This window comes from Microtus pennsylvanicus, chromosome 1 (genome assembly GCF_037038515.1).
Source record: "Microtus pennsylvanicus isolate mMicPen1 chromosome 1, mMicPen1.hap1, whole genome shotgun sequence".
Lineage (NCBI taxonomy): Eukaryota > Metazoa > Chordata > Mammalia > Rodentia > Cricetidae > Microtus > Microtus pennsylvanicus.
The window spans coordinates 39208464-39352642 of NC_134579.1; the positions used below are offsets into that span (position 1 = coordinate 39208464).

The window sequence follows — 144179 nt, forward strand, 5'->3', positions numbered from 1 at the left end:
ATACACTGAAAGAGGCACAGGTTTGCTGTTGTGGTATTACTTTCAAAACCGCATCAGTCATAGGAGAATCAAGAAAATCCCAATTGAGAGAAACTATGCAAAGCAAGTGACCTGGAATCTTAGAATCTAGATCATGAAAAACATGAAAGATAGTAGTTGGAAGCAAAAACCTAGAGTAACAACAATAGGGTTTTGATCAATAGGCATCCACGCTGAGAGCCAGGGAATCTGGGAGAAAGTCCTGAGATTTTTGTGCTGCATTTAAGTTACTCTGCCGCAGTTTCATGGATACTCTGGAGTGAGAGATGAAGTATAGTTTATCATTCACAATGACATCAGTAGCTAGAGCATTAGTATTTGTGCTCGTTCCCAGGATTCCTAACCCTACAGGATATACAATGAAGATCAGAGAATAAATGGATATTTATTTATTTAGTGGCTTCCCAACTATAGAAAGCCCTAATATTGAAAGAAAATATTTCATGTTTTGCACTGGAATAAGACACTATTTTTGTTATTAAATAAAAGGGCAATTTTACCAGGAGACACCTTTTCAGGTTGCATAAACATTATGGAGAAGATATTTGGGAAAGAGCTGTCAATTTGGCTGTTAATTGGGACATTTATGGGGAAAAATTGTCTCCTAAAAAATCCATACCTTGCTTTTACACCATCTTCACTAGAAACATGTCTTCCTAGTGTTATATATTAACCAACCTATTAATACAATCAATGGAAGCAGGGACAAAATCTATCACACGAGTCTTGTATAGAGACACCAGCAGCACTTCAAGCATCTCCTGCCCTATAGTATGGACACAAGACCCATTTCTCTTCCTGCAGAGGCCCCTTGGATCAAACCAGGCGTATAGATGGCACAAGCCTTTAGAATCCACCTTATAAAGCCAATAGAACCCCCAGCCATGTCTTTCTCTGTCTCTCTCATTCTTTACCATTTCACTTGGTGCACAGCATTTACACAGATTCAATAGGATAGATAGTGATTGTGCAGAGTCCACTGTGAGTGGTAAGGGCTAAATGCATCATCCACAACCATTCATGACAGAAACCTGAACTCAAACTAACTGTAAGGATCAAAGTGATGTTGGTAATGATTTCATTTAAAGTAAGTAGTAAAGCTTATACCCTTTTTCTAACTGAGTAATTTCGAGTGTAGATAATAGGATGTACACAAGTAATCTGTCGCTTAACTTTCTAGAAAGTTCCTCCAAATAACTAAGGAAAGCTCCTTCTCTAAAATTTTATTCATTTGTCTATTTGGTTTTTTTTTTAGTGCATACGTTTACACATGCAAAATGCATATGTGGAGGTCAGAGACAACTTCTGGGAGTCAGCTCTCTTGTCCCACCAAAGGAGATCAAACTCACAGCATCAGACTTGGCAGTAAGTCCCTTACCCACTGAGCCATCTCTCCAGCCCTTGGTTTTCTTTTCCAAAGAAATCATCTCAGTAATCAAAGTTGCATGGTTGTATTTGTTAAGCACTTTTTGATCACTTTTAAGGTAGAGCTCACTGTGTTTTAGGGAGAGAAAGAAGTTAGTACCTGGCTCCACTTGAGAAATACAGCCTTAGCTGGAATTAAAGGCATGTGGTGGTGACGCATGCCTTTAATTCCAGCACTGGAGAGGCAGAGGCAGGCGGATCTCTGTGAGTTTGAGGCCAGCCTGGTCTACAAGAGCTAGTTCCAGGACAGGCTCCAAAGCTATAGAGAAACCAAAAGATAGATAGATAGATAGATAGATAGATAGATAGATAGATAGATAGATAAGAAAGAAAAAGAAAGAAAGAAAGAAAGAAAGAAAGAAAGAAAGAAAGAAAGAAAGAAAGAAAGAAAGAAAGAAAAGACATAAAGTCCTGGGGACATACAGGGTGTTACTAGAAACGCCCGTGCTGCTGACAATCGCTGGTGTTCTTGGAGCAGCCTGTATCAGTGGGGAATGGGTGGTCAGGTACATACGCCAGTGTTTCCTGTGTGGCCTTCTGACTCACTAATTAGTAAGTTGGGGTTCCAGTTAAGTGACAATGTTTGGGGCTGGTCTTTGTTTGGGTGAAGAATGATTACAGGGTACCTGGTCCAAGTTGCCCTGTTTGTCCCTGTCACTAGCTGAGGGGCATTGTTTATACCAAAGTGTGATTGGCAAAAGTAAAGAAGACATCAAAGGGTGTGAACACGTGCTTCCTATGGGAGTATATGCCATGCCCTGCTGTTTGATGTTTTAGATAGACGTGGCAATGCTAAAGGGAATGGCTATTAAATTGTAATGGATACGGTTGGGATGACAAAACAGAAGGTTCTTACAGCGATTTGGGAGAGAAGCATCAAGGCATGTTCAATGGATGGGGGAGGCTTCAGGACAACTCTGAGAGAGAAAAAAATAGTATCATGAATGCCCTCCTCCCTCTATGTCTCAAAATCAAAGGTGTTGCTTATGTTCACGACAGTTTCTGGTCTGCTTTGCCACAGCAAAACCAAGGCGTCCATAGCCTCACCTAGGTTCCATTTACTCGTTATTCACATCAAGCGTCTTTGTCCAGAAGCTCAGGCACAAGAAAGACGAGTACTTTGCAATGAAGCCTACAGAAATCCTGGAGAACCTCTCTTGGGTGCCTACAACCTCCTGTGAGAGGACTCAGTGAACAGAACACTCAGCCAAGTGTTAATTATGCTTATTATCTCGGACCGTGTCAATTCAGTAAGTCAGACTAGAGACTACAGGGTGAATCCAGTCGGCCTGGTGTTGCCATTAAAGGAATAATGATCATCACGCTCCATGATGGTCAGGGCAGAACCCCAAACTTCCAATTAAAAACATAATCATCCTCAGGCTCTTTCGTCCAGGACATTACCCAGGAGCGGCAGAAAGAGGATTTCATTCTGGAGAAGGCTTCACTAGGGGCCAAACTGCTGTATAGAGAAATGTGACCTCAGAGGAGGTGAGGGAGAGATTCAGAAACTTTCTTAAAATTAAGGGTTTTTTTTTTTGAAGTGGTTGTAGGTGCACAGGTAGTCAGCAGGGACAAACTGAAGAGATTCTATTACCCACTTCAGCTTTACTATGCTGTGCCATGTTGTTTCCTAGCAACATCCTGGCACAGCCAAGAGACAGAAAGTTTCCAGCACCACGAAACTTCATACGAAGCCATTTTATAACCACACCCACTTGCTTCCCACCCCACGCCTTCCTTAAACCTGAACAACCACTTGTCTGCTCTGTTTCTCAATTTTGCTACTGAAAAATGTTACTTAAATGTAATCATAAAGCATGTATCAAACATTAAACATGAAGAGCTTTCTGGTACGTGCCTCTTATCAAAGTTTAAACGTTCCTCTTTTTTTCCCATTTCTCTGGAATTTTGATAGTGCTGTATTTTGCTAAGTGCTTGTCTACACACATGGATATTTCATGACCTATAGCAGGGTTATGCTGATTGGTTTGGGGGTACAGAACGGGACTTGCATCACTAGGAAAAACCCCACTTGGTCCTTCTGTGTGATTCTCTTTACCCATCGCTGCATTATATTTGCTGCTGTTTTGTTAAAGGAGTTTGGGCATCTTTACCTCATCATAGACTGGAAAGAGTAAATAGCAGGATGCCCACTGGCCTTTGCTGATGTGTGAACATCAGTGGGTCACGGTTTTTGCTAATGTTTTGCTGGAGCGATGTGGTTATGAAATGGAGTATAAAACAGTTTTTTTTCTAGACTTCCCCTTCCCTCACTCTTCCTTGGTTACTGAAGGAGCAAATAGTAAGTTTACTATGCCCCTCCCCCCATATATCTCTACTTGTTTGCATATTTAGTTACTTTCTCTGTAGCCAGCATTCCCTCCACCATGACAAAATAAACTATTTTTTTGAATTTTGAAACATTTTCTTGGCTCATAGTTTCAGAGATTTCTGCCCATGGGTATTTGACTCAGTCACTTTTCTGCCTGTGATGAGGCAGAATATCATGACTGAAATACCTGATAGAGGAAGTGTCTAGTAAGGAGAGAGAGAGAGAGAGAGAGAGAGAGAGAGAGAGAGAGAGAGAGAGAGAGAGAGAGAGAGAGAGAGAGAGAGAAAGAGAGAGAGAGAGGAGAGTAGAACGGGCGGGGGCCCAAAGTATCCTTGCAGATTGTACTCCCCAGTGGCCTGACTTCTTTCTGTCAGGTCTTTCTTCAATGGTTCCACTTTCTCAGGCTTTAATCTGTCCTTTGGGGGACATTCTAGATTCAGATGGAAGAAAGGGCATCGCAGCTTCAAGTCTGAGATAATGGACCAAAAGTAAAACGTACAGCCTCACCATGATGTGTTCTCTGGAATGCTGAGGTTTCCAGTGAGGCTACCTTCTACTGCCAGCCCTTCAGAGTCTCTGTGCTAGCCTATGTATAAGTCCAAGAGTGTTGACGATGCACAGCTGTGGGTAAACTGAAATCTACATGCCTGCATACAGAAGGAATCCTTTTATCTTAAGGAGCCTGTCCTAGTAGTCAATAAATCTAATTCATCCATGATTACAAAGCCACTTTCCGCCATAGGTGAACTAATGACTGATACAAATGATTCAGAAAGCTATCATAAGACACAAATGATGTCATACAGCCACATTCAAGGACTGTTCCTTTGTGGGTTTCCTTTGCTGTTACAGGGATGAAGTGTTGTGAATCTTCTAGAGAGTCTGGCCCCCCCCACGCCATTCCTGGAACCTACAGATGAAAATGAAGCCAGCAGTTGCCTGAATTTGCAATCTTTTGTTTTCTTTTGTTTTGAGACAGGGTTTCTCTGTGTAGCTTTGTTGCCTATCCTGGAACTAGTTCTTGTAGACCAGGCTAGCCTCAAACCTCTAACTCCGGAGTGCTGGGATTAAAAGCATGCACCACCACCACCAGACCTGAATCTGCATTCTTGTGAGACCCAAAGCAGATGATCCAGTCAAGCCTGGACTTGTGTCTTCCAGAACTGTGCAGTAATATGAGTGTGCTGCCTCAAGTATCGACTTACATAACAGTAGATAGTGAACACACGAATATAATCGTTGTAGCAAAAACTTTAGACACAGAAGGATGAGGCATTCACAAGAAATCCTCATCCTCACATTGATGACAAATGATACACGCGTTCACATGTTTACTGCATACTCTAGTGAGGTAAAGTAGCACACATTGTCTAGAGACGTCCTTGGCATGCTGGGATAGGTGTGAGTTTTGGTCTTATCTGATAATGGAGATGATATCTACTCTATAAGTCGGGTGCAGGAATTCAAAACAATGCAGGTAAAAGCGGCCTGGCACAGGGCCTGCTGTTCGGTCCTTGACTTCTCATTTCAGAGATCAAGTTTCTGTCAACATCCACATTCCAGTGGCTGCTGATTGCAGATCTCTTCTGTTCCCCACCCCTTCCACCAAATCAAAACGTCCTTGGCGTAATTATACAGTTCTCACAGGCCAAAATAAGAGTTCTCTCTTCGCAGGTACTAGCCACCTCAACCGTAAATGAACCCCAAGCACTCCTTCAAGCACTCACCCAGGATTTTTCCACAGAAACGAACACATTTCTCATGAGTTCGGATTTCCGTAAAAAGTTCACAATTCCGTCGCTAGAATACTGTCCCCAAACAGTGTACTACTGACACCTATTTTTCTCTCCCCTGAGAAAGTGTAGATCACGAAAGCCTCGAGGAGGGCCTGGACCGCCCTATTGGAGGCGTGGGCAGCGCGCATCTCCAACCCCTTCCTCTTGGAAATGCCAGCGGCTTAAGGAACTGATGGCTGGCCTTGCTCGTCGCCCAAAACGACAGCGATCACCTAGTTTAAACGTAGCTACTTACAAGGCCTGCTGTCAAGGGGTGAGGGCAGAGACAAATTCCGAGTTCTAGCGACCTCTCCTCTGCCCCTCCCCAGACCCCCGCTGCCACGCAGTGCCACATCAGCGACTGCACAGCGCGCCCAGCTAGGTTCCTTTCTAGGATGCGAGTGGCCCAGTGGGCGGAGGCGGACAAAGCCCGCAGGAGTGGCGGGCTGTTTCACCAATCGGAGACCAGGGAGGAGACTTGACAGCCAATCGCAGCCCAAGCCAGTGCCCCGCCAGGAAAATAGATGAAGCGCATCTGGACAGCTGTGCTGAGAAAGTTTGTGGGCCCCTTCCCGGCCTGCCATCCCCAAGGCACGTCTCCCACGTCGCCTCCTGCTAGCCACTTGCTACTTATTTATTTTTTTTTCCCAAGAAGCACTCGGCAATTCAAGCTTGAAGCTTTTTATTCCCGCTACCCCCACTCCCCATGCTAGGCGAGGCCACATCACATTCAACACGATTTAACTTTCATGGGGCTTTGCGATCCAAAGAACAGAAACAGCAACAAAAACCCAGCCGCCGTCTGATCCTAACTGTCACAGTGGGGAAAGTAGGGTGCTGAGAGAACGGACCAAGCTGGGTAAGTCTTGAAGACAGGGGACATCTTCCTAGTCCTGCTGAGATCTCCTGTGCTTTTGCCCTTCTTCGGGACCTCTTTTGGGAAGGGGAGATAACTGCCTCAGGCAGGGAGAAACTGCGGAAGCATCGGGCTCCTTTCTTTGTTTTGTGGACGTTTTTCGTTTGTTTGCTATTTAACATTTATGAGGGTAGTGCTAGTAGGAGATTTGGAATCAGAAGTTTGGCGTTTTGTGGTAAACCTTTCTTCATCCCAAAGGTAACTCCTTCCTTCTCCTCCTGTTCCTGTATGACGCTGTGTACATTTTCAAATGATAACTATCCTCCCTGACTATTTTGATGGAAAGACTGAGAAAATGCTGATGTATTCAGAATTAGTATAACTTTTGACAAATTATTTAAAACTTGAATCATACCAAGGACTTACTGGATCTTTCATTTAAGTTGGAATGTAGTTGAAATTGCAAATGTCATTTTTCAAAGAGGGAAGCCTAAATTCCTCTATGATTATTAGCAAAATAATTAAACATGTGATGGACCACTTTGTGTGTCTGTGATCCTGTAATTACTTATTTAACCTGTAATTCTATCAAACTAATATCCACAGTGGTTGTTGCACATGCGTACTTACAGATGACTCTAGTTTATATGACAGGATTTAGAAGTGAGGTGTTGGGAAATGCTGAGCTATGGATGGCCCAAGGCCCTTTCCTTCTGCCTTCTATGATTTCCTCCATCCCAGGGATGTTTTGAACTTCAACGTTATGTTGCATGTCGTTTACTCTTGGGGGAGATCTGACTCAAATCAATCTTTAATTTCTGGCTTTTAAAGCAGAAACTGTACAAAATTTGTAAGGTATGTTTTGGTCCACAAAAGAAGAACAATTAAAGTAGACTTAGGGATGCAGGGTTAGAAGGACATTATTATAAACAGGCAATAAGAGATAACGAAGATCAGTTCCCAGCTTCACAGTATGATCTAGGATGAAACAGCCCACCCGGTCCCCAGCATTATCCTTTGTAATATGTTGATAATAAAGTCATTGCATACTGATGGTGTCTAGAGTACTGAGTTAAAATGTTAACTGTTAGGCCAGCCTGGCATATGGTGTGGCTTTGCTGTGTTTCCTTTCTTTCTTGCCCTCCTTGCCAGCTTCTGCACATGGATATCTTCTGTGCCATTCCGACTTCTTGAGAAACTAGGGTTTATTCAGTTCTGACCACTTGCTAGCCAGGCTCAACATGAGTCTGTAAAAGGGAAAGCATCACGAATGGACAGCAAAGACGGACTGGTAAAGGAGGCCTTAGATGTAGAAGGGTCTGGAGAGCCGATGGTAGAAAAGGGCATCTGAATGCAGGTTGGTTTCATGGAGCGGCTGTCATTACTGGGAAGGGATTTTGACAGTTTGCTTTAGGGGTGGTGGTGCTAAGAGTCACAGAGCTGTGACAGCATCTAGGAGCAAAGGGAGAAGCACAGTGGCTGGGAAGTGTGGAGCCATCCTGGGGGCATTGGGCGGGTGTAGGGTGGTGCTGGCATAAGCTTTCTGTTGACAGGCCAAGCTCCATGAGAGGGATTGGGCTGTCCGGTACTGAAGCAGAGTTTGTGAAGTAGATTGGTATGGTAAGCTGAGCTGACACCAGTTGCCAATTGAAGGGTTTGTGAAATGGTTCATTTCTGGGGTCTCCACGGCTTGTCCAACATGCTCTCCTCCTGCAGCTGGGGTGGGCAGGACTGGATGGCTCACCAGGACCTGGCAGTGTGAACGTATGCAGTGATGTTTTCCAGCTCTGTTCTAGTGGTCTGGTACCCCGGGACATTACCCAGGCTAGTTTTCATTAACAAGGGCTACTTGGCAGTCTTCGACAGGAGTGTGATGGTTAGAACCCTGCCCTGTTCTCATATAGATCCCGTGTGTACAAAAGAGATCTTTAACATCCTGCTAATAAAACCATCTATTCCTGTGCTAATATTTAGAAGTTTAAAAATTACAACTACTGAGGTAGATATGCCCTATCACATGCACGTAAGTGAAGTGTCAGGTTTGAGTTCTTGCGCTTTGTCCCATTGACACGGACAGAGAGCTGGGTTCTGGTGTGGCTGCTGACCTCAGCCAAGACACTGAACCAGTATGACTCTGGGATATCATGTATGAATGATCTTCCGGGTCCCGTAGGTGGTCATATACTCATCACCTATAGACTTTGGAATAGTCTGTTGTCCACAATGCTATTTTTGAACACTTGACATTTGGCAAGTGCTCTGGCGTTCAGCTCATGGCACCCTCACAGAAACCATCTGAAGGCTACCACCGCACAGAACCTCGCTTTTACTATTGAGGAGACAGAGGCACAGATGGATTGTATACTTGCCCACAATTCATAGTGAACAGGCGGCAGTCATAGCCTAAGTCTAGCACAAAAACCTTCAAGCTTTAACCATCAGGCCACACAGTCTTGGGTATTTGAGAAACTGGCTTTTCCTCCTCCCTCCTTTTCTCTCCTCTTCCCTCCCCACTTTATTCTCTTTCTTGTTCCCCACTTAATCTTCCTTTCTTAGTTGCATGGTTTTGCTATGTAGCTTAAGCTAGCTTCAGATGTGTGATCCTCCTGCCGAGGATCTTCCCAAGTCCTGGTGTCACAGGCTCTCATTATGCCAGGCTTCATTGTTCTAGTGTGTGATTGTCAGAGTCAACCAGACAATGACATCCCTGGAGTCAGGGAGGAACTGAAAAAACTTGCCTGGAGAGGCCAGAATAGCAACAGGATTCTGTCTGGGAGGTATGTTCCGTACCTCTTGGTGACTGGAGACGCTGTGATGCATATTAAGTGGATGTCGTTGCAGCCAGACATCTGTTTTCTTGTCTGAACTGAACTCACTGTGGCATCTGGATTTAAAATAGACAATAAATGTCAGCCGGTGTCAATCAGATGATTATCTGCATTAAAACATGACCTGGGAGACCCCAGATGTGTTTTTAAATCTTTGGATACAGAAGCACCCGTACTTTGGGGGCTTTACGTCGGCCCCCAGAGCTTCACAAGACTGATTTAGGAGTAATATAGAACAACTGGGTAACTACATGTGCTGTTCTTTTCACCAGACTCTCCCTGCCAGGCCTATTTGGCAATTACTGAGCTAGTAAACGAAATGAAACAAATGCTGAGATTGAATAAATATTCACATGCATTTGAGGCAAGTTACTGGGGCCCCGATCACTCTTCTCCCTCTTCTGCACCATGGCTTGAGATAAATAGAAGCTTTCCTCTAAATGCTGTTGCCATGTGTACTGCATCATCAAAGGCACAAATCAACAGAGCTAATTGTTTGTGAACCTAAAGCCACTGCCTCAGCTTCAGTTTTTACAGGTGTGTTAACAAGTGTGCACTCTGTGCCGTGGTGGCATTTCATTTGTATGTTAAAGCTTGCCTGAGGATCAGAAAAGTAAAACAGCTATTCTGACCAGCCGTACAGCCCAGGCCACACTGACACACACCTTTAATCCCAGTAACCAGCTTGCCATAAGAAACCAGGTGGTAGTGGTGCCCACCCTTAATCTTAGAACTAGAGAGGATGATAAAATGGGAGGAGACAGCTCTCAGACACAGTCTCATTCTCAGATTCCTGGAGGGAGGCAGGATCATCGTTCTTGGACTGAGGTCAAGGCCAGTGACTGGCTGCTTTGCTTTTGAGATCTTCAGGTTGAACCCCAATATCTATCTCTGAGTTTTTATGAATTGTGCTTCGCTGGGAGTACAGGTGTGTGCTAACACACCCAGCAAAGCAGTAGCAGAAAGCTGAGTAGCCAACACACAGCCTCCTCTTCATAGTCTTCTCCTTGCAGACCTTTGCTACGAGTCTCTTCTCAGCTTAGTTAAAGGTTACGAACAGGACCTCATTACACTCTTCTGACTTTGCTTCAACAAAGATGTCAACAATATATAATATACTCATCTCAACCAGACAGTTGAGGCACACAGAATTTCGTGAGCATTATCTTGTCACAGAGAACTAATGTTGCTACTTAGATGAAAGAATGTCCTTTTTCTAAGGTCACACTGGCATCAGGAGAAGCTTTTCTAACGGGGCTTGTTTGCATCGCATCCTCTCTCAGGTTGTTGGCCTGTGAACCACCTGTGTAAAGTTGCCCTTGACTTTAGAGAGCCTGCTATGACTTTGACATTCAGAGGTCTCAAGAAAACCTTGGAAGATAATGAGGCCTTTCTCCCAAACCAGCCATCACCACTTGGGACCAGCCTGTTTCTCTAAGATGCCGTAGATGTTCCTAATATGGAAAAAGGGACACAGGCAGATACCTTGTTCTTGCTGTCCTGAGCAGAGAAGATTGCCCTCTGTGACTTTTTTCCTTAAGAAAAAGAAAATTTAAAGGGGATGAGTTGGAACAAGGTGTCACTTTCCTTGACAAGGAATAAGGTGACTTTATCTGCACCTTTCCCCATTATATCTGAAATTCCGCAGGTTCGAGAAAAAATATTTACAATATTTCACAATTCCTTTAGCAGAGAGAAAATGGGCTTTTAGAAAAATAATGTCTGTGAAAGTTGATCTCCAGAAAGAAAATTGTGCTACTTGAGTAGTAAGAATTTTAAAGGTGTCTGATTTCAGTCTCTTTTGATTGAATACTCTCTTTCCTCATTACCTCCAAAAGATCCCGCCATTCTCTGGACTGTTCTACAGACTAGCACTGCGGTATTAACACAGCTTCCCTGTTTGAGTTTCCAACTGGGGCTCATAAAGCCTGTCAGTGGGCTGGTACCCTTTATTCTCAGCACTTAGAATCAGGCCAGTAGGCACTGTTTGGGGAAAGTTCCACCCACGGTCCTAGCTAAACAAATAAATGACCAAAATTAAATCAGACCTCTTCTAGGATGTTTACAGAGGGTGTTTTTCATCCTGCAGCTTCCTTCCCAGGAGCACTCACTTGGTGAAGCCCTGATTTATGCTGTGTTCCCATTAACTCTGTGCTGCAGAGATTTCTTGAGTGCCGTACTTATTGCTTGGTGGTAGTAACCTGTGCGAGAAGTTTCCTGTTCATTCTTGGTTGCTTGGAAGTATAGCTGGCCCATTTCTAATTTGAATTAACAATCAGTTGCCAAACTGACACTGTTCCTTCTATGTAAAGGTTGTCTGTCTCTGCCCCAGAGTCTATCAGAAAATACATTTTCTGAAATGAGTATTACATTTGATTCGATTTCAATTCAGTAGAAGAATCAAATCCAAAGTTTATAAGTTTTTACAATTTCAGATAAATATTCCTTTAAAAAACATATTAGTACCTTAAATATGTCTAAAGTTAAAAAATCAATTAAAATATTATAATATTGAGATTATAGGCAGAACATTTCCTAATCAGTAAATGCAAAATCTGAAGCCTTTTCATTGTCTGAGTCAGGATCGCACTATATAGCCTAGGTTGATCTCTCATTCATGAACTTCTCTATCTCAGTCCCTTATATGCTGAGATTATAGGCATGTGCCACCATGCCTAGTTCAAAATCCTAAAAATTTAAAGTACACACACAATGGCCAAAAATTTTCAAATGTCACTGTATTTTGGATTTCTGGTTTTCTGATTAAAAATGCTATAAGATCTATACAAGTATTACTAAGGCTAAGAACCTTGGAAAGCAGAAACATTTCTGCTCCCACACATTTGGGCAAGGGCCCCCAAATTATAATTAAGTTTTCATAATTCAGAAGACATTTTTCACACCTAATAGACCTTACATTTTAATTTTGGGTGAAAGCAGACTAAAATGGCACGTGCCACTTTGATTTTGTAGCTATGGGTGTGTGTGTGTGTGTGTGTGTGTGTGTGTGTGTGTGTGTTTGTATGTATGTATGTATGAATTCCCCAACTTCATTCCCCTTTAATTTCTCTTGATATGTCCTTTTAATTTGAACATTTATCTTCAGCACTAGGAGTTTTTTCTCCCATTTATTTGATTTTTATTCTCTATTTACAAACTAGGCATAATACTGATGATTGTAGAGATATGTTAAAGGCAGATAAGAAGCCAAAGTTGGAAGAGGAGAGATTTGGTAGTATGTAGTACACTCAGGCGTTTTTATTTCCTGTGTACTTTAATGTAATAAGTAATAAATATTTAAATATTAAAACCAGTAGTGGAGAAGAAAAAGGGTTATCGAAAATGACCACATCCACTTGGAGATAAAGGAAGTCAGGATGGTGGGAAATAAGATGTTGAGGACAGATGGAGGAATAGGGTTAGAGGCCTGGTGGCGTCTTATTTTTAAGCAGGTACCATGGAAGTTATACTCACCCAGTTTCTTAATCGGCCTAGTGTTGAATTCTGAGCTCTATTTTGCTCTGCCCTGCGTATGGACAAGCTGCCCAAAAGCAGGGTGACTGCTTTCCCCCTACTGCGTCTATGACTTTTTGCATGAACTGTTCTCACCGAGGAGCAGAGGTTGAGTCAATACTGAATTCGCCTGCAGCACAAGAGGGAGACTTCCTAGAGACATTAGTCCTTATTTCCTCCTCAGAAACGTAGGCTTGTCTGTCCCTGTTCCTGATGGTCACTATGGGAAAGATAATGAAGAGATGTGTAGGGTCAGGCTTTGTCTACCATTTGCTTCAGAACTGAGCAGTTGTGTGCCCATGTTGCTGTGAAACTCTTTCTTCACAGAAAGAGGCACGAGCTATCACTGTAACAAACACCTCAGAAGGTAGAGACCTGGTCCTCACTTTGAAGATGAGGTATCTGAAACTAGAGAAGAGTGAGATTTACAAGACCATACAAAAGTGAAATGAGAATTTAAACCCAAGGTTGCCTCTTTCCAGTGCTGGAACTCAATAGTATACTGTTGTATATTATTATATTCTGTTTTGGTTTTTCAAGACAGGGTTTCTCTGTCTTGGAACTAGTTCTTATAGACCAGGCTAGCCTTGATCTGCCTGCCTCTGCCTCCCAAGTGCTGGGATTAAAGGCATGTGCCACAACCGTGCGGCTTGTATACTCCTTCTTCTTCTTCTTCTTCTTCTTCTTCTTCTTCTTCTTCTTCTTCTTCTTCTTCTTCTTCTTCTTCTTCTTCTTCTTCTTCTTCTTCTTCTCCTTCTCCTTCTCCTTCCTCTTCCTCTTCCTCTTCTTCTTCTTCTTCAATTAAAAAAGCCACACGTTTATTTCGCTTTCTGACTCTGAGCTTGTGCCGTCAACACTTTCACAACAATTTTCTGCTCCTCAAAAAGGAAAGCCCGCTTGATCCTGTCACGGACACACTTGGCACACATGGAGCCACCATAGGCCGGGCTGACATGCTTCTTTGTCTTCGACAATCTCATGAGGACTTTCGGTCTCACAGCACGAACCCCTCGGAGTCAGCCTGGGCACACACCGCATGCTGATTTAGGTGCCTTTCCAACCTTCTTGGTGTAAAGGTAAACAATCCTGTTGCCAGGAGTTCGAGACAGCCTAGTTTTGTTTGAGGCTGTGTTGTAGGAGAGCCTACGACGGTATGTCAAAAGCTGGACCATCCTGAGTGCCTCTAAGCACCATCCCCGAAAGAGCTATACTATTCTTCTTAAACACTAAATTCTCTCATTGCTTGTCACTTTCCAGGGTGTGGCTAAATTCACATCCAGTGTGGGCACAGGCATTCCAGGCATTCCTGGTACACCTACCTCTTTATCTTGATTGCCCAGATCTCTTTCTCAGTGTCCTGGGATCCCAGGATAGTAACATAATTGTCTTTTTTGGGCCTGATCCACCTCCTTTGGTTAAACATCCATCACTCTTTGCCTGAATCACTACAGTGGATCTCAGAGTATCTGTAAAAGACCATTTGGATTTTGTTCCTCAGATACTTGCAGCCTATTTTTGCCCTGTAAAAATTAAAAATAAAAGGAACATTCTGCTTAATTTTTTTCTTTTATTTCAAATAACTTAAAAATATTTAGATTCTTCCTATACATTTCCTTTCAGTTTCTGTATTTCACAAAGGTGGCAACACACTCTTTTGCAGACCAGACTGGTCTACAGACCAATTTAAATGACGCTTTCACTACTGACGTCATGAAAAGACCACAAGGCATCCAGACAAAATGTGCAAACAGACAAACAAACAAGTAGTGCAAATAACACACACCCTTTCTCCTTCTTAGACCCCATGACTTTGAATTTCATTTGAAATAAAGCCAGATGTTCGCCCTGTCCTAAGAAGCCTGGGTCGCTCATCTGGCTTTGTTTCTGTAGCTACAATTTTTCTTTTCTTTTTTGAGATTATAATATAATTACACCATTTCTCCCTTGTGTTCCTTCAAACAAATAACCCCTACCTCGCTCTCTTTCAATTTCATGGTGTCTTTTTTGCTTTAACTGTTGTTACCTGTGTGTGTTTCTAAATACATAAAAACAACTTGGCTGTTCTGTGTAGGAATATAATTTCAGGGCCGACATTTGGTTTGGACAATGAGTTGGTTTGTTCTTCCCTGGGGAAGGCTTTCTCCACCCTCAGCATACCTCATGTGGGGCTGAGACCTCCTGAGCCTTCCTCAGTTCACAACACCATGTCTTTGTAGTCACCATTGCTCAGCTGGTGCTTAGGCGGTCAAGTTGTTGAAACTTGATGGGTATAGTTTCAGGCACTTCAAGACGATACAATCTGACAGCTAACTCCCTGTTCCTTTGGCTCTTACAACATTTCCATCCCCTCTTCTGAGCCTGTGGTGCTTGAGTTGTTTTGTAGACGTATCCATTGAGAGTGGGCTCCACAACCCTGCATCTCATTGGTTGTGGTTTTCTTCAGTGGTCTCCTTCTGTTGCAAACAGAAGTTGGCTTGGTGGGGGGGGGGTGAGAGAATGAGGACAGCACATGTCTGTGGGTAAAAGGACACATATTTTAGAATGCTGTTAGGGACCATGCTGATTTAATAAAATGGCTGTTGTAGCTTCGCCTTCACGGTCCCTGACTTCATTAGCTCTGGGTAGTTGGCTACGTTTCCAGTAATATTTCCAGCATTATTTCCCTCTTGTCGAGCAGGTCTTCAGCCCAATTAAAGAGCTATCTATTACTACCAAGGTATGTGTGCCAGTACTGCACCGTAAGGGTTATTGTATCCTGCTGGTTGTTGTTGTGATCCATGGGCATCATAGCTGGCTAGGGCTACTGGTTGCTTCCCTTCTTTGGAAGCTTGCACGGTGCCTTCTGGATCCATGAAATCTAGTCCTCAGAGAGGAGGCTTTTAGGTCAGTTCCAGCTCAAGGGCCATTGGTCCCTTTGTCTAAAGTGTGTAGTGTCCACCCTCGTCCAGCTTCCATCCCTACCTTTGTTGCCTAGGTGTCCCTACTGCTAATAACAAGTGTTCAGAGGTTGGCAAAAGGTAGGTTTACAGAGAACAAGCAATGATTGAAGACGTGAGAATCATTTTGATTTGCTCTTCCATCTATTAGATCAAGCATGGACAAGCGCTTACATCACTGTCTCTCAGGCAGTGAGAACCTTTCATTAACTTCAGAATGAGCAAAATGGGAGGCAGAAAACCAAGTCCCAGAAAAGATCTGAACAACTTAGCTTTAGAAGAAGAACTTGATGATCCCCTGGTCACCTTAGTGTGAAGATGTCTGTTCATGCTTCCTAAGTGTTTTTAGACTGTTTTCTTCAGGGGAAAAAAAAAAAACAAGACTATGGAGAGCTCATCCCAAATGCCTCTAAGATTGGAGAATAAGATGATGGTGGCTCATTGCTGTTCCCTTGTTCCCATTGCTAAGGATTCCTTAGCAGGGATCATGACTGCTGTTGTCGAGAGATTAAATAAAGAGCTGAGGAAAAACATGTCTCCAAACAGTCTCCTGTCTGGTTTGGCTTTGGCCTTTGATGCTTGCTGTTCAGAGGATGTTCTGTATGGAAGTATCCAGGACTCTCACCTTATCTCACCACTGTGAATGCCTGTGGCAATACATCCCAAGGTGGTAGCTACAGCCAGAATGGTTCATGGACCCACAGAGAGCTGTGGCTTCTAGAAAGCTGAACTGACTATATCCGTGATTTTATTTTCATTTTTATTTTTTGGTCTGTTGCATACTCCAGGGACTTCTGGGCTCACAGAAGATTATTCCTCTGTCTTTTGTTAACTTACTGTCAATTCAGTGGCAAACCTTTTTATAGTTTGGAAGGTGGATATGTCAGTTTGCTTTTTTTTCCCTACAAATCCAGGTTTTGATAAATGATTCTGAAGTAGATAGTTCAAGGACCATTCTTTGAAAATGGATAAAGTAACTTTTTTGCTATGCAATATTAATATTGGGTGAAAAATGCACTGAATGTTAAAGCACTCTCCTACTACTGCTGATAAGTAACATAGCTAGATTTACCTTTGGTTTGACACAATTAAAAATATCAGATAAAATATTTAAGTCAGTGGCTTGTATAATCCTGGCCATGCAGTACTGAAGAAAATCCAGAAGTCAGAGGATTAAGAGACGGAAAGCATACTTGCACAACCACTTTGGAAATCCAGTGGTTTCTCAGAAAACTGGGAATCAACCTACCTCAGGATCCAGCAATACTACTCTTGGGCATATGCCCAAAAGATGCTCAATCATACTACAAAGACATTTATTCAGCTATGTTCATAACGTCACTATTTGTAATAGCCAGGACCTGGAAATAACCTAGATTCTCCTCAACTAAGGAATGGATTTTAAAAAAAAAATGGCAAGTTTACATATTAGAGTACTACTCAATGGTTAAAAAAAAAATGACATCTTGAATTAGCATGCAAATGGATGGAACTAGAAAACATCATCCTGAGTGAGGTAACCCAGACCCAAAAAAGTGAATATGGTATGTACTCACTCATGAGCTATAAACAAAGGATATTGAGCCTATTGTTCATGATCCTAGAGAAGCTAAGTAACAAGGTGAACCTTAAGAAAACCATAAATAGATCCACCTGGAAAGTGGAAATAGACAAGATCACCTGACAAAATTGGGAGAATGGGAGTGGGAAGAGAAGAAAAAGTGGAAGGGGAAGAGGATGGGAGAAGGGCAGGGGGGAGGAGAACTTGAGGGAATGGGATAGTCGAGATGGAGGAAAGGCAGAGATGAGAGCAAGGAAAGAGATATCTTGATTGAGGGAGCCATTATGGGGCTAGCAAGAAACCTGGCTCTAGAGAAATTCCCAGGAATCCACAAGGATGACCCCAGTTAAGACCCTAAGCAATAGAGGAGAGGGTGCCTGAACTAGCCTTGCCCTGTAGTCAGACTGATGAATATCTTAAATATCACCATAGAATCGTCATCCAGCAACTGATGGAGATAGAGGCAGAGACCCACACTGGAGCACTGAACTGAGCTCCCAAAGTCCAGTTGAAGAGTGGGAGGAGCAAGAATATGAACAAAGAGGTCAAGACCGTGAAGGGGTCACCCACTGAAACAGTCTACCTGAGCAACATCAAAGGGAAATGAGAAATGAGCTTGGCACTCAGACAAGGCTAGGGAGGTTGCCCAACCTAGTCATACTAGAAAGCCCCTAATCCATCAGTCATGGGGTAGACCAGTTTGGAAAATCCTCCTGCGTAGTGGGGAATTACTGGTACCAGTATCAGTGCCAACAAATCGTAAAGTAGCACTTTTTCCAAAAGTCCAACTGTTTCCAGTCACTTAGCCTTATCCCAGACAGAGCTGAAAAATATTTATAAGAATTAAAAAATAATCTACTTCCAATAATCTACAATGTCTGGCACCTCAAAATTGTACATCAATTGTATTTAAAAGTGAGGTCACTATGCTGAGCTGTCCCATGGAGGAGTATTTCCATGCTTGGTTAAGTCAAAATAATTGACTTGAGTGTAACATTTTGTACATAACAAACCAGAGGCGGCTAGACTATTGTCTGTGTTGATATTTGCTTTGGCTCACGAGAAACAGTTCATCTTTGATATCTGATACTGTTGAAACAAAACATATTTTCCCGTTTGCTACCTCTGCATTGAATTACAGCGAGCTACAGCCAGCTAAGATGTTATTCAACTACAGAATATGTCCTGAATACTAGTCAGTGAAGGTATGTAAGTGAGGCAGTGTTAATTTCCTGAGAAGACTGAATGACAAAGACTCAAACATCTTAGCGGGCAGTCAGGGCTACACTGCGGGCGGAGCAAGAGCTCAGCAGATTTAAGGTCCAGAGCCTTTTAATCCCAGTGTGGTTCATGCCAAGGGTGAAGAGAATCTTATCCCGTCAGCGGTGTGGCCGAGGCTGATGATGTAGGACATATTCATTCTCAGGGGTTAGAGTCTACACAGTCCCTGTCTGGACAGCGGCTCTGCAGTCCACACCTGAGCTTCACAGGTTGAGCCTGGATGTCTCTTCTCCCTCTGTAATTTTGACCCATTCCTCCGCAGCTCCGAGGGTCAGCCTGACTCTCTAACCTCTGCTTATCTTTGTGAGACTTTTCCCTGCCAGATCAAGTTTGGTTCCCATGGATACAAACTGGGCCCAGATGTTCTTTCTGACATTGCCTGTGCAGAAATGGGATTTTTTTTTACCCCCTATAATTAGATTCTTGCTGGCTAGAAAATCCATTTGTATAAAATGTTGACTCGAATATCACAATGGGGTGTCCCTGTCATTATGTAATCAGCATTTTACTCTTGGGGGAAATTCACATGCAAGTAAAGGGTCAGTCTTGGTGAAAACTGATTTCCTGCCAGTGGTCTTGGAATGCTTAGGGCACTCCCCGTGGTAACTGCTGTGAATGGGGGATTGGACAGGAGTGGAGGGACGGGGAGAGTGGAAGTCAGCATCATGATCACAGTGATGGACTTCATGGTCAGAACGATTCCCTTGATCCATTTATAGGATTTGCCAGTTACAGTACAATCCCAGACAGAGTGCCTCAGGGGAGCTTAGAATTTCAGTTTCCAGCAGTCATGCACCGAAAGAGATTTTGGGTTTTTTCCTCCTCCAAAAGAAAGGGACAATGAGAGGAGATTAAGACTCTTGCTGCTACTGTCTCATGAGCTCAGGACTCTGTATTTCTTAACACATCTAAGAGGGCGAAGCCAAGAACAAGCTTGAACTTTCTTCGGAGAAATGCGCTGAAACTTGATATAATCTAGGCGATGCTAATTATGAAACATCTTGCTGGTTTTGCCTTTGGTTGATAATTATGTTTTCCGGAGGTGACAGGCAAAATAGGGTGGGGCGAGGGAATGGAATTGTTTCACAGAAGCAGCAGCCTGCTGACAGGTCCTCAGACGGGAGGTGGTACTGTCAGAGAATTAGCCCGACCGTGGGAAACAGTCAAGAGCACCCACTTTACCACAGTCTCCGTCTTTCCTTCCTCTCTCCCCCGCTTCTCTCTCTCTCTTTCATTCTTCCTTTCTCTTTCTCTCTCTGTCTTTCTTTTTCTTCCTTCTTTCTTTTTCAATGTGCACATGTAGTTTTTTTTTTATTGATTTTTAGTGAGCTCTACATTTTTCTCTTCTCCCCTCCCTGCGTCTCCCCTCCCCTTCAACCTCTCCCAAGGTCTCCATGCCCCCGATTTACTCAGGAGATCTTGTCTTTTTCTACTACCCATGTAGATTAGATCTGCACATGTAGTTTTAAATTAGTTTCTTTCTTACAATACATTAACTTCTAGGCATAATAAGGAGAAAAAGACTAGGACAATATTTATTAGACTCGAGACTGAAATTCTAATAGAAGGTTGACAAGATAAACCCAAGTAAGCCGAACTATCCTCGCACTGTGATGACTACTGCTTATTAGTTGTGGCTCTGCTTAGATGCCATCCACATTCTACCCTGTATACTTACTGTAGGCTCTTTTCTACATAATGCAAATTGGGTTTTCCCTTTTCTTTCTGAAAAAAAAAAACCCACATATGAGCAAAGGACTAGTAAGTTAAAAAAAATCCAAACAAAGTGTTATGAGACTAAAAAAAGAATTTCTCCAAAAGCATCAGTGAGTGTGTTATGTGCTGACCATCCACTTCTGGGCACAGGGCCTTCCCAAGATGGGTTTGTATAAGCAGTGATACGCCATTGGAGAAAAGTAATTTTCCTCGCAAACTGTTGTCAATTGGAGATAGCTTCTGGGTTATGGATGGGAGCTCATATCCACTTCCCCTCTCAACACTGAGACCCCAAATGGCCGGGATCCTGGAAGGCCCTGTGTGTGCTGCCACAGGCTCTGTGAGTTCATATGTGCATCTGTCTTTTGTCTGGAAGGCATTGTTTTCTTGGCGTCTTCCATCCCTACCTCCTCCTACAGTCTTTTTGAAGACTATGTCCCCTGTCTTGTTTTTACCACCCACTAGTTTCTCTTTCTACAATTCTCATACCATTTTCCGAACCTGCAATTGTCTTTCAGAACTTCCTGCTAGTTTCATTCAAGCAGAAATTGCACAAAATTCTGGAGACTCTGATGGCCTTCCTCATTTGTGTGAATCTTGTATTGGACTTATAGGAGAATTTGCAAACCATTGCAGAGAGCCTTCCTTAGTTCTCATGAAATAAAGGGGACTTTCCCTCACCTAAATTTTTTCAGTTATACAGATTTCGAAAAGTTAGGAATGGAAGGAGCTCAATTAAGGGGACATCTTGATGATTTTGAGGTGCCCTTGTCCCAGACGTGGAATTTAGCCATTGAGGAGGGTACCCTCAGTGTGAACATGGACATCTCAGCTCTTACACTGAACCGCTCCAGAACTAGGTTTCTGTGCCTTACCAATTCCTGGTAATGTCAAGGCATGAGACTTGTTGGCAGATAAGGCTATGGGATATTGATAAGGAACGTGGTAAGGCCCGAAAAGGCAAGTTTGCATGAAATATCAGGGGCTGGAAGGGCAACAGTTTTCCTTCACTATTTGGTATAATTTCAGTTATTTCCTATGCTTTGTTTTGCAAACGGCGCTTACAATCATCTTTTTCACACTCCCTGAAGCTCAGCTGTCCTTTCCTCTTACTGGCTCACGGAGGGTTTGTGCGGGATAAACTGTCATTTTTCCTTAAGTGAGCTGAGAAGAACCTAGCCAAAGAGTTGGAAAGCCCACTCCTTTGTCTTAACTGAGTGAATCCCCCTTAATATGTTTTGGAGGATATTTCCTTTCTAGAATAAATTACATACTTATTAGGGTGTCTAACCCAGTTATTCAGTCATTGGCAATATGCATTACCTCTAGCCCCAGGGGGATCTTCTGACCTCTAAACACACACACACACACACACACACACACACACACAAATCAATCATTTTCGAAATATCCTTTTTATGATAAGACATTGCCCCATGTATAGACGTGTTCCACCTACACCTCACTAGTCTTTTCTTACTGGTAGACCCAAATGCTGAAATCACTGACTTTTAGTTTTGTTCCTGGGTTGTCTTAATTTCTACACATACAGCTCAGGTGGAGGGTGCAATCTGAAGTATTTATCTTATCATCCCCTTCCTTGGGGTTGGGTGGTTGACTTGGTCGGTTGGCCCAGGTAAGAGATGCAGACCCATAGCTGGGCAGCATTCCAACGGTAGCCTCGTCCTTTTTCTGCTTACATGCGTGGGACCTAAGTGAGGGCTGAAATGACTAATCAGAACACAAATGTGGTGAGAGAAAAAGCAAAAGCGAGTAATTACTCTTCAGTGATGGGGAAGCACCAGTTAACTGACTCACCCTCACTTCCTGATGAAAAACTCACTGTCCTCCAGCAAAGCGGCAGCTTCACACCTGGACCGATAATCAGGCTTGTGTGTCCGATGGCATTCACTGAAGAGTGCTACTGGTCAGGTTTCTTTAGGATGAGTCGGGGTGGGGGCCGCTGGCAGCAAGTGAGATGCCCTTGGAAAAACTGCGAGTGGGAGGAAGGCAAGAGAACGAGAAGAGCTGGTACAGGCTGACGGAGTAGAACCGACTTTTCCTGAGTGACATCTCTCAGGCTGGACTCACTTTTCAGCGCATCTTTAGCACTCTCAACCCATGGGGACTCATGCAAAAATAAACGTGCAGAAAATTTTAAACATTCTTAATTAGTTTCTTTTGAACAGAGATGTGTGCGAGTGAATGTGTGTGTATGTGTGCTTTAATATGTCTGTGAATGCATGTGCATGTGGAAATGTGTGAGAGAGAGTGTGTGAGTGTGTGTGAGTGTGTGTGTGTAGGGTGTGTGTGTGGGGTGTGTGTGAGTGTGTGGTGTGTGTGAGTGTGTGACTGTAAGGTGACGCACATTAGCCTACCATTTTTTATTCCATAAACACTCCATTAACTGCTAACGAAGCCCTGACTGTAGCTGCCCCAGTCTTCCCTCTCTTGTGCCAGTCTGCAGGGCTTCTGGAGGGAAACTGAGCCGGATAAACGCCTTAGAAGACAGATGTGGATTGTGACCGTTAACAGTTTACTGTGTCTCAGAAAAACAGGTCAATTCATGATAAAGAAAATACATATTATGGTTCATATAAGCATAGTCTGAATGCAGACTTTCCCATGTATTGGAGAACTTGCGCCAGCAACTTAACCTCTGGACTTCAGTTCTTTCCCTTGTAAAGGGGGTGAGGTCAGCTTCTCAGGGCAGTGAGCATCTAAGGAGGTGATGCAAGCAAACAGCCTATCGCACCGTCTGCCACACGGTAGCATCACCATGAAATCTAGAGTCTGCCAGCTCCTCCTCTAGCTCCATTCTCTGCCATTAGGACGATAGCCTGCCCAGTTAGACTCTTAGAATCACAAGTATCTCCCTACTTGGCTTCTTGGGAATTGTGGATAATTGAGGCAAAGCAAGAACTACCGAATCCTAATGAGCCTGTGGAAGTACCATTTATTTTTCTGTTAGACTCTACCATTGCTATTTGCCAGGCAGAGAAGACATTAAAGTTATATATCTTTAATGGTGAATGCTATTTCATATGATTTCGGTGACATTTTCCCTTTCTGGGACTGTGAAGGGTCTTAAAACTGAACTATAAAGCCTGCCATGCACTCTAACTTTCTATCCACATTTTCAATCCATCCCTCATTTTACCCACCCGTCGTTTATCCTTCCATCTGCCTCGTGCTTGGATACCATCTGTGACCCAAGGCTTTCATATGGAAATGTTTAGTACAAGCAAGTCTGAGCAGTAGGAACCTGGCAGTGAGGACGAATACAAGAGAAATCCTTTATTCCTAACACGAGCTTTATAGGCCATTCTTTCTTATAAAGAACAGGGTGTGGAATATAATAACGCAATGACTTAGGAAGTGAATTATGCAGCATATTAAAAGACATTTGCTATAGAGAAAATAAGAAGGAAAAAAAGAGATGAGGTACTGGGGCAATTTTTAAAATATGGTGATGTCAGAAGATCGCTTTTGAACATAGCTTTAGCGGGAAGAGGATGCCAAGCCAGGAAGCTGCAAGTTCCAATGCCCCGAGGAGGAGGCAAGTCTGGCATGTTTGAGGAGGAGCAGGAAGGCAGTGTTGCTGCTGGGAACGGGACTCTGAGTAGGAGAGGCTGAAGAAGTGGTGATCTAGTTTCTGTGGCTCATGGCAGGGGTGAGTCCTTGTGCGGACTTGGGCTTGACTTGCACAGCAGCACAGCGGCACTGACTCCAGCATTGAGAATTGTCTGACAAGGGCCAAGGCAAGACTGAGTCCAGCTGGGGATGGTTTTAGTTACCGTTCTATTGCTGTGAAGAGCCATCAGGACCAAGGCAACGTATAAAAGGAGGCATTCGATTGGGTGCTTGCTTACAGTTTCAGAGGGCTAGTCCATGACCAATACAAGGGGGAGAGAGGCAGCAAGCAGGCAGGTGTGGGGCTGGAGTGTAGCTATAGCTGAGAGCTTTCACCTGATCCATAAACACATGGCAGAGACTGAGACTGGGCCTGTCATGGGCTTTTTAAACCTAAACACGCACCCCTGGTGACACACCTCCGCCAGAATGACCACCACACCTTCTAACCCTTCCCAAAACAGTTCTAACCCACTAGAGACCTAGTATTTATATGTAGGAGATGGTGGGGGCCATTAGCAATTCAGACCACCCCAGGACCATTGTAACAGCCAGCACCAGCGTGGTGGCAGTGGCGGTGATGAGAACTGGCAGATCTCGGGTGTATTTGGGGTGATTTTTTAGTGGATTGGGAGGTGAAAGCTAATGCAGAATCAAGGATGACTAAGTTTTGTAGTAAGAGGTCCACCCTAGTCAGGTATGTTAGCAGGTATGTTCTGGGCAGTCATCAGTTAAAGAGGCAGGCTACACACTTGGGTAGAGAAGCTGAGTAGAAAGAAGCTAAGCGTTCAGGAAGAAGTCTGGTCTGAGGTCAGGTGTTTAAGAGCAGTGGGCACATGGCACCGTGTTTCAAACCGTGAAGCAGAATGAACCCCCAGAACTGAGCAAAGACAGAAGAGCCCAACAGAAGCACCCCTCAGAAATGCCAGTTTTGAGAAATTAGACATTAGAAATTAGGAGACAAGAAAAGACGCGGGCAGACAGAAGAAAACAGATGGGAAGCGATTTTTCAGGAGTGAGGCAGTGTTCGGCTCTGCTAAGTTCTGCTAGCGGCTCAGGTGAGATGAAGCTGAGATGAGCCGCCGAGCATGGAAATGGCAGGCCCTGTTGAAGGACAGATGACCTCAGAATGAGGCGGGGCACAGTGAAGGCAGAGGCCATCAAATTGCTGGCAAGATTCCTGCTGCCCCCAAACAGAAGATCCTAACCCCTTCGAGTTCCATTCTCTCGCCCTCTTTTATTTTGCTAACTCTGTTTCTCTTTGTCAGCACCTTGGAAGGAGCTGAGCTGGGATTCCCTGATAGATGAGTTTGTCTACAGCCTCTGTTGAGTCCTGAGCCTGCAACTACTTCCATCTCTGCCCAGTGACAGAAAGATTGTCATAGATCAGATGGTGAGGGAGTCCTTCATGGCATGGCTGTACACACCACCTTAGGATGGGAGGCGAAGACCCTGCTAGGAGCTAAATTCTGTCTGCCGAGTGCTCAGGCCCCTACAGCAATGTGGATGAATAGGGCCCAGGCCAAGGCTCTTTCTGACTGAAGTGGGACGTGATATGGGCGAACTTTAGGCTCTTCCGAGCTCACCATGACAGGACTTAGTTTCCTCTCAGTTGTGGCATCTTCCTGTCTGGACCTGCGGCAGTGCAAGTCAGCTTGAGTTGCTACACAGGCCCTGTGGTTGTCTATCCTGTCACATTGTGCCAGCTGGGTCTGGCATCTTGTTGCCTGTGCAGGCTATATAGGAAGAGAATGAGGCCAGAGTAGCTCAGACAGGTGACCTGGCTCCTGGTTGGGGTCATCAGATATTACTTGACACTTTAAGCTCATGACTACAAAGGTGTCTCTGTGGCCAACTCATATAGAAAAGAGTGGTGTGGATTTCTTAAATGCTGATTGGTTGTCTGGGGTTGGTTTGGGAGTTTTGTCACAGGGCTTCCTTAAGCCTCTTCTGAGGTAGCTAATGGCTTATCCTGGTGTCATGCCTACAAGTAAGATAAGGACAAACTATTGTGAAATATTAGTTTAAGATGTTTTACATTTGTTTATGCTGTGGAATATTTGTTTAGTGGTGCAAAGATGTGCTGCATTCTTATGTTGCATTTGTTTAACTCTGTAAAGCTGTGTTACTTTGCCTGTCCAAAACTCCTGATTGACAGTTAAATAAAGAGCTGAATGGCCAATAGCTGGGCAGGAGAAAGAAATAGGCAGGGCTGATGGGAAGAGAGAATAAATAGAAGAGAACAAGGAGGAAGAGAGAGAAAAGGAGGAGAGGAGGTCACCAGGGGACAGCCACCCAGCCACACAACCATCCATAGAGTAAGAAGGAAAGAGGTATATAGAATAGAGAAAGGTACAGGAGTACTTAAGAAAAGCTGACAAGGCTGGAGATATGGCTCAGCGGTTAAGAGCACTGGCTGTTCTTCCAGAGGACCCGGGTTCAATTCCCAGCACCCATATGGCAGCTCACAACTATCTGTAACTCCAGTTCCAGGGGATCCAACACCTTCACACAGATATACATGCAGGCAAAATACCAATGCCCAGAAAAAATAAAGATAAATGAATCATTATAAATAAATAAAAAGAAAGAAAGAAAACCTGACAAGAAACAAACCAAGCTAAGGCTGGGCATTCATAAGTAAGAATAAGTCTCCATGTATTTATTTGGGAGCTGGGTGGCAGGACCCCAGAGCAAAGAGTAAAAACAAAACAACAACAATAAAAAAAAAAAAGACCGCCTAACTACTGAACAGACAGTATTGAAAAGTGAACATCAGTGATTGTAACTCAACCTCCCCGAGGATATCAACCCTTCGTCTACCCCTCTCTACTTCCATACTCACCGGGTTTGCGGTCACTTCATTTTGGAGGCCATGCCTCCTGGGCCTTTTGTGGTTAGAATGGGAGGTGGGATGGGCTGGGCAAAGGCTAGCTTTAACCTTCGTCTGTTACTCAAGGATATGTGGGAGATGTACACTTAGACCCTAAACTTGTTGGCGTCTCAGAACTTAGTTTTTCTTGCTTTCCTTGCCTTTACTCTTGTGACTGTTGTCATTTTGAATGCTGAGGCTACATCGCCCCACCTTCCATCCCAATTCCAAAAGCAGATTGCTTCAGCCCTGCACTGTTGTCTTGGAGCTATCAGGCTAGATCCTGCCTGGTGTCACAGCCACTGCATTCTATCAACTCGTCCCTTTCCAATCGTTTCCTGTGTTTGCTCTAATTATTAACGTGGATGGCAGACATTAATGGCTTCACTGACATTCTGGGCATGCGTACCTTATGCACTGATCATGTCCATCTACCCACCTACTCTCCTCTCTTCTCTTGTCTGCCCTTCCCCCTTTATAACTCTCTCACCTTTTCTGTTTCTGATTTATTTCCCTTAAAGTGACTCTGTCCTGTACACCCATTTTTCTGCAAATGACTGGATTACTTCCTCGTACATATTGCATCTATAATAATTTTATACATCTATTGGAAAGTCCCATAGCCATGGTCTATTTCTTATCTGATTTGATTAGTGTTTGCCAAGCATGGCCATACAGGTGTCTCTAATATTCCCATTTCATTTCCTTTGATAAGTGTATCTAGCAGTGGTAAAGCTGAATGATAGGGGACTTCAATTCTTAGTTTTTGAAGAACCTCCATGTTTATATCTCTGAAGTCAGTGCAGATTTACACACCCACCAACAGAAGAAGTATTCTTCTTTCGTGCCCTCACAAGTGTTTATTTTCTTGTTGGTTGATTGATTTTTAAAATTTCATACTGGAATAAATTGTATATTGAATATGTTCTCTCCATATTCCCCACCTTTCCCTTCTGTCTACCCCTTTCCCTTTGAATTGTTGTTTCTTGTTGATAACATTTGACATGCAATGACATCTCATTATGATTTCGATTTTCATTTCCTTAATGGCAAAAGATATTTGGCATTTTTCCAATATGTTTGTTGGCCATTTGCCCATAATTTTAAGAAGTGTCTATTTGACCATTTTTAATCGCATATTTCTTGTTAAGCTCTTGAAGTAAATTATCCGTGCTGGGTGTTGATGTCCTTTCTGAAAAAGCTGTCAGTGGCCAAGTGCCCTTCTCTCTGTAGGCTGTTCCTTCATTCTTCTGATTGTTCCCTTGATGGTACAGAAGCCTCAGTCTGAGATAATCCCATTTGCTGGGTCTTCCTGTCCTTTGTGTTTGAAATCCCTGAAATGAAATCATTGCTTTTGCCAGCTATAAAGTTGTCTTCTTATGTTTTCCTCTGGTATTTTCAGTATTTCAGGTCTGACTTGGGTTTTTGGTCTGTTTTGGGCTAATTTTTGTAGGGGGTGAGGGATAATATTCAGTGTTCTCCATGTGGATATGCTATTTTTCCCAGCAGAATTTACTGAAACTCTCCATCCTTTGATATTCATTTTTGTTAACTTCTTCAAAAATCGGTCTGCTGAGTATGTGTGGGTTTATTTATTCCAGGTTCTTTATCCCTTTCCAAACCTCTGTATGTCTACCAAGATGACTCTTCTCTTCTCTTCTCTTCTCTTCTCTTCTCTTCTCTTCTCTTCTCTTCTCTTCTCTTCTCTTCTCTTCTCTTCTCTTCTCTCTCCCTCCCTTCCTCCCTCCATCCCCCTTCCTTCCTTTCTTTCTTTGTGATGGCCTTCTTACTAAGTGGAAGTGGCAGCACATCTTGATGCATTGGCTTGTTACATAATGTCGATTTTATTGCCAGCTGGGCTCTGTAGTGTAGTAACACTATGGCTTTGTTGGTAGTGATTGGTAGGCCATAGCACAATGCTTACTCTATGAGAGTTGGTATGACTCACTTCCTGTAGGACTTACAAGAGCTGGGACACCTAGTCATTTAGGCAGCTATGGTCAGGAGAGCAGTATATGATGAGGGCACTGTTACTTACACAATGGAATTGGTAGCCTATAAAGTGATGGAAATTTCCCTAGGCAGCGTTGATACTGGTTAAAGTGATTCTGGATCATGATGAAAAGGACTTGAAGCTCTTATCTACTGATTAGACATGCAGCAGATTCATGGCAAGATATTAGGGCTGAAACCACAGCTATTCCAGCGTGACAATCACGTACCGCCTCGTCAACAATCACATCTGATAAGGCTTGGGTTTGACAAGCATAGAGGCCCACACGAGTGCAGTGTCAGCAAAAATTGTGCAATTCTTCTCTCCAGCTAAATGGGTGTGTCTTTCTAGGAGTAAGACCTTGCTGTGCCCACTTGAGAAAAAGTTGCTTTCAGAGAGCTTTTACCTGTCCCCCCTCTGTCTCCCTGTAGGTTGAAGCATCTTTCAGGATTTGATTAATAAGTTAAGAGTTGTGTATGATTCATCTTAACTACAATGAGAATGAGCTCAGTTTGCAAGGCACTGGGTTTGAACTACAATCCAACAAAAAATAAAATAAAACAGCATCAGCAACAGAAAAGAAGAAAAAGTAAAAAATACTAAAAAGAATGGAGAGGAAGGAGAAGAAGAAAAAGAAAAAGAAGACAAATTCTCCTGGCAGAGATGCTGGGACCAGTAAAGAATGGGAGAGGCAGATTGTTATCTATGCTAAGCTCAACTTCTCTCTCTGTCTTCTTAGGCTGGGTGCCTTGGGTACTGGCCAGGGGCTTGCACTGCTGTATGCACGTACACTCATTTACACAGACACACACCCTGAATTCTTTTAGTCATTGCACCCAGCAAATATCAAGCAGGAGTGAGTTGCAGGTGAAGGAAACCTGAATTTGCTCTTAATTGGGTTTCAGGGTGAAAGGGGTTAGCACACAATGTGGGCTATGCCAGATCAAGATTATGGAGCATCGTATGTATGTATGTATGTATGTATGTATGTATGTATGATGTATGTACATATGTACCTATTTATTTTGTTTCACAGTATGAAATAATGCCAGAGCTAGTCCCTAGGCCACTGAAGGCAGTTAAGGCCAATAGAACCACAAAGTTCTATGTTGGAAGGGTAGGGCAGTGACTGCTGAGTCTTCTGTCTTCTATCCTGGTATCTTCAGTCATAGGATCTAGAGGAGGATTCTACATGTAAGTAGTCACGCCTTGGGGCTGATGGGAAGTTCCATGACTTGCCAGTTCTAGAGGACAATATCACTCTCTCTCTCCCACAGCATTGTAGCTCACAACCCTGTGTCATAGACCTCCAAGGGTAGAGTTATTCTCAAAGCCAAGACATTGGTGAGCATGCCCCTCTTCAGGTGGTGAGGTGTAATAGCCATGAGGTCCTAAAATGAGAATATGGTGTCCTGTCTTCCTACAACCTTAAATAGGATCAGTTCAAACTACAAGACCCTACTCAAAACAGCTCTGGGCTTCAACACTAAGAGAGTTCACCAAGAGACACTGGTGTGGGAGGTCCTTTTGTCTCTGTGTTGCTTTTATTGCTTAATGAATAAAGAACTGCTTTGGACCTATAGAAAGGCAGAACTTAGGTAGTCAGGGAAAACTGGCTGAATGCTTGGAGAAAAGAAGGCCAGAGTCAGGGAGCCGCTATGGAGCCACCAGAGTCAGACATGCCTAAACTTTGCCAGTAAGCCACTGCCACGTGGCCATACACAGATTAATAGAAATGGGTTAAATTCATATGTAAGAGTTAGTCAATAAGAAGCTATAGCTAATGGGCCAAGCAGTGATTTAATTAATACAGTTTCTGTGTGATTATTTCAGGTCTAAGCTAGCCAGGTGGCTGGAAACGAACAAGTGACTCCTCCAACAAGATACAGTGCCTCCTTCAAAGCTAGCCTGCTCTGTAGACCACAGGGTTTGCTTTGGCTTTGTTTTTAATCTATGGCAGTAAGTCTTCAAGATATCAACCTTTTTGTTACTAGAACTTTCTCTCTTACTGGGATTCTCTCTTTAACTGTTTTCCCAGCCAAGTGGAGCTCCATCTGCCCAGCAGCCATGGTGTCAAGTGGTAGATTCTGGGACACACCCTTTCCTGTACTAGTATGTTATCTCAAGACTGGATTTCAGTGGGTTATGCCTGCAGTTTAATTCAATACCTCTGGCATAACTACAAACCCCAACGAGAAGATATACTCGTGTTTATTTCTATGCCATGGAGGAACAGGCTCGTTCTTGGTGCCTCTATCATATGTCATTTTGCTCCACCCTAGATAGGGATCCGTTTTAAAGATCCTAACTCCCTGCTGCCGCCCATTCGTCTCTCATTGTCTTAACTCAGTGATTCCAGTTTCCAGTTCTTCAAAATGATTTGTTTATTTATCTTATGTGTATGTGTGCCTGAATGTGTGTGCCGCCTATGTACAACTGTTCAAAGAGGTCAGAAGAGGCTGTCAGTTAAAAGTAGTTGTAAGATGCCATGTGAGTGCTGGGAATTGAACCTGGGTCCTCTGCAAGAACAGCAAGTGCTCTAAGCCACTGCACCATCTCTCCAGCCCACTTCTGAGTCTCTATATTACAGAATATATGGGCATGGTATTATTTTACAAAGTGGAGCGAGTGCATTTACTTTTTTAGATTGAGAATCATTTATGTCTGTTTATTAGATTCTTCCGGCTCTCCCTTATTCTCACCTTTTTGTTACTGGTACTTAGGAAGGGGGATGTAGATTTCCCTCTGGTACAGCTCTCTCCAGGGGAACAAATGATATTCCAAAGCAAAGTTAAGGAGATATAGCACATGACTTAAGAAACATTTATGAATGCCACTCATAAACATCCTTCATGCTAACTCTAGAAAATGGACATTTTTGTCTGGGATGTTGGAAGTAAGAAGGGATTAAGTTCCTTTTGCCATATCTATACTTGGAGATGCCTGACAGCACCTATGCCCTGGTGGAGGGGAGGAGCAGAAGGATATGACATTGCATGCTCTCTCTTAGGCCAGCAGGCCAGCTCAGCTCTCTGACCACACTGTAAGTAGCGTTGCTTCCTCCTGTCTTACCACATTATGACCACATTTCACAGGTTTGTGGAATTCCATATATTCCCAAGAAGTTAAACTGACTTTGTGAAGCATATAGTTTATGAATGTGGTACTGCAAGTTTAATTTTTATTACATTTATTTATCTTATATGAGTGCATGTATATGTATGTGCATGTGTTTGTGTGTGTGTTTCCATATGCATGTGTGTGCTGATACACTGTGGAATGCTTGTGTAGAGGCAGAGGTCAGAGGACAACTTTCAGGAGTCCATTCTCTTCTTCCACCATGTCAGTCCCTAGGATTGCAGTCAGGTAGCGAGGCTTGACTTCAAGCTCCTTACTCACTCTGGGTTACTGAGTATTTTGCTTCCGCTAGGTGCTGTGGTTCTGATTTCTGGGATTTCTATGAAAACAGACATAGTTGAGCTTACCAGTTGTCTTGGGGTTTCTGTTGCTGCGAAGAGACACCATGACCATGGCAAATCTAATAAAGGAAAGCATTTAATTGAGGTGGCTCACTTGTGGTTCAGAGGTTCAGTTCATTATCATCATGGCAGGACATAACGGTGTGGAAGCAGACATGATGCTATAGAAGTACCTGAGAGCCCTGCATCTCGCATGCAGCAAGAAATGGTCAGAGACACTATGTGGTATCTATATAAGACCTAAAAGCCCGCCTCCACAGTGACATACTTCCTCCAACAAGACCACACCTACTCCACAAGGCCACACTTCCTAATTCTGCTGCTCTCTTTGGGCGCGATTTTCTTCCAAACTACCACACCAGTCTTAGAGAGGAAGGTCAGAAAAAGCAGCACAAGTTACACAAAAATTATAAAATTCCACATTTTAATACTTACCATGAAGATATGTCTCTATAGTTATAAAGATAATGATTCAACTTAGAACATCTTGAGAAGAAAGCCTCCAGAGGAAGACTCACAAATGCTGAGCCTTGAGAGAGCCTCTTCCCATATGGACTTGAGGAATGTAGAGACAGCCTGCCAGGGGCTACCTACTCATTCACCCAGTATCTGCTTGTCGTTTGCAGTGGGAAAACGCACAGTGCTGACAGATCCATGCAGGCTCCCTGACTCCTCACAACCTGTGTTCTGGTGAGAAGAAAAAGCTGAAGGCAAGGACCCTGTGGGCAGAGGACGGGACTTGGACTCCCCTTTCTTCTCATGAAGAGTTAGCACAGAGTGCAGGCTCAATGGTGCAAATTCCTTGGAGCAGTGTGTTCTTCCTTCCAAGCAGTTGGTAGATAGCATGCATATATTATTCCCTTTACTTCCTCTTCCCACCCTGGTCTGAGTCAGACTTCTCGTCTCAGAAATAAGCATCTGCCATAAATGCATAACCGGTTCCCTCGCCTGCAGTGTTTCTCTCTTCATATATCCCAAGCATGCCTGTCATCTGAATCTTGTTGAAATATCTTGAAGCACATACCTTCCTTTCTCCACAGCTTTTTCTGGCAGCATCCTGCCAGAGGATCAGCTTGCTGGGAGGTGCTGTACTTATTTTCCTCTTTTCCCTTCTCAGGATTAGAGAAGCATAGCCTGCTGGATTTGTACATTTGTGTCTCCCCCCCATCTACAAGTTTTAGACTGCAGTAGACCCGTCACACCAGTTGATTTACAAACCAGGTGTTTAAGGTCTCTTAAGCAACTTAAATAGTGACTCTGCGGGGAAGGAAAGCATTAATATCCTCGAAGTCACAGAAGGAAAAAGAGTTACTGTAGGAAGAATATCATTTCTCAGTCTTGTAGATCCAATTATAAAAATCACATATCATCCATTTGTGTTAGGATGTTAAAATGCATCAAAATGATGAGATGCCTCCTTCCAAGTAATCACTGAGCTCAGTCAGCAACGTGTTTTCTACTTTCCTCAGGGAGTATGGCATGTGTGGCAGTTGGCACACATGTGGTCTAGACTCACTGAATAATAAATGTCTGTAAAATAAGAACAAATGAAAGCCAATGAAAAGGCAAAGTTTCAACAACTCTTTTATTTTTTTATGGTCATTATTTTATTTATTTATTTATTAAAGATTTCTGCCTCCTCCCTGCCACCGCCTCCCATTTCCCTCCCCCTCCCCCAACCAAGTCCCCCTCCATCGTCAGCCTGAAGAGCATTCAGGGTTCCCTGCCCTGTGGGAAGTCCGAGGAGCGCCCACCTCCATCCAGGTCTAGTAAGTTGAGCATCCAAACTGCCTAGGCTCCCACAAAGCCAGTACGTGCAGTAGGATCAAAGCCTAGTGCCATTGTTCTTGAGTTCTGGACTAGTTAACAGCAGGAAATGTTGGCTTTGCTCATATCATGGTATTGTATGTGGTAGAGGTTGTTTCATCTTGTGCTGGACAGACAGTAGGGAAAGCAAGCAAGGGAGTTAGGACCTTCACAAGTACATCCTGAGTCTTTACTCTCAACTTTGTCCATTTATGACTGACTTTTGTCCAAGAAATTTTTTATGACTCAGGCATGTAGGAGTAAGAAATGAATACACAGCACAAATGTTTGTTGATAATGTATCATGAAAGTTATTTTAAAAGAATTCTTTGGTGTACATATAAATGTCTCATCATCAAAATAGGTAGAAGATAACTGAGTTAATAATATTCTTGCCACAGGAACCTGAGAATAACACATGTACACATGCTCATAAATATCAAATATGTACACAAAACGATTGAAATAAAGTTTGTATACCAATGAAGCAGATGTGCTAGTTTATTTTTGCATAAACAGTTGCATCCTGGGGTCTAGAGATAGGGCTCAGAGGTTAGGAGTAGTAATTGCTTTTGCAATGGACACTGACTTAGTTCCTTGAGTCTGTAACACCAGTCTCAGGGAACCCGATATCCTTTCTGGTCTCCACAAGCACTGAATGCATGTAGTACACAGACATGCATTCAGTCAAACCATCCATACACATTAAATATGAATAAAAAGAATCACACGTTGGCTAAATATTTGATAATGCAGGACACTAAATATCTTCACCATTTTTCAAAATTAATCAATATTTTGATTCGATAATTGTCAATGTTGAGGATGCCACTCTGTCTAAATATGTAATATAAAATAGCAGAATTGTGCTTAGGACCATTTCATTAATTGTTGGAAATTCTGCTTAATCCCAACTTAAAATTAACTTAATAGTTATGTTTATAAAACTCAAGCTAGCAGCTCAAACAGCAATTTTCAAAATCAAATATTCTAACATTAATCCCAATTCAAGGTATACTTGTTTGATATTTGCATGGTGAGGAATGACAGTAAGAAAACATTAAAAGTCTTTGTTTTCCTTACTTAAACCATTATGTTTCATAAGAGAAAAACTTTGAAATTACAGCGAAAATACCCATTATAAGTCATAGCAAAGCAATGATGTTGACTCGGAGCTGAAGTGTTTCGAGGTCCGTTGCTGCTGAGTCACATGGCAGCAGGTTCTGTGTAACATGCCCTTATTTCAGGTTTAGCAATGAGGATGCAGTGAAGCTAGAGACAGGAGCTTCCAGAAACATCTGGGCTTAATTACATCCTTAATGTTTAATTAATTATCAGTCACTGAATATTCAAAACCCGTTTACTCTGAGCAAGTTTTCCACAACCTCTGTGCTCTGTTATATGACTCCGCACGGCATTGTGATGCCCAGTTTAGGAAGCCGGACCTTATACGACTTGTTTTGATCCAGGAAAGAACAATGATCTAATGGCTCTGGTGCCAGAGTGCTGACAATCCTGAAGTGTTTAGAAGCATGGGAATCATTATTAACCCGTAAAATCATTCTTAATACATATTATATAGAAGGTTTTTACATTGAAAGACCTCTAGGATCCTATCTCACCTCATCCTGTAATTTTGGGATATACTTTTAGTGTTTATTAGTTGATGAAAAATATATATTCTCAATTCATGTGGCCTTTGGAAATGGAACCTTGGCCCAGCTATACCCATCTTACCTGGTGATATCGACATCATTTTAGATAAAGCATTTCATTGTACAAGTGAGGCAAAGAAAGGGTAGTTTGTGATAAGAACCAGCCTGGATAGAATTCATTTACAGATGGGGCTATTGAGATAGACATGTGGGAACACCCAGCAGTCATAGTCCAGTCAGCCTAGGACAGTGAGTGACAGATGCTGCTATTGTTTGAGAAGTCACCCTGAGAGATCACAATTTAGAAATCCCTTCTACTCAGTTTCCAGGAAAAAAATAAAGCATGCTTCATGGAATTTGAACATTGAATCATTCATGAAATATATTGGACACGCTTAGGCTAAAAATTGCATGCACTATGTGAAATTGAACTTTCACTGAGTAACCTGGCCCTTCTACCACTGAGCTAAATGCCCAACCTAGAGACCTGTGCATTTCTTGATGTTGTCGCTATTGCTAAATGCTGTTATTCTGCCTTTGGGTATCCATAGCAGCCACAAGCGCTAAAAGGCAGATATGACTTCCTATACATACAGCTGTCTACACAGAGCACTGATTCATTCTCTTGGGACACTTGAGATGGGTGTCAAAAGCTAGAAGGGTGGATTGCTTCAGGGAGTCTTGCTTTAGTTCCTGGCCCTGAGACTCCTAGCACAGTCACTGGTTCTTCTTTGGTCCCTTGGTCTTTTCTCACTGAGTTCAAGATTTTTTTTTATTTCCTTGCATACTTAGTGTGTGAGACAAACATAGAATCAAAGTTGGAGACTTCTTTGGACCAAATTACGACTTTCAGTGTTGAACAATAGGAGAGAGAAGGATGTAGGGCAGATGACAGCATCGGTTCATCAGAATTCTCATTTTTTTTTTTTAGTGAAGGCAAAGCATTCTCAATAGCAGATCCTGAAACTCTCCACCTTCTATTGTTTGAACTTGAATTTTGAGGAGACTAGAGTTTACATATCTGTCTGTCTTATATTTACACCACACATACCCCTCACTTGCTCACTCTCTTCCTCTCTCATTCAGAAGAAAAGCGACTTTTTCAACTGATTTCATTTATAAATGAAATAGCCTCACATCTTTCAAGTGGTTTCAGGGGATAAGATTGGTGGTGTTTCCCAGAAATCATCTACAACACTATGATAACGACAAAGAAATCGCCAATGTAAGCAAATGTTCATATTGGAGTTCTGTCGTCACAGGGCAGACCTACATGCAGAAATAGCTTCGGTCACACACCCATCCTAAGGGTCAGAAAGCCTTGCTACTTAGGAGTTTGGAAAGAAAATACTAATGATGAAGTTCCTGGTTGTTGGATGGACTGTTCTCTTCTCTGTGACATATGTGTCATGGAGTTCAATCTGGACTTCGTGTGTGGTGACAGTGAAAGGCAGCTTGCTTACGCCTCTCATAATCAAGAAGAAACAGGAGCTAGAGGCAAGAGCACATGAGTTTGGGAAATATTACTTCATTCCACCTGTGCTTTTTGTAAGGCTCTCAACTAGCGCCTTTCTTGGCATTGTTTGATTGACACATACGATGCTTTGAGGGCAGCCGGGTATATGGATGAACTAGGAGCTCTGGGCTGGCGAGGAGACACGGGGCTAAAGGAGGTCATGTCAACATGCTGTGAGTGAGAAATCCTCCCATGGAGAGCAGTGCAGGTGCTGTGGGGGCAGAGGAGAACGCTGCAGGTAAGAGTGGAAGGCGAAGGGCACAACACAAATCTTCTCTGAGCTCAGGGCTCTCAGGCCAAACAGTTTCCCTTCACCTTTTGGGGTCACAGAGTTTCTCAGAACAGCCCTAATTTCTGAGGCACTACTTCATTATCAAATCCTGTGCTGAAAATCCAGCTCTCGGTGCCCTGGTTCTTCCATCTGTTTTATCCCTCCCCAGTGTTAAAGAAAAATCTAAGCAGATAAAAAAGAATTTGAACAATACACTAGACAATGGAAATATCCTTCCTGCTCATAGATTGGAAGAATTAATATTGTGAAAATGGCCATTCTACCAAAAGCAATCTAGAGATTCAATGTAATATTTATCAAAATGCTTATGTCAATCTTCAAAAATAGAAAAAAATTAATAAAACTCATGAAACACAAAATATTCCAGATAACCAAATCAATCCTGAACAAGTCAGGATGCATCATCATACTGGTTTCAAGGTGTACTGCATAGCCACAGTAGCAGAAACAATAAATATTAGCATAAAAATAGATGTGTAGATCAATGGTATAGAATAGACAACACAGGTATGGAGTCATGGAGTTATAGCTACCCGAGTCTTGGTAAAGATACTAAATATGTATATCAAAGGAAATATGGCCTCTTTAACAAATTGTGCTGGGAAAATTGGGTATCTACCCATACAGAATGAAACAAGATCTCTGTCTCTCACGCTGTACAATAATCAACTCCAAATGGATTAAAGACATTAACGTAAGGCCAGAAGATCCAAAAGCGTCTGAGGAAAGACTTAACAATATAGGTGTAGGCAAGAGAATTGAAGTCACTTAGAAAATTATGCCAACAGTAAGTCAAAGGGGACCCATGGAGTTAAAAGCTTCTGTGGAACAAAAGATAATTTCATTTTGGGAATCGACAGAGTATAAGTTCTTTGCTAATTTGATGCCTGATAGATGACTAGCATCTAGAATACACGAAGAGCTCAAAACACTGTGATAGTAAATACAAAATGGATTAATGAAGTGAACACAGTTCTCAAATGAAATACAGATGAACAATGCATGTATGAGAAAAGGTTCAAAATCAGTCAGCTCGGAGACATGCAAATCAAAATTTCAAGGACATTTCTTCTCACCCAGATCAGATTGGCAGTCATTAAGAAAGCAAATATAACAAGTGCAGGTGAATAGGTGGGCAAAAGAAAAACCTTATTCCATGCTGGTGTGAAGGTAAAGTGGTCTAGCCAGTATGCTAATCAGTATGGCTAGAGAGTCTTCCAAAAAGAAAAACAGGTCTCCCATATGACCCTCTGTTAGGGACTTACCTGAAAGACTCAAGTCAATAGATCAGAGAAACACTTTCCCAGCAATGTTAATTGCAGCCCTGTTTACAATGGCTAAATTAGGGAACCACCCTAACTAAGTCTGTGTCAACAGATGAATGAATAAACAAAGGGGGATTTGTATGTGAGGTTTTCAGCCATAAAGAAGAACAACGTTGCTTTCAGGAAAAATGCACTTAGCTAGAGGTTATCATATTAAGGGAATCAGGCCTGTTTTCATTTGTGGATCTTGGGTTTTATATAGGTACATAAAATTGTGTGTGTGTGTGTGTGAGTGTGTGTGTGTGTGTGTGTGTGTGTGAGAGAGAGAGAGAGAGAGAGAGAGAGAGAGAGAGAGAGAGAGAGAGAGAGAAAGGTAAAAGCAAAGCTAAGATAAAAAGAGACTAAGCAGAGGGGAAAGAGAGAACTCTGCTCAAAGGACATGATATATTTGCATTAAAATGTCCTTGTGAAACCCAGTACTATGTGCTATGAATATACACCAATGGAAATACAATTTAAAATTAAACATATGCTATTATCATATCTATGAAAATAAAAACAGGAAATTATTTTTGGATCCGAATAAATTAGGATCTGAATAAAGACAGTACATTAAATGCATAATTATAAGTCAGGAGAGATTTGTGGTCTATGGTTTCTGTCATTACTTAAGATAGTAGCAACAAGTTACCTGTCATTAAAATACCAGTTTGTTTGTAGAATATTGCATCATCTAGATTTCACTGATTGCATTCCCATGATATTATTTACCATGTTTCTTTGACCTTGGATTTCCTGTAAATAGGCTATTGCCTAGATTATCCAGGTCACACTCTGATTTAACTGTTTTCTACAGGAAGACTTTAGGCATATCTTGTTGGGTTGTTCGTCTTCTGTCTGTTTGGTTTCATTCACATTGACCCAATCTATTGATTTAATTTGGGATTTATAGATTTTAAAGTCTATTCTTTTTCTCATGTGTTAGCTGATATAATCCCATAAAGAGGATTTTGCCCTCATTAGCTATTAAGGTACAATTCTGGAGTTTGCTGATATGTTCTTGTGTTTGTCCTGTGTTAGATGTCTGCCAGTTTTTAAGTATAATAACCTATTTCTCCATTTCCATCTCTAAAATGCTCATATAGACAAGATTCATGTGTTCTTGGAGTTCAGCCAGTAATCTGTGCTGGGATTCTAGTTTATATTTAGGATTATGATAGTGGTAAACAATACTGTTTTAATTCTCAAGGTTAAGGAAGAGAGGAGATGGGAAAATATGTCAAAAAACCTTTCAGTAGGTTTGTTTGAATACAGAAAACTAAGTAAAGATGGATCACATAGTGGTATATATTTACGAAAGGCAGGAACTTGAAGAGGTACCTTGCACCCTCAGGAACAGATCAATGGTAATACTGTGTGGGTGTGCTTGTTACTATTAGTTTGTCACAAGCTTGCCCCATGCTCATTGCCTTGCATGTGGTTGCTTGCCTTTCTGCCATATTGTGACACAGCATGATGGCCTGGACAGACATTGTTCCTTGCCTCTGGAAATCCTGATCTCAGGACTCGTAATCCAAGAAAGTTCCTGTTGGTTGTAATTTATGCACTCTCAGGTATTCTGCTACAATAGTGTTAAATGATCAATGGTGGTGTCATCGCCATCCTGTGTAAGGTGGTTTGTCTTTATAGAAACTTTCTATTACATTTTATTTGTATGAGTTCAGTTGACTTGTGTTGAATTTTGCAGTTACACTTTTTTTTTAGTAAGTAAATTTGTTTTATTTTCCTAGGCCATTAAATATTTGTATTATTTAAGAAAGTTTACAATGCGTATATAGAATAAAAATTCTAAAAGGCAAATAAATATTTATAATACTAATTTGAGCCAACATGCAAGCTCTGATTTGACTTGTTTTTTGCAAGAAGTCTGCATGTGACACATTTGAGAGATACTGCTTCCTCCCTCCTGCTTCTACAGATATTAGCTAACGGTTGTTTTGTTAATTGGTGGCTCTGGTATTGATATCTGAAGTCAAATGGTGTGTGTTAGAGGGAAACTCAGAAAAAGCTGCATCAATGAAGGAGCACCCATGCTTCCTTCTTGCCCTTACATCATCTCAAGCCATGAAACAGGAGGGGCTGGCTGCCCCTTCTGTATTTTTCAATGGGATCTTATACAGCTTGGTGAATCGAGAAGAATCTTAGGCCACAAAAGAGTCTTTGGGAAGATCACACACACACACACACACACACACACACAGCAATAGTGCATAGCATGCAGTCTGTACACACAAATGTGAAGCGGTTGACCCCAACTTTAGCACGGTATTTCAGCAGGTAAGAACAATTGTGCATCGATAGCAAAGATAATAAAGAGACCCAGGGGACTTCAATTCTAGTTAATACTAAAGATTTCAAAACAGAAAATTGTTAACAAAGGATGGGTAGGAGAGCAGAAAGGGGAAGAAAAAAAAGGAGGGGAAGGAAGGAGAAAAAAGAAAGGAAAAAAAATAAAAGGTTGGTGTCTGGATTCATATCTAACAGGTTTGGACTAGACACGGAATGTTGTTCTTGCTCTCCAGATGTTTTCTATAAGCAAACCCTTGCTGCTAAGTCTTGATCCCTGTCAAACCAACCGCACACCTCAAACACACTCCCACTGGGAGCTAAGGCCCTTCTGGTTTCTACTTCCTGATACTTACATTTCAAGGAGAACCCCACAGGCTGCCACCAAAGCTACATGTCCCCTCTCTTACCACATGGGGCTCAGCCTTTGCTGTTTGGTTGCCTGTGTTATTTTAGCCTTAGTGGGAATTGTCTCCTTTGTGGCCTATCTTAGGCATTTGTCAAATTCAGAAGCATGGTTATATCATTTAAAGCACTGTTGGAAATAAAAATAAATCTAATTTCCTGACGCAGACTCAGAGGTCTGTTATTTACTTGACTCTCCCACACCCACCTCATACTTTAGTCATAACTGAAGGCTATACCATCACGCTGGCTTCAGGCTTTGCTCATAGAGCCTATTAATTTTTCTTTCACTGGATTTGAACATGAAGCTCTTATCTCCGTGCCTGACTTCTGCTGCTTGAGGCTAGACCTACATCATGATGCCCAAAAGCCATTACTAAAACAAAATAAAAATCTTTATATAATTCTAGTTAGTGCAAATGTAATTGCCAGGGAAGACACCCAATCATGAGGCTTTGATGTGATATATGCTATATTTAATGCCATGCTCATCTTTATCCTTAATTGTAACATTAAACTACCAACTTGAAAGGATTTCTGGGTGAAATACTTCATACAGGAATCATATAAGTGTTCCTCTAAATGTTTCTTGTTTTTTCAGTTCATTGTAATAATGTGTACTTAATATCTCTGAAAAATCAGTGAACCTAGCCTTTGAACTTACTTTAATATAGTAATTGACAGTCAAATTTGTGACTTTTTCCTTAAAAAAAAGATTTAAAAAAGGAAATATTGTGATGTTAAGAGGATTTGTCTATGGGTCTTTCATATCAGACTTCCTTAATTGGGAAATAAAGCATGGTTTTGACCTCCAGGGGACATTATCAATCTCTAAAAGTTTTTTTTCTTTTTTCTTTTGGTTGTGTGTTGGTCACACGTAGTATGCACAGATCAGAAATCTTTCTCAACACACTGCATACATTAGGTAGTATAGTACCCCACTGCCACAACAGAGAATGAACCAGTCTGAAAGGCTGAAGATGCTCAGCTGAGAAGTACTGTCCTAGACTAGAGTTTTGCAATGTTTAGTGTGCCTGTGAATCATCCAGGGATCTTATTCAAATGAGGACTTGAATGCTAAGACTAGGGAGGGCCATAAGAGCCTCTCTTCTGACTAACCCCCATGCCGTGCAGGAACTGTTAACGTGAGGGCTCCGCTGTAAGTATTAATCTTCTCTGATTCTTGTCTGTCTTCTTGCTCTGGGAGCACATGCCTTGGCTGTCTCATCACCAGTGGCTAAAGCTGGCACAGTAAAGCTTTATAATGAATATTTTTGACAGCATGGGCGGGTAGATGGAGGATTGAGGGTGTGAGTAAATATGCAGACAGACAAATGCCTCAATTTCCCTATATCCACCCATCAAAAAAACCTTTGAGGCACTTTTCTGAAGAACATGGAATTTTCTCTCAAGAAACTCAGGAATTTGCCAAAATCCATCCCTGCAGCAAGGCAGCGATAAATGGGTTTAAAATAAAGGCAATGGAGGAGATGCTTGTGTGGGTTTTGTTTCTCTGCCCTTCTGAAAACTGGGTGTGGACGTGTGAAGAGAGGAGGGTGTGAGAACGGGATGGCAAGCAGGCAGGTAAAGATTCATCAAGACTGCCAAGCCTGTGAGGACAGATCTGCAAGATATTCTTTTTAGATATGCCAAGGACATCCAAAAGTTCCTGCAGGTCTTCAACAGTTCTCCGCAGTTTCAACTCTATCATCAGAAATGATATTATACAGATAAATGACCTCCACACTGGCGATTCAGGTGTGGTCACTGGTAATTAGATACTTTATTCATTTAAAGTAAACTAGTTCGGGTTACTAGATGTCTGTGACTCCAGCATAAACCAGAATTAGTAGCTTTCTTTCCTGTGTTCACAGTGAGTAGCATAATTGCATTTGAGAAGTAATGTCCTCATGGAAACATTTCAGGGGCTGGTAAAGATTCTGGGACCTACAAGGGATTCAGACCCACTGTAAGGCAAGGTTAACCGAGAGTGAGATTTTTGTGTCCCTCCATTAAGTTACAGAAGCCCTTCACAGAAACCGTCTCCTTGGCTGTCTTTCAATAGAAACTACACTTTTGTACTGTGGGATGATTTAAGGATCCTTCGATACTGAATTGTTCACCTTGTTGTGGGATATTTGTACTCTGTGTGAAGAAATGTCACTGTGATCTGTTTAATAAAGAGCTGAATGGCCAATAGCTAGGCAGGAGAGTAAGGTGGGATTTCTGGGAAGAGAGAGGAATCTAGGTACACTGCTTAACACCAGTGAGATGCCAACCAGACAGGGAAGGAGTCAGACAGACAGAATGAAACAAAGGTAAAAAGACACGTGGTAAAGCCTAGATTAAGAAGCAAGTTAGGTTAAGTTATAAGTGTTAGTGGGACAAGCCTAAGCTAAGGCTGAGCTTTCATAATTAACACTAAGTCTCCATGTGAACTGGCGGTCCCAACGAAAAAGCAATGCTGCACCACCTGGCAGTTCTTCCCATGCTCAAAATGTTCTGTCTATGAGCTGACTCTAAATTAACTTTGTAGATTTTCATTTTCTTGTGTGCACAATTGAAAACAAATGGAAGGCAAATTAAGTATAGAAAGGGAATGTCCTCAAGTAGATTCAGGATATCTGAAACAAAATCTACAGCTAATGTCATAGTGAGTCATACTTAATGGTCAAAAACTGCACACCTTCTTCTAAGGCTTGGCAACAAGGCAAGGATACCCTAGCATACCAAATTTATTAGGTCATACAGTAAAGACACCAATTAAAGATGAAACATAGTAGCATTGGAGTCAACACAAGGGAGGGAGGTAAAGAAAGGAAAGGGGGAGAAGCGTGATGGGGAAGAAGGAGAGGGGGCTAGAGAGAGAAATCCATAAATTTAGTAAAATCTGTAAGGTATGCACAAGGAGAACCAAACTTCTGACAAGAAATCAAGAGTATAAATAAGGGGAAAGATATTCTATATTTATAGATAGAAGCGGGTATTGTTTAAATATCAGTTCTTGCCAACTGGATCTTTAGAATCATTTCCGCAATTCCAACTATACTCTTAGGAAATCACTGTGTGAAGATGACACTTTGCTGCTAGGGTTTATACACAAAGGCAAATGAGGCCCAATAGCAAAATCAGATTCAAAGGATGAAAACTGCTGATTTAAAAACAATATAGTAAGGGGTGGGGGCAGAGTTCAGTGGCAGTGTGCTTGCTTAGCAATTACAAAGGCCCTGGGTTTCATTCACAGTACCCGGGTGGGGGCGGGGAACGAAGCCAAAAAGAAAACACCACCACAGCAACCAAGACAGTGTCCTGGTGAGAGAAAAAATAAAATACAACAGAACAGAAACCCGGGCAGTGGTGGTTGACTTCTGGGAGAGAAAAAGGGACTGGAGTGGGGTGAAACCCTGCCAAGAGGCACTTAAAATAGAAGTTTTTATTTCTCTTATTTAAAGAAAGACACCTTCAACAAATAGTGCAGTATGCAAGCGAGTTCTGTAGCTGGAGCAAATGCCTGTCCTGCGATGTAGTGCTTTTCACATTTTTTTTAATTAGCAGACTATTTTTGGAGTAGTTTTAAATGTACAGAAAGCTGTGCAGAGATCATATTCTGCACAGTCTCCTAATATTAACATCTTTCCGTGGTGTGGCGCATTTGCTATGGCAGACCGACTGACAATTGTACATTGTTAATTATATCCAGAAGTTATAGTAGTGCTCTTTTTGTTTTTAAATTCTTTGACCTTTGACAGATGTGGAATGTCACCTATCCATATTACACTCTACTATAATAATATTTATTAAACACAGGTGTTACATCTATTTATCTAATCCTTCCTCCTTCTGAAATCATGGCAACATCTGACCTCTTTACGACACCTTGTCTTTTCCAAGTAATCATATCGATAACTCTGCTGTCTGTAGGCTTTCATGCTGAGAGCTTCACTGAAATACATGCCGTTCTCTCCATGTCTTCCTATTTCCTTTTTAAACATTTAACTTATAAAGTAGGCACACTAAGAGGGTAATAACTCATACAATAGAGACAGCAATATAACACAATAAAATCACTTAAATTTATGAACTATTGACTTCTGGAACTTTACGTATGGTCTTTTCAGAACATGGCTGGATATCTTAAACTACAGAAAATAGAACCTTAAATGGGGGAGACTGCCATCACAGGTTAGGCTTTTAAGACTGAATGGCAGATGCCAAGCTTGGAGGGATTCAGCCTACAGATGTACACAGCTGTGCCAATAAAATGACTCTTTGGAATTTCATGGCTGTGTCTTAAAAGCTGAAATATTTGGGACCCCATCCCATGAGCCTTCTTTGTTGTTGTTTCAGCCAGACAGCTCGACCCCACTCCAGGTCTTCACTTTCCCTGAAGTCAAGCACCGCTGTCCAGGTTTCTGTTCTGATCTTGTTTGGGGAGCAGGCTCCGTGGGTAGAGCACTTGCCAAGCAAGTATGAGATCCTGAATTCGAATCCCCAGAACCAACATAAAGAGGTGTGCTATAGAAGGCATATGTAATCTCAACACTCCAACAGAGAGATAGACAATCCCTAGACACTCACAGGCCATCTCTCTACCCAACACTCCTGAGTCCCAGTTCTCCTGCCCACATCTCTTCTTCCTGTAATCATAGACCAAGTCCCAGTTGTGGAAGGGAGGGAGGAAGAAAAAAGGGGAAGACATCATAGAGGAAGTGGTAGAGACAGAGGGAAGGACCTTCTAGTGGGAAATGATGCTTCAAATACACTCATTTTTCCCTCGCATTGCATCTTGTCTTTGGGCCATGCATTATGCCCTGAGTAACAGTAACTTTGTGCTTTATTATACAAAGGCTCAAACACCAGAGACTGGCAAACAAAGCTATCCTCTGACGCCCGAAGGCTTATTTCTTCTTATCACTGAATAATCTCTCATTGCCAGCTTGCACCCATTTCCTCACTGAAAGACATCAAGGTGGTTCCCAAGCGTTGGCAGATGGGAACAAAGCACGTATGGAACACCTGGAAGTTAGACATGCCCTGAGATAGCTAGCTAGAGCCGTTGGCCTGTAGGTTACTTACGGTTAGAATCTTGTTCCTTCCTTGTTCTCATTTCTTTCTCTATACTTCATGGTGGTTTAGAGTCCTTTATGTACTTGTCTCTTCTAGATCACATATTTCCTGCATGCAATTATTATTTTTGTTTGCTTCTATGTATGGTCATTTAGTTACCATGTTGAATCTAGGGTCTCAAATATAGCTAAGCAAGTACCCTATGACAGTCAGCGCTATATCCCCAGTCCCTTGTTTGTTTGTTTACATTTTGAGACAGGATCTCACTAAGTTGACCAAGCTGGCATCTAATTCACACTTTAGATGAACTCAGCTTTGAACTTTCAGTCCTCTGGTCTTAGAGTCCGTGGGCCCCAACATAGATAACTATTTTCCCTAACTGGACTGGTACGGAGCCGCAAGGAATAATCAGACACAGCTTACATGGTCATCACGGAAGGGCATCTCAGGCTCCTTCCGAAGATCTCCCTGTGTTTATCCTCCGGACAGCATTTATACCAACACATAAATGGAGCGGGAAAATACACCAGACCTGTCTCCTAGGTAACCAGGTAATGGCATTTTGTCACGTCTGCATCTACTTGTCTGCTGTGTATGCTAGCTGTCACATAGGCTTGAATCAGCATCTCTATAAGGCATCCTCCAAATTACAAAGAAAGGAGCAACAACATCCTGACCCTTTGTTAGAGAGACAGCCTGTATGCAGGGCTAAGTGATCACCTCAGATGGGGCCTATGGCTTTAGCACCTGGCTGCCACACCATATAGAAATATGGGCCTACACTCTGGCTTCAGCTTCCCCAGTAAGAGGAAATTTACAACCTGGCAAGATGGTACATTGCTTTCTTTTCGTTTTTGTGCTGGTTAGTTTTTGTCAACTTGACACAAACCTAGACATACTTGGAAGAGGAAATCTCATCTAAGGAATTGTTTCCATTAGATCAGCCTGTAGGCATCAGCCTGTAGGTGTGGGAAGATATGTAAATTATATTCAGAGTACAGAAGCTTGAACATTTGTAGCGTTGGGTAGAGCTATTTGAAAGTCACTAAAATTTTCCAAGGTTAAGCCTTATTTAAATATAAGTATATTGAAATGTCACTTTATCACTATTTACACTATGCAGAAAAGAGTATATTGTCTTTATTTTCCCAAGAATTATCAGGGCTGAGTAATCTAAACTGAATTACTCAATTATTATTGAGTAATATTTGGAAACATCAGAATTTGATCCTAAGATCAGATTAGGTAGCTGTTATAATTTATTTTGTAATTCTTCCTGTTACTTTTAAAATACTTTGGTGTGTGTGTGTGTGTGTGTGTGTGTGTGTGTGTGTGTGTGTGTGTCACAGTGCGTGTGTAGATATTGGAGGTCAACTGGCGGGAGTCAGTTCTTTCTGTCTACCATGTGGATACCAGGAACCAAACTCAGGCTTGCAACAGGCACCTCTAGCTGCCGACTAGTCTCTCCAGCCCCTTTTTCCTATTCTTCTTAAAAAGATTTTAATCCTACATTATTTTTGCTTTTAATTACAACCTCATACATTTCTTATTCTTTGTAGCACAATATTAAAACCACATTTTGCTATTTTGAAGTTTAACACAGTCAGCTTATTTTCCCTCTGTGCAGTACACTATCAGAAATTATTCTCCTTACATAGAAGTAACTTTGTATCTACAGACAAGTTTTCTCTCCTACTTCATTCCTCTTCCCTTCCTTCTAAAGCCTTGCCTAGCCTCTATTCTACTCTCTACTGCTATTAGGTCAACTCTGTTGGACTGCACTGATGGAGGAAGGCCCTTATTACTACACTGCACAATAAACGAAGTCATGTGGTATTTTTCTTTCTGCATCTATCTTGTTCCTTGGATCATGAAATCTTGTGTATTCGTCTGTGTTGTGGCAAATGACTGAATTATTTTTTCTAGTTGGATATATTTCACTGTGTATATGTGTATAAGCATTTTTGTTTGTCATTTCATTTATTTATTTGTATACGAGTGCCAGTTTGTCCATAGAGGCCAGAAGAGAGAGTCTAGAACTGGAAGTACAGGTGGTTATGAGCTGCCTCTTATGGGTTCTGGGAACTGAACTCTGGTCCTCTAAAAGAGCATCAAATACCCTTGACAGCTGAAGCATCTCCAGCCTTCTTTATCCATTCATATATTGAGGGATACTTAGCTTGACTCCATGTATTAGCTACTGTGAACAGGGCAGCAACCAATACAAGAGTGAAGATGTTTCTTTGACATACTTCTTTTTATTTTATTATTTATATTTTGCTTTATTTCATTGCATTTGAATACACACACATATATGTATACACACACACACACACACACACACACACACACACACACACACATATATATATATATATATATATATATATATATATATATATATATATACACACACACACATAATGGGATTACTGAATCATACATACAGCCACATGGCTTTCTATGATGGCCATACTAATTTACATTTTAATACATACACACACACATATATCATGGGATTACTGGATCATACATATAGCCACATGGCTTTCTACGATGGCCATACTAACCTACATTTTTGTCAAGAGTACATAAGAGTCCCCCTTAGGTCCCTGTCCTTTGTCAGGATGCTGCCTTTCCCTTGTGCATTGCTCGCCTTGGATCACTCATTCACTTCACTGCTTTACAATAATCTCTTTCCCTACATACCCTTCTCTGAAAGAACCCTGTCTCCGTTTTAGGTGTGCCAGCATCTTAATTTTCACATAACTTGTGACCAACCTATTAGTAAGGAATGCAGTTCTTCAATATTGCTGGTTTTCTCCTTTCTGGTTTCAGCAGGAGCTGTGTCAATTATCCAGTAGGCGCTTTGGGCCCCGGAGATGCTATTGTGCAATACAAGCAGTGGTTAGGCTAGTGCTCCCAATTCTTTGAGCTATAATGCTGACTTGCCACAGTTGTTGTTCTTTTGTATTTATTCCTATAGCTTCAGTTCGTCTATGGCTCAATCTCTTTCTTGAGGCACTGCACATTAGAAACTGGTTTATCTCCTTAGGACCTCTAGCACACAATTAAATATTATTGCTATAAAAGTATTTTTTTTGTCTTCTACCTGTCTTGATGTCCTAAAGGAGAGGATATATGACCCACAAAGCAGGTAGCACATGGCTCAGGATAGTAGCTTGGTAGGTGGGAGGCAGGATTCAAAAGGGTGTGTTCCTTGGCCTTAAATACCCTGTGACCCAATCTGAAACTTAACTGCTTGACTTCATGATGAAAAGATAAGCACATAGGCTTAGCATCAAAGCAGCAGGAGGAGGCCGTGTTAGATACAGGGCAGTCAGCATCTGTTTTTCCTTTTGCGATCTGGAAGCATCGTACGTTCTGGAGAGAAGACAATTGACTTGGACCTGACATTGAGCAGAGGTTTAAGGTAAGGAGAGTTTAAGAAAATGCCTCCAAAACAGTTCCCATTGGGGAGGCAAAATGCTGACCTGGGATGATGTAGGATCAAGAAATTTCCATATGCCTGTATCATTTTCAAATGAGGCAAATAGCACAGTGAAGTTCAAGAAATAGCTGATGCTTTTTTAGTAAATTAGAAGCTACAAATGTGTCCTGAAATATGAATCACTAATTAAGTCACAAGTAGTTTTTTGGTTGTGGCTCAAGATAAAATTGTAGTTTTATGTTCTTTCTCATAAGAATACTCACTTTCTATTGAAATGGGTGTGATTCCACCAAGAAGATTGTTAATCTCTTACTCTTGGCTGTGTTTCTCTTCTCTATTTACAGGACAGGTCTGTGGTTTGTGTGGTTTTAACACGGCTTTATAATATGACGTCGCCTCGTCAGTACTAGAGTTCAAAAACATATATATTTTTGGTGCTGCGTAAGAGTGTGTGTGTGTGTGTGTGTGTGTGTGTGTGTGTGTGTGTGTGTGTGTGTTGTAGTCAACAAAAATGGACACACTGGGATATAAGAAGGTTTTTGTTTTTGCTTTTCCTTTTGCTTACTTCTCCTCCTCTTCCTCCTCCTCTTTCTTTTCTTCTTCTGCCAAAAGAATAATACTTGATGTTATTTGGAGTGACAGGTTCTCTTTGGGTGGGAGAAGACTCTGAATTGCTTTAGAATGAGCCATATCTGGAGGAAAGTGATTGGAATTTCAGATAGAATCCGTGAAAATCAGGGCAAAGGGCCTTTCTATTTCCTACCCTAGTAATTTCCCTGATGATTACTACTGGCTGCCTGGTGAATTCTGCTTTGTGAGTGAGGATGGTGGCCCCACATTTTTCCTCAAAAAAATGCCTGTTTGTGGGTTTAAAATTTCCCAGACTTTTCTACTGGACATGGCTTTTATAAGAAATAAGTGACATCAGCCATTATCTGTAGATCAGGAAACAGCAGATAGATCAATGCATAATGATTTCTGTAAGATAAGAGACAAGTGGTATATTTGAGGATGTGGACAATTTTTCTCTCCACCATGAAAATGAAGTGAAATTATTGTCAATTTAATTGCTAGGAAAGACTGTCTGCTGGGTCCTTTCTCCAGGCAAATATTATGATTGCTATGTCTTTATTTTGCCGAGTCTTTTAAAAACAGCAGCGTCAGAACCATCCAATTGTTTTAGGTTACAAGGACAGTGGCGCTCTAACTGAATTAGGAAGGACCAATCTCTTTTCCCCACTGTGATCATCTGATATCTGTTGAAAACATTCTGGGACTCCAGGTTTATTGCATTCCTTATTACATTCCAGTACCTGTGCTAAGACATACACACCCATTCACTGTCGTCATGGAGGTGGGTCCAGAAGACTCTCTGAGCTAGAGTTAAACATTCAGGAAAACCTAGATTTTAATTCCATGTTAACTATGACTAGGTTACTTGTATGTTAGGTAATCCTAAAACTTAAAAGCAAATACAGTATTTTTAAAGGTAACATACATATTTACATTAACACAATTATGGAGTGTGCCGTGTGCACTGTTCAATTAAAGATTTTTTTTTTTGCTCTATGTTTGTGCAGGTAAAAATTACCTGTCAACTTTATAAGTTTGTTTGGATTGCATAACCAATATAAATATCCATCCACACCATATGAAAGGATGGCATGTAATAATAAACCATAAGGACTCTGTAGCCGTCAGTATTTATCCTGTCTCATCTCCTCTCCAAGCTGTTCCCGTGCAGAGGGCTCAGCTCACAAGTCACCTGTCTTGTAGTCTGTCTTGATTTCCTCCCCATGTGTCTGTAGTCTCCCCTGGTCAAATCCGATGTTTGTTACCTGGAAGGAATCCACAGCATTTCATTTCCTGTAGAAACAAAACCACGACTTCTCCTCCAAGGCAACACATTTCTATTAATCTGTGTATCGCCACGTGGCTATGGCTTCCTGGCAAGGTTCCCTCCAGTGTCTGTCTCCAACTCCTGACTCTACCTTCTTTCTCCCAGCATTCAGTTTAGTTCCCCCCTTTCCTAGCTCTGTTCTGCCCTGCTATAGGCCCAACCCAGTTTCTTTAATTAATCGATGGTAATCACAGCATACAGAGGGGAATCCCACATCAGGGTGGGGTAATTGTTTAGAAATGAGTACTGTTATTGATCCAGTTTTACAAGGGTGGACATTCAAAGCCACATAGTAAGTTATAAAGTTACTATTTAGATTTACTTAGTACTGAATACAAAGCCCTTCCCACACTTAAATATTTTTAATTTAAAAATTACTTTCATTGTTGGGGGAGTATGACGTGTGGGAGGCGTGCGTGGAGTATCTGTGTGTCACAGGACCACCTCATGTCGTAGGCTTGTGTGGCCTGTGCCTTTACCACTCAGCTATAGTCCTGCTCTGTCCTCGTGTCCGTCCCATTGCCCTCACTAAATACATCACATGTTATTTGAAAACTGTGTTTTTGATACCTAACTACTTTAAGCATCCTCTTAATTCTTGGCATATGTGTTGTTTTTATTTGATAATAAATTTCAAAAATTTTTTGTTTTAATCCAGAATCAATAGATTCTGGAAACTCCTACAAGAAAGTTTCCTGTATTAAGAAATAACAATGTGTTCTAAGACCCTTAAACCATATGAAATTCTTTAAGAAAACCTAGAAATATGTATAGGCTGGGTGGGGGTATTTCTGAATTCCTAATAAAATCATTTTGCAATCTCTTATGATTGTCTAAATGAGACAGAGGTGAAATCAACAACACTGGTTGGGATTAGTTGTTCGATGAGAGCTTCTCTAAGCAGAAATGTCATGTATCTTTAAGGTCTACCCATTCTTAGTAATAAACAAGTACAGTTCAGATGTTCCAAACATGGCAATAAAGTATATGCTCCAAAGCATAGCAGAGAGTGAAGGTTAGGACCAGAATGTGTGCTTAGAGATGCGTGATATAGTCTGACTCTTGGAAGGTTTGGATGCCTCAAGGGTGCATGAGATGAGCTTCTGGGGTCTTTTTTTTTTTCAGTTTCATTGCTTTATAACTAGTAAGTATGTCTTTGTGTCCTTTCTTTGTGTCATTAAATTAACTGGACCTTTTAATTTCTGATATATATGTGTGTGTGTGTGTGTGTGTGTGTGTATTTTTCACAACAATGACAAAGTTATATACATACATTCACACATACATATATATATATATATATATATATATATATATATATATATATAGTCTGTCATTTCTGTTCCTTTAGTGAACACTAATACAGGCTTCATTATGATATTTTATATATACCTTGCTCTCATTCTCTTTACCACAGACAGATGCATACACACATGCACACACACTCCCTCACTCCTGAAAGCAGAGGGGAACTATATTTTAGCTGTTTTGAAGTTGTGTCTCACTGTAAACTGAAACTGGATTCAAGCTTAAGATCCCCCTGCCTCAGTCTCTGAGTCCTGGGATAACCAGGGAATGTCATCATACCAACTCGGTCATTTTAACTTATAAATGTTGCAGGATATGAGGATATGTTACACACATTAAAGAAAAGGTTTAGGAATCTTTTTTCCCAATTTCAGTGTCTGAATAACAACATTTGGTAGACTTTTGAAGTGTTCTGGATGTTTTTCAGGTTTTTCTTTTAAAACAATCAAGAGTACCTGCATGAAAGGATAAGGTAGAAAAATCATCAGAAAGATTCCTGGCATGAACCCCACGTCTTTACAGGCACTTGCGCACTCTGCACCTATACACATGAATAGAAAAAACAGACACCATCAAAACCTTCCAAAATGCTAAAAATGATGATGATTATAATAATAATAACAATAATAAAAGGAAATTTTCTTTTTGAAATTGTTTTTATTGAGCTTTGAACAAATAATATTCAATAATATTTGAATAAAAAATATTTATTATATTTTTCTTCGGTCACCTCCCTTCTTCACCCCTCCTCTTCTACACTCTCCCATGATTCCCATGCTTCCAATTTACTCAGGAAATCTTGTCTTTTTCTACTTCCCATGTACATTAGATCCACGTATGTCTCTCTTAGGGTACACATTGTTGTCTAGGTTCCCTGGGATTGTGAATTGTAGGCTGGTTTTTCTTTGCTTTATGTCTAAAACGACTTATGAATGAGTAAATATGATATTTGTCTTTCTGAGTCTGGGCTACCTCACTCAATATGATGTTTTCTAGATCCATCCATTTGCCTGCAAAATTCAAGATGTCGTTATTTTTTCAGTTGTGTGGTGCTCCATTGTGTAAATGTAACCACAACTTCTTTATACATCCTTTGGTCAAGGGGCATTTAGGTTGTTTCCAGGTTCTGGCTATGAAAAATAATGCGGCTATGAGCATAGCTGATCACATGTCCTTGTGCCATGATTGAGCATCCTTTGGATATGAACCCAAAAGTGGTGTTTCTGGGTCTTGAGGAAGGTTGTTTCCTAATTTTCTGAGCAATCACCACACTGATATCCAAAGGGGCTGTAACAATTTGCACTCCCACCAGCAATTCTGGAGTGTTCCCTTTACCCCACAACCTCTCCAGCATAAGTTGTCATCAGTGTTTTTGATTTTGGCCATTCTTACAGGTGTAAGATGGAATCTCAGAGTTGTTTTGATTTGCATTTCTCTGTGGCTAAGGAGGTTGAGGACTTCCTTAAGTGTCTTTCAGACATTTTAGATTCCTCTGTTGAGAGTTCTCTGTTTAGGGCTGTACTCCATTTTTTAATTGAATTATTTGTTCTTTTGATGACCAATATCTTGTGTTCTTTGTATATTTTGGAGATCAGACCTCTGTCTGATGTGGAGTGGGTGAGGATCCTTTCCTATTCTGTAGGCGTCGTTTTGTCTTGGTGACGGTGTCCTTTGATTTACAGAAGCTTCTCAGTTTCAGAAGGCCTCATTTACTAATTGTTTCTTTCAGTGTCTGTGCTACTGGGGTGATGATATTTAGGAAGTGGTCTCCTCTGTCAATGCATTCTAGTGTACTTCCCACTTTCCCTCCTGTGCGGTTCAATGTGGTTGGTTTTATATTGAGGACATTGATACATTTGGACTTGAGTTTTGTGCATGGCGATAGATATGGATCTATTTTCATTTTCTACTTGTTGATTCCCAGTTATGCCAGCACCATTTGTTGAATATGCTTTCTTTTTTCCATTTTATATTTTTTGCTTCTTTGTCAAAAATCAGGTGTTTGTAGGTATGTAGCTTGATATCCAGGTCTTCAATTTGGTTCCATTGGTGCTCCTTTCTATTTTTATGCCAGTAACAGGCTGTTTTTAGTACTGCAGCTCCGTAGTAGAGTTTGAAGTCAGGAATTATGATAACTCCAGAAGTTTCCTTATTGTACGGGATTGTTTTGGCTATCCTGGCTTTTTTGCTTTTCTATATGAAGTTGAGTACTGTTCTTTTGATGTTTGTGACAAATTTTGCTGGTGTTTTGATGGGCATTGCATTGAATCTGTAGATTGCTTTTGGTAAGATTGCCAATTTTACCATGTTAATTCTACCTACGCAAGAGCATGGGAGATCTATCCACTTTCTGGTGTCTTCTTCAATTTCTTTTTTCAAAGATTTAAAGTTCTTGTCATACAAGTCTTCCACTTGTCTGGTTAGAGTTACTCCAAGATATTTTATGTTATTTGTGGCTTTTGTAAAGGGTGATGCTTCTCTGATTTCTTTCTCAGACTATTTATCATCTGTGTAAAGAAGGGCTACTGATATTTTTTTTAGTTACTCTTGTATCCTGCTACATTACTAAAGGCATTTATGAGTTGCATAAATTCCTTGGTAGAATTTTTGGGGTCACCTATGTAAACTATCATATCGTCAGCAAATAGTGAGAGTTTCACTTCTTTTCCAATTTGTATCCCCTTGATCTCCTTTTGTTCTCTTATTGCTCTAGCTAGGACCTCAAGAACTGTATTGAATAGATATGGAGAGAGTGGACAACCTTGTCTTGTTCCTGATTTTAGAGGGATCACTATGAGTTTCTCTCCATGTAGTTTGATATTGGCTGTTGACTTGCTGTATATTGTCTTTATTATGTTTAGATATGTTCCTTGTATCCCTGCTGTCTCCAACACCTTTATCATGAAGAGATATTGTATTTTGTCAAAGTTTTTTTCAGCATCTATTGAAATGATCCTGTTTTTTTTTTCAGTTTGTTTATATGATGGATTAACTTGATAGATTTTCATATGTTGAACCATCTCTGCATCTCTGGGATAAAGCATACTTGGTCATGGTGGATGATTTTTCTGATGTATTCTTGGATTTGGTTTGCCAGTGTTTTATTGAGTATTTTTGCATCAGTGTTCATAACTGAGATTGGTCTATAATTCTCTTTCTTAATAATGTCTTTGTGTTGTTTGGGTATTATTAGGGTATCCAATTGTAATAGGGCAATTGTAGTCTCATAAAAAGAGTTTTTCAACTTTGTTTCTTTTTCTATTGTGTTGAACAATTTGAGGAGTATTGGTATTAGTTCTTCTTTGAAAGTCTTGTAGAATTCTGTGCTGAAACCATCTGATCCTGGGCTTTTTTTGGTTGGGAGACTTTTGATGACTGTTTCTATTTCTTTAGCAGTTATAGGTCTATTTAATTTGCTTATCTGGTCTTGATTTAATTTTGGTAAGTGATATTTTTACAGAAAATTGTTCATTTCCTTTAAGTTTTACAATTTTGTGGAGTACAGGTTTTTGAAGTATGACCTGATGATTCTTTGGATTTCCTCCATGTCTGTTGTTATGTCCCCCTTTTTGTTTCTGATTTTGTTAATTTGGATATTCTCTCTCTGCCTTTTGGTTAGTTTGGATAAAGGTTTGTTTATTTGGTTGTTGTTTTCCAAGAACAAACTTTTTGTCTCACTGATTCTTTGTATTGTGTTCTTTGTTTCTATTTTGTTGATTTCAACTCTCAATTTGATTATTTCCTGATGTCTAGTCTTCCTAGGTGAGTTTGCTTCTTTTTGGTCTAGAGTTTTCAGGTGTTCTGTTAACTCACTAGTGTGGAATTTTTCCAACTTCTTTATTTAGGCACTTAGTGCTTTCCTCTTAACACTGCTTTCATTGTGTCCCATAAATTTGGGTATGTTGTGTGGTCATTTTCATTGAATTTTAGGAAGTCTTTGATTTCTTTCTTTATTTATTCATTGACATATTGGTGATTCAGGTGAGCATTGTTTAATTTCCATGTGTTTGTGGGTTTTCTGAAATTAGTGTTTCTGTCGAATTTTAGTTGGAAGCCATGATGACCCAATAAGATACATGGAGTTATTCCAAATTTTTGTATCTGTTGAGGTTTGCTTTATTACCTTGTATGTGGTCAATTTTTTGAGAAGGTTCCATGAGGTGCTGAGAAGAAATACATAGATGTACAGTATTGAAATTTCCTCTTGATGGTTTTTCCTGTGTCAAATATGAAATGTCCTTCATTGTCTCTTTTGATTAATTTTAGTTTGAAGCCTATTTTGTTAGGTATAAGGATAGCTACACATGCTTATTTTTTAGGTCCATTTGATTGGAATTTTTTTTACCAACCCTTTATTCTGAGGTCATGTTTGTCTTTGAGGTTGAGGTGTGTTTCTTGTATGCAGCAGAAGGATGAATTCTGTTTGCGTTTCCAATTGGTTAGCCTGTGTCTTTTTATAGGTGACTCGAGTTCATGTATATTAAGGAATATTAATGACCAGTGATTGCTAGTTACTGTTACCTTAGTTTTCGTTGTTGGTGATGTTATTGTGTGTGTGTATTCTCTTCTTTGGGGTTTGGTGCTGTGAGATCATCATTGTCTGTGTTTTTGCAAATATAACTAACTTCCTTGGATTTGAGTTTTCCTTCTAGTACTTTGTGTAAGGCCAGGTTTATGGCTAGGTATTGCCTAAATCTGGTTCTGTCATGGAATATCTTGTTTTGTTCATGTATGGTGATTGCAAGTTTTGCTGGGTAGTCTGGGCTGGCATCCATGGTCTCTTAATGTCTGCATAATACATGAGTGACCAGGACCTTCTGGCTTTTATTGTTTCCATTGAAAAGTCAGGTGCAATTCTGATAGGTCTGCCTTTATATGTTACTTGGCCTTTTTTCTTTTCAATTCTTAATATTCTTTCTTTATTTTGTATGTTTAGTGTTTTGGTTATTATGTGGCAAGGGGACTTTTTTCAGGTTTCAATCTCTATTTCTTTTTATTTTTTTTTATTTTACAAGTCTTCTGTAAACTTCTTGTATTTTCATTTGCAAATTTTTCCTTAGATTGGGAAAGTTTTCTTTTATGATTTTGTTGAATATATTTTCTGTGCTTTTGAGTTGGGCTTCTCCTTCTATCCCTGGTATTCTTAGGTTTGGTCTTTTCCTGGTGTCCCATATTTCCTGGATATTTCATGTTAAGCTTTTGTTAGATTTAATGGGTTTTATTTCCTCTATTATATCTTCAACACTTGAGATTCTCTCTCTATCTCTTCTATTCTGTTGTTTATGCTTGCATTTGTGGTTCCTGATCATTTTTCCACATTGTACATTTTCATAATTCCCTCAGTTTGTGTTTTCTTTATTGTCTCTCAGTTTTCAAGTCTTGAATAGTTTTTTAAATCTGTTTGATTGCTTTTTCTTAGTTTTCTTTAAGGGATTTGTTGATTTCTTTCAATTTTTGTTTTTTTCTTCCATTTCTTTAAGAAAATGTTTCATTCCCTCTTTAAGGGCCTCAAACATTCTTCTACACTTTTTTAGGTCATTTTTTTTTCTGCTTCATCAATATTGGGTTGTTCAAGTCTTGCTGTTGTAGAGTCACTAGTTTTTGTTGGTGTCATGTTGCTCTTTGTGGTTTTGAGTGAGTTCTTACCTTGTCTGCACATCTTTTCCTTTGATTGGTGTAGTTGGGGCTGTGTCTCTGGTGATCAATCTTCTAGATGCCAGATGTTTGCTCCTCATGGTGAAGTCGGGGCCATGGTTCCAGTCACTGTGGAGCTCACTCGGCATTCCTGGAGGTCACTCCTCACTCATGGGGGTTGTTCTGCAATCTTGGAGGCCATTTGGGCCTGTTCCCACTGAGGTTGCTTGCTAGGGCCTGCTCCCATGGAAGGCCTGCTCCGACAGAGGTCGCTGGCTTGGTTTGAGCTTCTGGGGTCTTGACTGAAGATATAGGATGCAGTATTTGGGTCAGCTTCACAGTTTCCTTTAGGTCATCACTTTAAATAAAAAGGCAGTAAGCCAAACTAGGGATCCCAGTAGTCACTAAAAGAAATAAGGTTCCTAGTCTGCTAGACTAGGAATAGTGTGAAATCCTCTTTTGTGAGTTTTCTTGAATCTAACTTACTATTAGATTTTCAGAATAATTATGAACCCTGTTTCACTGTTGATAGTACAATAAATATGTTTGAAAGAAGGACTTTCCAAATAATTAAAAACTCATATTATTCAAGACGGCTTTATATCCTTGACTGGAACCCGAAGGTAGTTCTGATTATTAGTTAGAGTATAGCACGAATGTGAGTAACATTTGTGATGTGATTTGGGTTGGTGTCAGCAGGCTGTGTTGTTGTAAAAGTAAACCTCAAACTTTCAGTGATCCACATCAATAAAGGGTTACACACACACACACACACACACACACACACACACACTCGTATAGTCTGAACCAGGCCAGCTGCCCATCTTTGTGCAGTAGAGGTGTCATGCCAGAATAGCTGAGGCAAGAAGAAGAAAGCTAAGGTATTTAAGCAGACTGTAGTGACTCAGCTTGAAAGTGACACATACCAACTCCTTGCTCAATCAACTAGCCAGAATTAGAAACATGGCTCAAATGCAGTTGGATGAGCAGCCTCGAAAATATGCAGACAAACACATAAATATTTCATGAATAAAGAACTGTCTTTAACACATTCTTGATTTTTGACCCTTTAAAATTATATACTGGAAATCTATAGGCAGTATCACATCTTTACCTTCATGTTGTTTTCCTTAAATGGTTCTTGTATGATATAGTATATACTGTGTTTTGAAGAAATGAAAATTTTCTGCTTATCAATTCTAAGATGTCTGTAAGCCATTTAACTTCTCCAAACCCACTTTTTAGCTAAAAATTAAATAGCAAGTTTTCATCTGTGGATATATTTCAAAAATTAGGTAAAGGATAGCATTGTAAGACACTTGATATGGTGCCTAATACACAGTAGATGTGGAACAAATGTAATTTTTCATTCTACTTTTATTTGAACTGTCTATATTATAGTACGATCTACAGTATACTCAAAATCCTCAAACAGCAATGTAGTTGGTGGGGACAAGATGTATTTTTGCTGAGTTTAAGTGAAATGTCTATTTCTTATTCTTGTAGGTCATGGGGAGTTTTAAAGGTCATGCCCTCCCTGGAACCTTCTTCATTATTATGGGCTTTTGGTGGCTTACAAAGAGTATTCTGAAATATGTCTACAAAAAGCAAACTCGGACCTGCTACTTGAGTTCCAAAACGTTATTACGTCGAGCAGAGATTTGGGAAGGAATTGTCTCAGTCTTGATGGCTTTTACTGGTAAGTTGGCTGTGTTCTGTTTTCTCCTTTTGAGAATTCATGAGTGAGGAAAAATGTCAACACAAGATTGGTATATACTAAATGAATTTCTATGAATGTATTTCTTAGTACTTATCCAAATTAAAGTTTATAACTGATGTAATCCTAGGAAAATGATGTTTCATAATTATACAAAAGCCTAATCCTTAATGAGTCATAGTATTTAGTTTGCCCATCCAACCACGTGAATTTCCTTTGTATCATGAATTGGAGCCTATTGAATAGTTAGACACAAGTTGTTCTGATCCCTCAAAGAGTACACTCTATAAGAAACCATTAATAAGTGATTGTGGGAAATCTTCAATAACAAATCATTTCCGAGAGATGATAGAGGAAGTTGGGGCTGAAGCTCCATGGCCATGCACTTTGTTTCCTGAGTTGGGCAGAGTCCAGGTAACTTTTAACCTCAATAACTTTTCATTGTTCTTGAACACCCCATAAAAAGACTGCAGTCGTACAATAAGGCTGTAGCTGCTCTTTTGTAAATGGCATCACTTCTAATTTTTCTACTGATTCCTTTCATTCATGTGACTAGGACGTTGTCATGATCATCACACTGCAAAGTAACCATTTCCAAGAAGAGGGATTCCCCTGCCCATTCTAGAGCCTAACAAAGCAGTGTCCAGAAAACAGCAAGCCTGTTTACATGAATAATCAGCTACATGTAGAGTCTGCACGAATGATCTCTATTCTTCTTAACTGGGGAAAATATCTAAATTCTATATCAGTTTTGTCAACACCCTACTTTGTAACAGCTGCCTAAGGGTACACTATCTAGGAAGGAAGTAAACATCCTTTGTATGGCACATATCATAAATCCAAACCTCCATGTCACCCAGGATTTTAGTCATTAAATTAGAACCAGTTGTTGAAATAAAAGTGCCAGTGTTAAGAATATTAAGCATTTATTTGGCTCATTTGTCTATATTGAGATAAAACTGATTATCCAAATCAACAGCTGAACTTTGGAATCAAGTCTAAATCAGTACTGCTAGGTTTTTAGTGGAAAGCTCAGAGGGCGCAATCGACACCACAAGCTTAGATTGTATAAGCAATGACCACATGTGTCTTCACACTAAGGAGAGTTAGGAGAAAGGTTTCTCAGACTGTGGTGTGTTCCTCTGCAGGTATGGCTGGCGAGCAGTTTATCACAGGCGGACCATATCTGAACCTGTATAAAGACGGCCAGTGGAACCAGCTTCTGGGCTGGCATCACACAACCATGTATTTCTTCTTTGGGCTCATGGGGATAGCCCACATCTTATGTTTCACGACCAATTTAGTTCCCCTTTCTTTAAGCAAGTTAATGTTATCAAATGCCTTCTTTGTGGAATGTAAGTATGAGGGAAATGTGTTTTCTGTTCTTTTTCTATCAGTAGGCATTGGTGTAGTGCTTTATAATAACATGTCTTTTGTTTTTCATCTTTATAGACTAATTTAATAGATCTGGGCAGACAGTCACTCACAAGCTTTGTTGGCATTTCATATTTGTCTTTAGATGTCATCTACAGTGGGTGCTTACATCCTGGTTATTTGGAGCTTATCATTCTTTTCTCTTCTGACAGTGAAAACTGAACTCACCATAACAGTGCATGAATTACTAGAAATAGGACAACCACTCACAATAGAAAGTATCTCCCAATCTCTAATAAGCTTTTCAAATATCAGAAACAGAAACTCTACTAAAATGTGGTATGAGTGTCTAAAAAATAACTTCCTATTTTGAGAGGTTAATGAAAATAACAGGATGTTTCTTTCAGTTGCTTTCTCAGATTATCGTAAGGGGAGGATAAAGCAAGTTTTTAATATTTTGTTATAATTTATGTATGCATTTGCTGAATTCCTTAAAGTGAGACTTTGACTTCAGCTAATTTATTGATTATAGCTCCCTACCCTAGTCATATTTATTAAACATTATCCTACATAGATAATGCTTTGAACAATATTTGAGATTCTTATGGTATGTTAGATGAGAGAACAAAGGTGAGAAAAAGGGGAAAATGGGATTAGAATTCAAAGACTCCCTTTCTAAGTAATATAAAATGTTTACTCTTCCCAAAGTAAAAATACATTGCTATGCGTCTCAGTGGGTATTTGCTCTTTGGGGCAATCTTATGCTTGTCTCAAAGTCTATGGCGAGAGGGTGGTACCATGGGAAGCCTTTGGTTTTTATCAGAACATATGTTTTGCCCCCTCCATTAGCATTTATCTTCTACAACCACACTCATGGTCGGGAAATGATAGATGTGTTTGTGCACCAGCTTCTTGTCTTTACCACCATTTTGGCGGGTTTGGTTACCTTCATGGAATTCCTTACCAAGAACAATGTACTGCTGGAGATCCTACGATCAAGCCTCGTTATACTACAGGGGACCTGGTTCTGGCAGGTGAGTTGGGACTTGGAGCTGATACACCTGGTGTCAAATATCTGTAGATTCTCTTCTTAATCGATTTTAATACTTTCCTTCTATGAGCATCAGAGAAGTGATGTTCTTGGAGTGGCTTGGTGGTTCTGGTGAGATTACTATCAGAGCAGCCCTTAAGGAAGCAGGTAGTGTAATCCTTCATTTTGGATTCACGTATCCTTTATGTAGGAATTCTGAGCTGATGATTATGGTTATAAGGAATTCCTAGTACTAGAACAACTTATAGAATAATAATCCATAAGCTCATGAACTATATGAGAGACCACAGAGAGAGTAAATACTGAGAAACAACTCTGGGATGGCCACCATATGGGTTTTATGTGCATCTTAATTTTATCTTTTTTTTCATCAGAAAGCAATTATCTTATGTTCTATCTTGTATATAAAATCTAGGTGTGAAAAAGCATGAAAACACAGTGAGGGAAAGGGCTAGAAGGAGAGACCCAGTAGGGGGAAGGGCAGGACAGGAGAGAGAAGGGGAGTAACAAGTCCTGTGTCGTGTGTGATGCAGATGCACCATGGAGCTTAGGATTTTGTGAAACAGTGTGGGGCTAACAAGATGGCTCCATGCTGAACAGTGCTTGTCAGCTTTTGTTCTTAGCACTCATGGCTCATAAGTTCCTGTAACTCCAACTCCAGGGGTCCAGCATCTCTGGCATCAGATGGTACCTGGTCAGGGCTAGAACCCTTGCCTAGAATTCCCCAGTGAGGGGCTAGGGGCGTGTCTCAGAGGTAGAGCCCATCTAGTTTTACTGTATCCCCGTGTCCTCACAGTGGTCCAGAGGCTAGGTGTTACTACCTCTAATTTGCCTATAGGTATCTTCGGCAAGACCACGATATTTTCTCATGTTCAAACAGTAATGTATCTAGGATCTAAATCTAGACATCTCTAATCCCAGATCCCAGACATTTCCCATTTTACAACATCATCAGCTCCCTAAACTTGCCATGCTACTGAGAGCATGAATTCTAACAGTGAATATATATTTTTTGAGAGTACCAAGTCATAATCACATTCAAATATAGGCATGAAGAAAGTCTAGAATGAGGTGAGGATGTGGTTTGATTAGGTAAGGCTTTGAATGGCAGACTTTTTTAGTCACTAGAGAGCCAGGATTTGGGGTGATGTGGCTATGTCAGGGGATGGAATTTCACATAAGCACTAATAAAGAATTGGCAGGGAGTAGTGAAAGAAGTGCAGTGGTTTAAACAGGGTTTGATGACGCGGTATCCACACATGGGGCGAGAAGAGCTTGTGGTGCAGAGACCAGCAAGGGGGAACTAGGCTTCTGCATCAGTTTGAAGTGCTTTATTGAAAAATATTATAAATACCCTATAAGGTGATGAATCAGTTAATTGCTGACTATAGCCATATAGAATATAAACCCTCCACCGGAACCTCTATGGAGTAAAGACAATGGTACCTAAAGAACTAGTGTGCACCGCATTACACTGCTTTCCCATGCATATGTTTAGTCGTCAAAAGGAAAGATGTTTTTCCAAGAGAAAACTTCTGGTTAAATTGACGCCATGAGTCGATGCTTCAGTGAATTTTCTCTGCTCTGAACAAATAACAAAGACAGATAAGATAGATAAATGCTTACGGCAATTTGAAAATAAAATTAAAAAGAAAAACAAAAAAATTAGAAAACCTCTAACCACATTCTAAAATTATGGAACAGGCCTCCATGACTCATTAAATCTTACATCTTCCATGTGTGCAAGCTCAATGCCATGTGAATGACATTACCGCATTCAAATGCCAGCTTGGGACATAGAGTGAGCCCCTTGGACCACAGGTATATCAGTTTCTGTGTGCTGACTTTGGAAAACACATTCCTAGGTGGTTCCTTCAAGAAATGGAGAACCCTTTCTGTTTAAACTTTTTTTTCCTTTAAATGATCTTGGTTCTTCAGATATTGAAGCCTCAGAGAGGCAGGTGGAATTTTACCCTCAGAAAACCTCTCCCACCTGTTGTGAGGAGCAGCGGGCTGCTTTCCTGCCACCCGGCTCCTGCATGGCTAGCTTTACCGGAAATAACAACACACAAATTGTATTCTTTTAAACACTGCCTGACCCATTAGTTCTAGTCTCTTATTGGCTAATTCTCACATCTTGCTTTAACCCATCTCTAGTAATGTGTGTAGCACCATGAGGTGGTGGTTTACCAGAAGATCTTAACCTGCGTCTGTGTCGGAGAGGAGAATCATGGCACTGCCTGACTTGGCTTTCTTTCTCCCAGAATTCTGTTCAGTCTACTCCGCCTACCTAATTTTCTGTCCTGTTAAAGGGCTAAGGCAGTTTCTTTATTTAACCAACGATATTAACACAAAACAGAAGACTCTCCCACATCACCCACCATCCTACTATAGCACAGGCTTCTCTTCAGTGGTACCGATTTCTTCAACGGTTACACCTATTTCCTCAGCACCAGTGGTTGATTGAATAAGAATGTTCCTCCCCCATGGACTCACATATTTGGATGATTATTTGTCAGGGAGTGGAACTGTTTGAAAGAATTTGAAGGATTAGGAGGTGTGGCTTGTTGAGGAGGTTTGGCCTTGTTGGAGGAGTATATCACTGAGGGTGGGCTTGGAGGCTTCAGAAACCCAAGCCAGGCTGAGTGTCTCTCCCTGCCTGCCCTCAGATCAGGACCTAAAGCTCCCAGCTACTGCTCCAGTGCCTTGTTCCCTGCCATGATGATAGACTAACCTCTGAAACTGTAAGAAAGCCCCAATTCTTCCTTTATAAGAATTGTCTTGGTCATGGTGTCTTTCCGCAGCAATAGAATGATGACTAAGACGTTGGTATGAGGAACTGAGGTATTGCTCTTACAGGCCTGATTATACTGTTTTTTGGAGGAATTTGGAAGACTTTGGGACTTTGGACTAGAAAAGCAGTTGGATACTTGAAGCAAGTTTTACTGGGCCCTCCTACTAGGAGCCTAGAAGAAAGTGCTCAGGATGGTTTGAACTGTGGGGGCTCAGCTCACAAAATTTCAGAGAGAGGAATGTTAGTAAATATTTTAGGGACCATTCTTGTGATGTTTTGTCAAGAATGTAGCTGCTTTTGTCCTTGTCCTAGAAATCTCTCTGAGGCTAAATTGAAGAATTTTAGATTAATGGCATTGGTAGAGATCTCAAGACAGCCTCATGTTGACTGTCATGTGGTTATTAATAATCACTCATATGCAGATCTATAGTGGAAAGAAGCATTGGACAAAGAGAAATTTTAAAATGTACAGTTTGTTCTTGAGTTCTCAGTAGTCCTCATTGTCCGCTATGTTCAGAGAGTCCGGTTTTATCCCAGGCTTTTTCAGACCCGGGCCAGCTGGCCTTGGTGAGTTCCTGATAGAACATCCCCATTGTCTCAGTGTGTGGGTGCACCCCTCGCCGTCCTGAGTTCCTTGCTCGTGCTCTCTCTCCTTCTGCTCCTGATTTGGACCTTGAGATTTCTGTCCGGTGCTCCAATGTGGGTCTCTGTCTCTGTCTCCTTTCATTGCCACGTACTGGCTTTGTGGGAGCCTAGGCAGTTTGGATGCTCACCTTACTAGACCTGGATGGAGGTGGGTGGTCCTTGGACTTCCCACAGGGCAGGGAACCCTGATAGCTCTTTGGGCTGACGAGGGAGGGGGACTTGATTGGGGGAGGAGGACAGAAATGGGAGGCGGTGGCAGGGAAGACAGAACTCTTTAATAAATAAATAAACGGGAAAAAAATTTAAAAAAAGGGATCGACAGGTCAGCAAAAAAAAAAAAAATGTACAGTTTGAGGAGAAAAGCCACCTGACCTCAGTGTGGTTCCTTAATCCTGAAGGAGGTTCCATAAGCTCTTTCTGCTATCCTGTACACTAAAGTCGAAACCACCTGGCCACAGCTGCCAGGTTCTGCTGTTTGTTAGGACTAGAACTTGACTCCTTCATCCTGCACAGGGCACCAGGAAGTATAATGGAGCTAATTTCCCTGCTCAAGGAGGTAAAAAGTTTAAAGAAAAGCCTGCTGCTGAATAGGATATAGGGTGTGGTGTGGTGGCCTCTGGGCAAGACCTCACCCAGCTGAGTTTCCAACTTGGCAGGGTAGGGTAGGGGTTGGGGATGGGGGAGTAGAATTAAAGAAAAACTTAAGCAATGCAGCTTCCCCATCAACAGCAGAAAGCTGATGCAAATGTAATTGAGTGAGGGTTCCAAGTTCTGGTTTTAGAGTGTGGGATAGAAGACAGGGGTTGTGAAATCTCCCTCCACTGCTAATGAAAGACACTGAGGTCAGGTGTGTGTCAGAGTTGCCCTTGCTTGGAGGACCAGAGAGGCCTTTGAGTGAAGCTGTGAAGCCTGGATTGCCTTGGAAACCCTAAGGTGGTGGAGATGCCAGAGTTGTGGGACACCCGTCAAGGAGAGCTGCATACAAACTCTCTGACCTTCAGTCAAGGTGGAACAGAGCTCGCATCTGTGGGCTCCCACAGTTCTCTCTTGGTGGCATTTATTTTATTAAATCTCCAGTTTTTGGCCTCTATTCTATATAATCCAGCAGTCAATCCAGTTATATTTGAGACTTCATCATTAAAGCCTTTGTTTTCTTAATATCTCAATCAGCATTCTGATCTCCTGAGTTCCTCAAAGAATTTCTCATTAAGCCCCATTTACAATGCCCTAAGTTTTCTCCATACTTTTTCAAACTTTCAAGCAATTTTTGAAGTAAGAAATGAGATCAAGGATTTCACTCAGTATCTTAGAATACTTCTTCTATTTTTCTGTAAGATTGCATTTAAATGTGTAATTGTGAACAAACTGTTGAATGATTCAATTGTCTGGATGGTAAGGATAGTAATATATCTAACTGCTGATTGAGATTTCAAATAGTCTGAGTAAATCAGGGAATGGAAAGACTTGTGCCTTAATCACATATCCAAGTGTATAGATTGCTTATGGCTAAGAAAAGAATGACCACTTGGATTGATGCATAAGGTGACCCTCTGGTGCCACACTTTACCTTCAATCATGTGCTTAAGATTTTTAAAAAACAGTTCCTGTAAGGTGACTCATTATATCCCATATTACTAAAGGGATGACTGGGATTTGTAGATAAATGCCAATAATTTCTCAATATTCAAAACTGCTGAAAGGCAGGATTCCAAAAAGTATACCAGTTTCCAAAACCTCCATTTTCTTCTACCCATGCTCCCTTTCACTACATAGCCTTCCACCCAGGACAATGTCAGGATGGTGGGCTGAGTCACAAAGGGGCTCTGTGATAGAAACAATCAGAACCAAGGTAGAAGCTGGTATCATGAAAACACAGCACTGTGCTAATACTAAATAGAGATTATAGCAGGCAAGATGAGGGTGTACCTATGCCCTGGCTACTTAGGAGGCCAAGACAAGATGCTAAGGCTGGGAGTTTAAGGCCAATCAGGATAATTCATGGAAACCCTGTCCCAGAAAAACAGAAGAATAAAAATGTAAACAAACAACAATAAAATACACATTTCAGACCAACAGGCCCTGAACGACATATAATCTGTAACGATTACATTTTGAGTTAGCTGCCAACACTTGAAACATAGGAAACAACACTAAAGCATTTATTTTCTTAGCTGTTTTTAACATAGAACAGAAATATCTGGCAGCATTAGGCCTGTATTCCAAAGTGGCAATCGTGGGTGGAAACATGCCCCATCAATTCATCATTTGCATCAGCCCCTAACAAAATAGACAGGCAGATCAAAGTTTCTGTTCCCATTTTGATCCTGTGCCCTTTATTTATTAACCAGTTCAGGGCCATGAGTTTTCCTCCTAGAATATTATGATAGTTACAACTAGCAAGATGCTTCTGAATTTAACTTTGTATGGATTTCTTTATATTCCAAGAGACAAGATGTGTTATTGATTTTAAGAACAGGAAAATAAAATACTACATGACCCTGTCCTATTCTCTACTACCTACCATCTGTCTGTCTGTTTGTCTGTCTATATCATATGTGTATGTCTATAAAACATTACTTATTTCTTATTGGGTTAAAATTCACATAGCATGGTGTCTTAGTGTTCAAGTACTGTAAAAAGACACCATGATCATGGAAAAATAAAGAAAAGCATTTTACTGGGGCTTGCTTAGTTTCAGTCCATTGTCATCATGACAACAAGCATGGCGGTATGCAGACAATCATGGCGCTGGAGAAGTAGTTCAGGGTTCTCCATTCAGATCCACAGGCAGCAGGAAGAGAGAGTCACTGAGCCTGGTTTGAGCATTTGAAACTCCAAAGCCTACCCCTAGTGACATACTTCCCCCATCAAGGCCACACCTACTCCTAAAAGACCATAAATCCTCCTAATCTCTGTCAAGTAATGCCACTCCCTAATGACCGAACATTTCAAATATATGAGCTCATGGTGGACATTCCCATTTGAAACACCACACATGGAAACAACCATTTTAAATTACATAATTCGGTGATGGTTAGCATTTCCACCATGCTGTGAGTGCACCATTTCTGATGAACTCCAAAAAGCTTTAAATTGAAAGCTGTGGGTGGTGTGGGACAATGGTCTATATTCTGTCAATTATAGTTTAAATAAACACTGATTGGCCAGTAACCAGGCAGGAAGTACAGGCAGGACAACCAGACAGGAAGTAGAGGTGGGTCATGGAGAACAGGAGAATTCTGGGAAGGAAGAAGCCCATTCCTCTGCAGTCCTGACCTGACCACAGAAGAAGCAAGATGTGACTGCCCCACTGAATGAGGTACTGAGCCATGTGACTAACATAGATAAAAATAATGGGCTAATATAAGTTATAAGAGTTAATAAGAAGCCAGGCGGTGGTGGCACACACCTTTAATCCCAGCACTCGGGAGGCAGAGGCAGGTGGATCTCTGTGAGTTCAAGGCCAGCCTGGTCTACAAGAGCTAATTCCAGGACAGGAACCAAAAGCTACGGAGAAACCCTGTCTCGGAAATCAAAAAAAAAAAAGAGTTAATAAGAAGCCTGAACTAATGGGGCCAATCAGTTTATAACTAGTGTAGACCTCTTTGTGATATCTTTGGGACTTAATGATTGTAGGAACTGGGCAGGACAGAAAACTCAGTCAACCAAGGACAAAGGTATACAGAAACCCCAACAATGTGTGGGTCCTACTACTTTAATAATATTTTCCCATGCTTTTTCAAAGGTAATAATGGATACTGGGCAGTTTTGTATCAATTTTATCATCAGTCTTTATGAAATGTCTGCAAAAAACACTACTGGAGTATTAATAACTGTTATTTTGGTTCTGCAGGTTGCCCTGGGTGTTTTGCTGTGTCAATAATGTTGAGACATCTAGTCCATTATTTGAGATGGTTTTCCATTTTCTTGGGTCCTTGATTTCTTTCACCAACTTTATGCAGATTTTAAAGATCTTCAACTGGTGTGTGTTCCTGTGTATACCTGCATGTGCATGTGTGGTTGTGTGTACTCATGTGTGTACCTGCATATGCATGTGTGGTTGTGTGTATTCATGTGTGCACCTGTATGTGCGTGTGTGATTATATGTGTATTCATGTGTGTACCTGCATGTGCATGTGTGGTTGTGTGTACTCATGTGTGTAACTGCATATGCATGTGTGGTTGTGTGTATTCATGTGTGTACCTGCATATGCATGTGTGGTTGTGAGTATTCATGTGTGCACCTGTATGTGCGTGTGTGGTTATATGTGTTCATGTGTGTACCTGCATGTGTGTAGGTGGTTGTGTGTGTTCATGTGTGTACCTGCATGTGCATGTGTGGTTGTGTGTATTCATGTGTGCACCTGTATGTGCGTGTGTGGTTGTGTGTATTCATGTGTATACCTGCATGTGTGTGCGTGGTTATGTGTGTTCCTGTGTGTACCTGCATGTATGTATGTGGTTGTGTGTGTTCATGTGTGTACCTGCATGTGCATGTGTGGTTGTGGTACCTAGCATCTACAGCAGTGCCTTCTGAATACCAGTAAGATGTTCTACCATAGAGCTATATTTCCAGTTTTGTTCTTTAGTTCTTCACTTTGTTCAGCGTTAAAGTAGATTTCTAAAAACTATAGTGTAGAGCTTTCACTATTTGTGCATAAAAATATATGTGATGGTTTTATCTTGATTTTCAGTTTTCAAATATGTGAAATTCCTTCATTAACTTTGATAATCGAGGGTTCGTTCTTTATAATTTTCTATAATTGAGATCATATTATATGTAAATATAGATCATTTTATAATTTCTTTACCAAAATGAATGTCTTTTACTTTTCTTGCCTAGTTTTCTTGCGTAACTAGAATTTTCAGCACAATGCTCAACAGAAGTGATAATAGAAAATATCTTTGTCTTATATATACCTGATCCTGAGGAGAAAGTTCCAACCTTTTTCCACTTAGCATAGCATTATCTATGTGTTTTTATTTATTTAAAAACATATTTGCAGTCTAACTTAAAATTCCAGAGTTAGGTTGTGCAGTGTAGAGCTCCAGAGATTCAGGAAATGAACCCAAGACCAGAGTGACCACTATGAATGTTTCAAATTTTTATTATTAAATATACTTAAAATTATTCTTCCAAAATATTCCTTGGTGGAGAGTGACTACAGAATAACCTGATGTTGTGTTTGTGACATCTCAGCTAAAGGGAGCCATCTTAGTCAACATTCTGAAATGAGCTTTCTTTGAGACCGTGGCTGGTTATTTTAATGTGCACTTTTTTTGAGTTGCAGATTGCCTTTGTCCTGTATCCTCTCAGTGGAAGTCCTGCATGGAATCTGTCAGATATTGAGAATAAAATGTTTCTCACCATGTGCTTTACTTGGCATTATGCATCAACCTTTATAATCTCTGGATTAAATTATGCTTTTATCACCTGGTAAGTTAGCGGTTTTTTTTTAATGTATGATCCTTTGCATATGTCTATCAAGAATTGACAGTGTTGCACTTCAAATTCAAAAGGAAGAGTTCACTCTTGCCTTCTTATCAGATGAACTAGGGCATTAGGAAGTTATTTCTACACAACGAAATGGCTAGCAAAACGTACATGTTGACCTAAAGTTATAATAGTTTAGCGGTGCGGCTCCTGTGCCTCTGACCCATGCCCTACCTTATAGTATACTCTCTGGACCTCCATCTCTTCACAAATACAATCCTCTATTCTGGATGGCCAGTTGCCCTATGTGCAATGAGACCTCCACTTACTTAATTATCCCATTTCATAACCTTAGGACCTTCTTCTGACAAATGTATATAAATCAAATTAAATAAGACAGTAACTCTAATTTTTCCAAAAGTTGAATGATGCATTCTTTTATATAAGAATCCCAATCTAACTTTCTGAGCAGGTGAGGAGCAACATAGCAGATTGCTGAGAACACATATGCTCATTAGTTATGACTTCAGACTCATTACTCAGCCGCAATAAGTATGAATCTTATTGTTTACTACATAGAGATAATAGAAACTACATGAGATCGTGTATTTGCGTTCCTGAAGATGTGAAAACTCAGCAAATTTTCTTGTCTTCTTGTCTGTTTTATCCTCCTCTTCCTCTCTATTTGGTATAAAAGTATGAGGTGGAGACCATTCCATGGGAAATGTTTCTGTTCTGTAACCAGGGCAAATTGGAGAGATAGACAATAAAAATACAGAACAGTGCATGGAAGTTGTAGAGAGAAGAAGGAGCTCAAGGAAGGCTCCTCACAAACTGAAAATTATGTGAGCTCAAAAGATGAGCAAGAAGGAAAGGGGATGATCATGGCTTCTGGGTTGCTTAGTGCCAAAGCACAGAGGGCTTGACAAATCCTAATTACTGGACATACAGACTCCAGCACTGAATTCTTCAGACTGCTTCACTGAGTAAAATACTCTACAATGGCAGTAATGTGTATTTAGTGTTCAGTAGGGTGGACACCAGCTCCCGAGAGCATCTAATGTGACAGTCCATATTAATTTCAACTGATTCAAATATGAAACTCTAGATAGTATTGCACACCTTGCAGCTTCTTCAGATCCCTAGAATGTAGTAGCTATTTCTAGGCACCATGGTTTATCGACTTCTAATGCAACCAGGTTTGCATCCTCTAGGCATGGGCTCCAGATCAGCCCTTCTCCTCTGAGTTTGATGCTGGAGCAGTCGTAACACAACTATTGCATTGTCCAGCTCCTGGATGTCCCTCGTGGGCTTTGGAGCAGCTCACTTTGCTCTGCAAATGCTTTCTTCTTCCTTCAGGTTGTTTCTGTTCCCCCAAAGCATGCGCATCAGCACGTTGGTAAGGCTGGTTGGGCTACTGAGTCTTGCTCTCTTCCCCTGTTGTTCCAGGCTGACATCTGGGCCTCATCTTCTTAGGGGCTGGGGCGTCTTCAGGAACAGTCGCAGGATGCAAGGACAAACTCAACTTCCTGTCAGCTCCCCTGCAGAGCCAAGAGAAGACTACTGTCTCTTCCTGTTCCAAAAGCCTTCAGATGCCTAATGAATGGCTTGGCCACTTACGGGGCCCTAGAACCAAGAAACGCCAGTTTTATATTTCACCCTCTCCCAATCCTCACCGCATGTTATTCTAATCTCTTTGACCAGACAGTTCCCTTTACCTGGTATATTCACACTAAAGACCCATCTCTTCTTTGAAACCTTCTATAATTCCTCTAGCCCATATTGATCTGTTTCCTAAGCTCCCAAAGTACTTTGTTTGCACTAGACGCTTTAAATATTATCATATATCAATTGAGACATTGACTACTTGCCCCTGTTAGCCCTCCTTGCCAGCTAAATTGTATCCCTATGTGAAAGCAATCTTTTTTGTATTCCATACCGAATGTCACATTAACAGACATACAGTAAGTGCTCAGTTAACATTTATTAGCTGTTTAGTAGATCTCCATTTCAAAGATATTTAAATATAAACTTCATTTGTTTGGAAATTGCATTTTATATGTTTCTTGATTTTCCTTTAATACTGATATTGAAAAGATAAGATCAAGAGTTTAACTTTCCCTGAACTATTGTGATAAAGCAACAGTATTAAAATACCACAAAGACTCAGTATTGTCTTTCAGTGAGATCACATGAAAAACTAATTCAGTACTAACTTTGAGAATGAGGTGGATTGAAAGTCCTTTATTCAGGGTTCGACTATGAGGCGGTTGCTTATCCCCAAGTCATTAAATGTCAGACATTCTATCCGAGTTGTTTGACATAGCACAATAATTGTCACACAAGCACATCTAAGTTATGGAATTCTCCTCCTCAGATCCTTGAAAGATGATGCAAAATGTCCCAGTTTTGCAAAATAGTGGTTCAAGATTGCCACATTCTATTCTCTGCCTGCAGCCTTGATTGTGCAAGCTTGTAGATGAAACCTATCTGTTTGGAAATATTGTTGCATATTTAATGTGTCACACACACATATATTTCTGGGGCAAATAACTATATCCATAGCCGCTGCCTATGAGTAAGGAAGCATTGCCTATTTTCAGATGGGCTTTCCAAGCTGTGAGTCATGGGAGCCATTGTGAAGAACAAAGCAGGGCCTGTTAACACACCAAGCACACAAGTTTCTTGTGTCAGGTCTGCTCTTTTTCACAGTAATTTATGAGCACATGAAGCAAGAGTAGAGACACACCTTGATTTTGATTCCCCAAATTTCCCCCATTCTAGTAACTGGCAATTGTGTCTGGGTATTTTTGTGTGTGTGTGTTGTTATTATTGGGGCAGGAGTTGTTTTGAGGGGGTTTTATTTTGTTTCTGAGACAGAGTCTCACTGTGTGGTCTTGACTGGTCTAGAACTGTCTATGTAGACCAGGGTGGCTTCAAACTCACAGAGATTCGCCTGCCTCTGCCTCCCGAGTGCTGGTTTAAAGGTGTGCACCACAATGCCAGGCTGCAGTTCCTTACCCCAGCTCATACCCTACCTCACAGAACCATTTCTGCATGTGGGCTACAGATGCCTAGAACCCTATAAATGTGTGAATGTCTGAGCTTCATGGCTTACAACACAGCAGCTACAATCCAGAGAGAAAGAACAGGAGGCAGTAGGGGTAACTGGGTCTATGTTAACATTTCATTCCCAGTAAGCAGCCACGAGTCATTCATTTTCCACACGAGTCTTCAGAAATGAACAAAGCTGATTAATCCCTTTCATCCTACACAGACTGATGTTGAGCTATGTGGAAAGAATGTGTGGGCTTTTATAAGATCACACAAATACTCTCCAACCCTTAATCAGCCTTCCAAAGAGGAGGTGGCTTGGAGTGTTCCGAACCTATGAACAAAATCAATAGTCAACAATTGAGGCAAACACTGAGCAGTTTTTCTTGGCTGTTGAACCAACAGAGATGGTTGGTTCTGTCCCGTTGCCGTTTATTAGACGTGTTAGTGTTCGTTGGCAGTAGCAGAAGAGTGGGCAGTCACTGTGCATAGATGAGCCACGTGGCCTGCCAGATTGCTCCACATGTCAGAGCTGTGTCAAATGTGTCAGTGTTAGAGGTTAGGATCACTTCTGACTCTGGCTTGGGTTATGCTAACAAATGGGATGGAGTCAGTGAAGATCCAGAGCACAGGAGTGACGTAGTGTATGAATAGAATGGGCCAGAACTTAATGGAAAGAGAAAGAGAGACGGTAAAAATCAGAATGTAAACAGACTGAAGAAATTTTTCATAAAGAGAAATTCAACCCAGGCTTGACACATGCGTTCACTTGGTCTGTCACTCTAGGGAAAGGGCATGTGCTTCCTTAAAGGAGATGATGTCTCTTTGCAATCCATAGGTAGTTGTGGGTTTGATGCAGATGTTCCACCAATGTCTCATTTGTCACAGTCAATAGAGTCCCCTGCTGGTTTTATAAACCAACAGTTGTGCACAGTTAAGCAATCTCATAATGCGTTTGAGAGACATGTCTTTTCTTTTTACTTAGACATTGCTGTAGTCAATACACCTTTTCAAGTCATTTCACTTTGGGGACTGCCTCTATTCATTGTGGGAATAATCTGCATATTGCTGTAAAGTTTTGACCCTTGATATCATGTAACCAGAGATGATTTTCTTCTTCCTCAGGTTAATTAAATCTAGACTTAGGAAGGGCTGCACCTCAGAGGTCGGACTCCTGAAAAATGCTGAACGTGAACACGAATCTGAAGAGGAAGTGTGATTTTGATGGGCACCCATTCTAAATAAGTCTTCTCTTGTTGCATTTGCCTTTGTTCATGGCTTTCTTTCTCGACCTTTGTCTGAAGAACAGCTGTCTGAGGCTGACTCCATGTTGTTTGTATTTCCAGTTTTGATAAAGTGTTGGACTTATAAATGTCTCACTTTCTGATGTCTTTGAGAGTACCTTGGGTGATAAATTCAGTTTGCATATTATGCATGCCATGGTGTTCAAGAGCAATCATTTTTCCAAACTTATGCATAGTTTCATGTTCATATTATGAAAATTATTTGTTTTATTTTCCTGATGGATACCTTAAAGAGTCATAGCCTTGTCATCGCTTGCAATTCATTAAATGTTGCATGTTATTTGTTTATCTTGTGGCCACAATGAAAAAATAAATGAATGCATGCACCTTTGTGAAAAAACCTCAAATCCTCATTTTTTTATTGACATATATCTCACCTTTGCATGATAACAGAAAAACCTGCACGGACAGAAATCCCTTTCTTTGAGACATTTATATGGAAAGCTTGATGCAAAAGGCAGACCAGAAGTCTTCCTGTGAGCTTTCTAAAAGTGAATGACATTAAGATACATGGTTTCAAAGACGTTGGAGACTAGGAAAGGGGCGTTGTGGTATTAACATAGCCTAGCATGACTACCATGCCATTTGCTCTGTTAAACAGATAAAGGATTAAACAACATGCCTCTATACCAGTGGTTCTCAACTTGTGAGTTATGACCCCCAAAAGACCATCAGAAAACATAGATATTTACATTATGATTCATAACAATAGCAAAATTACAGTTAAGAAGTAGCAATGAAAATAACTTTATGATCAGGGTCACCACAACATGAGAAACTGTATTAAGGGTTACAGCAGTAGGAAGGTTGAGAACCACTGCATATAATCCTAGGCTAAAAACTCAGAGCCTTGTGCCATGCAGGCCAAGAATCTCCCAGTGGTGATTATATATATATATATATATATATCATAATTCTCACTCTTAACCCCTCTCCACATCTCTCATAAACCAATGCATCTTCCTCTCTACATTTGGCCATAGTCAAAGGGCCAAAAAGATGACTCTCCACTCTAAAGCAAGAGGTCAAATTTACTTAATAAACACAGAGACCCTTTCTTAATATCACATTTTATGAATCTCAAATGTCAGCAAGTGGAGAACTAACTTAACACAATGGTACACAGAAAGACCTACTGTGGTGGAAGAAGGAAAGGATGCAGGAATCCTGAGAGATGAACTAAATTTGGAGGAAGTGACATGGCCTCTGTGCCCACGCAGCTGAAACACAGACAATGAAACCTGGACGGTTCCCTGGCATTCTAGAACTCCAACAAACCTAGAAGCTGCCCCATCATATACACAGTACAGGGATCCTAAAGAGAGAAGATTATATTCTTCAGGCCCATGAACTGGGAGTGTTCATTTTGTTACATAGCTTTTGAAATGACAGATGGAAGTGACCAAAGGTGTGTCTTGAGCACTTTGAAGTATGAGGTACCAATGTGTCATGGTCCTCTGGGGATCATGTTCTACCCATGTGTGTACAGAGTTAAGGGTCTAACAACACACTGTGGCTGTCACATTTGAGTTTCAGATCAACAGGTCAACAGTCAGTGCAGTTAGTTGAGACAGAAGTCACTGATAATCTACATACAGAGATCACTACTTCTCCAGGCTCGAACCCAGAGACCTATATAAGTAAGTTGTAACTCGGAGTTCTCAAATCATCTGGGTCTTAGACTAGTTTGGGGATGTTTCGTACAGCTCCTGAAATAAAACTTCTCTTGAAATTGTATGACTATACTGTTGAGGTTGTGTTTTATGAATACTGTTTTTGGAACAGCATGAAAAATCTTACTAGATATTTTACTAACTGGGATCTCAAATAGGAAAGTCTTTTATGTATTTCCTCCATCCTGTGCCAGAAAGTCTCAGTCCATTCTTAGAAGCTATAAAGATTTTGGTTTATCAAAAAATCTATTTCAGTAAGTTGTCCAAAATAATGACAAGCATAACAAAAGTATTAAGGGTTTCTACTCTAGACCAGAGGTGAGATGAGGAAAACAGTCTGTCATGTTTATCAGCCTGTGGAGTGGATAGAAATGGGGGCATTCGTTCACCAGGTGTTTGTTATCCCATTTCCAAAGGCTAGGAAGTGTTTGGTAAGCTAAGAACAGAACGATGCTCAAGCCAGACTTGCTGTCTCCATCAGACATACATTCCTGGGAGAGAACCAAGCAATAGCAAAGTAAAATGTTAAACTACAAATCAAGGCAATCAGTGACATGAAGAAAGATAAATCTGGGAAGGAGAACCCAGAATGGGGAGGAGGTGCATCGCTGACATTTCCCAAGGGTCCTTCCCCAAAGGTCTTTTTATGAAGAAAAATGGCACCCATGTTCCATCTTTAAGTGAAATTATGGTGTGTATGTTTCCAAAGGATTAGACTGTGCTAGAACAAGACTTCATCAAAGACAGGACAGAGATGGAAATCCCACCCCCTTTACTCCCTGCATTGTCTTAGCTGTCTCAAACCTGAAGGCTCAGTTTCTGAAGTTTTGCTGTATCTCCTTCACTAGTATCTCAGGCTACATCACCATAAACCAGAGAAGAAACCCTTGAAATCAGTCAGCAGGAATGATGCACTGGCTGTGCAGACAGAACTGTGAGCGAGGGTGATGTGGGAGTGTCATATATCAATCTGTTGATTTCATTGGCTAAGCAATAAAGGAACTGCCTCGGCCCATTTCATTGGTTAGAAGATAGGTGGGAGGAGTAGACAGAACAGAATGCCGGGAGGAAGAGGAAGTGAGGTCAGACTCCGCAGCTCTCCTCTCCGGAGCAGACGCCTTCAGAGAGACGCCATGCTACCTGCTCCAGGGAAGACACACGCTATGAAGCTCCAACCCAGGATGGACTTAGGCTTAGAATCTTCCCGGTAAGCGCACCTAGGGGCGCTACACAGATGATTAGAAATGGGCCAGAGCAGTGTTTAAATGAATACAGTGTCTGTGTAATTATTTCGGGGCATAAGCTAGCCGGGCAGGGCAGGCGGCTGGGGTGTTTGTGGACGCAGCCCCGCCGCCGCTCCTTATTACTACACGAGGGGAGCGGTTACCTTCGCTGTTCCATGCTCTTCCATGCTCTTTCTCATTCCCAATTTTCTCACCCTAGCAATTGCGGCCCTTACTGCATCTTGAAATGGGAGGCCAGATCCTGACTGTACTTTTATTAACATTGATATCACCCCATCACTATAAAAGATTATCAAGGTGCTTACCTTGATATCACCCCCATCACTATAGGAGATTATCAAGGCGCTAATTCTTCTTTGAATTAGGTGAGGTCGCAATTCACTGTATTACAGGAAAAACCAGAAATCAAAGTAAGGACGGATCTCTCCCAAGCACAAGTAAATGATTGCTAGAATTGATAAACGAAAAGTTAATATATATGGGGAATAGACCCCAAAAGTTTGTATTCTGTTAAAGTCAGATAAAGAAAAGAAAAAGAATAGAGGACAGACATACGAAAATCCGAACTTCCACAAAATCAATGCCAAGGGAAAGGTAGTGTTGCTTTATGTGTAGAGGGATGTGTGCCTTCAAGAGTTGTTTAATGGATTGAATAATTAGGCTTCTAGATTCACCTACTTAAAAAAAATCTCAAAATTGAGTCCTTTTAAATTAAATTAGAACACATCTGTTTCTATTTAAGTATTGCATTGGTGAGGATCCAACTTGGAGCCTTTCCCATGCTCGGTAAGGGCAGTAGCCTGAAACTCCCAATCTCTGCTGCTCCAATTTTAAGCACAGAAAAATTTTAACCCCCAAGTTTTAAGTGGTTTACTTTGAGACTTAAATAATAGATTTTTCTTTAAACCTTCAAATTCATTTGTAGTGACCAACTAAATATTTTACATATCTTCATTTTCACCAACAAATTTTCCTAAGCCTTTATTGTTTTTACAGACCTAGATTGTTAAACTTATTAGTAAAGTTGAAGAAATTTAAGTCTTTCTGGATATTCCAATAGTGTTATGGACCTGGTATGATTTTGTAGAACTATGATCCCAAATTTAGTAATCAATTGTACATCTGTAAACCAGTTATAAATCTGAACAGACAAAATTATTTTAAAATTACAGGCATCTACAATTCTGCACACATCTTTGGCAATCCTTTAACACAGGGCACCAAGTGTCATGGTTGTCATCCCTTTATTTCTGTTCTTTATTCTATGGCTTGTCTATGCTAAAATGGACTTGTGAAGAAATGAGTTTGTTTATGACAGACAATGACTGTGAGATATTAAAGCCAAAGGTAACGAATGGGCCAGGGCCTTTAACAGTGACTCTCATAGCACATAACCTGAATTCTGTTTGTGCCAAGTGTCAAATCCTTCACACAGGTTGTGTCCCAACCCTCCGTGTATAGGGAGTGTACTGTCCAGTCCAGTTCTGCAGCCTTTCATGTCACTCGAGATTCTATTATTGCTTAGCCATTAATTTTAGGCCTAAAGGTGACAAGCTTCCCTGGAGAACAGACTTATGCAGAAGACCTTCCTCTTTAATCTTACACAGAAGGCAAGAGGAGCTACAATGAGAGCCTGGTCCCAACCCTCATCTCCCACTCTGTGAATGTCAAATGCTCAAGGGGTGACGGTGGGCATAATGTGTTTTACGTGTTAGCTTCTCTGGGATTCTCTGGCAGCCTACAGGAGGACACACACAGAGGGTGTTCTCTCAGAATGTTGCAGTGCACAAAGCACCCAGAATTGAGATAAGTAAGAAACCATCCCAATTATACACACGTGTATCTAAATATGAGATTTAAATGTATCATCTTTGAGGTATAAAGACTTGTGAACTTGGTGTAATCCTGTATTCTCCACATGTACATTTCCTGTCTGATAAGACCTCTAACTTCTCATCTATTAAAGTGATATATCTAAATAACTTGTAGTACACTCACCTTTGAATTCTCCAGTGAAGAGGCTGGCTCTCACTAGTTACAGCACTAACTGGCTTGAAGCGGTGTCTATATACATGTTGAGGGTGTATGTGACTTACAGAAGAGAGCCTATGACTAAAGAAATATTAAAATGAAAATAATAAATTGGTCCTGGTGTTTTTCATCCCCTCATTTTGAGTCTACTAACCTGTTATCAAATGTCCTGAAAGGGTGTGGAGGAAGGCTTGACAAATGTCTAGAAGTGGACGTGAAACCACTCCCTATTTGTGGATTGGGTCTGAAGGCACAATGCATTGAATCCAAAACATACAGGGGATACCTTCATGAAACCAACAGAAGGCCGTAGCAATTTAGGATGGAACAACTTATCCCCTGCTTAGCTATAGCTCCATGTTCCCTTTGTCTCCTAGAGAGAGCCTAAGTTCATTAGCACTACACTCGGAGTTTTGATGCTGAGAGCTAAAATTAAGTTGTCTTAGCCTGATTTTTAATTAGTTGTACAATTATGCTTTATGTTGGACTCCAAACCTAACAACTGACCATGTTAATTCCTTATCTGTTTTTTATTAACCACCCTCCTTCCATCCACCTCAGGTTAGTTTTGAAGGTTCTTTAAGGCTGTGTTTGCAACATTTCCCCCTGCTACTGCAGACTTCCTTCTCCCATCACTATCTCTAAAGTCCAGAGATTAAGCCAACTGGGTCACATGCTTTGCAACCCCTGTCATTGGAAATAAAATGCTCCTTGTCATGACTCTGTAGGGCTGAAGAAGACCATACTCTTCCCTCTCCACTATTTCAGCTAAGGAAACTTCTTCCCACTGCTACAGTGGAGAGGCCCTATGGGCATAGAAGGGAAGGTGGCCCCTAAAAGCTAATGCTCCCTATGGTCCAGAAAAAAATATGTGATATCCGTATTTCCAGTTTGGAAAGTGTGCATTCAGTAAACAAAGAGCAGACATAAGAGAGCAAGAACAAATATTGTCTTATGGACAAAGGCAGCAGCTATATTGCAAAACATCAAGTCAGGTGGCAGCATATGACAAAGACTGTCGGGTGAGCTGACTGAGAGCAAACAGAGGCGGCATTATTATATCTGGAGCTTATAACAGCCCACAGAAATGCACCAGGGAAGCTTCATTGAGTTCATTGAGTTCCCAACAGAGAGGTTGTCTTCGTACCAGCGAGCTTCTGTTTGCTCATCTCTGTAGGTTTCTTTAATACTACGGGACGGGACAGACAAGAGCAATCTCTTTTGGAAAGAGTGTCTCCTTTCTGCTGTTCTCAAGGACACAGTTGGGTTTTTGTTTGTTGTTTGTTTAATTTTACTTTTATTGATTCTTTATGGATTTTACATGATGTATTCTGATCCCACTTATCTCCCTGTCTCCTCGAACGCCCCCTCTGCCCTTGCAACACCCCCAAAGAAAACCAAAGTTAAAAGAAAAAACAAAACAAAGAAACAAGACAAAAAGAACAATAAAAGAAGACTCTTATTGCAGAAGCTGTAGTGAGGCCCGTTGAGACACACAGTTTGCCCATGAGTCCACTCATCTTTACTTGCAAGTGCTCGTTGCCACAAGTCGTAGGTCTGGCTCGAGGCCTCTGGTTTCTGCTACACCACCCCACAGATAACGGGCTCTCACTGCGGCTCCTCTCGGATATCCTGTTGTCGACCTGTGTCATGGAGATCCTGCTATTTTGGCTGCTCCAACAGTTTGTAGATGTTGGGGTGGTCCAGCTCATAGCCTTGGTTCTGGACCTAAGTGGTAGCTGTGCTGTCTGCTCATTCGCTTTCCCTCTTTGTCACTACCCCGTTGAACTCTCCAGAACAACTTGGCTAGCTCACCCAGTGCAGCCTACAACAAGGAGTGGGGCCAGTGCTCCTGATCTCCAGCCCTCAGATCGGGATCCCCTAGCGCATATGGTCAGGGACAACTCTACTGTTTTGCCCAGGCAAGGTGTAGGGTCCTCTATCCTGATTGCTTCACGGGGAAGGTGGGGGTGCATATGAGAATAGCACAAAGCTTTAAAATCCTTAGCTGTTTGTCCACAGAGTTAAGGGTTCATCGTATCCTAGAACAGGGACATTTAGAGGACACTTAAACACGCTGGGACCTGAGACAAGGGAGGGTCCCTCATCCCTCCTTAAATAAGTCTAAACATCACACGTGGCATTCACCAACATCCACTAACCTTTAGGAAAGAACCCCAGAATCAGTGATGATGTTGGTTCAAAAATCTCTCAGGGTCCCAGGCTCACAGGAGGAAACATCATCTTGCACCAGAAGGGGGCGCTCTTCCACTTCCAAGGTTCCTAGTGAATTATGATGGCTGCTATTTCTTAGGGCGACTTGTTCCATTGCATCCGATTCAAAAGGAAGGCCACCAGCTAGCTTCGACTTCTCTGGCATTTGAACCAGAGGTTCGGGAGAGAGATGGTGAGGACAGCAGTGCTTGGGAAACATCCGTCTTTCCACCACTTGCTTTTCCACTTCCCACCCCTTCAAAGTCAGGGACTTACTGAATTATAAAAAGAATTATAAAAAATCAATTTACACTCCATTGCAAGAAATTGCTTTAATTTTTTGCACATCTGTGTTCTGATGGTTTTACACAACGGTAAGCGGATGAGGCCTGAAAGGTGCTACAGAATAGGATTACCAGAGGAAAAGACAAAAGTAATGATGCTCCCCTCTAGTGGTAGAGGGTGGGAAAACGCTCCTAAGTGGAAATTCCTCCCTAAACCCAAATAAGCCAGTTCACTGAAACAACACCCGCTGTTGCTGTTACTCTTGGTGGCCCACCAGTCTGTTGCTGAAGATACTTTTGTGACAGGACACGGACGTTTCAAGCTAGTAATGAACTGGAAGTTTCCTCCTTGCTGGCTAGCTTTCATGGCACCAGAAGGTGTTAGCAAGCTGATGAGGGAGAAAAGTCCTTAAGAATCTGACCCAAGTCTGCTCCTGTAAACTACTAACAGCCAGCCTGACGGAATATGCCATTAGTGAGATGGTAGCATTAATGTTATGGGGTTAACTGCTTTTATGATTGGATTATGGGCCCATTTCAAACAGGACATAATTAATGTGTCATACTATAAACCAGACCAAGAACCTGTAGCTGGGGAGGTCATACGACCTAAGGGAGGTCCTACCGCTACTATTTTGTTAAGTGACAGTATAAAACCACCTCCTATTTCAATGTGCATGGGTTAGTGCAACTCTTGGCCTTCATCCTAAAACCTTCTTTTTGCAGGGAGAGGCAGTTAATACAAACTCTCAAGAAAAGGTGACTACAGAGTACTCAGTCCTAAATGGCCATCTGTATCACCTTACTGTGCGCCCCCATCCCCTCGAGTCCGTGGTGAAAAGGCTGAGAGATAGCCTGAAGGAGTCGGAGGCCAAGGAAGACTATCGTCAATTTAGATGAAGCAGGACCACTGCACTCCTGAACTCACAGTCCTGTGACTGCCTACATAAGACCAGCATATGTCAAATCAGAGAAACGTTCCAGTACTGATTTTGGAGACAGGCACACCAGGCCCCACTTCTAGCTGAATAACTGTTGACAGTCAATGGCTTCAAGGGGCAAAGACAGTACAGCCCAGGGTAAGGGTTGCCCGTGCTCCATTGAATGGCCCCATACCCGTGAGCATATGTGCACCACTAATCCACCAAGTTTGGTTTAGAAAGAGGCATGGAGTTGGTGGGAGACAAGTTGGGGATTCTAGGAGGAGCTGGAGAAGGGGACTAGCGAATGGACATGATTGAAATACTTAGACGAAATTCTCAAGAGTTAAATAAAAATATTGCTTAAATATAGAGGTAAAATTTAGACTAAGTTTAAAACTCTTATATATTAATTTTTAATACAGAAATCCACTGTTATAGATGCAATTGTCTCCCAACTTCCTCTACTTCCTATTTTGAAGACCTAGCCCCTACCCACATACCTCAGAGTGTCACCATATTTTAGGTATGGTGAAACCTATAGCCACTGGAGAAGGTAATCTTCAGCTCAATATGACAAATGTCCTTATAGAAGGGGGGAATTAAGGGAGATTGAGAAGATAATGTGATCGTAAAGATCTATTTCAGTATGATGTACCTGCAAGTCAAAAATCAAAAAACAGCAACAATTGACAGCAAACACCAGAAACTTGGAGGCAGACAAGGACCAGATAGATCTCTGCCTAGCACCTTCCAAAGGAACACGATTTGTCCAGCACCAAGATCTTCAGTTTCTAGTCTCAAGTGCTTTGAGGCATTAATTTCTGTTCTTTAAGATATTCCACTTATGATATTTCATTAAAGCATCCTGAGAAGTTGATAGATTCCCATTGCTTTAACATGAGTTTTGAACTTAATGATTTAGATGTAAAAAAAGACAAGCATTCATTTGTTCTAGGAAATAATATATTGAGGGCTTTCAGTAAATATCAAGAATAAAGATATCATCCCCCAGATTTTTACCAAACATGAGATGCATCATATTCCATGCAAAACTTTTTGGAAACTTGGTTTGGATATACATTTATACCGTTTTGTGGTTCCAGCAAGTTGATCTGTTTCCTCAGCCTGTCCTGCTGTCGTTATAACAGCCCTCAGAGAGGTCGTGTTCACACTTGTAGTGAAAATCATCTGTTGATCAGTGATGTCTGCATGCTTTTTGGTACGTTTAATATAGCAGCGGTGGTGGTTTAGATGAGAGATGCCCTTTGTAGGCTCCCATAATTGAATGCATGGTATCCAGCTGGTTGTGAGGAAGTTGTGAAACCTTTGGGAGAGCCTTGCTGGGAGAGGTCCATTGGGGCCAGACTGTGGGCGCATAGAGTCTTGCCCCAGTACCTGTTAGCTGTTTGCTTTTTGCTGACATTTGTGCGCTCTCAGCTTTCTATAACTGTTCTGTGTCTGAGCCTGTGGCTTGCTGCTCCAGCACAATGGATTCTCATCCCTGTGAAACTGTAAGTCAAAATAAAGCTCATTTCTCCCCGTGTTATGTCTTGGTCATGGTCACGCTCTGTCTTATCACAACAACAGAAAGCAAACTAACACAGTTGCTCTCTATCTAAATCATAGATTCCTCCAGTGTCTTTGATTTTCATACTCTTTTTAAGCTTTCTGGGTTCATGGGCCTCTTGTCTTTCAACATGCCTGATATTTATTGCAAAGTATTCCCGATATTAGTTCTCCAGAGAGCTACCAACAATAGGATAGACCGTGCTTTACAGTGATTTTTATCTCAACATTACCTCCCGAAGGCAGGACAGACACATGACTCAGGAGGTTAACAAAAACCTATACAATCCAGGAAGTCAACAAAATCTCCACAACTCAGGAAGTCAACAAAACCTACACAACTCGGAAAGCTCAGAAGGAGTAGTTGGCTTCAATGTTCATATGCTTGCCTGCTTGACCTATTATCCTACATGTAACTACTACTATTGTTTCTGCTGCCCACATCCGTGTGTGGGTGCCCTTGCTCCTTACACATGCCCTAGCCAAAATCTCCACACTGCAGATGTCTTCCTCACTCAGCCTCCGGCTTGCCTGCTGAGTCATGACCTGTGAAGGGAGTCTTGCTCTGCAAACGGTGTCCTATTCTTCCTTCTCTACCTCTGACTCGCCACATTTAGTGTCCCACATTGCTTGTGGTCGGGGCCGGGACCAGCCAAGACCTAAATTATTTCTCGTCCCAGAGTAAAGGTGTGGGAATAAAAACACAACTTTCATGACTTTATCAGGAGGGAGTTTTTAGTACTCCTTTATAAAATCCTGAGTTCACATTCTGAGAATCACCTGCATTTATTCTCCAAACAGCTTTTATATCAAAACTTAAGCTGAGGGGGAAGTACATTAACGTTCTGTTTCCTAGGTAGCAGCGAGAATAACTTTGGTCACATCCATACCTATGCCTGCTCTGTCATGTAGACTGAAAAAAAAAAATCTCTTTCCCAGGAGACCTCCTAAATTACAACAGAAGGTGCAGAACAACATTAGTATATCCTGGCCACTTGCTTTGGATGATGTCAGTTTGTCTCACTATCAAAGGCTAGGTGACCACCTTCTGTGTGGAAGGTGCAAATTGAGCCTTGCCAGGTCGCTCAGAATCTTGACTGCCATACCATGCAGGAATGTGGCCTGTGTAATCCAGCCTCTAGAGATTGTCTCCCCTAATTGACATTGACCTTCCATATTAGCTTACTCGTCCTCAGCACAGGAATGACTCTTCATTCCGGTTCGGGCGTGGCAGTTTAAGCTAGTTTCCCTTTTATAGATGTTCACACCACTCTACTTATCATTGACACCCACTCTGAGTCACAGGGCCTCTGACACATGATAAACACTTTCCTTTCTCTTGTTCAGATCAAGTCTTTATGACGAAAATGCATAGGAATGACAGGTCTAATGGCTATTTAAAATATGAAGAGATGGAGGCCTGGATTTTGTGTGATTTATTTGAGGCCATGAAACAAATCAGTGACAGCATAAAGACAACCCAAGACTCCCTAAGTGGCAGCTGTGTAACGACAGAGACCTTGTCCCTCTGTCTTATTATTACCCACACGTTCACTACATTGTATGCTTTGAATAGAATAAATAAGTCATTTCCCATTTATCTTTTTTCTTCTTTGTCTTCTTGACTTGTGTGCATAGAAAACAGTGATTGTGTTGGTGACTTTTGAGCCTGTGTGAGGGACTCTTTGACCATCAAATTAAAGGAGGAAAGATGATTTGGTTCAGCTTCTGAAGGAGTCCATGGGATTGTTGTTGTTGTTGCTTGTTTTTTGTTTGTTTGTTTTTGTCCCATGTGTCTTGGGAGAGCATCATAGTAGCAAGAATTTGTAATAGATGAGTCACTTTGCCTCATGGAAGAGAAGAGAAAAAGAAAAAGAGAGACTGAGGGGGAGGGCAGGACAAGATATAGATCTCAGGATATGTTCCTATGACCTACTTCTTCTGGCTAGCGTCTATCTCCTAACAATTTCAGAACCTACCAACCTGGGCACCAACCTTACAATAAATGAACTTTGTTGAAGAGATACTTCATATCCAAAACATAAGAGTGACTGTTTATACATTTTACTGTATTTAATGACAATTATCCATGTTTTTATATGAATGCAAACATCTGAGTTTGTATGTCTGGGGTTTTTTCCATCCCACATATTTCTAGTGTTCCTAGCAAATAAGGGCAATCATATGAGGCTATGATTATTGCAGCATCCCAGAGTTCCTGTGCATCTACCAACTGGGAGAAAAAAATGCCTCTGCCCCACCAAAATCAGTTTTCCAGCCATTGGGCTCCCTTCCCTTCAAAATGTGTGTAACCTTGCAAGGAAAAAAAAAAGCCTGTCATCCTGGTAGGGTAACCATGGGCTCCACAATCCATCATTGGAGTCATCCTCTTCTGCAATAGTCACCTTTTTCACACAAAGCAAGGTTTCCATAGCATGTTCTGAAGAATGGCATCCCCGAGAGGGCCTTCCTGAGAAGGGAGTTCTGTAGTTAAGAAACACTGGAAGCTTGGCAGTATACAATGCATTTGCACACACTGGAGACTGCAAGGCGTTCCATGTAGAACACCATTTAACTTTGTGTGAGCTGGCGTTGCTCAAGATTCCATAATCACAGAGCTCATCTTGCTGTCGTCTCTCACCTTGTTTCTGCCCTGGGAAAAGCATTGTGTTGTGAAGCTAACGAGGCAAAGACACAAAATGTATGTAGTGCTGTGCTCAATGTATTCTCTTTTTAATAGGTGATAATTCATCTTCTTAGTTAGTTACTTATGGAACATTGTTATTTTTAATACTGAAAAGGTAATATATAAGTTATGTCAATTGAAAATACAAACATACTATGCATGCCACAAAAAGGGCATAAAGAATTTTTAAATTTCTTGTGTCTTAGATCTCTTGGATTGCAATGAAAAATTTTTTTATGTACCTTACTCTAGCCATTTTGGTAGATAGTATAGACATGCAAAAATAGGTATTATAATATATTCACAACAAACAGATAATGAACATGGATTCGTTTGCTTTTTTTTCTTCTGTAGCAGTCTCTAAATTGTTTCATTTTTGTAGGTGCCCACTCCTACAAAGCCAGCTAGGGTACCTGGAATGGGGGTCATTAAAGCCAAAGGAACATCAGATGAAAGAATCTGAGACAGAAGACATGGAATAGAATCGGGAGGTCTGTTTGGTCATGTCAAAAACAGACAGCCCACAGTTTATTTCAGGAATCGTTTATATACAAATGCAGAACAAAGCACAGCACAGTCAGTCAGTATCCAACCACAAGATCATTACTGTCCTTGAGTGAGAAGTCTCCTCTCTAACACGTACTTGCTACTCGGAAGCAGCCTCTCTTTCTGTCTTGATGTTTCTGAGGTTTGGTGTCAGCAGTATTCTTTCTACTGGATAGAGAGTATTTTTCTCGTGGACAAAATGCTCTTTCCCATTGGCTGAATCAGAAGTCTCTCACAGCCCTCAAGGTTATTGGAAAAAGCAGAGCAGGCAGGCTTGACCTCATGACTTCTTTAAATCAGAATTGACTCCAAATAGAAACTGAGCCACACATGGGCTCCCACACATTTTGTGATATATTAATGTGTTTTCATGAAGTTCTAGGATGAAGTAAAATTAAGACTTTATATTAATATCCCCCCAGAGTTGTACTTTAGAAAGTATTATTGAGAATTAGGGGATAATACATAATTTTGAGTTGTAAATAAATAATCAGTTTAGATGTAAAATTTATTTAATATTTTCAGAAGAGTATTCTGTGGAAATTACACTTGTTATCTTTAATAGTTGTGGTCTTTCTTGTCAGAAATGACTGCCTTGTTCCTCACCCCAAGAGAATATGATTGTTTTGAGGACTTGTCCCTGCCTGTGACAGTACTGACATGTTAGCTCTTAATCATCTTGGGTCTAAATTAATGGAGGTCCCATTGGAGCATTGATTCAATCACCAGAATCAGAGCTTCAATGGCGTGAGTGTAATGATCTGTCTACTCATTAGTGACTTCATTTGAGACTAGAGAGGGCCAGGGGAGAGGAATGCCAGATCCCAAGAGTCACAGCTGCAGCTGCGAAGAAGCTTGATCATGGTTCCGATAGATTTCTTTCCTGAGAAATATATAAATATAAAATGTACTATAAACGATGTGGCTTAAATAACAGAAATGTATTGTTCCTTGTGTGTGGTGACTCCCCACCATAAAATTATTTTCATTGCTACTCCAGACTGTAATTTTGCCACTGTTATGAATCATACTGTAAATATCTGATATGCAGGGTATCTGATATGTGACCCCCTGTGAAAGGGTCATTTGACCTCCATAGGGGTCATAATCCATTGTTTAAACAAAGATGTCATTATAGTTGATTCTGTCCTAGGACTCTGAAGGGAGGCTCTGCTCCAACCCTTTCTCTGTAGCCTTTCTTTGCAGTTGGTTATCTTATCCCTGTGTCTCTTTATACATTGTCCTTCTGTGCACATCTACATCCAAATCTTCTCTTTTAAAGACAACAACTATGTTAGAACAAGGCCCACTCTATTGACCTCGATTCAGATCAATGACTTCCCCACATTTGCTTGGAGTTAAGACTCCAACACAAAAATCAACCCTTAATAGAGGGGCTGTAAGTCCAGGTTTTAGTGCTTTTCATAATCCTCTTTGTGTCAGCATGCTCACTCCCCACTTGCAGCTCTTAGCATGTAGGCTCCTTCAGGAAATGCAAGCAGTGAGATCACATGTGGCTACTGCGCTTTATTGTCTCATTTGATAATATTCTTTATTACTCCAGGAAGATGTGTGAATATCCTGAAGCACCTGGCTGAGCTGTAGCCAACCAGAGGGGTCCATTGCTTTCCTGACTTCCTCCGTGGCTTCTCTTTGCTGGCCTCCTTCCTTCACAGTCCTTCTTGTCTGGAGATTCACCCTTTGATCCCCTAGGCTAATCCCTCCCCTTCTTTATTGCCTGGGTTGATTTCCTTTTCTGAGAACCCTGGTCCCTTGATCTCTCTCGTTGAAGAATGAGCACACTGCAAGCAAAAGCACACCTTCTATTCGGTGATTCCAACTACATTGTGCTGAATTAACTTCAAAACTCTCCAAACATGAGAATACCTGCCAAACAGATCCCTGAAAGGAAGGATTCTTTTCATGTTTTATAGCCATCTCTGATTACATTTCTTCACAAAAGGAGAAACCAGCTGATTTATCCAGAGTGGTGCAACATGCGTTCCTGTCAATCTTGCAATGTCCGGGTGCTGGTGGCTGTTGTGTGTGGGCTGCTGACGGGCGTCGTTTTGGGCCTGGGCATCTGGAGGTTGGCAGTAAGGATCAACAGAGGTAATGTCACTCTGTTATCGTTTGCTGGGTGGGTAGGGGGCTTGAACCTATGACTCTGTCATCTGATGTACTACTGCTAGAGCTGACCTTGTCCAGGCAATGGGGCTTTCTACAGTGCCTCTTATGAAGCATAAGACAGCAGCTGGTTCATGGCTAGTGGGTAGCTCTATGTATAAAAATATGTGTGCGGACAAATAAGCAGGGTGAAGAATGAGTTTTGAGTTGTTTTCTTTGTGCTATTTTAATTCCTGAGTTACTCATTCTGTCAACTCAGGAATTAAAATGAGTTACAATGTCTATTTGGGTTTACTTAGCTAAGTCCTAGAAAGGTAAATAGTTATGAGCACAGACTCCCAAGCAACCATGTACAACTATGTAGCAACTAAGTACAACCATGTAGAAATTCATCTCAAGAAGAAACTTTAGAGATGTTAGCATAGTTGGTGCTATGATGGTGCTAAAACAAAGCCCTTGGGAACTCAAAAGTACACTCCCGATGATTCTGATGCTGCCCCCTTTGGCCTCTGGAGAGGCACGATACAGCCATGGCTCTCAACCTGGGAATCGCAACATCTTTGTAAGTTGGATGACACTTTCGCAGGGGTCACCTAAGACCACTGAAAAACACAGATATGTACATTACAATTCATAAAAGTAGCAAAATCAGTTATGAAGTGGCAACAAAAATGTTAATAATTTTGTGATTGGGGTCAGTCACCACAACATGAGGAACTAGAGTAAAGGGTCGGAGCGTTAAGAGGGTTGAGACCCACTGCTATAAAGGGATTGAAACTTAGCGTGTGGAACATGTGAAACTGAATAGATGGACGTGACTAATATCAGTAAGGGGGAACAGTGTGCCCTCACAGAAGGCAGGAACCGTTGGCCAATGGTGCCAGCCTGCAGAGTGCTGTGCTGATAGCAATGGTCGATATTGGCTGCCGCTGGAGAGGTAGCCTGGAATGCAGCCGTCTCTAGTCCACCACAAAGACTCAGATTCAGAGAACACTGTGTGGGCAGCATCCAAAGAACTATAGTAAGAAGTGGGGGTGACAAAAGAAGAAAGTTAAGATTGTAAGGTTGGTAAAATCATTACATTCAGTTTGAAGAAAACCATAAGGAGTCTTTCTTACTGTTAACATTATTAAATGTGTAAGCTCTCTTTTAAAGGATACTTTTTTGAGAAATTTCTTCCTTCTTGCTGTATTCATAAAGGCATCTATTTTTAAAGGAAAACTTGTGGCTTTTAAGTGACATAGTTCAATCAGACTATCGCAGGGACAAAGTACAAAACCAGCGTGAGGAACAGAACGGAGCAGAGGACAGAAACTGAGTGATTGTTAGAGGCTTAGGGAGAGCTTTAGCCCTGTGCACACACCTCTGAACTGCTGGAGGTCTAAGGCCTCTGAAGGAAATAGAAAAGGCAATAAAAGCTCTGTTTCTCAGAGGACTAATGTGCCAGTGCCTCAGAAAGACTAGCTTTGCCCCGGATGTTAGTTTTTCAGTTGGTTCTCTGTATAAGAGCTATCTTCAGTTTTGGGGTAAAACCATTGGAAGTTGTCACTATTATTTCTTGTTTAAAGGCTGAAGACTAATCCTGTTTGCTGTTGCTGCTTGCCTTGTCAGTTTTATTTGGAATGTGCTTTAGTTCTGTCTTCGTTTGTTTAATTCTCTTCCATTCTTTCCCGTTAACTTCTGAGTGTTTCATCTCTTCTCTCCCACCCCCAGCTCGCTTCCTTCTCCCCATCTCATTTAATGCCATTATAGAGGGTTTCCTCTCTTGTCCCTTAATTATAAATTGTTCTTAGATTAATTTATTTGTAGAGATAGAGTTCATGCATACCTCAGAGAAACCAATGTAAGTGTGAATGCCTTCTTTTGTTCATTTTTGAGAGCTCGCTTTATAGTTCCAGCTGTCCTGGAACTCACAATATTTATCCCAGGTTGACGTCAACTCGTGGTCTCCTCCTGCTGCAGTCTCCCAAGTGCTAGGTTTACAGGCAAGACCCCACATGCCCGACTAACCATAAATACCTTATTTAGAAAAAACTGTATATGCACATATTCTAAATTAATTTACTACATTAGAAATTCATTTTATATAAACATAGTATATTTTTCACAAAAATGGTAATTTCTTTGTTAATAACAGAAGACAAAAACAAAAAACTCCATGCTAAGCGTGCAGAAGCTCATCTCTGCTGGTGCAGTAACCACCATGCTTCCGCAGTCCTCGCTAGGCATTCAGAAGCTCATCTCTGCTGGTGCAGTAACCACCATGCTTCCGCGGTCATTGCTAGGCATTCAGAAGCTCATCTCTGCTGGTGCAGTAACCGCCATGCTTCCGCGGTCCTCGCTAAGCATTCAGAAGCTCATCTCTGCTGGTGCAGTAACCACCATGCTTCTGCGGTCCTCGCTAGGCATTCAGAAGCTCATCTCTGCTGGTGCAGTAACTGCCATGCTTCCGCTATCACCTGGGAGACTGGGTTTTGCAGCATCGTAGTCTGTCTGTTTTGATCTTCTAGCACAGAACAGCAAAATAAACTCCATTTTCTTATAGTTTTTATCCAGGCCACTGCCTAATCTCAATGGAAAGGCAAATTCAAAATTGCCAACATCACAAATCAACTCTAATTATTCAAAGTGTTAAGTTTCTTTCTTAAAAAAAAAAAAGTGAACCATTGGTTTGAATGCCAAAGAAGCACTTTAAGACATGATCTATAGAATTCCAGTGACCTTCTATGAGCAACTGGAGCTTTTCAAAGTCCCACTCCTGTTTCTGAACTATGCCTCTTGTTTAAAGGTCACTACCAATTAAGGTTGTGGTTTTGGCAATGGACGCTGCTACTTAGGAGTAGCTGAGGCTTCTTTCAGCTTGGTTGGAGTAGTCTGTCATTTTTACATGACCGATAGAATTCTTTTTTTTTTTTGATGTTCATTGAGTTTTTAATGGTTGAATAACTGATATTTCTACATGATATCCCATAATTTATAAACATATATGCTGGATGTATTTTATTTTATTTTTATTTTTTATTTTTTTTATTGAAAAAAAATTTCCGCCTCCTCCCAGCCTCCCATTTCCCTCCCCCTCCTCCCACTCCTCTCCCTCTCCCCCCATCCCTCTCCCCCTCCCTCTCCAGTCTGAAGAGCAGTCAGGGTTCCCTGCCCTGTGGAAAGTCCAAAGAATGATTTTTTTCTATTGCCATGTGTTCTACGCTTCCTAATGCATGACTCTTATCCATTTATCATTTCTTTGGGCAAATGAAACTTCCAATAGTATCGATAGTTTCTGCAATTTCCAAGAGGAGTTCTAGACTTGGATCCTTCCCTATAGTGGCAGTTCCCCTACAGTTGCTTTCCCCCCATTTCACAAGAACATCTCGTTTGATGGCGTAGGCTTTCAGCTGAATGTCACCGTTCCATGGGGATTTCTCTACCTACCCAATACAAGTTCTTACCCATTTTCTCCTGTTCACACATACTTTTTTTCACAGTTCTTATTACTGACAATTTCTTCATCCTTACTTATTTTATTAAGAGGAGAGGGGCCTGATAAGAAACCTACCGTATTCCCTGCAACTAGATCTGAGTTACTGCAAGGGATAAACAAATCTTAGAAAAACTAAAGGTTGACTTAGACTTCTAGGGAGACCATAACAAAACACTGCAACCAGGTACTTTATACACTGCAGAAATCTCTTTTCCACAGTTATGGGCACCAGAGAGACTGAGGAAAAGTGAGCTCCAGCTTTGGAATCTAGTTCAGGTCTGTCTCATGGTTCTGAAGAGTCTTCTTGCTGCAACACCTTTTAAACTTTGACATTTAATGTTATTATATTGAAAATTTGATTTCAATACATGAATTTTGAGAGGATGTGTTCAGTCCATCACACGAAAGAAGAATTGTCAAATAGTTGTATTGAAAAATTATACAACAAAACTACCAAATCCTCATGCTTTCCTTTAAAATTAGTAAGAGAAATGCAAGTTTGGATGTTTAAAAAGAGATGTTTTCGTTTCCTGCTGCTGTTTGAAGCCATGTGGCATATGACCATTGGACCCTAGGCTTCATTAAGACCTCTCCAATTACATATAGCCTCTGTTTACCTGTATGACCAGTAATCCACTTCTGTTGGAAGAAATCTGTGTACTTCCAGAATCCCAGTCCTTTCACATTGAGTGTTCATAAAAAAATGTCTAATGTATTTTCAGAAATGTAGATGTAAGAGATCTACCTTTGTTGGTTTCATGCTTCTCATAGTAAGGGGCTTGCAATGGAAGAAGCAGTGTGGCTTTGAGTCCCATCACACTTGATAAGGAAAGTCAAATATAAATGCAGATTTCATTGCATTGTGCTCCTTTGACACTTACCAGTTTGAGCTAATCCTAACATAAATATACCCGGATGTTCACAACACAGTGGTGAGAGGATGCTTTCTTTAATTTGTATTAATAAGAAGGCATCTCAACCTCAATACACAACGGTGACACCTTATTTAACTGTATCTTTCAGTTCTGCCTCTAAGATCTCCCTACTTTCTGTTCCTTTCCTATACCAGCTGTAACCTTCCTTCCCCACCATAGGACAGACTTGTTCCTCGGCTTATCAAGGGCCTCCGAAGGTTTATATAGTCCCAAACCCGAGGTCATATTTTATGGCACTCATAATTCTCACTCAGTAAAAAATGTATGTTATCAGGAAAAGTCACGATGAGTTTATTGCTGCTCAGAAACTAACCTGCCCACAGACACTTGTCTTTCTTTTCTTTACTCAGTTTAGTACTTCCCACAGAATACATATACACAGTAATAAATCTAACTCCTGCAACGGATCCTAGAACACTAGGGCCATTTTAGTGTTAATGGAGGAAAGTATGTTGAGGTGACGAGGGTGGTGTCCAATTTCAATTCTTCACTTCCAAATCTCTCTCCTATTCCTTCTTCCCCCTTCCTGTTTCTGCACCTGTCCACACACTAAATATTTTTAATACAAAATTATCTACGGAAAGGGAGGGAGTCTTGCTCTAAGGATAAGCTTTGTTGTGCAAGTGACAGAGGGACAATGATAAGGATTATTGTGATTTATGAACCAGTGATGTAGCCGGGCGCTGGTGGTACACACCTTTAATCCCAGCACTCAGGAGGCAGAGGCAGGTGGATCTCTGTGAGCTCGAGGCCAGCCTGGTCTTCATGAGCTAGCTCCAGGACAGGCCCAAAGCTACACAGAGGAACCCTGTCTCGAAAAAGAAAAAAGAATCAGTGATGTTTACAGATCACATATCAAAAGTCATTATCTTAAACTAAGAAGCTGGATTCTTGGCTTAGTGGATTATTCCTGGGTTTTTCGGTGTTAGATTTTTAGGGATATGACCAGTAGTCTGGGCCAGACTCTAGTGACAAGCTGTTAAAGATCCTTCCAGAATACAGTGGCTAGGACTATTTTTGTGAGTGAGTGAGTAAGAAGAGAGCCCTAAAGCAAAGCTGTCTTACATCATGGCTGCTTAGTAACTGAGTGACTGGGCACATTCATCAATATTTCTGTGCCTCAGTTTCCCCCTCTCTTGTAAGAATGATGATAAATTTTGCCTCTTGGGGCTATTTTGATAATTAAATAAATCAATTCATTTGAAGATTCAAGACTTTATTTTTTTTCTTCTACGCACTCAGAACACCTGGGCAACTATTTTCTAATTTATGAAGTTTTAGGTCATCCAGTACTCACTCCTTGACTGGATACTATTGACCCACATTGGACCTTTGGATTGAGACTCAAGTTATTGCACAAACAGTCAACAATAGGTTTAATCATTAAGTTAAATTGGCTAGCTGAAAAGAGAAACAGAAAGTGTTTCAGGAACTTCCATAGAATATTTGCTTTTCAATATTTAGGCTACGTCATTAGTAAAAGACAGTTTATTAAAACATTTATTATATTTACTGAAAGTGTTAACCATATAGTTAATATTGAACAACTTTTATCTTAACAAAATATATACTTTATTTTATTTGCATACACTATTCTTCCTTCCTTTCCTCTTTCTCTTTCTTTCTCTGACCCATAGAATATGTTTTCTTAAACATGGCCAGCCTAATGTCTCCTTTTTGCAACTACAACTGTGAAAATATTTATATGAACAACTTCATCCTTCCGAGTTTACCTTTTATAGCTATGATAGAGCCTGAAAGTAGCTGGTGCTACTTTGGGTGACTTTTTGTGTGATTTAGGTACTTTAGAGGCTAAGAGTCTGAAGGGGGTAGAACACAGAGTTAAATATACCATTACAACAGAGAGTGGGTAGTCCAGTTTCAGCTAGATGTCCTTAACTAGAACTCAAGTGACAGAGAAGCCATTCAGCAAACACTTATTAACTTCCTATTCATTAACAACGTTCTAAGATCTAGAGATACAAGCTATGACCTTCACTCAATATACTCCTTAACTAGAAGACTTGTAATTAAAAGGCAGAATGACTAGGCATGGATAGATGCTTCTTCTTGCTTATTAAATGTATACAAATCATAACTAAATGTTCCAACACACCAACAGACTTCTGTACTTAAAGGGAAATCCCAGGAGACTGAAACACTGTAAAGAGTTGATACCATAACAATGAGTAGGCACTGTCGTAAACTCTCGAGGTTAAGGGTTTGGCGTGTCTATGGGCACAGAAGGTATGGTGGTAGACTGTGTAATGAGGAAGTTGGACCCAAGCCACTAGTGTGACACTTGAAGCCTTTAGGAGTCATATCAGCCATAACAAGGAGTTTAGAAGGTTTCTGTTCTCTATGCCACAGAAACATTAGATAACTCTTATCACCTACATTTTCTGTTGTGGTGGATTTGAGACTGGGTTTACCTAGGCTGGGATAACCTTGAACTCCTGATCCTCCTGTGGGCTTGAGCTGAAGGTGGGATTCTAGACTTCTGTTTAGCTTACCTTCTGAAAACTGCTTCTGTTTCTGCTCCTGTGCCAACACTGAAACCGTGTGCAGCTTAGTTCTCTACAATACCTGTCTCACCTGCCCCGCCCCCACGCCTGCTTTTTCTGTGATCCTTTCATTTTCCTCCATAGATGGCTGAAGATTCCTTTTATTATTTTTTTATTCTCTTTTTTTTTGGATACAATCTGTCTTTACTTATTCTGACTCATCGTCACCAGCTCACAGACTCTACATTAACATCTTAGGAAGAGGTCATTTGTGCTTTAGAAATTAAGAAACAGAAAATTCTAGAACAAGTATTCTTGGTGATAATATTTTTTTTTTAATTAATGGAATTAAAATCAAAGAAATGAAAGCAAACGATAGTTAAATGAATTATTTGAAATGATGAACTTAAGCAAATAAATGTTTAGAATGATTAATAAATAAAAACTAGTAATTCAACAATACATAAAGAAAGAAAGGCACTCCAATACACAGAAGTGGGATGTAAACAAAATCATAAGCAAATATCATAGAAAATTTTGCCTTGAAAATACATAAGCTGAGTCAAATGAAATAGTCTCCATATGAACAAATAAATGAATAGAAAGAACTAGTTCCCCCACAAGTGTCATGAGACCTCCCCGTACATTCCCACAGTGCACACACACATTAAAACTACAATGTGTCATTTAAATTTTTGAATAATTGAATAAGTAGCTTTTAAAAGCCCTGTATGAAAATGTCACTGGTTGTACTGTAAAATATGACAGGAAGGAAGAACATCACAGAATTGTTTTGAAGTCTCACATGCACACTTCAGTGAACTGTGATCTTCATAAAATATCTAAAACTTCATTACTGTTCCCAAGACCATGGAGATTTTCTTCTATTAGTTTTATTCAAATTACACTGGGTGTATGATCTGCTTTCATATAACTTTTGAAAGCTTGAAATGTGTATCTAGGTCCATTTGTTTATGTCTTTGTTTCTAGATGTCCTGCAACATCTGCTGGAAAATTAGCTTTTCTCCTCTGAGCACAATGCTTCTTTCTCAAACAACACCTGGCTGTCCTTGAATGGGCTGTGAATGATTGTATTTCATTCCAGAGGTTCACTTATTTATGCTACTGGGATGTGAAGTGCCCTTCCCTGAAAGCTTTTTCTCTAGTAATTAAATGCATAGCATTTCCTTGTGTTAATGACAGTCTCTATGACTTCTTTTACAGAGTGTCTCTTCAACTCCAGCCCACGAAAAATAAAAACTGTGTGGTTTGCACTCTTGTTATGGATATATATTCTTTAAAAATTACAATTCTAACATACAATTTAACTTGCAATTCTAATTTACATATACTATATACTCTCTGTTACACACACACATTATGTTCAAGTCTGTGACTATCATTTTTATTTTCTGAAAATACATTTTAATGAGCAGACGTTTTTAATTTAGATTAAATGCAGTTTATATATTAATTTATATATTATATTTATATTAAATGCACTGTATATATTTTCAAAGGTAAAGTTTTCTATGGTATTTCCTTATGAGTTTGCTTAAATCCCACTTCTGTGCATTGGAGTGTCTTTCTTTCTTTGTATATTGCTGAATTACTAGTTTTTCTTTTATTAATCATTCTAAAAATTTATTTGCTTAAGTTCATCAATATAAAAAGTTTTAAATTACACATTGTGGTTTTACTAAGTGTGTGTATGCGTGTGCGCATGCGTGTGTGTGTGTGTATGTGGAGGTCAGACTACAGCTTGTGGTGAAAGCCAGTTCTTCCTATTCATTCATTTCTACACTTTACATTTAATGCTATTTCGCCCTTCAAAAGTAGTTGCATGTTCCACAGTTGCGACACAACCCTCTACATTCTATTTTTAAAGCATTATGGCTTTAGCTTTGTTTTCAGTGAGTGATCCATATTAAATTCAGTTTTAAGAGGGATAGATTCACTTAGTCCAGAACATTTCCATTTGTAAAAAAAGAAAATGAAAATCAACAACTTTCTCAGTTAGTAGTTTTAGCAAGTGTGTGAAAGATCAACAGGTCATTTCTAAATTATCTTTTTGGCTTTTGAATTTATATGTGATTCTGGGGCCAAGTCCCGGCATTGTACATTGGGCAAATGTTTACCACCAAACATCATCGGCCCTGATTTATCTATCTTTGAACTTTTTATTTCATTGATATCTTTGTCTTTATGTTAATTCTACCCAACCATTATCGGTGTGACTTATTCCAATGTAAAACTAGTAATGAAAGTATTAAGACATGTTCATCTTCCAAAACCTTGTTCATCTTTTTACCTTTTCCATTTCCCAAAAAATTAAAACCAGTTCATAAATCCCCACAGAAAAGAAATAGTTGTAAATATTTTTATCCATGTGCTTGTATGTATATCTCTGTGTATTTACCTAAGTGTACGTGTGCCACTACATATATGCAGATGGTCATAGGGAAAAGAATAGGGTGTTTGATCCCCGGAATCTATAGGCAGTTGTGAGCTGCCTGAAGTAGGTGCTCAGAAGAAAACTTGGGTCCTATAAAAGAGCAGTATGTTCTTTTAATCAACCACTGAGCCATCTTTCCAGCCCCTTTGATTTAGATTTTGGCTATCATTTGGAGAAGAAAGAACAGCTTAGCTAACGAGGCTTTCACCTCTTTATTTATATCTTCATTTATTTAGTTATTTAAATTTTCTCTTAATAATGAAGTCTTACCAATATCTTCTTAGTTCCAATAGTTTGATGATTTTATGGTAATATAAATGTAAAGTATTTTCTAATTATTTATTGCTAACATGTATAATAAATATTTTTGCACCATATAATCTTTTTTTTTTTTAAACCAACCTTTCATTCCTGGGATAAATCTTACTTGGTCATGTGGTATCTGTTTTATTTGTTGCTCAATTTGATTTGTGACTGCTTTAAAAGCGCATGCTCGCTAGTTTGATGTCAATTTAACATAGACCGTGCCTCTGTAAGATAGGGCTGTAGGCAAGCCTGTAGGGTATTTTCTTAATTAGTTACTGATGGAGGAGGGCCCACCCCGTGGTAGGTGCCTACAGCCTTGGACTCTTGATCCTGGGTTCTATAAGAAATCAGGCTGAGTAAACCATGAGGAACAGACCAGATAGCAGCACTTCTCTGTAGCTTCTACATCAGCTCCCGACTCCAGGTTCCTGCTCCGAGGTGCTGCCCTCGCTGCTTTTGATGATAAATTGTTACATGGAGCTGTGCATGAAATAAACCTTTTCTCCCCAAGTTAGTTGTCTTAGGTCATAGTGCTTCGTCAGAGCAACGGTGACCCTAACTATCGTAGAACTTGGTACCAGGTTAGTGGGGTAGCCGTGACAGGCCAGGCCATGCCGTTTCTGGGGGACTACGGGAGGAGTTCGGACATTAAAGCTAGAAAAGCCACTGAGTGTTCAAAGCTTGGAGAGCTGTTCTGTGGGAGCTTGGAAGAAAAGAGTGTTGAAAGAAACGCAGATGATGGAGGCCCGGGTTGGAAAGTCCCAGAGAGAAATCCGAGACTCCCTTAAAGACTCTGTAGAGGCTGCTGTATACTCTGAGTTAAGAATCTGTGGTTCTAGTTATCTGGGGCTGGAGAATCAGTTGTGATTAACAAGATTCCAGAGCATTAAAGAGAAAACTTTGCTGGGATAGTCAGGTCTAGACAGTGGGCCTGAGAAAAATTAGTGGTGTGTGAGAAGAGACCAGGTGAAATATTCAGGTGAGTCAGAGCAGAAACTGTGTCCCAGAGGTGGCCAAAGTTGCACCTCATACTGGTATCCAAACTTGGTCATGTAGAAGAACCCCCCAGGTGGTACTGGCTTTAAAGGCATGAAAGGGGTCATGGAGAGCTGAGGCTTGGCACTGTCAGAGGCCAGGAGAGGACTCTGGTGAAGGTGCAGCCTCAGTGGCATTTGAAGGCCCAGGACTGAAGGGGTCATGCCAGAGGTTGAGGCTTAGCACCATGAAGAGAGCCCAGGAGAGGCTATTGGTGGAAGTGCAGCTCAGTTGCAGCAAGAGGCCTCAACATTTTGGAGATGCCGGTACCATGGGACAACCCCCAAGAACAGCTTGGAGATGCCGGTACCATGGGACAACCCCCAAGAACAGCTTGGAGATGCCGGTACCATGGGACAACCCCCAAGAACAGCTTGGAGATGCCGGTACCATGGGACAACCCCCAAGAACAGCGGCAGCTGTGGAGTGGAGCCAGCCTAAGTTAAGTGTCATAGTGCAAATGGCTATCCAAGCCCTCAGGAAGCTCAGAAGAACATGACTGGATCCCAGACATTGGACTCTGAGTTATTTTTCCAGTTGGCATTTGGTTTTGCTCTGATTTGATTATGACGATGTGCTAGTATCAGATTTACTTTTATATTATGAAACGACTTGGATAGTTTTGTTTCTCTGTTTTCTCAGAGAGTTTGTAATATTGATATTTTTGCCTTCCTAATTAATCAGTAAAGCTGTCAGCCGTTAATAGATATCTTCCTGTATTTTTCTTAATTTTTGAATTTCTGCAGTTTGGACATACGCATATCCATTTTGCCTGTGATTTTTCTGAGTTTCTTGGATCTCTAAACTAAAATTTTTAACTAAATTTGAAAAGTTTCAAAGTTTTTTTTATTTTCCTGTTTTGGGCCTCCAATTTCACACATGCACACACGTACATGCACGTATGCACACACACACTCACACATCCATATTAGACCCATAGGATCTTATAATTTCACACATGCACACACGTACATGCACGTATGCACACACACACTCACACATACATATTAGACCCATAGGATCTTGTAATTTCACACATGCACACACGTACATGCACGTATGCACACACACACTCACACATACATATTAGACCCATAGGATCTTGTAATTTCACACATGCACACACGTACATGCACGTATGCACACACACACTCACACATCCATATTAGACCCGTAGATAGGATCTTATAATTCTCTTCATTTTTTCAAAAATCTTCTTTTTCCATATTTAATGGGACTTTATATGCAGACGTGGAGCTGTCTTCCTTTGTCTCTCTCTGTTCCTGGATACCCCGCATAGATTCCAATCGCTCTGTCTCCATCAACGAGTGCCATCTCACACCTGACCCTGTTAAGACTACAGCTTTTTGCTGGAGTTTTCATCCCCTATTGTCACCCAGACTCAGTTATGCCTGTAGTGGGGAAACTATAGAAACAGAAGTCCCTTTCATTTCTGAATATTTCTCTCCGCTTTCCAGTACTGTCAAGCAGGTTTTGTCGACAATGTTGGTATTACTCCTTTTGTAGATTTTGCCGAGACTGTAAGGTTGTTATCTGTGGGAGGCTCAACATGGTACAACCCACTCTTATCCTTGTTGGAACACCGCCTACTCTACAAACTTAGAGAGTCTAGTGTCCCCAACTGCAAATAAGGTTTTCTCAAGGTTTCCTGCGTCAGGAGTGGAACTGGACATACTGCTGCTACATCTTAGCTCTGCGGCTTCCTGAATGTGCGGATTGCTGACATCTTAGTACCACTGCTGAGGGCTGGATTCCTGTTTCGCTGTCATTGCTGCCTGCCAGCTCTAACCATTTCCCATACTGCTGGAGGAATCACCCTAGAAAACTTCCTAATAGTGAATCTCCTTTTTTTTGTTGTTTATTTTATTTGTTTTTTTTCATTGTGATGCTTACATCGTTTCTAAAGTTGTATGTTTATATGGTATTTATTGTTGAAGTTTATATTAAAGAGCATTTCAAATGTAACACAATTAGAATTAGACAATGGCCCCTTATGCACCTTTTAAAAGTTGTTAATATTTTTTAAAATTTTTATTGAGCTATATATTTTTCTCCACTCCCCTCTCTTCTTCTCCTCTCCCCTTTTACCCTCTCCCATGGTCCCAATTTATTCAGAAAATCTTGTCTTTTTCTACTTCCCATGTAGATTAGGTCCATGTATGTCTCTCTAAGGGTCCTCACTGTTGTCTAGGTTCTCTGGGATTGTGAATTGTAGGCTGGTTTTCTTTGCTTTATGTTTAAAATCCATTTATGAGTGAATACATATTGTATTTGTCTCTCTGGGTCTGTGTTATTTCCCTCAATATGATGTTTTCTAGCTCCACCCATTTGCCTGCAAATTTCAAGATGTCATTATTTTTTTCTTCTGTGTAGCACTCCAGTGTGTAAATGTACCACATTTTCCTTATCTATTCTTTGGTCAAGGGGCATTTCGTTTGTTTCCAGGTTCTGGCTATGACAACAATGCTACTAGGAACATAGTTGAGCACATTGTCCTTGTGGTACGATTGAGCATCCTTTGGGTATATACCCAAAAGTGGTATTGCTGGGTCTTGAGGTAGGTTGTTTTCTAATTTTGTTAGAAGTCACCATACCGATATCCAAAGGGACTGTACCAGCTTACATTCCCACCAGCAATGCAGGAGTGTTCCCTTACACCACAACCTCTCCAGCACAAATTGTCATCCGTGTTTTTGATCTTGGCCATTCTTACAGGGATAAGATGGAATCTCAGAGTTGTTTTGATTTGCATTTCTCTGATGACTAAGGATGTTGAGCATTTCCTTAGGTCTCGTTCATCCATTTTAAATTCCTCTGTTGAGAGTTCTCTGTTTAGGTCTGTACTCCATTTTTTTATTGGATTATTTGTTCTTTTGATGACCAATTTCTTGAGTTCTTTGTATATTTCAGAGATCAGACCTCTGTCCAATGTGGGGTTGGTGAAGATCTTTTCCCAGTCTGTAGACCTTGTTGTCCTTTGTTTTAAGACCCCTCTGTGTTCCCTCTGAATTTAGTCTCCTCAGTTTCGCACATAACGTTCTTCACAATCTCCTCAATGCCCCGCTGATACCCTTCATAGGACTATTGCTGTTGTGTTAAGTTCTACTTTTTTACTGGAACACATGGGAACTGTCCATGCTTTGTGATGCTGCACTTTGTTTTGGAGTATGCATGCATGCATGGTTGTGTGTCTGTGTGCAGATGCATGTGGGTACAGTACACGTACGAATGCTTGTAGAGGTCAGAGGTCAGCTCCTAGTGTCATCATTCCTTGACTGCCATCCACCATGTTTGAGACAGGATATCACATTTGCCAGGAACTCCTTGATTTCACTCATCTTTCTGGCCAGTGAGGCCCAGGACTCTGCCTTTCCAGCACTGGAATTACTAATGGGCACTATCTTGTCTACCTTTTCCAAACTCAGATTTGCATAGAAAGCACTTTACCTACTGAGCACCCCACCCCTGTTCCTGTTGCTCTTTCTATGCTTCCAATATTTTATCCAGGTTTATCTGAATTAATTACACAGTCTAATTCAAATATTGACTATTTAGGAAAGTCTTCCTTGGTGATATGACCTCTGTCCTCCTTATTGCCTTTGTATTTGTCTTGGTGGTTTCTATAGCTGTGATAAAATACCATGACCAAAAGCAGTTTAGGGAGGAGAAGGTTTGTTTCGCTCACAGGTCCATGTAACAGTTCATCATCAAAAGCAGTGAGGACAGGAATCTGGAGGCAGGTGCTGATGAAGAGGCTGTGGCCGAGGGCTGCTTGCTGCCTTGTAGCTCATGACTTACTAAACCTGCTTTCTCATAGAACCCAGGACCACCAGCCAAGGGATAGCACCACCCATAGGATCTGGGTTCCCTCTATCAGTCACTAATTAGGAAGATGCACTAATTACAGGCTTGTCAACACCCCAATCTTGTAAAGGCATTTTCTTAACTGGGGTTCCTTCATATCAGATGACTCTAGCTTATATCAAGTTGATATAAAATTAGCCAGAACACTATTCAAATCATATTTGGAAATCTGCATGCTGCTAACTTAGTCTATCTATCTATCTATCTATCTATCTATCTATCTATCTATCTATCTATCTATCTAACAGGCCAGCTATCCTTAATCTTTATAATTTCCTTTTTCTTAGAGGAGTATCATTGGAAAGTCTGCTTTTTAAATCCATCTTTTTGGTTTCCATAGCACCACATATTGATGGGGATATCATAAAGGACAGTTCCAGCAATGACAATCTGGTTCTGCATATATAAATTGGATGACTACAGATTTTAAAAGGAAAACTAATAGACAGATTAGCATCCTATTCTGTTGTTGTTTACTGTGGTTTTTTTCCAGGCCTATCCGCTTCTGTGCCGAGCACCCCCGTACAGTTCTGCAGGAATGGTGGAACCTGGCAGAACGGCAGGTGCATCTGTACTGAAGAGTGGACAGGGCTGAGGTGTACAATTGGTAAGTTACTCGGCTGATGCTGTGTTGATGGATAGGTGAACCTTTGTTAATAATGACAGCAGCAAGCATTCTGGAAGCTTTAGTTAAAGACTATAGACCCAGCATAAAGACAGTAGCACTAAAATGTGTACTCATGAACCCCCTATAGCTAGGGGTATCGTCGTAAGACCTGCATAAGATTGGTCAGCCCACATTTCATCAGGGACGGCACAGACTCTTATGAGGTCCTGCCCCATCCCTGAGGGACCGCTGTCATGGGGAGAGGAGGCGTGGTTTTCTTCAGTGGTGTAGCCACTGACAGATTTGCTCCTACTCCAGTAAGTTGCCTCCCACTCAACGCCCCTGTGCAAGAAACGCTAACTGAAGTCAGTGGTTCAAATACAACACAAAGGTCTGCAAATAGGAGGAGGACTTGTTGGAGAAAAGGATGGAGGATACAAGACGGAAGTGGGGATGAAAATTATTCTAAGGGTTAGTACATAATTGCATAAAACTGTCAAAAAACAGAAGCACATATACATAGATATATAAAAAATATTGTAAATGATAGAAGTGTGAGGGTTTTTTTTTTTTCAACAACCAAATCCCTGTTTTCCTCTTAGGCTTTATATGGTCAAGACAACTTTATCCATTTTCCAAATGTCATTTTTTTCTATAATTCACAGGTATAATTTTCCTTTAGGCTCCAGCCTTTAATTCAGGGCAACTAACAATATGGTTTCCTCAGAACTTTCCAGGGGTTATATGCCATTTGACTCTCTTTCTTTCTATTGAGTTATTAAATTATGGATTGACTTCACTAAATGGTGTGTAAGAATCCGAGTTCAAGATTTTCTGGTTCAAGGTGTACTTCCCAACATTTTTCAATCTCTTGCTTCCGGCTTGGAGCACAGAGTTCCTCCATCCTCTCTCATTAACTGTCTCTATTCCTTGCAGCTAAGCAACCAACCCACCCATGATTTGGGTTTTTTACTTTGATCAAAATCCTCATAAAGTACTTTGTCACCATAAATTGCAGTTTTGTAATTCTCTAGATTCTAACTAATCAATACATAATTCTTGCTAGTGTGTTAGTGTTCGTACCTTCCCTCTCACTCAAGTCTGCGTGGTGTCCATTGCGGCTAAACCTGTTATCTAGCGTATTGACTATAACAGAAGACATTTAATCAGATAGAATGCCTGGACACTCCTGAACCAGCCCTTTGACTCTATGAGTCTTCTGTAAAGTACACTGCCAAGGTTCTAAACTTCACCTTTTATCCTAGTTTGAAATTTCAAAAATAAAATACATAATCTGTAATGAGAGAAATTTGTTTTCTTTACAGCTAATTTCTGTGAAAACAGTACCGCCCTGAACTTTACCTTTCCCAGAACTGCAGTGGGCAGATATGGAGCTTCTCTGGAAACGTGTGGCGAGAACACTGCAAACGGTATGTGTTTCCCCGGGATCACTGTTTAAGCAGAGGAACTGTGAGACCGCCATACCTCTCATTCTCCCAGCTACTGTTAGGTCTCTAGACAAGACAGCCAGGAAAGCTCGGTTCACTTTAATGTCAGTGTTTGAAGTTTTGTACACAGCTACATAGACATATTCCCCCCCCAAAAAAAACCTTAATATGGATCAGTTGTTTGTGAACTCTTCCTTATCCTTATTTGATTGGAAAATTTTCTCGAGCTTTCTCTGTCCCATAGTATTTGTTCAAGTGAATACTTCTTCCTGGAGTTACCGGTATTATTTCTCTACATTATTTTGAAACAATACATACCCCAGATTTCTTCTGTGCCTTCTCTCAGATGATGTATTTCCAAGTAGATACGGAATGGAGCGGGTCTGTTATCAGCAATCCTTTATTTCTTTGCCCATCTTGGTTCCTTATCTTGGCACATTTCTAGCTCATGGTACTTTTATCGGTATGACAACCTTTTGTGCATTGAGGCATTCCTAGAATCAACAAATTCTGTTTCTAATTGTTTGCAGACGGGATCCAGAACATTGATGACTTATATCAGCCCCACACTGGCTAATATGTTCTGAGTGTAGACTTTATTCATCCATAGAGCTCCCTCCTAATAGTTAAAGTCTACCAGTCATGTAATTTTTTCTAAATGACCTATCTCTCCCTTGATTGCATTAATTTGCATTTATTAATGTTGCCAGTGCTCCCATGTCTTACATAATTGGATACCTCAAGAATGCAGTCACATTTTTTTCATTTTTTTAAAAAGAAAACAAACTATCTTTTTTATTATAATACCAATCCAAGCTCCCACTCCCTTGCATCCCCCATCCCTTCACTTACCCCCCATCGTGCTCCCCATTCACTTCTCAGAGAGGGTAAGACACATTGTTTTGGGGAAGGTCCAAAGCCCTCCCTACTCTATCTAGGCTGAGCTAGGTATCCATCCAAAGATAATGCCTTCCCAAAAAGCCAGAATAAGCAGTAGAGATAAATCCTGGTGCCAAGAATGCAGTCACTTTTAAATTATTTATTTAAAAAAATTGTTTGATAGAGCAGTAACAATGAGGAGAATTTCATATTATTTTGATATTCACTTTTGTGCATATCCAGACTACACTGAAATTCTAAATATGTTATCGAAATTGTTCCTTCCTGTATTCCTTCCTTCCTTATCTAAGTGATTGCTCACATATCCATGATGCATCCTACTCTGTGAAATACATGTCCTTCCCTTCCCAGCCTTCTCACTTGGGGTTACCATTGCTGTGATAAAACACCATGATCAAAATCAGCTTGAGAAGAAAAGAGTGTGTTTCACTCACAGTACCATACAACAGTTCGTTATCAAAAGCAGGGATGGCAGGAATTCACACAGGACAGGAACTTCGAGGCACAGGGATGGACACAGAGGCCATGGGGGACTGCTGCTTGCTGGCTTGTTCCTCGTGGCTTGCTCAGCTTGCTTTCTTATAGAACACAGGGCTTTAGACCAAGCGTGGCACTTCCAGCTACAGCCTGGGCCCTCCCTGATCGATCACTAATTAAGAAAATATCATACAAGCCTACCTAAGCCAGATCTTATGGAAGAATTTTCTCAAATGAGGTTCCCTTCTCTCAGATGACCATAGCTTGTGTCAAGTTGACATAAAACATGATAGCACAAGCCTTTTCATTAAATTTCAGAGACCCAAAGGGGAGCTTCTGCAGATTTGTTCTTACTGTGCATGTTTTATAGATCACACTGTATAGAAGACTGTTGTCTTCATTTTCTACATTGTATATACCTTACATTGTTTATGTTTTATAAACCAGATACAACTTACAAAACATAACTGTGTGCTATGAATTGGGAAAAGTAAGTGTCAGTAATATATTCATGAAGGTCTTCGCAGCTGTTTGATATAATACCAAGGGATAAATAAGAGTCACGTTATCATCTTTTATTTGACATTTATTTGATTTTTGAGCAACCATTATGAAAATATTTATTATACATATCTTTGAATTTCTGACCGAGTCCATTTTAAAGATATATATTTCAACTATTAACGAATTCACTTGATTTTCTGTTAAGAATTCTTTTTGTTTTATTTTATATAACAAGTGATTACAATGCACTTCACTGATGTTTGAGTAGAGATATTCATATTTCTATGAATAATGGAAGAGACACGCTTGGTATGTAGCTGCCTAAAAGATATAAATCGTGTATGTGTTAAAACTTTGCATTCTGTCTGGCAGTAGAGGTGGAGTCATCGTGTAAATTAATGAAAACTCCAAACCTCTATTTTAAGTGTTATTAAAGCAATTCTGATATCAGTATTTCTTATCATTCCTCAAAAGGTAGTTGCTTCAATACTAATCCTGAGGGAAAAATTCACCTGTGATAAACTTCCCTACTGATTATGATTTTGTCTTTAGATATTACATAATTATCAGTTATTGGTGGGCCGTGGGGTGGAACGTTCAGGTGACAGCCTACAAAAATAAGACTGCCCAAAGAACTGTTTTATTGAGAGCCAATAAAACATCTAGAAGTTGCTGCAATACCCTGGAATTCTCGGTCTTGAAGGAGTTGTCCAGATTTACATAGAGATAAAAGATCAACATATTTAATAGTTTGTATGAAATTTTCATATTGCCTTCTGTCTCAGCCTAGTAGATTTTCATTGTGTCCAATTAAAGTCATTTCATGTCTACTATTTAGAAAATAAATCTTTCTTGAAGACAGAGAAGGAAGCGAATAGGAACTGGTCCTTGTACACAGTCCAGTTTCAAAAATCAAGACAACCGCCTAGAATGCTGCAGGGATTGCTTCACTTTTCTATTTCCGGGTATTAGAACAACCTCGTATTCTTGACCTAAACCCACAAGGCCTTAGGTTTTTCACAGTTCTGTGGGTTGCTTGTGGCAGCTGGAAGGTTCATTAGGGGAACACGCGTGCAGGCTGTTAGACAGCACCACATAGCCTGTCTTGGAGTAGTTAGACTCTCTTCCTCATGCGCTGCCTCAGGACAGCATCCTAACATCACAGAAGGGTGGAGACTCAAACTGGGAAATTGTGAGACCCAAGTGCTGGGAGTCATGTGTTTCCACCACACTCTTTTAGTCAGGTCGGCCCAGATTCAAGAGTGAACAGATGCTCATCCTGGGAGAAGCAGCGGAGTCACGCTGGCATGGAGCAAGCGCACAGTGATTACCGTGTCTGTCTTTATATACATTTTTCCATTTTTCCCTTTTATTAAAGCGGGGACTCCTAGAGCAACTCGACTGTGCGATGTTTCTGAGTATGGAGAGATAAAATTTGGAAATGTAACAATAGGAAACTGTGAAGAAAATCTGGAGACACTAGAAATGCAGGTATGTCTTCTAACCCATCTGACGGACAATTGGGGGATGCTCCCAGTCTAGGCCAATCTGTTTAGTCTTCAGAAGCCTGATGGTCAATTCAACGCTTTTCAAACTCTCAAATTAGAAACTAAGAAAACCCATTAAGTTAAAACATTCTTATTTATTTAAAGTTGACGTCCATTTAATGTTGACATTTTATTTCAGAAAATTTCAACAAATGGTAGCCTAGAGAATATTTTAAACAGCCTTATATTTGTAGATTGCTCAAGTTTAGATCCCTGGTTTTAGAAACCAAAGGTAGTCTACTCCATCAAAATGAATGGAAAAACTATGTGACAAATGAACCTTTGACACAGACAACTCCAGATTGATACTGGTCTTAGGACTGTACCATGAGCTAATAAAATAAGAAGAATTTAAGGCTAGATGTGTTACCATTTATATTAAATTATATTGACTGAGGATCTAGGCAAGCGAGCATGCATGGAAGTGCTAACTCACTTGATCATACAGAAGAGGAAGTGTTGGACCCTAGAGTCCAATTACTGAGGAGGAGTCACCCCAAGAAAACACCCTCACACTGCAGTTAATGTAAAAGAATGAGGATTTTAATTCGGCCATGACAGAGTCACTCAGCATTCAAGCCAAGGACCTCGAATAGCTGGTACAGACTACTTTTAAAGCAAAAAACCATAGAAACAAGGGGGGGAGGGACTCGGGAGTTGTTTTCCAACTATTGGGGTTGGCTTATTCAAAGGGCTATTAACAATAATTGGTCTGAGCCAGGGCTGGAGGAGGGCAGTTGCCAGATCAGGTGAGGAAAGAGGAAACATCTGAGGGTTACTTTGACCCCTTCTCAGGGACTGAGTCAAAACATCAGGAACTGAGTCAACAGCTTAAAGGTTATCTTGCCCCAATTTCAATAACCGAGTTCTATCTGGAGAATATTCACAAAGACTCAGGGAGATGGAAAGTTCCCAATATTTCAGTACGTGTGTGGGTAATCATTAGATTCCTCGCTCCCAGGGGAGGGAGGAAAGCACTAAGGCTGAGAGGCCCCAGAAATGGCCTCAGAGTTGTCAGAAATGGTTTTAGAGTTATCCTAGAGTTCTACAAAAGACGCTATAACCTTTGATGGAGGTACTTCTCAGTACAGGATGTTACATCTTCTTTATCAAATTGGGTACCATTTCCATACTAAAGGTAGTTATATCTACTACCACTAATTGGTGAGCATTATTGTTATCAAATGCAGACGATCCTGGATATAAGATAGGGCTAAGACCTATAAGCCCACTGTAAGTTTAAGATGTGTTTAATTCACCCAATCTAGTCGACACCATGATTGATCAATATAACACACTCTAAAGTTGTTAGTTGTTCATCTTCATCATCTTCTGGGAGACTAGACTCTGTGGTTTGCTGTCTGTCAGAACCAAGAAACTACAGCACATTTGCAAATCTTTAGCGTGTGGTAAAAGACCAAAATTCAACGTGTTTTAGTACTGAGTAAATCACTTATGTATAATTGTAACACCCTCAAAAAAGTTATAAAAACAACAACAACTTTGGTTAATTGGGTAGTTGCCTATACCATTTAAAACATTTTATGCATACTGCCAAGTTTTTTAACTCATATTTAATCTTTAAACACCACAGACAAATATTATAATTGAGGAATATTGCAGCTCTGAGGGATGAAATGCTTTGGCCAGAGACCATTGCCAAGCTGTGACAAAGCTACTGTTGAATTTAAAATCCACAGGGAACCAATCACACCAGCTCCCTAATCACAGATGGGCAGGCTGTGGGTGGGCTGGGGATGGGAAATAGAATGTGCAGGTAGCTGTTAATCACACACACTGGAAGAAAGAGGACAGATGCTGGAATCTGACAAGCCAGTGTTTGACTCTCAACTCCACAACTTCCATGCTGTGTGAGCTTGCGTTAAGCATCTCTAAGTCTTTGTTATGAGGAAGCACAGTTTACAGAGCCATTTCCCATTATGTGTTATACATGACCACACCTTAAAAGACTGAGCAAAGTGCATGCACATGATAGAGACTTGGCTGTTGGATTCAATTGTTTTTGTTTTGTTGTCTGTTTTGTCTCGTTTTCTGTCTGCTGATAGAATTTGTCTTGACTCCTTACAAGTGTGTGCTGGCTTTATTTATGAAGTGATGGCGCCATCTAGTGTAAAACTAAGTTCATTCCACCCATCCATGTTGACCCCAGCTGCACAACATGACTATAGCAGTTTGTTAGTCTCGATTTAATCCAAGCCAGTAGTGGAAAATGAAATCCCTGCTCTTTGCGAACTGTGTTGTTTATTCAAGTAAAGAAGTAAACAAGAAAAAAGTGGGAGGGTTTGATGCTCAGGAGGTTGAGACTCAACTAAATGTCAGCTCATTCAACTGCAGTCATTTGCAAAATGTTTAAGAATACACGTATAAATCAAACTCTGGAAAAAAAAACGTTTTTAAACAGATAGACAACATCACCACAGAATCTACAGCTATTTCTTCAGAAGCCCAGATTTTAACAGCTAATGCCGATATATTAACTCCTGAGAACATCACTTCTGCTACTAGAGTGGTTGGACAGATCTTCAATGAAAGCAGAAGGGCTGAGCAGCAGGTAAAACTCAAGATTTTACGATATAAGAGAAGGTTGGGGTTGTGGTCTATTGATGGTGTTTCATTAGCCAGTGCAGACCCTTGGGCTTGATTCCAAACGATTTAGAATGGGGAGAGACATCCAAAATTCTCCTCCTTAGCCTATGATGTGGGTGGTATTTAAATTAAGACCATTAGGTAGAGTATACTTTCTGGGAGATGCTCAAAGAAGTTGAACAAGGGCTCCTTTCTAATCATTCTCTGGAATTGACATGATGATTGTTATTATGTTAAATATCCCAGCAAGTCCTGGAATGAACACATCTCTAGCTTTATTGTATACAGTTTAACAGTTGTGTTAGACTATGATATACATGTTCTTCCCCAAAGAGACAGCTTTCCTAGACCCTTGCTGTGAACTGAGCTTTAAGCTCTGTTTGCTCTTTGTGCCAAGCATACTCACAGGTTGGTCTTTGGCTTCCTAAAGAATCTTAAACAAAGTTTACACGTCTATTGTCATGGCCTGCTAAATTCTGAAACATAAAAGCAAGAAGTATACTCAATATTTGTCAACAGCGGAACTATTTTTTTATTGATCAGCAAGATTGTAAATCATCAATATGAAGTATGTTAGCATGCCTCCTTTCATATATATATTCTTTAGAAAATTGTTTCAATTACCAAAGGTCCTATGAGAAGTAGATCTTAAGTGATAAAGTAATGGAAGACATATTCAAAAGATCTGTACTTCCAATTGTAAAGTTTATAGAAACATGAGTCAGTAAAGACAGGAATGAAATGCCAAGACACCATCTCTCTGATGTACTCCGAAGTTTTCAATTATAATAAACTAAAGAAAACATTACTGATAGTTACGTTAAGCACAACTGATAAGTTATGCTAAGTATTGTGAGCTATGATGTTTGGACAAGCAGGCCTGCAGTGGTATTTGATTCTACTTTTCCCAAGCACGCTTTCTTTTGTTCTTATGGGTGAAAAGGGCTCTGTAAATGATCTTATCATGGATTCAAATTCAAAATCCTAAACCTCTACTTTATCAGGTTCATTTATGCTTTTACTTCTTATCTTGGCTCTTTCTTTTATTTCACATAGGTAAAATAAACTGAAACTTCAATTTAAATAGTATTTTCCTTTGGATTAAAATGCTAGTCATGCTATTTGCTGCCATGATAAGTCCTCTTGATCATAGTGACGGTTATGCATGACACATGTCTTCTGTGATGTGCCTTCTCCTTCTCAGGCAAAAAGAGTCGCTATAACCACGGTGAGTCAGCTTCTGGATGCCAGTGAAGACGTTTTTCAAAAAGCTGCCGTGATTGATAATGAGGACTCCTTTTCCACGTAAGCAACAGTTTGGAACAACGTTTGGGGAGTATCACTTACCTTTTGGGGGTCAAAACACAAACAGAGGGTCTATATCTCTTGGGTGCAGTAACTGCCTGATGCTTTGGCCAGTAAGAGAACATCTTTGACTTCTCACGCGATCTTGTTCCTACATAGAGTGATGTGTGTTACCTCTTGGTTCCAGGGAGTCACGGCCTAGGAGAAAAAAGAGGTTTGTTCCTGGGTCTGGTGTGGTCAAAGCAGCTGCTCTGCACAAAGGCAGATGTAATTCTCTCTCCCATTCCCTTCTCAGTGCACAGTGCTGCAGGAAGCAGCTGAGCAAAAGTGCAGCACATTGTCAGCCTCCAGCCCACACCTCAGCTCTCTTCCCAAGAACTGATGAGGTCTTTCCAGTTTTCCTACAGCTACTTCCAAAAAGAAAAAAAGAAAAAAGAAAGAAAACCAATTTCTCTGCTTTGCTTTCTCTTATTAAGACTATGTTCCTGATTACTTTTTATTTAATATTTATATAAAAAAATCATCTTTATTCACAGAGGTCCCTCACTAAAATACACTTTTAAACCCCCCTTTACATTTACATATGCTTCTTTCAGAAAAACAAGAAAATACACAATGGGCAAATTCTTCGAAACTATTTACCTTTATTAATTTGTTAGCACGTGCTCCGAATATTTTCTCATGCGCTCAAGTAATTGCGTAATTATTTGCTAGCTTAGAACATTTTTTAAAATATGAGTATCTATGCATGTACACCATCATTTCAGATCACTGTATCATCCGAGTATATTAGGGCTCACTGGAGGAGCAGAGCTGACAGAATGAATATGTATTACAGACATGTGTTGATTCGATTGACTTACATAAGACACCACAGAGGCTGAGGAGTCAGTCGCTGCCCAGTCTGCGAGGCTGGATGCCTCAGTAGTCCTGAAGGCCTGGAGGATTCATGGAGAACTGCTGGCCTTCAGTTCAACTGGAAGGCGTAAGAAGCTGGGCTCTAGAGCCAACATAGAATGGTGGCAGCTTAAAGCAGATGCCTTCGCCAGCAAGGTGGAGACAAGCAAGCAGCGCTATCTTCGCTTCCAACCTCTCCATATCTGGGCTGTCCAGAGGCTGCCCACTCTAACAGAGAGTCTTCCCTCTTTGGTTAATTCTTCCTGGAAGTTCCCTCACAGGTCCTCCATACATACATGCCACTGCACTTTCCTCGCATGTGTGCATGCATGCACACATACATAAATACTTTTTAACACTTGACCTTTACAGTGGTAAGTAAACTTTGACCTAACCCAGTCTCTGGTAGATTTTAGGTTATATCAAGTCTTTTGGTATTGTGGACAATCAGCACTCTGTACAGAATCATTATTGGTCTAACCACATGTCCCTAAGGGAAATTCCTCCACGTAACTCTCAGTTCTTGACTGAGCACAGCCAGCGTCTACTTGGGGTTACACCCTCAGAGTAGAAAGGGTACATGTGAAACTGTGAACTTGAAAGACCACAGTTCTGAGAGATGGGGCAGAAGTCATATCGACGGCTGGACTGGTGTAGTTCATGACTTCAGAGGAGGTTGGATCCTTTTCCTGGGGCTGAGGGTACCTCTTTTTTCCTAACGTGCAGAAGGAGGTGTCCATGAGCTCCAAAGTCTATGTTCAGTGAAAATAGAAATGAAAGACAGAGAAAGCCCTCCCCCACCAGTCAGAGAAGGATCTGTGGTAGTAGATTATTGCTAGAGGAAGTGGTGAGGGCGGGAGGTGGATGTGCTTAGTAAGAAAGAAGAAAAAAATGTAGGATTTATCTGAGAATTTTATAGATAATGACATAGATGGCAATACCTTGCTAAGAAACAATTATGCATTTGCTGACTTATATATGGAGAAAAAGATAAACGTGTATAACTTATGCATAACATCCTAATGGCCTCAAACAAAGGCGGTTAGAGGAAAAATAAACCTCAAAATATAGATTACACTGAACTATGGCTTAGCAGTTAAGAGCACTGCTTGCTCTTCCAAAGGCCCTGAGTTGAATTCCCAGCAACCATATGGTGGCTCACAACCACCTGTAATGAGATCTGGTGCCCTTTTGAGGAAGAGACCTGGTCAGTCGTCCTCATCAACTTAGACCATGAAACCCAGTATGGACGAGAACCACCATATACAGGCTGCCCATGCGTGTGAATATTATGTATTACATGGGAAATATATAGTATAAATTGCTGAAAACTTAAGAAATTGTGTAACATTAGGAATGAAGTTATCCTCCTCCTTATAAAACAATCTCTAATTAGTTTAAGCTTCTTAAAAAATAATAATCCACATAATTTATATTTTTCTGAATCTCTGTCAAAAATATAAATAAATGACTTTACATTATCACTTTCTAATAATAAAACACAATGAGGTAAAACAAATACTAACACATTGGGATTAGTCAAAACAGACAAAGGGAGAAGAGCCCAAGAGAAGGTACATGAGAGAGACTCACACATTCACATAGTCTGGAATCCCATAAAAACACTAAACTGGAAGCCATAATGTGTACTCAAAGGGCATTCTTCCTGCCTCATCTTCTGTGGGATTCCCTGAACCCTGAGAGGAGGGATTTGACAGAGACATCCCACTTAGGGCTGAGTGAATGTTCCAAGGTCTCTCTCTCCCTTTGCATCATGTCTGGCTGTGGGTCTCTGCGTTTGTTCTCATCTGCTGTAGGAGAAAGCTTCTCTGATGATGTCAGAGAAAGGTTCTGATCTATGAGTACAGCAGAATGTCATTAAGAGTTACAATATTGTTCTATTTTTTCTGTTTGCTTTTAGAGCAGTAGTATTTGGTTTTCCCCTAGGTACCTGGGCTATCTAGTCTCAGGTTCTTGGTCATCTAAGCAGTGTCAGGTATGAGTTCTATCTTGTGGAGTGGGTCTTAAGTCAAATTAGATCACGGTTGGTTACTCCTACAAATTCTTATCATCAAAGCATCCAGTGCCAGGAATAGGCTATGTCTAGTTAAATTGTTGCCCAAAGGGGTCCCATGGGAACTGTAAACAATCCAGGTTGTTGCCAAGATTATTGCCAAGATTATAGGTTTCTCTCCACAAACTGAAGGCAAAGCCCCATTACTGAAGAGAATACCTACAAAACTCACTGGCCATAGAGAAGTTGAGCAAGTGTCTACATAGAGCCTTCACACCTACACACTACCAAAGGAGAAACCTAAATATCAAACCAGCCACAAGTTTTCTGATCTACAAGGCGGTCCTGCCTGCAAAACATGTTAATACGATGGTGGCGCAGAACTTGCGGGGTAATCATCATAACATTTTCAAAAGTACATGAGATAAAATAAGACTCTGATGAAGAGAAGCAGATACATAATTAGGTAAATGCAAACACAAATGCACACATGAATAGTTAATTGTCGTGTCACCATGACTACATGTTTAGTGCTCATGCCTTTTCTAAAGTAATGAGGAAAACAACACATCTCTGAGTTTATGGGAAAATGTTGAGTTGTTATGTTTCATTCTGTGCAGGCTTATTGAGCAAATGGAGTCTTACTCCTTTTCTCTGGGTGACGAAACAATAGTGGAACCTAACATAGCAATCCAGTCAGTTACGCGAGGCGACGATGCAGGGTCAAGTGTTCTCTTCTCTGTACAGAAAGGTAAGCTGTTGGTCCCCTATGCTTGTAACAGTAAAGAACAGTCCATTGCCAATCACATGCAGTTCCTGGGTCACCAAAGTGCAGGTATTTAAAAGTCTACTTTCCCTTTTCTTGTAGGATCGAGTGGTTCTCTAGTTTCTGGTGTAACATCCATTGATAAAACTGCAGACAGACTCAATCCAAACGGACAGACTGAACTTCAGATCCTGCTTAAAACCGGGGAAAGTATGTTTCGAACCTTTTTCTGCATTGTTTTGTAAACACACTTGAAATCCATGAAGGGAGATTAATCCTTGCGTAGTTTTACACCTAATAATTTTGTTTGAGTGTTTTTAGGCTCAAATATATTACAGTAATATCAATTCCACTATTTTATGTCAGAAAGAATCTCTCTTCATTCCAAAAACACATTGGAGAGTAACAGATTGCAATATTACTACTAGGCATACAAACCTGTGTTTCTATAAGACTCTTACACTCATCTGAAGAAGCATAAAAGTAAAATAAAGAAAGGTAGGAGTAAGGATGAGTAAACATAAGGTTATAAGTGAATAAAATTATAAATTAAAAAATGCTAGGCTTGGTCAACAAAGTGGAAAATTAATTTCATGAAAAACAATGAAACAAGCATCTACCAAAGTGGATAGAAGGAGGAGGAGGAATAACTGAACATGTGGAGACTTGAAAATACACAAGATGCAAACATAAGTTATTCTAATAAATCTAAGCATTTGTAAAAAAAATTATGATTTTGTAACACGCTCAAAATACTATAGCACTGAGGGGAGGAGTAAGCAGGAACTCTGTATTTTACTTTTTTAGTTTTTATTTACATTTTAAAAGGTTTTTTTGAGGCTTTCATACTTTAGTACTGTACTTAAATGATTGGCTTCCAACCCTATCTTATCTCCCTCCAACTCCTCCTGTGTCCCCTCCCTGCTTTTTCTCAAATTATTAACTTGTATGTAATGATATGCAAGCACACACATGCACGCACATACAAACTACAAAGTCCATTTAATATTGCTTGTAATGTAGGTGTGTTTACAGCTGACCACTTGTGACTAGATAACATATCAGGGAGTTCATCCCTGAGAAAAATTAACTTTCTTCCCCAGCATATGTGTTTTGCTTAGAAGACATTAATACGTGTAAATGCTAAGGGTTGGAAAAGTCTAATTTTACTTTTAGAAATCATAAATAGAAATTTGTTTTGAAGGATTAAAATAGCTTATTCCTACAAAATAAAATAAAATGGGGTTAATTTTGTCATCCAGTATCCGGGAGGGAAAAATTTGGTGAGGACAGCTTGCTGTGAAGGATGTGAGAAAGCCCTGTATGTCCTTCCAGGGAAAGAATAACCGACAAAGCAGTGACCAAGAGGCCATCAGAGCCTTGCCTGTCTTCTCAAGTCACATGATGGGATAGGCACGTTTCATGGCTGTCATTTTTGTCATATCACTTAGGAAAGAAAGAGTACAATATCTGCAATTCTTCTGCTAAAATATACTTTTGGGAGCTAGAGATCTGGCTCAATGGGTAAGAGCATTTTCTTTGTGTGCATGAGAACCTGAGTTTGGATCCCCAGTACTCATGTAAAAATCCAGGTACGAATGCCTGAGCCCATAACCGTAACTCTAGGAGATGAGGGGACAAGAGGAACTCTGGAACTTGTTAGCCATTAGACCAGCTCCAGGTTCACTGGGAGACCATGTCTCAAGAAGTAATATAGAAAGTGATAGAGGCAGGACACCTGGTATCCTTTTCTGGTCTGCATGCTTGCACAAATGTGTATACTCACATACAGATGTGTGAGTATCCTACACACACACACCAAAAGATGTATACTTTCTATTATTTCTTCTGCTATGCTTCCTGTGCCTAGCAACTGTGTAAATGTTAAGAAGTATTCCTCAGCTAGTTCTGTTTGACCATTGCCATGGCCAGGCAGGCACAACTTTCGTGATTACAACACTACAGGGCCCTAATGAACAGCGGACTCCATTCTCTGATGTTCTGAGGTGGTATTCCCCCTCTGTATTCTGTGAATACCATTGGTTAATAAAGAAACTGTCTTGGGCCTGATAGGATAGAGTATAGCTAGACAGGGAAAACTAAACTGAATGCTGGGAGAAAGGAGGTGGAGTCAGAGAGAAGCCATGGAGCCATGACCCAAACACATCCTGGAACCTTGTCATTAGGCCACGAGCCTTGTAGTAAAATATAAAATAATGGAAATGGCTCAAATTAAGGTGTAAAAGCTAGCCAATAAGAAGTTAGCACTAATAGGCCAAGCAATGATTTAAATAATATAGTTTATGTATGGTTATTTCAGGAGTCTGGGTAGCCGAGAAACAAACAAGGAGCCTCCTACAACAATATTCCAAAACCAATGTTTTTGGAACAATAGCGCTCCAGCCCCTCAGGTAGCTGATGATTGTTGGAGCAGAGATGGTAAGGGGTGCCCTTGCCAAGACCTCCCACAAAGCTTCCTTCAAATTTGTCTCTTTGTGACCTAAGACACCTGCCCTGCTGTCATCAAATGTCAGGCAGACCTCATGGAAGCTTTTGTAGGCACAGCCATCTTGACAGATGTCTTAGGTCAGGTAGGCACATTGATTAGCTTATTACAAAGATTATTACAAAGAACAGGATGAGGTCTGAGTGCAGGGGTACAGAGTTTCTATACCCTCTCTGGGAGAGTATCACACTTAGGAACCTCCACATGCTCTACTCTTCTAAAGTTCTCTGAACTCCATCCTTTGAGTTTTCATGGAGACTTAACTTCATGTTTGTCTATAACTGAAGCATAGATGTACATGTGGAAACATGATTGAACAAAAAATATGATCTAACACTCATAAATAGAATAGGGAAATTCAATAAGCCTGTCTATTGACACTGCTCTTCAAGTCTGTGAAGCATCCCTGCCTCTTGGACATGGGTTAAGGTATTTATTTAGATGGCATCCTAAAATTTACTAGATCAGAAGGCCTAGAGACTGTCCTGATGGCCAACCCCAAAGAGACACACTAGTTCTCATGGTTTTACTTGTGCAGGTAGTTATGATACAATGGCTATGTTCAGTAATGATATGTATGTGATGTCCCTAACCCTGAAGACAAACTTTGTTGGGAGAGGGGGCATCGTCTTCTAGAATTATTTCCAGCTGCCATGGGGATGATGTTCTTTCTATGGGATCCTGTGAAAGTAAAATGATGGTTAAGTTCCAAGATTACTGTCTGGTATAATTGCAAATAGTCTCTGAGTATTTGGTAGGGTTTTTCTGAGGTTCCTATTTGGAGGTCTGGCTAGAATGGTGTAAAAAAGTGCACCATTTCAACTAACCAAGTTGGAACCATCTTGAGCAGCTGGTACCCAAAACAGATCTTGTAGTAGCACTATCAGCAACATAACGTCATAGCAACCAGGTGGAGTTGTTGTTGTGGGGTCCCATCTTCTTCCTAGAAGCTTCAAAGACTACTGCAAGAAAATTCATTATTCATTGTGGGAAACTTAAACATTATTTATACAGACATATATGTTCAATGAAAGGCACGATAGAGATAAAAATAGATATGAAAAAAGTAAATTTTTATCTAAATTCTTTTTTTTTTTTAGAAATAGATGGTTATTTAGGAGTAGACTCACAAATCAGAATACTCTGTTTGAACAGAGATCAGAAAACTAATCCCACAACCGGAACAGAAAGGCCAAAAAGAAGCCAGATGCATGCTCTACTTCGGCATATATAGTATGAGGCCATGCCCCAGTGGGCAGGTAACCACCAGCTGTAAGACTTCCTATAGAACCTCCCCCTTTTGTTTAAATAAAAGAGTTCTGAGCCTAATACAAAATTATATACAATAAGAACAAATATATTCAATAATTATCCTATCCTAACTAGTTTTAAGTCTTCTATAATAAATAACATGGCCAAGTCATGAGAGGAAAGTAACTACAACTATCTAGTCTTCAACCCAATCAAAGATCGGAGAAGGGACATAATATTACTTGAGTAAGCAGGAAGTGCAATCAAGCAACTTCCAAAATGTGCAACAAATGACAGAGATAACTGGCTACCTGAGCAATCACCCAAAGTCTCATTTGCAACGTTGAAGCAACCAACTTTGGCTAAGGCCTAGACTTATTGACATACCATTTTCAGAGGCAGGAAAATTTTCAAAACCATCTTATCCTGTCTTGGCAAGATTTCACAGTCCTGCTTATCCATTTCCAGATATTTATTATATATCTTGTCAGTGGTTGAGGCATGGGCATTTCTTTGCCCAAAGGCCAGTTTTGCCAAGAAGAAAACAAGCTCCAAGTGGAGTGTCTTCGGTGCTCAACATTTTCTCGGGAATAGATCGGTGTTGCCAGGAGCAATTGTGTCTCACTTCAACAGAATCCTAAGTTATTTAAATGCCATATTCTACCGCCTTTTGAAGTGGTTGAAGATTACCTATCTCTACAGAATATAATCTCTATGTATCTAAAGAACCTGATTAGTCTAACTATAAGTATGACAAACATAGATGACTATTGATCTATATTCCTTAATACCTATATAACTTAACGAATAAGACTTCGTATTAGAATATTATACAATATGGGCTGGAGAGATGGCTCAGAGGTTAAGACTTCCAAAGGTCCTAAGTTGAATTCCCAGCAACCACATGGTGGCTCACAACCATCCGTAATGGGGTCTGGTGCCCTCTTCTGGCCTGCAGGCATATACTCAGACAGAATATTGTATACATAATAAATAAATATAAAAAAGAATATTATACAATAAAAAACTGTGCAACAAATAAGAGCAATGACCTCAAAATGTCAACAATGTGTAAGTATCTTGATCAGAGGTAGAAATGTACATTGCAATATGATAAATATATATTAATATATAAAAATGTTTTAAGCAGAGGTAGAAGCATGCATGCATACAATATTCAATATAATTTAACTTTGTATCAATATATAAGAATCTATACCAATGTAATTGCCTATAAAAAATAACTCACAAGTATTCACTCTATTACTCACTATTATTATTCCATCCAATTTTCCCTTTTTTCAAAGATATCCCCAAGCCTATAAAATTTTCCCCAACCCCAAACCCTATACCAATTATAATCAACCCCTACTGTAATATTACCATACTGTATTGCAATCAAATAAAAGCTCAGCTGCTGAACTATTTTTTGTTGTACCTTACTCAAAGATGAAGCAACCATGCAGTTCCACAATGACTTGAAAATTTTACTTTTGATCACTACCAGGTACATTTGTTGAATATTAATGTTTATTTTTCTCCACAGATAAAAATTCATGTGGCTTTGTAGTGTACCAAAACCACAAACTTTTCCAGTCAAAAACTTTCACTGCTACATCAGATTTTAGTCAAAAAATTATCTCAGGCAAAATAAATTCAAGTGATCAAGACCCAGATGTTTCTGTGGAAATGGTATTTAATCCTGCGGTAAGTTTCCCCACTAATGGAAATTTTTAAAAAATCTGGAGATAATTACAAAACTGGAGATATTTTAGACAAAAGAGTTCTATGGTTCCATGCAGGCTCCCTGGTTGTTGGTTCAGACTCTAAGAGTTGCCATGAGCCAGACTAGCCCTTTCTGTTGGTTTTCCTCTGACGTCCTTGATGTCTCTGGTCCCACAGTCCTTCTTCCATCTCTTCAGCAGCACTTCTGAGCGCAGCCCAGTGTTTGGCCATGGGTCTCTGAATCAGCTTCCATCAGTCACTCAGCGTGGTTGCAAATCTTATCTTAGGAGATGGCTAGTTCAGGCTATGCATCCACTGCTGCCAGAAGTCTTAGCTGGGGCCATCCTTGTAGACTCAAGGAAGTTTCTCTTGCATTAGGATTTACCCAACCCAAGCCCCCTTTCCAGTCATCTCTCTCAGCATTCTCCCCCTCTGCCCACTCCGAGTCTGATCCTTCAAGTTCCCATGCCTACCTGCCCCAAGTCCAACCATGAGATCTCTTATTGCCCTATCCCTGGAGATCCATGTGCCCCCCACCCCCTTGAAACGTCCTTATTACCTAACCTCTCTGGGTCTGTGGATTGTAGCCTGTTATTCTTTACTTTACAGCTAATATCCACTTACAAGTGAGTACATACCATGTTTGTCGTTCTGGGTCTAGGTTACCTCTACTCAGGGTGATTCTTTTTCTAGTTCTATCCATTTGCCTTCAAATTTCCTGATGTCATTGTTTTTAACCTAGGCCCTCTGTGTATACGTGACAGTTGTGTAACTCGGTCTATTTGTGGGACTCTTGGCAATGGGAATAGGAGCTTTGGCTGCCTCTTGGGAGCCTATTCCTCCTGCTGGATTGCTTTTCCCGGCCTGAATCCAGAGGGAGGTGATTGCTTATGGCATCTTGATATGCCATGCTTTGCTGAAGCCCCTGGGAGACCTGCCCCTTACTGAAGGAATAGTAAGGAGGGGTAGATGGGGAATTGGAGGAGTGCTGCAGGGGAGGGAGTGGGAAACGAGGGAGGGGAAGCTGTGATCAGGATGGAAAATATATTAGTTTTAAAAAATTAGCTATGGTATAAAATAAGAAAAATGCTACAGAAAGTTTCTGAAAAGACTTTTAAAGTAATTATTTAAATCTTATCTAAATTTCTGGCAATCTAAGTAAAAAGTAAATTAATTTGATTTATACCCTTATACACTTTCTTTGAATGGTTGATTGTTTGGTTTGTTTTTGAGACAAACTACCACTATATAGCTTTAAGTGGTCGCGAATTTGGAGCAGTCCTCCAGCCTCATCTTCATAAGTACTTGGGTTCTAGCTGTATGCTATCACACCTGATTTCTTATGCCCTGGCTCTTCCTTCAGACTACAAGGAAGACATTAAGGCTTAATATGCACTATTTCTCTTGGGACTATCTTATCCTATTAGATTTTTTTTCTATCCAATTAAGCATTGACTATGTCATCAATTCACAGTATGACAGAAAAGAGTTCCAGCTTCACTCTTATGCCTGTGTCTACTGGAATTTTTCAAGAAATGACTGGGACACACATGGCTGCCAAAAGGATAGGAGCACTAAAGAGTTCCTTGGCTGCCGCTGCAACCACACAACCAATTTCGCAGTATTGATGGTAAGAATGTGCAATTTATATAGGAGGTATAAGTTATGTAGATCATAAAATTGGGAAATGCAGGTAGGTGTAAAAAGGAACATGTTAGAAAGAAAGCTACCGGCTGGTGGTGGTGGTGCACACCTTTAATCCCAGCACTTGAAGGGGGAGACAAGCAGATCTCTGTGAGTTCGAGGCCAGCACGGTCTACAGAGAGAGTGTCAGGACAGGCTACAAAGCTACACAGAGAGACCCTGTCTCGAAAAAACTAAATCACTAAATAAATAAATAAAGTTACGGTTTATTGTTGTTGTCTGCAATGTGGTCTTGGGATAGAAAGAGACAAATTTAGGTGAGCACTGTGTTTTTACACATGGAAAGGATGCATACGTGTGAACGAGAAGATGCATCCCACGGGATAAACTAAGAGTGAGGTCCACATGGAGAGGAATGTTTAATACATACCTGGCCATATGTAGGCCACTTTGATTTCTGGGAATGTTTTCCATTGGCGCTGTCCAAGTTGCTGTTCTTGCTGATAAGTGGGAAAGAGATCGCTCTTCAGTCCTTTATGTTTTTCCTATAGGCTCATTCTCCGTCAATGGTCAAGTTTCCCTGTACAGGGGGCTTTATATAAAAGAAGGCATATTTGGTATCTAGTTGGTTATTTTAGCCAGTGTAATTCTACAATACTGGCTTATATTAATAACTTTAAGCACTTAGGCCAGTTTATTTAAAAATCTATGTCAAATTTTTTTTCAGACTTTCAAAAAGGGTTATCAGTACCCCGAATCCTTAGACATATTGTCCAACATTGGTTGTGCCCTGTCCATTGCTGGCCTGGCTCTAACTATCATTTTCCAGATTGTCACCAGGTAAGAGGGGAGGGGAAAGGCGCTCTTCCCAGGAGAAACTGCTATGCTGTAATTTACTGGATACACTCATCTCAAAACTTAGTTTCTCTAAACTAGAAGGCACAATCTCAAAGAGGCTGAGAGAAAGTCATAGTAAACATACAGTTACAAGTAAGACAACCGTTTTGACAGCAAAACCAATATAAGCTCATAGCGCATAGATCCCGAAACTAATGTGAAAAGGAATGTGTCTGACAAATTGGATTGCAAAAGAAGAAACCATTGCTGAACAACATCTTGAAAGTAATTTTTAAGCTTTCAAATGGTGAAACGTTTAAAGTTATTGAGTTTCTCAGTTGTTTGTGTTTGAAAAAAATCTTACTTTAAATTTTAAATAAGTACTTATAAACATAGTTCTTTTCACATTATTTTTCCACTGAACATCTAATTTTGCATCCTTCAAGGGGTTTTATCATTGTAGTTACAGCCTGCAGTACAAGACAAGGGCTTCATCTGGTTGCTTTGTTTTCACCCTGGCTCCCCAGGGCTAAGCGCCATACTGGGCCTTTAGAAAACTTTATAAAACTATGAAATAAATTAATTTATCAAATATGCCAGTCTGGTTCTCCTCCCTCACCCAAGTTGCACCAAGGTGAATTCACCATTTCTCTAGAATCAATTCTCCCCACTAAATTCCTTCTCAATTATATCTTAGATGTGTGTCCAATTTAACTATATAGATTTTATTATTTATAATTATTATAATCCAGATTGTTTTACTTAACAAATAAAGTCTATAGCAAAGCAGAAACAGGAAACTGAATATCTTTGTAAACCCCAACGACTTTTGCCAATTCTTAACATTTTATGTTTTTTTCAACTTTTCCCCAGAAATTTTGGGGAAGTAGACTGCACATAAGACTATCATCTTTAAATTCTTCATCTGTGCATCTCGAGAGAGCAACATTCTATGTTCTCTATCCTCACTCTGAAATTGTAATCGATGAAATTTAAAATTATGCAATCTGAAAAAAAATTATGCAATCAAACATCTCTGTTCACCCAGTAGTCTATTACAGCTGGGTATATTTCTCTAAATTAATTTACTACCATGATACTTTATTCACCTTTAGCCTTTAACAATTCCTTTTTCTTTTTTGTTTGTTGTGGTCATTTATGACACTAAAGTCTTTGAAGTGTCCAGGACAGTTATTTTGAAGACTACTCTTTGATTTAGGATCTGTTTGACATTCTCCTCACTGTTTGATTGAGGTTAAGGATTGGTAGAGTAAATCCTATGCCATTGTCGCATCTCGGGGTGACTCCACAAGGGGTACGTGGTAGTAGTCCTGTTGCTATTGGTTGTAAGTTTCAGTGCTGTTTAATGGGTAACTGTGAGATTCCTGTATCATCGCAGTTCATTTTCTCGGTGTGTAAATAACAGGTTATTCTTACAGCATGAATTTGAGAATATTCAATATCCTTCTGCTTTCCAACTATCTCTCCCACGGTGATCCTGGTGAGATCCACAGGGATCCTTATTAGAGTGAGATCGCATTGATGATTTCATACTCTTTTATGTTTCCTGTGTTACTTGGTGATGCACTAATAAAAAGCACAGCGAACTCTTTAGGCCGTTTTGCCATGTTTCTACCACACTTTAAGTCTGTCTCATTTTGATGACAGCAAAATGACTGGACTCATCTTTCAGTTTCTCTGCTCCATCACTTGTCATTCTTGAGAGTAAAGTTACTTTTTCATTCACCCTTTACACTAAATGAGTTTTTTATTGGTTCATTAATATCTCTTGATAGTAATTGCTTGACTTATTACTGCTGTCAAACACCATGTCAGAAGCTAATAGCAAATGATAAGCAAGGTTAGATTCCTGTCTTAAATTTTCAGGGGTAAACAAGACACTATACAAATATGTACAAAGTGAAATGTATAGTTGTAGACTGTGACAAGCGTGTTGGAATGAAAGCATGTGCTGTGTACTTCCCAGTTTGATGGGGGAAATTAAACAGCTCTCATAGCTGTCCATTGATTTGCATTCCTTCCAGCACTGCAGTTAGACGGATAATTACTCAGCTCACTATGTAATTGCTGTACAACTAGCTTTTTTCCACCTAAAACATTACCCCTTCCATTTGTTATTAGATATGTTTGCTTTTGTTAACTTTTCCTACCCCAATTTGGTCATCATACTTGCCACTAAAATTCATGAGAATATATAATCTTACAAAATAATAAGAACATTTTGTAGATATTTTAAATATTGAATGAAATACTTTTTTGTTCTTGGATAAATCCCCATATGATAACATGAAGAATATAGCAATATTCTAAGCGAAAGATAAGGCTATTTGAAAACTTACTGTTCTACATGTAGGTCATATTTTATGTTCAAAATTAGACAGTAACTAATGTTAGTTTTGTTGGAGGGAGCATTCCACTGCATGTATGCGGAGGACAGAGGACAATTTGTGGGAATCATGCTCCCCTTCTACTGTGCCTATAACTCAGATTATGAGATTTGGTAGAAAGGCCTGTATCCTGGAGCCCGGAGCCCTTTCACTAGCCCCTCATGCTACTTTTCTATACAATGATTTCTCTGAAGACATTTTGCAGCTTTTATTACTAAACATCTTAAAATATGTAAAAAGATTCAATGATCAAGAAAATCTAACTAACATATCTAATGGACTGAATTCTGTCAGTGGAGAAATCAAAGGACTCGGTGGTTATGGTGGAATATTAGAAAACCATACAGGCTATAAAATGGGTAGATTTGATCATTAAATTACAGGGTAAGGATAATAAAGTATGTCTAGATAGTAGAACTGTGACATCTAGGATAAATCCAGAAAGACAACTATTGGGGAAATCTATAAGTCTAGAAAGCTTGGAAAAAATGAAAGGGCACCGAATAGTCTTCACTGGTACAGGACTAAATGCCATAGGATCCACAGGACTGCCAAATGCTATTGGAGAGGGCAAAATCTTTTTCTTTTAGATATGTTTGCTTTTGTTAACTTTTCCTATCATTAAGAAGGAAAACAGTGCACATATGATAGAGAGAATATCAGACCTTCCATCGTTCCTCCTTTGCCAGCCTGAAGATGCATGTGTTGGCCAGTACAGGACACATCCATGTACCAGAGCATGCATGCCCTCAGCACAACATATCACATACATATTCTACATACAACATATCACATACATATTCTACATACTTCTTCCACACCACATTGCACATCATGCATCCACAGACTGACGGGAACACAAACACGATCGTATCACCTTCTAAAAGTTGCTGGTAAGCATGGCTAGCCTGTAGATAAAATCTGAGCAAAATCTTTTTCTTTTAGAGCAAACACACTAGGAAAATAGGAATTGGGACTTGAGCACAAAGGAGTGATTTCTGCAGAGCAATTTCTGCACCTAGAATTTCCATCTTCAAATGCTGGAACTCTGGGCATATTTATGGTAAAAGGGAAATTAGAACATATTGACCTTTTAGCAATCAGCAAAAATTTCCCAAAGTACGACCCTGGAACTCTTGTCCTTCAGAGGTGCTATGTGGAAAGAGAATTCTAACTTGTGGAAAAGACATGTGACTCTGTCCTATAGATGTCACAGGCAATAATCATCAGTCTACTCAAAAAGAAAATAGCTCCAGTAGCAATATGAAACAAATTCAAAACATGTTTGCCTAATTTTACAGGTTTATGGGAGATCAGCTCTTTTTATTTTATTTTATTCATCTTACATATCAACCACTTCCCCTCCCTTTCTTTCTCCCCTCCCTTCCTTTCTCCCCTCCCTTCTCTCCCCCAACCCAGCCTCACCCACTCCATAGAAAGGGTAAAGCCTCCCATTGGGGTGTCAACAAAGCCTGGCACATTCAGCTGAGGTTAGACCAACACTCCCCCTGCAGCATCAAGGCCGAGCAAGGCATCCCACTATATGGAATAAGCTTCAAAAAGCCAGTTCATGCCAGGCAGTGGTGGTGCACGCCTTTAATCCCAGCACTCGGGAGGCAGAGGCAGGCGGATCTCTGGGAGTTCGAGACCAGCCTGGTCTACAAGAGCTAGTTCCAGGACCGGCACCAAAGCTACAGAGAAACCCTGTCTCAAACCGCCCCCCCCCCCGCCAAAAAAAAACAGTTCATGCACTAGGGATAGATCCTGGTCCCACTGCCGGGGTCCCACAAACAGACCAGGCTACAAAACTGTTGGAGATCTGCTCTTTAAATAAAACATAAGCAAAATAGCCTAACAGTTTCTTTTAAATGCATTACACTGTTGTATTTTTAGCTTTTAAAAGTATATTTGGCATTACTGTAAAATTTACAGGTGATTTTAAAAATAAATGTTGGCTACAAACATGAGCCTTTTCTCTACATTCAAACATGGGTTTGAAGCATGATTAACAAAAACTCAGGGGCAGAAATTGGGGTCCAACCTAAAGATTTGAAAAGCAAAACAGCCAGCCACTGGCTCTTACCTCGACCTCAGTCTGAAACAGCAATCTTGCCTCCTGGAATCTCAGGAGACTGTGTCTGAGAGCTATCTTCCCCCAGTTTATATTTCCCTCTAGGGATGGAATGAAAGGCGTGCATCACCATCATTAAAGGCATGTACCAACCAGTTTCTGTGGCAACTAGTGTGGCTACTAGGATTAAAGGTGTGTGTTACCATAATCTGATCTGTAAGGCTAACGAGAGGGACTGTTTTACTCTCAGATCTTCAGGCAGCCTTTATTTATTGAAATACATTTGAAATGCCACTACATGGGTTCATCTATTAATTTGTAATGTCCTATTTTGAGGGAGAAAATGCTGTGTAAAGGTCCTTCTCCCTATAATCTTTGTCTATAGTTGCAGCTGTCCAAGCTCAGGGATGTCAAACCATGTATTACCTCTCACAAGTCTGGAACTTAATATGGCTAGTGTGGTCTAGCTAAGCTCCCCAGGGAGATGGTCGTCAGACAGTAGCTGGGGTGAGTGCCCTGGAGATTCCTCTAGGACACTGGTTCTCAACCTTCCCAATGCTGCGACCCTTTTATACACTTTCTCAAGTTGTGGTGACTCCCAACCATAAAACTATTTCCTTATTACTTTGTAACTGTAATTTTGATACTATTATTAATTGACTTGCAGGATACATCTGATATGTTATCTCTGAGGGGTCACAACCCACAGGTTGAGAACCACTGCTCTAGGGTATCAGAACAGCTGGATCTTTATGTATGTAGGCCCAGAGAATGTCTGGGTAGGCTCTTTAGCGGGATAGTGGGTTTTCCCCATGGTGGGCGAGAATTCCTAGGAGCACAGGAAAAAAGTTGACAAGGAGACTGTGCTGGGACCCAAGGAAACTTGAACTCTGTGGGACTTTTCTAAAAAATAAGTAAACAAACAAACAAATAAAAATTAAAAAAAACTTTAAAAATTAAAAAACTTAATGACTTTATTGATATAAAATAAGTATATTAGCATCTTCAGACCTAGACTTCCATTTTTTATTTTTCTTTGAGTTGGCCTTTGTTCAGGGTCATAAAAATATGGAAGGAGGATTCGAGCATCATGGTACCCAACAGATAAGCCAGTCTTGGCCACCAGACTTTAGTTACATTCTGTTAATTAAATCAAGGCAAGGACAGCCCTGGGAAAGGATGCTAAAGGGCACAAATACTAGGAGTTAGGGCTCACTGCCCACTGACTTCAGAGATTAGCGGTCATTTCTTCTTAATCAATACACAGCAGTTCCTCACCATGTCTGCCGAATTCACCGCTTTGTAGAGAAGGAAGGTTTACCAGAAGGCCCACCAGGTCTTGACTGGACTTACGTTGAGCAACACATTTATTTATTCCTTCATAGTTTCTCTGAGGATTGTGAATTTTTTTGTTTATTTTCTATCTTTTGGTGTGTGTGAGTGCTTTGCCTACATGTATTTAAGGACACTACATGCAAGCAATACCCACAGAGGCCATAAGAGGGTATCAGATTTCCCCTGGAACTGGAGTTACTGAGCTGGGAATCAGCATTGACTGCTGGGAACTGAACCTGGGTCCTCTGCAGTCGAGACTTCTTTTCAGTCCTGATGGGTTTTTTTTTTTTCAGTTGATTTGCTTTCACCTATCACGTAGTTCCACATAATTTTTTATTTTCTTTACTTTTAGGAAAATCAGAAAAACCTCAGTAACCTGGGTGTTGGTCAGTTTGTGTACATCAATGTTGATTTTTAACCTCCTCTTTGTGTTTGGAATTGAAAACTCCAATAAGAACTTAGTGATAAATGAGGCTGACACCACTAGGAATAATAACCCTGACAACAATGAAATACCTGCGCAAGACATGGTGGACACCCCGAACCCCTCCTGCACAGCCGTGGCTGCATTCCTCCACTATTTTCTGTTGGTGACGTTCACCTGGAACGGACTCAGCGCCACGCAACTCTACTTCCTTCTAATCAGAACCATGAAGCCCCTGCCTCCTCATTTCATTGCCATCATCTCATTAGTTGGATGGGGTAAGTGTTGGCATCAATGCCTGTTCAGTCATTTCGCTACGTTACATGGTTGCAATTGTTTAACGTAAACAAACACCCATTGGAAGGCTAATAATTCAAGGTAGGGGGCAAATGGAATAATCACTAAACACTATTTCTGTCTAGTAGCCTTTTCTTTAGTGAGGGATCAAGACTGCTATACCAAGCCGGGCGGTGGTGGCGCACACCTTTAATCCCAGCACTCAGGAGGCAGAGGCAGAGGCAAGCGGATCTCTGTGAGTTCGAGACCAGCCTGGTCTACAAGAGCTAGTTCCAGGACAGGCTCCAAAACCACAGAGAAACCCTGTCTTGAAAAACCAAAAAAAAAAAAAAAGACTGCTATTCCAGACATAGTATAAGCTAAATTAAAAGGTTGATTTTTTTAAAAAACATCCTTTTATTAATTTATGCTAGATTTAGAACATATGCAATTAATCTCCTAAATACTGAAATGGGAGTGTTTCCCAGAAAGTAATCAGAGTGTCTTGTTAAGGAAGAATTCTTGATAGCTATATTGTGTCCCAGCAAAGACAAAAGGAAGAATTGTCTCAGCGAAACTCTAAATTGTTCAAGTAAAAGAGGACTTCAGACATTTGGTGATGAACATTGTGATCGGAAATATAGAGAAATGAACAATAAGATAGGATTGGTATACAGAAACAACGCTAAAAAGAGGGAGGGAGGGAGAGAGAGAGAGAGAGAGAGAGAGAGAGAGAGAGAGAGAGAACACAGATTTTTTTATCTGTTCGGCCTCCAAGCAGAGGACCGGATTCTTTGGCCGCCGGTTCACAATGGCCCCTACAGACATACCTCAGTGGCTTTTGCTGCTTGCTCTTTTGTTTCAAACTCCACAAAGGCAAATCCCTTTGGATCCCCAGTAGACTTGTAATGTGGAATACTTATGCAAACCACATTGCCACATTTCCCAAATACTCTTTCAATCCAGCTATGGGTAACATTTTTTGGGAAGTAACTCCTGTATAAATCAAAGTGTCATGAACAACCAACAGTTTAAGCATTTTTAAATTCTACATTTTATCAATAAAAAGAAATTAGAATTTGAAAAAAATATGTCAACTTTTAATCTCCTTCTACTCATCGGTCAGTAGTTTGTTCAAAGAGGAGAAAGCATGCAACTTAAGAGGTCAGATGTATAATTTACCTGAAGTCTTTTATAATTAATTTCCATCCTGGACAAACTATTAACTCCTTGCCTGTCTTTGTCCCTTAGGAGTTCCAGCTATAGTCGTGGGTGTAACGGTGGGGATTATTTATGCCCAGAGTGGAGACAAGTCAAACTGGGAGTTAGACTATCGGCAAGAGGAAATGTAAGTCTTATCTCTTTAAACTTCTTTGACATAAAAGTATATGAATTCATTGATATTAATTCCAAGTGTCTCTAAGTTTCACTTTATAAATGCCCTATTTTGTAATGGATATTTTATGTTCTCAAAGAATACACCATATTTTCGATAGGATGACACAGAAATTTCCTGTGATAATTCCTGAAAAAGAAATATCCACTGTTTGATCTTATAAATCTGAAGTTTCTCATATTAAAATTATATTTTCTTAGTTAGTGAGAAAATCATCTAAAATAATAGTTATGATCCTTAGTAGCCCTGAGTCCTTGGTTCCTTCCTCTAGAATGGGGATAGCGGTTAGAGTGATTTTGGTCAGGGGTTGTTCTGCAGGATGTCAATCAACCCTGGAATCACTTAATAACTCACAAAGCACTCTCCGTGTCTCAGGAGGATGAACTCCTCATGTTAAACATAGCTGGGATGACTATTTCATGGTAATGTTTCCTGGACCACAGATTCTTTCTAGGCCACCAGCATGGATAATTAACTGTTCTTATTGGAGCCGTTTTGTTTTTCATGTGGGAAGGAGAGGAAAGTTGAGCTGAGCGGACCAGAGGCTCCACGCTGTCCTTGCGTTTCTCCCACCAGACAGCAGCCGCCCTGAACTTCATCGGTCCCTCTCTTGTGACCCCCTGCCATTCCTCTCCCCACTCACCTGAAAACCAGTTTGTCCTAAGGGCACTTGATGACCCGAGGGAAGACTATGGTGTCAAGAGATTTACCTGCTTGGAGCAGCTGGAGGGCTGACTGCCTGGCTAGAGTTCTCAACCTAGACTTTCTGTTTAATTAGATTTCTGTGTTATTTTAAGTTTTAAAGTATAAATCTCACTGTTAGATGTAAGAGGTACAAGTATATCATGGGAGAGGTACCCATTATTGATTTCTTTTTGTAACCCAGGCAAACGGCTAGATCCATTTCTATGAAAGCTGAGAGAGAAGCCAGCTTGCTTGAGTGTATTCACACTGGGCTATCAATAATTTACAGCAGATCCTTCGCTTGGCATGGGGTTAGATGCTGAGGACGGCTCTAGGCCACTGCTGATTGACGATTGGAGGAGAGGAAAGGATTGGTAATGAGATCATCCCGGTCATGGTCATCCTACTGCCTCTGCCATACACACGTGCCGTGGGCGTCACATTCCTTCATCTCCTGAGACAGAGGAAGGGCTGCTGTGGTTTCCCTGAGTTATTCTTCCACTAGCATCTCCTCGATGTCTCATGTGTTACCTCACTGACCCCAGTTCTATTTATCTGACCCGAGGCCCCGACCTGTTGCTTCTCTGTGTTAGTCTAGTGAAGGAACAGATGTAGCGCAGGCCACATTCTTCTTGATGCACTACCCCAGTTCTCTATCCCGTCATCAGAAGGGCTGTATCCCACTCTCTGATGGGGAGAGGTTTAAAATTAAACATTGGAACTGGAACATTATCATTTCAAACGGCTGAAAATCGTATTGCTAATCTGAATGGCCTGTGATAAAACGGAGATGATGTTCAAGTCTGTAATGAACTAATAAACCAACAGGCATCTCCACCTTTAACAGAGTGGGTCTGTTTCTAAATAAGATGCTGAGGATGTGCAAAGTTTATCCTAAAGATGCCTATCATCCCTTTCCTTTCGTCTATGAATTGAGGATTGGATTGTGGAATATTAATTTAAGATGTGTTACTTTTGTTTATGCTGTGGAACATTTGTTTAATGATGCAAAGATATATTGCATTCTTATGTTGCATTTGTTTAACTCTGTGAAGCTGTATTACTGTGCCTGTCTAAAACACCTGATTGGTCTAATAAAGAGCTGTATGGCCAATAGCTAGGCATAAGAAAGGATAATCAGGGCTGGCAGGCAGAGAGAATACATAGAAGGAGAGATTTGTGAATAGAAGATCAAGAAATGAGAGAAGGAGGAGAACTCCAGGGGCCAGTCACCCAGCCACACAGCCAGCCACACAATTAAAGTAAAAGTAAGATATACTGAAATAAGAAAAGATTTTTAAAAGTCCATAGGCAACATATAGATGGGATAATTTAAGTTAAGGAAAGCTAGCAACAAGCCAATCTAAGGCTGGGTATTTACAAGTAAGAATAAGCCTCTGTGTGTGATTTATCTGGGAACTGGATGGCGAGCTCCCCCAAAAAGCCGACAGAGTGAAAAATAACCAACCACAGAGGATCACAGTTACAGTTTAAATACAAAGCTCCCACTGCAGTGTCCATAGGTACAAGTTAGGAGAAGCATCATCACTTGCTGTGTGTGCACTGACCCAAGGGACTGTAAGCATCTCTAGTGAGCCAAGGATGGGAAGACCTGGAAGAGACACACACTTAGATGCCGGCACCTATCGGAAAATATGTGCCAGAAAGGAAAATCCTATTTTTATCCTCTGCTTTAGTTGAAGAGGGACCTTAAATTTAAAACTTCTTTGTCATATATCATAATGTTGTACCTCCAGAGAAAAGAAAATGAATAGAAATTGAAAGCCAAATATGTAATAGGCTTCTGGCTATATTTTTTCCAAAACAATTGTCTGCAATATATTTTGATTATGTTTTTTCCCTCTTCGAACCCTCCCAGAACATTCCTGCCCACCCACCCAACTTAGTGTTCTTGTTCTCTCTCTTTCTCTCAACAAGAAATAAAAACAAAACAAAATAAACAAGAAACACACACAGAACCCACAAACAAGCAGACAAAAAAGACTACAGAAACTGAAAATCAAAGCAAAAAAATGGCCAATAAGAAAAACAAACAAACAAAAAAATCAAAACCAAAGCTCTCAAAAATACCACTGAATTTGTTGACCAACTTTTCCTGGGCATGGGGCCTGCCTGGGGAGTGGCAGTTGATAAACCCACTGAGATTCCGCTAGAGAAAACTGACTTAGTGGCAGCATGCACAAAGCCTGCACAGGTGCAAGCCAGATGGGTTTGCTGGTTAATTTTTCATGCTTAATTAAGAATAAGAGTCTATATGTGTGTCTGTGAATACGCCAGACAGTCCTTTGGACAGCAAGTCATTGTTGTGTGTACAGATACATGGAGAGGCCAGAATAATGCTTTGGATTTGTTGGAGCTGGAGTTATAGAGATTGTATAGTGTAGTGGCTAAAAACCAAACCCAGACATCTGTAAGACTAGCCCTCAACTCCTGAGCCATCTCTCCAGTCCTTGGTGATTTTTATCCATAGCCTGCTGTTGTGTCTGCTACCGCCTCCTTGTCTTTCCTCTGAAAACTGCTCAGAACAATGGTACCACCCAGAATCCTCCTCCACTCAGCAGTCAAACTGTCATTCAGCTCTTTCTTTTTACTTTATCAAGATAGGATCCACAGGCCTTGAAGTTCCAATGGAGCCAAGGATGCTCTAGAACTCCTGCTCTTTCTGCTTCTGTCTCCCAAGGATTAAGAATGCAAGTGTGTGCCATCCTCCTGGTCTTTCTCCTTACTTTTAAACAATCTTCAGGCAGACTGCTTCTTGGACATTTCTTTTATTGCACACCCCTCACAATACAGTAAGCTCCAGAGGATTCCCTACCTTTGCTCAAGTCACGCTCTCATCACTGCACCTGGAGGAACACTTTTTAAACCTAAAGTGCATTGTTTCATGTCTCACCACTTCATCCAGAATGCAAGCAAGGGCCCCCAAAGCCGCAGTATAGTTTGTATCTTTCCAAAAGCTCCATTCACTTACTCAAGTGTTCCAAGCCACACCAACCTCTGTTTCTAAAGCTGCTTCCTCAGGGCCTTTGGACATGATGCAGTCTCTGCTTAGAATACTCTCCCTCCTCATCAGCTTCAGGTTTTTGCTCAAGTAGTATTTTTCTGTTAGATTTTCCCCCAACCACTCTATTAAATTGAAACCCTCCCCTGCGCACACACATACACACACACACACACACACACACACTTTTAGACTCATTGCTCACATTATATTTTATCTCCAATGCTCATCACTACCTGACATATTATCAGTCTTATTTTTTGTTTTATCGGTATCTCTAAACTAAAATATTTACTCACTAAATTATGGAGTTTTTTTTATTTTTACTGTTAAGTCCTTGCTATCTAAAAGACCATTTGGTACATAGTATCTTCTCTCTAAAGGTTTTTAAGTGCATAAATTATTTCAACAATATTATGAGGTGGCCACATCATTTTCAACTTAGATAAGAAATGAAAAGAACAAAATCCATCCAAAATTCTTCATCAAAACAAAGATTGTGATAGACAATCTGTAAAACAAAACAGCACAATGGGCTTAACTTTTGAAAACTCTTTTTGAGTATTAAGACTTTTAAATATCTATCAGGGGACTGGGGAAGCATTTCAGTTTGCTGTGTAAGCATGGGATCGGAGTGCAGGTCCCAAGCTCCTGGGTGGAAAGGCAGATGTGGTGGCGTGTACTTGCAATCTCCATGCCTGGGAAGCTGAGGCAGGTAGATCCCTAAGGCTCATGGGTCAGCCTAACTGATTCAGTCACATGGTTATCCTCTGGCCTCCATAGGCATGTACCTATACATACAAGTGCACACACACACACACACACACACACACACACACACACACCAATAACTAGCAATAAGAAATTCTTTAAGTTGCAGAATATCAAAGTAATAGAGGACTACATACAATGCTAAATTAACAAAGTTTCTTTTTATATTCTCCAATATTCTCCAAGATATGCTAAGTGAGTTCCAGAAGCATTAATTGAATGCTGTCACTTGTTTTAAAAGCATTAAGGAAACTGTGTATTTGCTAGTGTTTGTGTAGCCTAAATCTGTAAGGATACTTGCAAAATTCTGGTGAATTTTGGAGCTGGAAATAAGGTACAGCCATTTGTACCTTTCATATTAGGAGCCAGGATAAGCTACATATCCAAAGGTATAATAATAGTAATAGCTTGCCTAAAGTTAAGTCCCTCATACATGACAGGAGCAGCATCTAATTGCAAGACTGTGGGTTTAGGAGGACACGGATTACGTCCTTTTCCGTGACTGTGATAGACTACCTTTACGAAAATCTGCTTAGGGAAGAAAGGTTTATTTTGCTTTATGTTGCATGGGGAAAGAGTTCATCCTGGCTGAGAAGGCATGGGTGGCTGCAGCAGCAGAGACCACTCTGGAAGACACAGAACAGGGACACACATGGCATTTCTTCCACACACAGGAAGTAGAGAAAGAACAGGAAGTAAAGCCAGGCTATGAAACCTTAAAGCCCACCTCCACTGATTCTCTTCCTCCTGCAAGGCTCGGTCTTCTAAAGTTCCACAACCTTCCTAAACAGTGCCACCGACTGGGAGCCAAGATTCTGGCAACATTTCTGATTCAAATCACACCTCAGTAGAAGAGCTATTACCTAGCATGCCCCAAGACCGGGGTTTCATCTCTCCAGAATGAAAGCAGCAACAAGAAGATTAGCAAATAGCTGAGGTCTGCCTGACTCAGTGACTTACCTGGTGCATATTGACTCATAGGAAATTGTGACAGAGACAACTTTTCTAATGGGCTGAATTATTATTGTAAATGACCTCAGATGTGCAAGACGCCAATGGATATTATTATCAGGGACATCCGTTCAATGAGCGACAATAATGTTAAATAACAAAAGGAATTGACATTGGCTCTTTTCTTGGTCTGTTGGAATAATTTGTTTTCCTCTACAGCTGCTGGCTGGCCATTCCTGAGCGTGATAATTTTGTAAAAAGTCCATTTTTGTGGTCATTCATCATCCCTGTAACCATTATCCTCATCACTAATATTGTTATATTCATCATAATCACGGTCAAAGTGCTGTGGAAGAACAACCAGAACCTGACGAGGTGAGTTTCCCGGTGTGGGAAGCTGTGAGCAAAGACTAACGTAGGTGTAACAGCACAGCACCTCACTGCACCCCAGCAGAGACTAACATAGGTGTAACACAGCACCTCACTGCACCCCAGCAGAGACTAATGTAGGTGTAACACAGCACCTCACTGCACCCCAGCAGAGACTAATGTAGGTGTAACACAGCACCTCACTGCACCCCAGCAGAGACTAATGTAGGTGTAACACAGCACCTCACTGCACCCCAGCAGAGACTAACATAGGTGTAACACAGCACCTCACTGCACCCCAGCAGAGACTAACGTAGGTGTAACACAGCACCTCACTGCACCCCAGCAGAGACTAATGTAGGTGTACAACATCTCACTACATCCCAAAGCCCTGCAAAGGTTTTCAAAGTCTGCACAAGGCATAGGCATGTGGTATTCAAGAGTAATATCCCAATGAACTTTGACAGAGAAACAGGATCTGCTCAACTTCAGCAGTCCAATGTGCCATACAGAATTATATACCATACTTCTGTGTCACATGGGCCCAAGAAATCCAGTGTGGTGTACAGCATTATATACCACACTTCTGTGTCACATGGGCCCAAGTGTAAACTAAACCCTACAATGTCAAGAAAATCCCCCAAATTGAGGAAGCAAAAATTTGAATACTTGACGAAATGAGAAGGCTGTCAGGAGGGAGGGGCTGGCATTTGCCTTTTCAATTTGAGAATCACTGCCAACTGTGATTGAATTACATACATGGTAGCTTCCAAAACTTCAAAATTCATTGCACATATATGAAATTTGGAGATTTCACTTGCAAATGTATTCTGCCTTTTAAAAATATGGAACATTTTGTGACACGGAGACCACATTCCGCGGCTTACCGGGGCCCACCCAGCTGCACATCTCCTTCCTGTTAGTTTTCTAGCCCCAGTAAGTGCCCTTATTGTTATCTCTAATATCTCTTGTTGTACAATAAGAGACCAGCCTGTCTGCAGAGTGAGTTCCATGACAAACCAGAACTATTTCACAGAGAAACCCTGCCTTGAACACCCCCAGCCAAAAAAAGCCCAAGGGAAGGGGTATGGGAGAGAAGTGGAGGGAAAAGTATGACCAGCAAGGAGAGCAAGAGAATAGTTCCCATTTCCCTGAACAAATGAAACATGGGGATCTTATCCAAGGGTCTATACATATTTACATGGGGCAGTGCCAGTTCACAAGGAGGGCCAATTTAAGGTCATAATTTGAAAAGATAGCAGACACATATTTGGGCTATAGTTAGCCCAATGTCTCAGAGCACATATATAGAAGATCAAAAGAATGGACAGAAATAGATCTGTACATAATAGATCTACGACGTCTGTATTTTTGTACTACACAGTTTTTACTGAATGTGAAGAAAAGGATGTTTGTGAGAATGTGCTAACATGGGAGTCTGGTTCTGAAGAGGCCTGCCTTGCTCAGTCACCAACACCGTCAGGGTTCTCAAGAGCAGCAAAAGACGGCAAACTCCACGAGTGATTGCTTTCTAGCCTCTGGCTTGCTCTCCTGGCCATAATAAGTCACATAGTCAAGACCAGATTCTGGTGGTACAGGGGTACAGGTTTCCCATGAGAGGGGGGAATCAGGCTGCTTCTAAATACCTTGTTTTCATATAACCAAAGGCACAAGAAGTTTCCAGGCATCCCAACTTCCTTAACAGAAAGGAACTCTTCACTAGCTGACCTTTTAGTGATAATCAACCAGAATCCCATTCTAAAAAAAATGGTTGCTTCCTCATGAAATTTCCTGTGCAGTACTAAAGGAATGATTTGCCTGAGCTTTGAAGTGGGCATTAAAGTATTTTAAGACAGACAGTCAAGTCACATTTTGTCAGGGTGATGTGAGGTATGACAGGGCATTGTTAAGTGAACAAGGTATATAGGTAGCGCTAAACACCGGCAGTGAGGGCATTAGTCAGCAAAAGCCTAATCATCCATGTTCTCTTTCTCATTTTCTTTCATGTAGCACAAAAAAAGTTTCATCCCTAAAGAAGGTTCTTAGCACGTTGTCTATTGCCGTTGTTTTTGGAGTCACCTGGATTTTTGCATATGCTATGCTAATCAATGATGATAACATCAGGATTGTTTTCAGCTACATTTTCTGTCTTTTCAACACCACTCAGGTATGTTATGGATGGTCCGAAAGTAGCAGAACTCATGGCACACGATACATAGTATCGTCCTGGATCCGTGTTTCCTTCCTGTAAACCTCTCTGAAGATTGTTGCTTAGTTACCTTTTATTTGTAGATCTTGGGAGAAGAACAAAAGCTTTCTGTGTTCTTTTCTGGCCTGGAGGTCACAGAGTAAACTCTCCATAGGGTTGGCGCACAATTCCTCTTCTCTGAGTAAAAAAAAAAAAAAATACTACATAAGGCAGAACATGTCCTTTCCTTTCTTCTATGCAACGAGTTTACTTTGGTTGGAATGGGCAATGGTCGACATTCCTTGAGCTTGGAACTCTGCGGGTTTACCGAAGTTTTCTTTTTCTTTTTTTTAGTATTTATTTATTATGTATACAATATTCTGTCTGCGTGTATGCCTGTAAGCCAGAAGAGGGTACCAGATCTCATTACAGATGGTTGTGAGCCACCATGTGGTTGCTGGGAATTGAACTCAGGACCTTTGGAAGAGCAGGCGATGCTCTTAACTGCCGAGCCATCTCTCCAGCCCCCGAAGTTTTCTTTTCCTTTTTTTTTTAAAAAAAAAAATGTGTTAAGATTAGATTTAGGCACAGGATTTGAGCTATCTTCTCTGTAAATTTTAAATTGCATTTATTAGTAGTAGTATGGGGGCATGCATGCTGTTGAATATATGTGTGAAGAAGTCAGAGGGCAGCTTGCAAAAGCCAGTTCTCCCCTTCTTCCATGTGGGTCCGTGACTAGAGCTTGGATCTTCACACTTGCTGGCAGGTGCCTTGCCCTTGAGTCATTTCACAGGCCCAGAAGCAAAATATTCACCTTGGAAAGAAAATCCTTCCTATTCTGTAGTCGCTGGGTACGAAGATTTAAAATGCCATTAAAGTTGAAGACCACAGGCTCAATGGGGCTCTTCTGTCCTTACCAGTATTGTCTGGCTCCTTCACCTGTGTAGTGAAGAGAACTAAAAGTCTCCACCAAGGACTTGGAGTCTATGTGTTCCCTCGTTTTCCATTTTGTCAGTTTTTGCTTCATTCATTTTAAGTGAAGACTTAACAGTCATCCTCATGTTATACATTCGTGATTATTATATTTTCTAGAGGAA

At 40.7% G+C, this 144179-nt stretch overlaps 2 protein-coding genes and 1 pseudogene across 4 annotated transcripts in view; 2 read left to right on the plus strand and 1 right to left on the minus strand.

The window, feature by feature from the left end:
• Positions 1-6088: 6088 nt before the first annotated feature.
• Positions 6089-76594, plus strand: LOC142843904 (transmembrane protein 45A-like). Of its 2 annotated transcripts, none has more exons than XM_075962020.1 (6): positions 6089-6433; positions 60394-60586; positions 61753-61959; positions 62828-63012; positions 71760-71905; positions 73352-76594. In XM_075962020.1, exons 2-6 carry the CDS (start codon positions 60397-60399, stop codon positions 73500-73502), a joined length of 879 nt encoding a protein of 292 aa, XP_075818135.1. In that variant the 5' UTR covers positions 6089-6433; positions 60394-60396; the 3' UTR covers positions 73503-76594. The 2 variants fall into 2 exon arrangements, with proteins under 2 accessions (XP_075818135.1, XP_075818126.1); XM_075962011.1 differs by having other exon boundaries at positions 6303-6433; positions 76082-76310.
• On the minus strand, positions 13590-13957 carry LOC142839122 (large ribosomal subunit protein eL34-like; annotated as a pseudogene).
• A 14606-nt stretch (positions 76595-91200) lies between the features above and the next one.
• Adgrg7 (adhesion G protein-coupled receptor G7) overlaps positions 91201-144179 on the plus strand; it is a 59014-nt gene continuing 6035 nt past the window's right edge. The window contains exons 1-15 of one of the 2 annotated variants that reach the window (XM_075955028.1): positions 91201-91539; positions 106646-106759; positions 108085-108189; positions 111467-111579; positions 114058-114207; positions 115447-115547; positions 119079-119209; positions 119327-119434; positions 124528-124688; positions 126181-126336; positions 127078-127190; positions 133354-133703; positions 134953-135049; positions 140745-140900; positions 142905-143061. In XM_075955028.1, coding sequence (XP_075811143.1) covers positions 91425-91539; positions 106646-106759; positions 108085-108189; positions 111467-111579; positions 114058-114207; positions 115447-115547; positions 119079-119209; positions 119327-119434; positions 124528-124688; positions 126181-126336; positions 127078-127190; positions 133354-133703; positions 134953-135049; positions 140745-140900; positions 142905-143061 — 2127 coding nt within the window. In that variant the 5' untranslated portion in view covers positions 91201-91424. Of the gene's footprint in view, positions 91540-106645; positions 106760-108084; positions 108190-111466; positions 111580-114057; positions 114208-115446; positions 115548-119078; positions 119210-119326; positions 119435-124527; positions 124689-126180; positions 126337-127077; positions 127191-133353; positions 133704-134952; positions 135050-140744; positions 140913-142904; positions 143062-144179 lie in introns of those variants that run through there. The other variant, XM_075955037.1, reaches the window with a different exon arrangement.

What these genes read in the sequence shown, in the direction of transcription:
- LOC142843904 (XM_075962020.1), top strand. Translation starts at nt 60,397, where the DNA reads ATGGGGAGTTTTAAAGGTCATGCCCTCCCTGGAACCTTCTTCATTATT. An exon ending in AGTCTTGATGGCTTTTACTG is followed by an intron (nt 60,587 to 61,752) that starts GTAAGTTGGCTG and finishes GTTCCTCTGCAG; the next exon opens with GTATGGCTGGCGAGCAGTTT. An exon ending in AAATGCCTTCTTTGTGGAAT is followed by an intron (nt 61,960 to 62,827) that starts GTAAGTATGAGG and finishes CCCCTCCATTAG; the next exon opens with CATTTATCTTCTACAACCAC.